Source organism: Labeo rohita, chromosome 10, assembly GCF_022985175.1.
Source record: "Labeo rohita strain BAU-BD-2019 chromosome 10, IGBB_LRoh.1.0, whole genome shotgun sequence".
NCBI classification, from domain to species: Eukaryota; Metazoa; Chordata; class Actinopteri; order Cypriniformes; family Cyprinidae; genus Labeo; species Labeo rohita.
This window is the reverse complement of record NC_066878.1, coordinates 12825151-12960344: the sequence shown is the minus strand read 5'-3', so window position 1 is coordinate 12960344 and position 135194 is coordinate 12825151. Positions and strand designations below refer to the sequence as shown.

Here is a 135194-nt window from a genome sequence, read left to right as displayed (position 1 = left end):
CGCCGAAATTCCCTCCCAGCGAAATACCCTGCTTAATGAAAGTTTAGAGTCTCTCTCTATCTCTCTGCCCATGAAATATTCACTCAAATGTTATATAAAGCTCAGCGCCTAATGTCCTTTATGGCTTTTCTTTGTTTTTCTGCTTGTTGTTCTTGCTTATTATTCTTGGGCTGTAATAGAACTCCTTTTAATTTAGTTTACATGGTGCGTCATCTGCGCCTTTTGCTTGCGTTTTCTTTTTTCTTTCTTTCTTTCTTTCTTTCTTTCTTTCTTTCTTTCTTTCTTGTGTGACAGTGTACATGTACTGTACATGTGCGCCACTCGTTCGAAGTGACAGTAGACCGTGTAAGTTTCTGCGTAAAAAAATATAAAATTCAAACAATTTTTGTGGTAAGAAAGTAAAATGTATTTTAGTCATTTAATTGATGGATTTCCACACTGACAAAACTTGTGCAGTTAATGTGTCTACAAAACAACACATTGGAAAGTTTCTTAACCCCTCCTCTCTGTACATCATATTTCTATGATATTTAAACATGTAAGCTTGTGTGGAGAAAATATGTGACCCTGGACCACAAAAACAGTCATAAGGGTTATTTTTTTTATGTATGGTTTGTTATGATAGGACAATATTTGGCCCTAAAACAATATTTGAAAATCTGATGGTGCAAAAAAATCTAAATACTGAAAAAGTGAAGATCTTAGCAATGCATATATAGTAATCAAAATTAAGTGATGATGTATTTAGAGTAGGAAATTTACAAAATATCTTAATGGAACACAATCTTTACTTAATATCCTAATGATTTTTGGCATAAAAGAAAAATCAATCATTTTGACCCATACATTGTATTTTTGGCTATTGCTACAAATATACCCGTGCTATTTAAGACTGGTTTTGTGGTCTAGGGTCTTGTATATCAAATTAAACAAGAGAACCTGCCATCATTTAAGATCTTTCTTTGCCAAAATTGTGAGCATTTGAATTATTGTTCTCAATTTGCTGTTCAGAATTAAACAATTTAAAATGTATTTACCATTTTGAATTAAACGGCTGAAAATCGGGGTAATGGGAATGCTATAGTGATTATTTTTATTAACAAGTAAATATGATCACCACACCAAATTATAGAATATCGCAATCCACCAGTCGTTGGCAGCTTTCTAAACTACCTTAATTTGCAGAATATGGAATATTATACTGTAAACTTAAAACATAGTTTACACAGTACTCACATCAGTAAATATTCTCTGATTATATGTTCAGGTATTCTCTTGCATATACATACATATTTACTGTATTTGTCCCTACAGATATCCAACTGACAGATTTACAGTTTCATAACATGATTAATTAAACCTCTTAAATGAGCAGTCTGCCACACTGAGATGTGTTGTTTGATCAATTAACCATTGACCACTATAATGTAACACACATCAGTTTTTCTGAATAAATTTAGCAGCCTGTATGTTGAAATATACAAGACAGATTAATACAGTCAGACATTTGTTTTTAGATGCCAGAGCTTTGACTTTATATATGCATCTAGAACATCTTTTTCTTATAGTTCCCAGACATTTTACAATCAGCTATAATTATTATTCTCTGTCTTCACTGCTGTATTTTTTCTTGTTGTTTTTATTAGCAATCTGCAATGTATGGTAATATGAGTCTATTTATCTGCATTCTCTATATGGAGAATCAGAAAGCAGCTGAATCAGGAAAGACCCCCTACCGTGGGACAGTGTAAACAGAAGCAGATCTCTCAGTGTATGTGTGTGTGTGTCTTTGGGTAAGGAGGAGCACTGCCACAGGCTTTTGCTTTTAGAGATCTCAGAAACTGCCCCTGATTGAGGAACCTGAAAAAAAAGATGAGCAAGAGAGAGGGAGAGAGAGAGAGCGTGCAACGCACAGCTGTTTAAGACAATAGAGCAGGCTTTAGTGTAACCTGCTCACTGGGAGCATTTCAGCAACAAAGAGCCAAAGAGGAGTTGCCCCAGGGAGGAAATGGATAGCCTCTCTCTCTCCCCCTCCTCTCGCAGAGCTCTCTCGCTCACTCGTGTTGGTTCACACAGACACACGAGTGCATCTCTATGCCTCATTATTGCTCAGTGTTCAGATGAGCTACGCTCCATTGAGTGAAGAGATGGAGAGAGTTTAACACACCACGCTGTGGAGAAATGAGCCGCAATCGGAAGTGCTCCTCTCGATGTGTGTGTTTGACTGGACCCTGTTTGATGTGATGCAAAGATTGTGGTCTTGTAAATGCTTCACTATGGCCATTTACTATTTCCACATTCTGTCTGTCTTGATGAGCTTTATCAGTAACACAAAACAGTACTGCCTAGGTTCCCTCATCTAATTCAAACTAATCCACAAACTAAACAAAACTCCTTACTCCTTCATTTTTTTGTTTTTTTGTTTGTTAAATATTGTTTACAATTATGATTATTATTATTATTAATTAAACATATTATTACATTTTAGAGTAATATAATGTTGTATGCTTTAATATAATTATATATTTTATGTATTTGATTTAAACGGTAACACTTTAAAATAAGGTTCATTAGTTAACTACGTTATTTAACATAAGTAAAATCACCAGTTGTGTCTGTTAACATTAGTTAATGCACTGTGAACTAACATGAACAAACAGTGAATGACTGTATTTTTATTAACTAACATTAACAAATATTAATAAATAGTTTAATAAATGTATTGTTCATTGTTCATTCATGTTAGTTAATACATTAACTAATGGTAACTAAATGACACATTGTAAAGTGTTGCCTTTTAATCTCAAAGGGTTTATCCTAAAGAATAAAATGTGTTGCATTTGTTACAGAATTCAGAATAATATAATATAATTTCATATAATTTCATATTTTTTTAGCATTTATTTTAGATTTTAATAACCTGATATTCTCATCTAGATCAATAAAATAAACTGTTGTATATTTTTATTATTATATTAAAAAAATGTCTTGGGGTGTCTTGGGGAAAGTCAGCGTGGTCCAAAACAACATTAGATCCTACTGACTTTCATTGTATGAAAAACAAATCCAGAGACATTTTTTATAATATTTAAAATAAACACATTTTATAATAAAAGACAGTTTAATAAAGGCATACAAGTTGTTTCTAGTAGTAGTAGTAGTAGCAGTAGTGATGGTAGTAGTATACATTGTTTTAATGCTACTTCTTATTACATTTTATAATAATATGATATTATTTTTATGCATTAATATATTATGCATGAAGATATTTTATAATATTTAATGTATTTAATTTACTACTCCTTTAATATTAAATTAATAGTTGATATTTTTTAATTATTAGCATTATTATATAACCTTATTTTACAATGTATCATTAATATATTTTATAATATCTTATATTTTAATATAATTTCAATATGTACATTAATTATTTTTTATTTAAAATCATTTTTATTTTATTTATTTATTTATTTATTAGTTGTTTATTTAACAGGGACAATGCAAAATACCATTACAGATGTTCTACATACAGGCTTCTAGCCAATGGTTAATTTCCAGCCCCAGTCCCTAGTCAGGCTTTTGAAATACATAATAATTAAAATAATTAAAAAGAAGTAAAATAAGAAGTACAATAAACGTAACAAAAATCTAAAACTGTGTACAACTATCAATGTTCACAAACCTGTTTTTGTTTGAACCATTTTTTAATATTTCTCAGAATAATGTTCAACTCTATTTGCATTTAAAAACCATTTTAATAAGAGACAGATTCATAAAATTGTCAATACAGCAAGCTGTATTTTTGTAAAATGTTACCATGATGCCATCTTTATTTTACTCATGATATTCTCATTTGCATTAATAAAGTAAACATTAATGGCAGTCATTATATGATCACAGAACATTATATATCAAACATAACCTAATCAGACCCCAAACAGAATGCACTGCTCTAACAGGTTTGCAGGTAAAGCCATCATCAAAAGGGGCAGATGTGATCGCTGTACATGGAAAGTCGACTGACACTGTGTGTGCCTTAGGGGATAGTAGATCTGTGGCATGTGGAGAGCAGAACCGCTGCTCTGATGGTTGAGTGCGTGGCTCTGTTTTGCTTTAATGGCAGATGAGACGGGGCAGACGAGTTGGGGGTGCGTGTTTGAGGAGGGCAGCTGCAGGAAGAACTTTGGCCTGGAGAACAACTTTTGCTGGGACACTTGATGGTACATTGTAATTATTACTTCTTAATAACCTTCAGGTTGTTTATTTTACTTAATTGTAACCGTACTACATGTACGTTGTTTTTATTTTCCTAAGTTCCTGTGTGTGTACATGTGATACACTGAGTCCGTGTGTGTGTGTTTTGCGCGTGTGTGGCGTCGGTGTCAGCCTCGCTGTGAATCGTGTCAGAGGCACTCAATAAAAGGCGATTATGCAGTGTGTCGCTGTGCCTCTCTTTGTCTTCCTAACGACTGCCTTTTGACCTTCTCACCCTGCCTGCTGCCTGCCGGCGGGAGGGGAGGGAGCGCGGACCAGCTGCCACCAGTCTTACTGCCCCTCTCGTTGGCAGAGGCCTCTGCTACAGCCCCTGCTCCTCCCAGCACGCTGGGCCCTCAGGGTGGAGCAAGCTGTTGAGCCACCAGTCTCCCTGCTGTCCCACCTGCCCTACACACATTTATACATACACACACACCGTCTCTCAGCATAGCCCGAGGCATCGCTGTCTCCTCCTATGTCTCATCCATCTCCGCTCACTTCCAGTCCGTTCATTTTATGTTTTGTCACTTTTTGGGGCTTTAGTTTTAGTCCTATTTTCTTTTAGTAGCAATAGTTGTTTTCCCCTCCAAGCTGTTTTCGTCTGTTTACAGAGTTAACTGTCAGGTTTAAGTTACATTAGGTGATGACATAAACTTGTAGCGCGGTTTATGGACTCTTCTACTGGTTTGAGGGTGTTTATAGGATTTTCTATTAATGTTGTTTGCTGTCTTGAGTATGTGTGTGCTGACATCCAACATGAGGCTACTGTGGGATTTAAGAGATAAGAGTTTGAGTTACGGACACTGAAAAACAATAGCAACATTTTACAGTGAAGTTCAGTTAGGAAGCGTTAGCATTAGCATTAGGTAGCCAATCGGGGGGTTAACATTTCCTTATAAAAAATTTACCATGATTTTATTGTAGTAAAAGTGGTTGTATAACCACAGTTTTACTACGGATACCATTGTAAAACTATGGTTATTGTAGCAAAACCATAAAAAACACTTTTTTTTGTTTTGTTTTATTTGTGGTAAAACCATGGTAAGTTTTCATAAAGGATGAACAGCATGTTTTGCAGTATTTATTAATCTAGGTTAACTTTAAAACTAATTTGTTAGTTTTCCTTTTTAATTTTTGTTCATACTACGTGAATTTTAATTGATGCAAAATGAAATGTTAAAATGTATTAACTTTAATATATATGAATGAATGCTCTAAAAGTATTGTTCATTGTCAGTTTGTGTGCTTTAAAAAAGATCGAAATTTCGAAGTTGTAGATATTATTGAAGTAGGTTTTACATGAAAATATGTGACCCTGGACCACAAAACCAGTCTTAAGTCGCTGGGGTACATTTGCAGCCAAAAATGCACTGTATGGGTCAAAGCGATTGATTTTTCTTTTATGCCAAAAATCTTTAGGAAATTAAGTAAATATCATGTTCCATGAAGATATTTAGTAAAATTCCTACTGTAAATACATCAAAACTTAATTTTTGATTAGTAATATGCATTATTAGGAACTTCATTTGGATAACTTTAAAGGCAATTTTCTCAATATTTTGATTTTTTTGCACCCTAAGATTCCATGTATTCAAATAGTTGTATCTCGGTCAAATATTGTCCTATCCTAACAAACCATACATCAGTGGAAAGCTTATTTATTCAGCTTTGATAAATCTCAATTTCGAAAAATTGACCCTTATGACTGGTTTTGTGGTCCAGGGTCACATATATATTTAAGTATTTCTACTTCAAAACTTCACATTTAATTAATATTACTTGCAATTTCTTTGTAATGAATTGTGAAATTTGCTGCATATACTGAGTAAAATAGTTCTTCCGAAAGTGAAAATTAATATACTCACCATCATTTTGTTCCAAAACGGCATGACTTTCTTTTTTTCTGTGGAACACAAAAGAAGACATTTTGAGAAACTGTTTTACCTATAAACAGAAAGTCATTGGGGTCCAAAACAACACTGAACCCAAAGTGACTTTCATTGTATCCACCTTTTTTCGTTTGTAAATTTTATGGGTCTGACCTCCGGTCTCATCTGTGTCCAGTTTTTTTTAGCTGTGCAAATTGGTGCGTCTTACCATGTTGCTTTAATGTATTATCCTAATTCTGAACACATTGGTTTGTAGTGCAAACAGTTTTACTGTTTACTGTACGTTGTTATTCTTTTCGTTATTTCCCTATAGCGGATATTTCCGCGTTAAAAAAAAGGTGGATTTTTTTTTTTAAAATAAAGACATACAAGTTTGATTATTATATCATGTATATGGTCTATTACATGAAATAAAAGAAAAACTCTGATTCTTTCCTCATTAGCCTACTACCAGTTTCAACATGTTTCAACCAAATTAAAAATGTACGTTTCATACTTCGTTACAGCAATGTCCATCAAATGCTCTTGCAAACCAGTAGCACTCATGAGCAAAAGCAATGGACACACACACATACACTCAGAGAGGGTTCTTTCTGCTCTTTTCTTTCTGACATCTACATGATGGATGGCTTTCAAACACACACTTTTTATGAGCTGAGCATTCATCTGGATTCACAGCATCCACAACCAGATTTATCTGGGACGTGTATGAATGTGTGTGTGTGAATGCACACGCATGTGTGAACCAAATGTGAGAAGAAAAAAAACTGGGTAGAGACAGTGAAACAGTGAGGTGCGGAAAAAAATGGCATAGAACGTTTTTTTTCACGATTCTGTGGTCTTTTTTGTCTGGGATCCCAAATATAACTTTCATTCAAAATTATTGAGCATTTTAAATGGAAAAAAGAGAGTCCTGATTAAATTCAGAAGCGTTTTACCGCGATGCATTCAAAATGTCCCACAGGTGAACGACGAGCCTCAGGTGTCAATCAAAGCGCGTGGGCGCGGCTCCGTGTGGCCAGAACAGTTTGTAATGAAGGGGTTCTGCAAGTTGACATAAGTTTGCGAGAGGACTGTCAGGACAGGGGTTTGGAATTTAGTTATTCTCTCTCTCTCCCTCTCCCTCTCCTTCTCCTCCCGTCTCTCTCTCCCTCCTCCCCACTTTTCAGAGCGATTAACGCCCGGAGGATAAGACAATAAATCCTGGCCGCGCTGAATGAACGCCATTCATCATATTCATTTTCCTGTCGATACAATTATGAAAAGCCTCTGGCCTTTCTCTCTTTCTCTGGAACTCAATTCTGCTCAGGGAAAACGCAATTAGTGTGAGAGTAGGAGAAGGCTATCTTCAACTCCCTCTCCTCGATTCATTCCTTTCTCCATCCCTCTGCTCCTTCAACTTTTCCCGTTTCGTGATTCGAGTGGAGGTTGTGCGGTCCGCGCCGTTCGGACTTGAAAAGTTGCCCTCTCCGTCCATCTGCTCCATGCGGTCGGTAGTTGGAAGGCAGACTGACACCTGCTGGTCAGCGTCTCTGTCGACTCTGTAGCACAGACGTTATTGATTTATCATTATATGTGTTTATAAAGCACTTTTCGTACCGACTGCACTTTGCTTGCGTGCGTGTGTGTTCAAACAAGAGTGCAGGAGTCTTGTAGATGATACATGTGCTTTTATAATACACACTGTATCGTACTGTACCTCGCTTGATGTATAGAGTTTGCGCGAGAGGAAAATAAATTTCCATTGCCGCGTGTATGTGTGTTATTCCAGCGCAATAATTTGTTTCAATGTAATGTTTCTATTTGAGTTAGAGACGATGACAGTGCGAACCATAAAGTGGAATACGTGCTGTACTGTGAATATATCACGGTATTTTATGAACATGCTAAAATATCATTTACACTCTCTGAGCAGCACTGAGGAATAGATTAGCTGAAATAGAGAGGGGAGATTCTCGAATCCCATAATGCTTTTCAAAACAAGTTTTTCATCTTTTCTCTATTATTGTTGTACGGAGAGAGCGGGAAATGGACATGGATGTGGGCAGGGGGAAGGAGTGTACAGGTGAATGAGAACAGGAGGGAGAGATAGAGCCACTTTATGAACGCACCGGAGAGAAGAGGAGAGCAATAAGGTGAGTAACCAGCCCTGCGGCCCTATGCTGCCAGACTATTTAAAAGTTATTAACACACATCTTTAAAAGGTAGAGCAGGAGAGAGCGAGTCATGAAGATCGGCAAAAAACAATTCTGTTAGAAGAGGATTCGCATGGATGGATGGATGGATGACTGAATGGACAAGAGCAGTGCGTTAGATGAGAGAGAGAGAGACAGGCCAGGTGTGGGGCCAGTCGTCCTCTGTGGGTCTCCCCCCGTCCGCCCACCCCCCCTCCTGGTGCTAATTGATTCTGGCTGCTCTGAGCTGATTAGTGTGAGGACTCATGGGGTCTGAAGGCTTAAGCCAGCTGTCCCAGAGCAGTGTGTACCCCACCACCCACCTGCGGCACTGACGCCCCCTACTGGATAGGCAGTGTACTGCCGCATTAAAGGGGAGGGGCGGGGGCAGCGAGTGGACAGGAGATACAACACGCTTAATGTAATTTTGATTGCCTTCAGATGCTGGATGCAGAGTAATTAGTTAATAGGTAATTAGTAATTATTGTGTACTTGGCAGATTAAGTGCTTGAAGCTGCGATGTGCTGATGTGACGGGTCTCGGTGGTGAAGCACCATACCTGCACATCCTAAAGTCAAAACAGACCGTACAGTTCGTGTTGTTCACTTGGCAAACTATTCAGTTAATTTTAAAACAAAGTTGCGTGTAATTTTCGGGATTAAATCTGTTGATGCATGACAGAAAATGTCTTTTGGATAAAGACATTTAACATCCCTTACGAAAATGAACCATGGTTTTATTATAGTAAAATTGTAGTAACCAAGTTTTTTGTTTTGTTTTGTTTTTACCATGTACAAATATCGTGGTTAATCTACGGTTAGTGTAGCAAACCATGGCTAATTTGTAGTTACCATGGATTAACTAATAACTATTTTATTTGGTTTTATTTGTAGTAAAAGTCATGGTTAATTAGTAATGGTTAGTAATGGTTAAAATAGTGTTTAAACAAAACTCTTTTGTGATATGTAAAGCGCTAAATATATATATTTTTACATTTTTTAGCGCTAAATGATTAGGCAATGGACCAAATTTGGAGTAGCCATCACAGTTACGTCACTTGCAGCTGTGCGCATAGTGTTTGCAGAAAAACACTGGTAACAAGTGGAGGTATGCGGGTAAAATCGATGGAATAAGAAAAAACGTTTGTGCCTTTTGATGTCAAAACGCATACGTTTAAACATATGAATGAAAACTGCTATGATTACTCTATTTTTATTTGATTTAAACAATAGATCTAAATATATTTACATATGCTGTTCATAGGAGACGTATCGTATTAGTCCTACAGTTACAGCATTAAATATTATTTGAACCTATTGCTATTAACATTTTTACATAACTTTTATATATTTTATCATAGTGCTGACCTTTTTACTCGCAAATGCAAGTTTATATCTCCTAATTCAGACTTTATAACTCGAGTTAACTCAAAAATAGTGGGTTTGTCAGTTCGGAGTAAAAAAAAAAACACATAATTTCCTGTCACCAGATAGGCCCCGCCCACAAAAAACGTCATCCCTGTTTCGGATCCCACTATCTAATGTGAATTTCGTTGAATAATGGTGCTTATCCCTGGGTGACAAGCTCTTGTAATATGCAGAAAACATTTAGGAAATGACATCTAATCAATATGATCTATAATCTTTTTACATTTAACTATTGTGTACCGTATCCGTGCAATTCTCTAGCCGTAAAGGTTATCTCTCCAGGGTTTTCTGCAACCATGATGCACACGCATCCCAAATGTTTACAAACATATAATTGGTCTATACTTATTTTTGTCGCTATATAATCTTAATGGAACGGAATATTCGAAATGCCACAATCCTGCACAGCTGTTGGTCTGCGAACCTATAGTATGGCTAATGATGTCAAGTTGACTGTTCCAAGATGGTGGACGCATCCACGTGCTTGGAGTGGTCAAATGGGGCAGTGGTTCCCAACCACATTCCTGGAGCCCCCCAACACTGCACATTTTGCATCTCTCCTTTGTCTGACACACCCATTTCAGGTCTTGGAGATTTTACTAATGAGCTGATGATCTGAATCAGGTGTGTTTGATTAAGGAGACATGGAAAAAATGCAGTGTTGGGGGGCCTCCAGGAACATTGTTGGGAACCACTGAAATGGGGCATCTATAGCTAGAGAAGCCTGCTGTTGCTATAGTTGCCTTTTCACGAATGCGACTTCTGCTCGCGAATGCCTGTTTTGCGTGCTTAAACTAACTTTTGCAAAATCTTTGAAATTGTGGCTGAAATGTGTGTCTATACATAAGTATATATGACCCTGGACCACAAAACCAGTCATAATTGGGATTTATGCATTATCTGAAAGCTGAAAATATAATAAATAAGCTTTCCACTGATGTATAGTTTGTTAGAATAGGACGATATTTGACCGGGACACAACTAGGCCTATTTGAAAATCTGGAATCTAAGGGTGCCTTTCAAGTTGTCCAAATTAAATTCTTAGCAATGCATATTACTAATTAAAAGTTTTGATACATTTACAGTAATTTTACAAAATATCTTAATGGAACATGGAATGTTTACTTAATATCCTAATGATTTTTGGCATAAAAGAAAAATCGCTCATTTTGACTCATACAAGGTATCGTTGGCTATTGCTACAAATATGTCTGTGCTACTTATGACTGGTTTTGTTGTCCAGTGTCACATATAGAATTACAGAGTTTATTTTATGCTAAAACAGCTCATAGTAATAAAGCAATATCAATAAATATAAGCTTAAATATTTTAAGATAACTTGAAAAAAAATGTAATCTTTACCAAAACCGTATGAATATCCTTCTGTGCATGTTACATATGTAAAAATACAACTAAGATTTTTTTTTTTTGGTCTAGGACAAATCTATTAGATAAACAACTTAAGTGTTTTTTTTTCTTTGTCCAGACATATAAGGATGATGTTTTTTTTTTTTGATTTTGCATAAACCCATTATTTGAGAGAAGAACAACACAAAAGGAAAGAAAGGAAGATAAATTGTAAATGAAGAGCTCCATAAGTGTAAATATTCTTGTATGAGATGTAAAGAAAGTTAAAATATGTGTTTCCATTCATATTTTCACCTCTCCCAGGTAACTGGCAACCTACCATAAATTTTAATCTTTAACCGTTTGAAGTGTGGGTGTATACAGATTGAATATTTGTTAATGTTTGCCCGCTATGATTAAGAGACAAAGTTGTGTGTCGGTGTACCTGTCTTTGTGTGCGCATAAGTATGTGTGTGAGCGCCTATGTTTGTGTGTGTGTGTTTGGTAATTGGCTGTATATTAAAGATAGTTGTGATCCTGCCCTCTCTAACACAGCAATAAAGCTCACTTAGAGTGTTTTATTAAAAACAGCCAGTGAGATGGGGGAGACGGAGGGATGGGGCGGCAGAGACGTAACATCACAAAAATATTGGACTTTTTCCTGTATCATTTTTTGTCTTTAAAAAGTCCAAATGACCACTCAAATTGGGTAGTGCATCATTTTCTGTCATGCAGCTGAAAGCGTGGCAGACAGTTCTAATTCATCATTTTGGTGATTTAATAGCTGAGAAATATATTAAAATAATAAAATGTGGGCTGAAATGCCCTGGATTTGCAGTGATAAATAGCCCTCTCTGGCCTGATCGGATTAGTTGCACTAACAGATATATTGCGGTCAGGATTCACGCAGGCACGCACGATTGTTTTCCAATAAAAAGTTGCATATTAAATTCCAACACAGAAAAGGAGGGGAGAGGCCCTTCTATCTACAAACCCTCCAGAAAAAGAGATAGAGGGGAAAACGAGAGAGATGAATGTAGAGAGGGAATAAGGGATTTTAAGTGTTACACCGATACCATCCGGAGATATATTGCCAGAGCCGAACCACCACAGCCGATAAGTAAGCTACTTAAACTTATTTATCTGGACATTTATAGCAAATTCTCACACATACATAATTCCTCATGCTCACAGAGTCATATTAGCATGCTCACAAGCTCATAAACTTTCATTTAAACTCTCTCTCTCTCTCTCTCTCTTGCGTTCCCTCCCTCCCTCCTTCCGTATCCCTGAGGAAAACATTTGGAGTCTCATTGTCCTTCGACTCATCAGGAAGTGCTTGGTTGTAATTAATTAGCTCATTTGTTTATGCAAATATCTGCAATTAAGTCATATTGTTTGTTAAAGAGATAATTTTCTAAATCAAAAAGATGTCCTGTATCTGAGAGCAAATGATGTTCGTCTAATTAAGCACATTAGTCCAAATTTGTAATTAACAGCGCATAATTAGGTGGGAAGACATCCTGTTTATGCGTGACGTCATCTGGGGTTTAAATGCACAGAACGAGAGTCTGACAGACAGATGGGCAGGTAGACGGAATCGCAGACGGATGGGGATAAAAACTAGACTGTATCCAAGAAACAATGTGTGGGAGAAAAACACACAAACATGTGAATTCGTGAAGCCAACCATTTTCCAACAAAAAAAAAAATCTGTTTTTACATTGAATCTAATGTTTTCCATTGCAATCAGTGCTGTGATCCACACTCGGAAATGTGTGTATTTATTTATGTGTGTGGGTGTGAAACACGATGGAGGGAAGGTGTTTGGGGTCAAAGCGGTTGAACATTAAAGGGTTAAATCTCTTTCATTATTACTCCCCAAATCGACCTGGGGGGGATGCAAGGAGAACTGATTAGAAAGGAGAGAGGAGGAATGAGAAAGCTAAAGAGAGATGAAGACAGAGGGCAGAGAAAGAGAGAGATCTCAAAACAGTCCGATATAAATCATAACAATCATAACCTCAGGGCACGTCATGATAAAGAAGAGAAGGAAAGAGACAGAGAGAAAGAAAGAAAGAAAGAAAAGTGAGGGACACTATACAAATACAAGCGCAATGTACAGCCATAGGAATTGCTGTGATGTTTATTTTTTAAAATATGAGGGTTTGTACATTATGATTATTATACAGTATATATGAATTGTGAAGGCCCCAAATGTATGGACGTAATGAAATAGTTTTTATTCTTGCAAATACAATGCATGACTAGAGCATTCAAGAAAGATTCAAAAGGACCATAAAATATAAAAGTAGCCTGTATGACTCGTTTTATATATACGTCTTTTGAAATCACACTTTGTGTGAGAAACATACAATTTGTTATTTACTAAATATGAAATCTTAATATTCACTCTAAGAGTTCATTAGGTATTTTCAAATTCATAAGTCAATCACTCAAAAACAAAAAAAAAAAAAAATGCGTCGTTAGAGGTTGTTTACATATCCTGAAGAACCCTTTCATGATTAAATGATTCTTTGTGTTATAGTTTAGGGTTTTTTATTCCCACCCTTTTGTTTTTTATACAGAAACTGTCAAAAATGTATTCAATGCCACCACTTTATTGATTTTTTTGGGAGCTCATATATCAACATCCAACTACTCAGACTGTCAATGCATTCTCAACAGGTACTTGATATCCTTCTTAAAATGTTTATAAATTTTAACTTGCAAATTGTAGGCGAACCATAATAAAGGTTCCAACTGGGGTTTTTAGCAGCAATTCAGAACCATTTTGGGTTCCCCACAGAACCTTTCAATGAACAGTTTCTAAAACAGTAATCTGAAGAACATTTTAATAATCTTTCCACTACAAAGAACTTTTTGTGCAATCAAAATGTTCCACAAGTGTTAAAAGTTCTCTGTGAATCCAAAGAAACCAATAAAGAACCTTTATTTTTCAGAGTGGACAACTATGTTTAGAATACACTTCTCTCCTCTTCTCCTCTAAGCAGGCAACTGAGAGAAATATTGAATTTATGAACCATATTATTAGCTTTCAGTTACTTGAGTTTATGTATAAACACAACCGGTCAGAAACACAGTAGAGCAATTCCATGAATTTGTAATGCAGCATCTAGAAGACTTTTTCTAAAGAGCGTTCCTTTGAGTCTGATCCTTTCATTGAATCGTTTCAGATTCCTTTCACAAACACAGGCTGAATGATCTGTTAATGAATCAAATTCATTCGGTTCAAGTTCAACTCACTCACTCGCTGATTCATTGCAGCGGTTAACAGCCCACTGGAGGGGAAGATTATCAGTGACTTAAATTTCAGTTGGTATCTCGCACAAACATCTGGTATGACATAAGAAGACATATTTTTAATCATGATTTTATCATGTATACCATCATGTATACATCGCTATGCGATGTTCATGTATTTGTTCCGTATGCACGCTATGCGCACATAAAAGTAGGCCTTGTGTGTGCGTGTTTTTGCCGTTTAATGCGTCAGGGGGATAAGTCTAAGAGAGGGTTGAAATGAGTAGTCTATCTCTTTTGGGATGGAAAGTGCCTCTGAAGAGATTTTCACCAGACCAGCCCGTGTCCCAAACAAGCCACAAATGAACAAATAACACACAAGAATGTTGCAGTGTGCTTTTGAAGGAAATTACGTACCACAATGAGCGAGGAGCGGCGGAGTAACACCGCAGTTTACTGAGGTTGACGGGACACAGAGTGGAAAAGCAGAAGATATTGAAAGCTGAGGGGGGCGGGGGTGTAGAATGAGTGACCATGGAGTAAAACTGGAAAAGAATGAAACGACAGAGAGCGACCGAACCGCTATCATTTGTTCTCGTACGTGCGACGGGTCTTTGGCTACTGTCCAGAGAGTTTTACACCGCTTCTCCGTTATGGGTGACCAGGGGTAGAGCGAAAGACAATGTCATCTCTCTGTAATTGGTTTTTAGTTTTAATTTCTTTGTGTTTAACACAAATAGGATGGTTCTATTAATGTTAAGTAGGCTTGTGTAATAAGTTTCTGTGACCTGCAGGAATTCCTAATCATTAATTCAAGCAAAAGCCTAATGACCTTCTAATCTGTAGCACTTATGAAGAACATTAGTCTCTTTCTCTCCCTCTCTTTCACTCGCTCTCTCGTACCACCTCTCTCTCTCTCTCTCTTGCTAAGAAAGGCTAATTAAAATAGCCATTTGGCAGCCTAGCGTCCTAATTGCTATTCCCATCATTGCTGGTCGATTGGGAGGAGATAGAGAGATAGAGGAAGGGGAGAGAGTGAGGAAAAGAAAAGATGAGCGAGAATAAGATTGATAATGAGATAACGAGTCATTAGAAGCATACATTAGCGAGTACAGCCCAGGCTAATGTCCCCTCAATCAGTTAGAGCTCTCTCATCCTTGCCTGTCTTCTTTTTATCATTCTGTCCCTGCATGTGCTTCCAGCCATCTCCTGTCTCATATCTGGAGAAAAGGATGTCCTCCTCCGGCTGGTAAAGAGAAAGTGCTGTGACACGCAGCATTTTGGTCTGGTTTGTGATCATCTTAGTTTTAGATCATTTTTGCTTTAATGAAACCATGGTATTTTGATGTATGGTTTATAAAAAGCGCCAAGCTGATGTAAAAGAATATAGGATATAATCTGATTTTGGATTGCAGAAATGATTCCAAGCTATACTTTGAATATATCCATTGCGCCATCTGCTGGTGATCAGCTGCAAAATATAAACGTGTGTTAAAATGAAACCCGCTGTTTTGGACTCTGATAAGAGCGTTTATTTTGAGCATTTGTTATCCATCACATTGTTAATTAACCATGTTTTACAAAACGAAAATGTGAATGGCTCCAATTAAGTTTCATTGCTGGAGCTACAAATGATTAGATGTTCTGTAAGTTTTCAACACAGCACTGCATGTCACATGCTGAACAGGCTGACTAGCTTATACAACAATTCACATCTTGCAAAGAGTTACATCATACCAGAATATTGACCAGCAGCTGTTTGTCACTGTTGACTCTATTTCCTTTGCAAATGCCCTTAAATGCATTGTTTGCAAAAAAGGGGGATTACTTCAAATATTCCAGGAAGGGATCTGCACCTAATCACCAACATACAGTTTAGTTGGCAAGAGCTCAAGAAGTGGGGAAAGATAATTAAAGACAAAGAAAGAAACAAAGAAACAAAGAAAGAAACAGAAAGAAAGGAATTATTACACTCTAAAAATGCAGCCCGTTGGGTCATTTTATTGGGTTATTTTTAATATTTTTCCCCAGGTGCTGTGTAGTTCAGCGGTTGGGTCATTTAACGCTGGGTTATTTTTTTCTACCCAACAGATGGGTTGAGCCTGTCTCTGACGAAACACCCCAGCTGCTGAGTTACAATCAAAGCGCTGGCTTTTTGTGTCCTCTACAGGAGAGACAGCTGCCGATTTGGTGCACTTCTTAAGCGAAATATAGGTTTGTATACATTTTATTTAATTTATAAAGTCTTTAGTGTGTTGTAAATTGTATTATTTCACGCAATACAACATAAGGAGGAGATGTCAGTCAGCTGCGTTTGCAGCGGTTGTTAGGATGAAAACGCATTTTGCCTTGCATAAAATAAATGGATTCGTTATTGTACTGAGTTTAATTTATTTTGATATTAAAATGTGTTATCAGATCTCAGTACTTTTTTATGGGCATATTTTGGAGTCAGTCACGGCATCTTTCAGCTACGAGTGAAACGCGAGGCCGCGGTCTGAAGTTCTCAATTACACCGCCGAACAGCAGCTCTTCACCGGCTCTGATTTCGGCAACACACCGGCACGAGAATTAGCGCTATTTCGGTAAAAACGGTTGAAAACACTAAAATTAAAATGCAACATTTAAATGTTACATTTATGTCTTAAATGCTTGTTAAACGAGTTTAAATGTATGTAATATTGTAAACTATGCTGTATTCACCCAAATAACTTCTATTTTGTCCACGTGTTCTTGCTTAGTAATACATGTTCATCTTTTGATTATTGCTCTTACCTCTAGTAATTCTGTGTGTTTTTTATAAGTTCTACTCCATTTTAAGCCAGCAATATAATAATTTTTAAACAACAGTTGACTTAAATAAAATAACATGTTTGGTCAAAACATTTAACCCAACCAGCTGGGTCAAAATAACCCAAGTTGGGTTGTTTTTAACCCAGCATTTTTAAGAGTGTAGCATGTAGAGCTAGGACACAGGGGTAGTGAAATTATTTGACACGAAGAGCCGTTGTGCTCATGGGGACCTGGGTTCGAGTCTAACTTGGGCCATGTCTTATTCCTGTTCCTCTATCTTTGTACTTTCCTGTCACTTCTCAACTGTCCTATTAAAAAATAATAATAATAATAATAATAATTGGAAGGCAGTGTAATTTTAGTACTATTTATATACCATAATATTTATTAATAATTTTAATTAGCTTTTATTTTATATTTCCAAGCTTTATCATTTTGTTGTGCTTTTATCTATATATAAATATTTATATAGCCTTTTTTTAATGTTTAATAATTTTAGTACTTTATTTATTTCAGTTAATAAAGTTTCAGTTGCCAAGGCGAAATTTCTAAGCTTTTCATCTAATATTTATATTTTATTTCAGCTTTATTTCAATTACCAGAAACAACTGTAATGCTTTTCGCTTTAATTAACAATAACACTTGAAGAATATTGAAGAAGAAAACAATGTAAGAAAAATTTAGAAAAATATAATAAAGAAGAATGAAGTGTATAGCTCTCTGGATTCCTTGCCTATTCACTAAATTCTTTTGCTTGCTCTTAGTTTTGAGATGGGAATATTATTGCTGTCTTTCAGTGCATGAATGGTCTCTTTCAGCCTCTTACTGCCTTCCTTTACAGCTTTTTTGTTGCTGTCTCTCACAGCCTTGTTTGTCTTTCTTTTTAATTTTAGTATACACATTATGTAGACACCTCCCAGAGTCAGCAGAAGTGTGAGGAGAACCAATGCAGCCACATCTAGACAGTAGTAGGAGTATGTGGACATGTTGTAGGCCTCAGTGCGCAGATGGGGTGCACCTTTATTGCGCAGGACAAACTCGATCCAGTACACTGCTTTGTCGAGAGGATGCAGAGACCGGTCTCGATGTAAACTGGAAAGCTTCTGCATGTTCTGATGATACGTTGAGTTCTCTAAGATATCTCTCAAAGCTTCAAGAAATTCTTCTGTGGTGCAAGTAGCTGCATCCAGCATCCGTGCTGCTCCTCTTGCCTGAAGACGTACAATGTTATCTAGTTGGTCAAATAGCAAAGGGAGTCCCAGAACTGGCACCCCATGATAGATGGCTTCGTATAGACCATTCGTGCCTCCATGAGCCACAAAAGCACGTGTCTTTGGATGGCCTAGCAGGTCGTTCTGAGGTATCCACTGAAGCAGTAGAGTGTTATTGCCCAGTGATGAAGGTCTTTCGCCAACAAACCTCCAGATCACCTTCTGCGGTATGCGGGCGAAAGCTGTGGCAATGGCCTCCATGACCTCTCGGGGCAATCCTGCAATTAGCGTTCCCAGAGACATCACAACCACCCCGTGGTCTCCTGAGCTCTGCATGAACTCCTCCAGCTCGGCAGGAAGAGGCTTGGCTGGACGACACTGGAAGCCGCCAATGTAGATAAGGTTTGGCATGGAAGGTCGTGGGAACTCGAACACAAAGTCTACACGGACAAGCCACAGCTCCGCCGAACGTTGCATGGTGAGGAGGTCAGCGCCAGGAGGGAAGTAGTTGAGCAACAAGTTGGAATACATGGGAATCATCAACCAGCGCTCTTGAATGAGGTTCAACCCATAATGTAGAAAGTTACGAGTTCTTTCTAACAAACCCATTCGGTCCGTCAGACCTGAGCCGGGCACAGGCACATAGGATATGGGAGAAGGTGCAATGGAGAAGTGGCCTTCTCCGAAACTCATCCAACGGACGTTATAGACCATTGGAAGTTGCAGGTAATGTGCCAGGATGACACCGCCAGGTATGGCAGGGTCAGTGAGCATCAAGTCATAGTTCGCCATCTTTATTTGTGTCATCAGATCTTTGTTCTCCAGCATGGTGGTGAGCATGGCACAGTTTGCAGTGTGAGCTATGTTCATGATGCCAATAAATTCTGACAATTGGACCACCACTCCCATCATTGGGCCTTTCCTGCGGGCCTCAAGAATTTTTTGTACTGCATTCTCGAACAAGTCCAGGCCTATGTATTTCTTTTTAAGCTTCAACGTAATGGAGGTGTAGTAAGGTGAATTCTCCTGGATGAACCAGCTGTCCGTCAGACGAATCACACTCAGCTCGTGTCCATGAGAGTGCAGCTTCTTCACCAGCACCTAGGGGGCAGTAATACAGTGCATGTTTATGGTTTTAATCATACTAAGCAAGCTGGCGTTCCTTTTTTCTTCATACAGTGGAGATCAAAATTAGAGAACAATCTATAAATACTGAAACATTGTTAATCTTTATCTCCCAGCGGACAGACCCGTGCTTGAACGCCGGACCAGTGAGCAAGCGTGACGTTTTTTTCGCCTATTCCTTTTTTTCACTCGAAGTTGTTTGTGAGAAGTATAAACTGGTTTTAGTCATACCGCAGCCGCGATTTCAGCGGAAGAGAGACAATGGTGGAGCTAATATGGTGAGTGCAATAATTTACCACGTTTATTTGAGACATGGCTATTGTTTGAAAGAGTACGTTTAAGTTAATTAACGGTATAAATACAAAAACGGATAAATATACTTCTGTTCTATCTAGGCTGAGAGCCCTCTTAATGACTGTCTTGTTTTGGAGGGAACAAGAAATAGAAGAGATGCTTTGAAAGTGTAAGTATGATCCACATAACTGTTATAAGAGAGCACAGCTGTGTTAAACATTATACCCCCGCTTTCACAGACAAGACTTAAGGCTAGTCACAGACTAAAATGCATGTTCAAGCAGTCTTAACTGAAAATATCTTTACTGACGCATCTTAAAATATGTCAGTGCCATTGTCTTGTCTCAAGATGCACACCAGTAAAGTTTTTAAGGCCTTTTTATAAAAGTTATTTAAATATCCTGATTTAACTAAGGCATAGTCCTGACTTAAGCTAAGCCCTGTCTGTGAAACCCTGTCTCTATGTTCAAACATAGAACTTATACAAGAACAGAACAATTTCCTTGTTTACATCAGACATATACATACATTTAAATCACTTTATGCACAAAAACTGTACACTTATGCCACCTTCATACCAAAACTCCAGATCAGCTGTATGTTGTGGATTAACTGAGACCTGGGGGCTGTTTCATGAAACAGGTTTACCAAATAAGCCAGGCTTATTTCAGTTAGTCTGACTTATTGTCACTTTGGTTTCAGAAAGCAAATTTACCATAGCTCAAGCTCAGTAACTCTGGCAACTTATGCTGGGAAACTAACCTGCTCCAGAGCAGGCTAACTGTCAGGCTAAGGTAAGCCCTTTGTCTCTCACATACAGGTATGTGACTTTATTACCAGTCCAAAAATAAAAGTACACAAAAAATGCAACTTAAATAAATCCAATAAATAAAAATAACTCTGAGGATGATCACTTTATTGACTAGCACACTGCACAATTAAATGCAAACCATTAAGTCAGATGCCCTTATAAAGACTAACTTGCTCTTTTATGAACTTTTGCTCTTCACAGAAAAGTTGTCAATGACAAGCCTGACATCACCCACATGATAATTCAAAGGCCAGCTCTTTTTACAGTAAAACAGGTATGTAAGTGCATTCATCCCATGTTATAATCATCATAATTACAAGATTCTAACTTGGGAAAAGCGTTCATGTCCTTGTAGAACTCATAATTATTCATAATGTCTTTGTCAATCTGTTTCTTCCTCTGTTAGGATGCAGCTGACATGACAGACTCCAGTACGAATCCTCAGCATTGATCAAGAAAGTCCACAGTGGAAATCATCAAATTTTGTAATGGGTGAACTGACCGATCTCAGGCCTTCTGTGTCCATTGTTTTCAGACTGATTTATGCCCTGCACCTGGACTAAGTGTATGAAAAGCACTTTATATATTATTCAGCAGGTAATGCTCAACCTCAGAAAAGGTGAGTTAGCACCTAAAATTCAGTACTGCCAATATTGTGAACTGAGAGTGGAATAAAAAGTTTGTTAAACTAGTGTTTTCATGTTTTATGTGGAAACGTTTTCAGAAAAAAATCACGTTTTGTTGTGTTTTTAAATTTATTTGGAATTGAATTAAAATAAAACAGCATATCACTTTTTGTTTTTCTTAATTTTATAGTTTAACAAATTGGAATAGTAAAACAACTGATGTAGATGTAGTAAAAATGTTTTCATTCAACTAATTAAAATTTTTTTAGGGTAATGGTTCACATCTATATTTTATAATTTTAGCCAATGAAAAATAAATAACTTGTTCTAAACAATATTTTCTATGTCTATGAAAACTATTATATAAAGCTTGGCACAAACAATATTATTTGGATCTAAACAAAATAATTAAAATAATTGACTTTGTTCAACAAGAAAAATGTACTTTGTGTCAAGTTTTATAAAATAGTTTTCATAGACATAGAAAATATTGTTTAGGGCAAGTTATTTATTTTTCATTGGCTAAAATGATAAAATATAGATGTGAACCATTACCCTACATTTTTTTATTTATGTGAATGAAAACATTTTTACCTGTTTGACACAATTCCCAAGGCATTTTAAAGGAGAATTTCCAGAACAACAATTTACAAATAATTTACTCACCCCCTTGTCATCCAAGATGTTCATGTCTTTCTGTCTTCAGTCGTAAAGAAATTATGGTTTTTGAGGAAAGTATTTCATTTCAGTATTTATTTCAGTTTTTTTAACAAATTAACACTAGGTGCCAGATTAACACCAATAACTTGGAATTATCTGTAAGTGTTGTCTAATTTTTCAAAGATCTTTTTTTTAAGTTTTTTATACTGTGCTTCAGAATACATTTAATTTATGAAATAGGCTTTAAAAACTGCCCTGTTAGAATAAATTTTAATAGGACTAACTGAAAGAAGTGACACTGAAATTTCTAAAATGGTAGGTTATTCTCTAAATTTGATCTCCAGAGGAGGTTCAGCATGTGGAAGCCAGTTTTCACCTCACATTTTCATTTGTAACTTTACATCTCACAATTGAGACTTAAAATTGTGTAGTTGATTGTGACTTTATTTTTTATTATTGCAACTTTCTCACAAATGCAACTGTATTTATCTTAAAGGAATAGTTCAACATTGAAAATGCACCTACATCTTAGATGAGTTTCAACAAACTTTTTTTTTTTCAACAAACAATTTTTAGGTGAATTATTACTTTAAATGACCTTTTTGTTTTTACTTTAAAGTGAAAACAGGCTTCCACACCAGGAAATATGAAATTTGCTGAAACACTGCAAACTTTTTAAAAATCTTCTGTGCAAATCAGTACCTCCATGTTCACCCAGTGACTGCCATCAACAGGGAAAACCAGGATCTTGTCGCCATTATAACCACAGGGTAAAGTGAGAAGCAGGGTTGTCCAAAGGAAAATGAGAGAAATGTATCCACACATTCTTTTTTTCCTCTCTCTCTCTACCCCTATCAGAATAACAAAAATAATCAGCACGAAAATCACTTTCAATTCCTTTCTAATACAACAAACCTTTAAAAACGTTTAAAAAATGTAAAAAGGTGAAATGCATATTTATTTTACGTGTATATGTGTATATGTATGGTGTATAAATTAAAACTATGCAAGTTAAACGTCACTGTAATTGTTCAGGTCACATACCTTAGCTGAGCCTTCTAGTTTCAGTCCCACAAAAATGTTGCTACGTAAATGAAAGAGCCTTCACACAGTCTCTGAAGGATGAGAGATTAGCTTTCCTATTTAGCATAATTCCTCTTTTGTTGTGAAACATTTCTCAGCCCCATTTTTTTCTGTCTAGCATGATATTCAAAATAAACCGTGCTGTTTAAATGTCGAATTGCAAACACAAATGCATTTAAATTTTTTTTTATATACAATGTAAAAAAAAAAAGGTTGTTTGAACTTTAAAAAGTTAGTGTTAGTGCTGCCTTTTAAGTTTAGTCAACATGAAATGTTAAGTTGTACTACAGGAAAAAGTGGATATTTGAGTTGAGTAAACTTAAAATGTTAAGGCAGCACACCTTTTTAAGTTGAAACAACCTTTTTAAAGTTGTTTTTTATAGTGTACTACAACTTCACTTACAATTAAATGCTTTAGTTTTTGACAAATCTTATTCTATTTCCATTTTGAAGCACTTTGTATACTGTAAGTAAATGTGGAAATAGCATATCTATGTATTCCTGTAAAAAGTTTATCAGTTTTTTTCAGATATGAGTTGTGCTCACTTAGTTATTCACAGACAAGATCACTTTATAACCTTTAATCAAGAATCATCAGAGAACAAACAATATAAGACCAAGTCATTCACTCAAAATCATTTAAGCAGGTTAGATATTACACTATGAATCAATTACAGTCTATATATATTGTGTCTATATATTTATGTATGCCATCATTATATAAGCGAGATGCAAGTAGCAGTCCATCTATTTAACAACTGTTGTGACAGACGAAACTGGTGCCATCTGAACTGCAGGAGCAAATGCTGCAGGCGAAGCACCGATCACTCCAACCGACTGCTGAGAAGCGAAAACTTGTGAGGTTGCCATTGGAATGGTTTGAATCACGGGTTGTGTGGTCACTACAGTGACAGATTGTTTGCGTGCTTTGATTTCTCTGCTCATCTGACACCACGAACACCAGATACAACAGCACGTCACCATGATGTCCTCACAGATACTGCCCTGTTGCAACACATAGAAACAAATGTTTTGAAGCCTTCTATGATTTACTGTTTCACTGATGAAGGACAAGAAAAAACTCACCCCAATATCGTATTTGTGGCGAACTGCCACCCTCATTCCCAAAGACACAGGTGGCACACATACTGGAATCCCAAAAGTTGCTAAGATAGCTGGGCCGAATATGTCCAGCAGAGGCAGACAAGTGCTTTCTCCAAACTCCCCAGTGGTGGTGCACATAAAGCAAGGAAAGCACCAGAACCCATAGCAGCCTGAAGACCAAAAACGCACATAATGTCATATTATTTGCATATTTTTTAATGAACAGTAAAAATTGACCTGTAATATTTATTGTAAGGCCTTTAAGCATACTTACAAGAATTCATGTCATGGCAACAGTCACATATTCCTGAATCCCAGCCACTCTTCTGAGACGTCTGCACAACTACAGTTGTCATTGTGATCTGACTTGAAATGGAAGGATGGCAAAGTTTTTCACTGATCCTAGTGATTTATTTTATTTTAAACTACCCGCCTTGTTTTTTTTATATACAGCAGTGTATGCTGGGAACTACTGGATATTGTTTTGTATGCACTGGTATGCATTTACGTCACCTCTTACAATATTCCTCAGGATGAATCTGTTTGACCCTGTTTGACAAGTTTGTATGCACACTTGTGTGATAGTTTCAAAACCCCTGGTATACTTAAATCAAATGTGTGTGTGTGTGTACTTGTTTTTGCTACATTGTGGGGACCAAATGCCCCCACAAGGATAGTAAAACCTGGCCTGTGGACCCCACAATGTTAAAAAATTATTAAAAATAGTAAATGGTGTTTATCTGAAAATGTAACGATGCAAACATGTTTTCTGTGAGGGCTAGGTTTAGGATTAGGGTTGGGTTAGGGGATAGACAATATTGTTTAGTCAGTATAAAATCTATAGAAGTCTATGGAGAGTCCCCACAATTCACAAAAACAAACGTGTGTGTGTGTGTGTTTGTGTTAATTTATCCTCTGAAGCAAGCACAATATCTACTATAAGAAATGTCAAATTAGATCCAACAATCTATGTTATCAACATTTTTCCATTGATGACCGAATTATTTGTGCACACCTTCAGTCCAAAATTAATTATATACTTTTACTCTGATGTAACTGCAGTAATGCCTAAACTGGTTCCTCTGGATTTTATTTGTTTTCTTTACATCTTATGACGATAGTGCATGTAAATGAATGTAAAACAAAGATCATAAATGCAACAAAACTGGCAGTTACAAAAAAAAAAAAAAAAAAAAAAACTGGCAAGGGTACAGTTTCATTTATTCTCAAATGTGCTTAGTAGTAACTTTCCAGTTGTTCAGAGTAGTGATCGGAGTTTAATAATTAAAACTTGCATTCAAAGTTTGTTGATTTAATTAAGGAATTGAAGGAAGGAATTGAAACACATTTATAAACAGAGCTGTGTACATTCTAAAACAAAATAAGACAATTTCTTTTATATTCATCGTCTGTTGTGACTAATATTTGATTACCAATGTACACAAATGGAATAAATATATCATTTAGCATCTGAGTAATAGACAAACATTTCAAAAGATGAAACATTACAAATTTAAAAAACAGTTCTTCTAAAACCATTTTGACAAGTTACTTCATCACATTTTAAAAAGAAAGACATTGAGTGTAACTATGCATTTTAATTGCTGAAAAATGAGAAAGATAAGACGTCTTACCCTTTCTAGTGCTCCTTTTTTTCTGTCATAAGAAAGTAAAAGTGGGTGTATTTATATGTGTGAGACTTTAAAAAAACAAAGCAAGGAATGATAATTTAGCCACAGACACACACACACACACAAAGTAGCTAAACCTGAAATCATTTTTATAAAGTGTCTGAGTGGCGAAAAAGGTAAGATTTGATTTAACATGAATGGATGTGATGGAACCTCTCCACAAAGTTCTAAATGACCATAAAGATTTGGCAGAAAATCATATATGTGTCAAATCCATGTGTGTCAGGTTTTAAAGAGACAGCGCTGCTTTTAAAGTGAAACCTGCACAATGTGTCATTGATGTAAATCAAAGAACAAAAGAAAAAGCAACTGCTCTAGTTGCTTATCAACTTTTGTAGCTTGTATAAAGATTAATCTATATGGTTTATGCATATACAATTTATAGTTTATGTGCAGATTGTTTTAAAATCACTTAAATTAAAAGTTGTCATTTTTTAGAGCCTATTAAATGTTAACAATAATGGCTTTCAGTTATACTGCAATGTTGAGTGACTATAATTAATAGGTAAAATTGAGGGGGAAATGCATTTAATAGACTAGTAGCAGTATTGGTATCAGCACGTAATTAATAATAGGCTACTTAGTAAAAAGATGCCATTAAAACACATATTTAAAATATACCATCTTTATGTTGGTTCAATGTGAAATTGTAACAATATAAATATATTAGTAGATGATTAATCATGATTAATTACAGGAAAATGTGTGATTAATTAGTTAATTTTTTATTGACTGACAGACAGCATGTTAGCCTTTTCTAGATGTTGGTGATATGTGGTAATATTAGTTCATTTTACTGCTAAATATGCATTTTACAGGCCCCCTAGAAAGAGATCGGACGGGCCCGAACCCCTTGGCCCCCTTCATCCAGCCCTCAAATGAAACTAATTGAATAGCACTGGTTTATCAGTTTACTTAAGATACGAGTTGTTCTCACTTCTGCTAGTTATTCACAGACAAGATCAATTATTAAATCAAGATCAAATATTTAATCAAGAATCATCAGAGAATAAAACATATAAAGACACAGGTACTTTTCAAATTCACCAAAGCCATTCGTGCAAAATCATTTAAGCAGATTAGATATTACACTATGCATCAGTTGGTATGTTGTGTCTATGAAACGTTGGGTTGCAAAAAACGATAAACGCCATTTTCAAAAAAATGTTATCAAGGCATCGCGATTTCACCTTTTTAAGTGCAGAAACGTGATTTCTGAAAATAAATAAAAAGCACGATTTCTGAAAATAAATAAAAATGTGTGATCTGAGTTATGAGTTATCTGTTTTTGCAAAAAAAAAAAATAATAATAATAATAATAATTTAAAAAAAAAAAACTCTTCAATTTATTTAAGTGAGATGCAAGTAGCAGTACATCTATTTAACAACTGTTGTGACAGACAGAATTGGGCTGCAAAAACAAATGGTGCCAGTGTCACTCCAACCGACTACTGTGTAGAGATAATGTGTGTAGTGGTTGCCATTGGAATGGTTTGAATCACGGGTTGTGTGGTCACTACAGTGGGGGATTGTTTGCGTGCTTTGATTTCTCTACTCATCTGACACCATGAACACCAGACACAACAGCAAGTCACCATGATGTCATTACAGATACTGCCCTGTTGAAACAAGTTAAACCATTTTATTGTTTTGTAGCCCTCTTAAGCTCTTCTTTTATCAGTAGTGGGAAAGGAGAACTCACCCTAATATTATATTTGTAGCGAACTGCCACCCTCATTCCCAGAGACACGGGCGGCGCACATAGTGGAACTCCAAAAGCTGCCATTATACCTGGCCCAAACATGTCCACCAGAGGCAGACAAGTGCTCTCTCCAAACTCCCCAGTGGTGGTGCAGGTAAAGCAAGGAAAGCACCAGAACCCATAACAGCCTGAGGACCAAAAACATGCACATAACTTGATATTATTTGTGTAATAATATGTAATATTTATTGTAAGGCCTTTAAGCATACTTACAAGAATTCATGTCTTGGCAACAGTCACATAATTCTGTATTCCAGCCACTCTTCTGAGACGTCTGCACAACTACAGTCGTCATTGTGATTTGACTTTACTGAAATGGAAGGATGACAAAGGAAGGAAAGTTTTTCACTGATCCTAATGATTTTATTTTAAAGTACCCTCCTAATCTGAACTTGAATAAATGTTTACTTAAACATTTAAAAATTCAAATATTGAGAAAATCACCTTTAAATTTGTCCAAATTAAGTTCTTAGCAGTGCATATTACTAATCAAAAATTATGCTTTGATATATTTATGGTAGGAAATTGACAAAATATCTTCATGGAACATGATGTTTACTTAATATCCTAATGATTTTTGGCATAAAAGAAAAATCGATAATTTTGAGTCATTGTTGGTTTTTGCTACAAATATCCCTGACTGGTTTTGTCATCCAGGGTCACATTTCTTTTATATTCATTATATAGACAGATGATTTAGACTGCTGTCTGCTGTGACATATGATTACCAAAGTACAGAAGTGGAATAAATATAGTATTTAGCATCTGAGTGGTATAAAAACTTTTAAAAAGAAAAAAAAAAAAAAACTTAAAATTTTTAAAAACAATACTAAACCCATTTTGTCAATCATCTTGTCACATTTTAAAAAGGAAGACAATGTGTGTAACTTATACATTTATTTTAACTGCTGAAAAAAAAGAAGAAAAAAGAAGACAAGAAATGGTTTACTTACTCTTTCTTGCACTCCGTTTTCTGTCATAAGAAACTAAAAGCGGGTGTATTTATATATGTGAAAAAACAAAAAAAAACAAAAAAACAAGGTATTAGCCACAAACACACACAAAATGCAGCTAAACCTGAAACTGTTTCTACTGAAGTGAGTAGATCTGTGTGGGGAAAAAAAAATAAAAAAAAAAATATTTGATTCAGCATGAATGGTTGTGATGGAACCTCTCCAACTCTCTCTTTCTCTTGAATTCCACAAGAGACAGAAAATCACACTGTTCCACACTTCCCTTCATATACTTCAATGGAAAATGATATTAAACGATAGTGCCCAATGCATAACAGTATATAAATACTCCAAGAACAATAAATAATTTTGAATCAACATTTAATAGGCATTAAACAAGGATTTGTAAAGAAAAAATTTTGATAAAAGCCAAGAGGAGCTTTTTTGGTTTTCACGAGACTAACATATTCTCACCGGAGTTTATGCTACGCCTTAAGTCTTACAGCATCTCTACGGCAAGTCCCATGCCACTCTCTCATGAACGTGCGTACGACAGTTTGCAAAAGCTAGATATTACGGTTTGTAAATTTGTACATTTAGAATTTTTTCTTACACAAATGCATCAATTTGATTCAGAAGGCCTTTATTAACTCCCCTGGAGCCATATGAAGTACTTTTTATGATGGATGGTTGCACTTTATTTTGCTTCAAAATTAGGACCACTATTCACTGCAGGTGTATTTATATTTGTGAGGTTTCAAAGAAAACAAACACAAGGAATGATTACATACACACAAATGCAGCTAAACCTGAAACCATTTCTAATCGAGTGAGTATGTTTGAGTGGAGAAAAAGGTAAAAAAAAAAAAAAAATTAGATTTTGCATGAATGGATGTGATCCATTGAATCTGTCCAGCTCTCTCTTTCTCATTGAATTCCAACTCTCTTTCTCTTGAAATTCTAGAAGAGAGACAAAAAAAAAAAAAAAAAAATCACACTGTTCCACATTTGCCTTCATATACTTCAGTGTACAATATACAAATACTACAAAAACAATAAATAATTTTTAGTTAACATTTAATGAGCATTAAAGAAGGATTTGTAAAGAAAAATGTCATAGGATTTTGATAAAAGCCACAAGGAGACTGGTTTTTCTTTGTTGTAAACAAAACTTGGTTTTCGCGAGAAAAATCTTGGTCTTCTTACACAAATGCATCAATTTGCTTTAGAAGGCCTTTTTTAACCCCCCTGAAGCCATCATGAAATACTTTTTATGATGATGGATGCACTTTATTTTCCTTCAAAATTAGGACAATGTTCACTGCAGGTGTTTTTATATTTGTGAGATTTAAAAAAAAAAAAAAAACACACACACATACACACAAATACAGCTTAATCTGAAACCATTTCTAATGAAGTGAGTAGGTTTGAGTTGAGAATAGGGTCAGAATTTTCTGATTCAGCATAAATGATTGTGATGGAATCTCTTCAACTCCTCCTTTTTCTCTTTAAATTCTAACTCTCTTTGATGCAGCCGAGCTACGAGTCGAACTTTCTTATCAGAGCTGTTTTGTCGAACCGTAGTTTCACGGGGTTCATACCGGAGCTCTTCATCATACAAGTGCAACACCATGGAGGCATGTATATAGAGGCATGTATTTCCAGTGACCCTATGTTGACGATATACGGTGCATAACTGTAATTCCCCTTCTAGGGAACTTGCGCTTCATCCTCTAGCGGACACTATGGGAAATACTGCCACCATGACTAAGCGGAATGCTGCCTGCATGGCAAAGACTCAGATCACAGGGTTCGCAGGATTTAGATGCTCTTTTTAGGGCTATCGAGTCCAGTAATAGCGCTATACTGAGTTAAGCAGTGCCTCAGGGAATGTGTGCCTCCATGTTTGGATTCTAACACTCGAGGGCATATTCTGTTTTTGTGTTTTTGTCTCGGCAAAGAGCACTTGTGTTCAGTGCTACAAGCTCATTAACCCTTAAAGATCTAGGACATTTTCAGGGCACATCACACGCCTTCACTTTTCTTTGTTTTTTCAGACCTATTCTCGCAGTCAGCATCAAGTGCTATACATCATTGTAAACAGGAGAACATGAAGTTTCAGTCTAGCTAATTTAAAGTCCCAGTTTTCCTTTTGTCTTCTCTAAGAATGAATTAATTTCCAAAATTTAAAAAAAAAAAATCGCAAAAAAACAGTTGGAGGTTTTTTACTGTCCACTCAAACAGAAACTCATGAAGTTTGGATTTTTTCTTTAGAAAGTTGTATTTGGGTGTTTTACACTTCAAAATAAAAAATCACCCAAGTTATAGCCATTTATTACAATGTTGTTATAGGCGCTCTTCAGTGAAAAGGAGGTCTATTTAGTTTACTGACAATATAGAGGTGTTCAAAAATGTTTGAAAGGTGAGGGTTTTTTTTACAGAGAAAAATATTTCCAATCAGAGTATGAACAACAAATGCAGTGCAAGCAAGTAGTGAAAACAATTGCACAAATGGTCTTGTGCAACAAATATACAAACAGTGCAAATGATTCACAAACTACACACAAAATAAGAGGAAAATATACAGAGTGCAACAGAAAACAGATCTTTATAAACTATATAAGAAGAATTACCATAATATAACAGCCAAATAGATCGATCCACTGGCTGTATTCCACATTTTACTGGGACAGTGCATAGCCACATGAAAACATAAATTCCAGTGCGTTATCCATTGTGTACCGCTGTTTCATCCTTGTTTTTGTTTTGTGTCAAAGTGCCTGCTGTGTGTTTTTCTATGCTTTTTCAGAGAGTGCTGTCATGCAAATGTGTTATTTTGTGTTTGTTTTCATGCACGCAAGACATACTTTACTTTCACTTTGAGTGAAACTCACTTTCAAATTTCCAAAGAAACATGCTAATTGGTGGTTTAAAAGTCCAAAAACTATGTTTACTGGTTAAATAGATGACAGTTTGAACCAATCTGGGCACGGAGGTGGGACTAAGCATGAACAATCATTGCTGCTTGGCTGACAATTCAATACAATCAAAATGTGATGACGTAATCACGTTCACTACAGAGCCTCTGAATATCCAAAGGGGACAAACTTGATACAGGAAAAAAGTGGGGAATCTCAGCTTTGCTGTACTTTTTAAAGCATTCAGATTGGATGAGAGGCAAAAGTTATTAAATATTTAAGAACAATAGTCAGGCAGCTGTCTCAGTCTTTGATGCACTTGGTTAGGTTGTTCCCCTTTATTTCCCTTTAATCGGGTTCCCCATTTCTGCCAGGTTGTGTGAGTAGTTTGGGCCATCAATGGCTAGGCCCCTTTCTGAGGAAAGGTTTGGTGGTGGTTCTCTCTCACCAGATGCACAGGCATGTGCCTCACCCATAGTGTCTGCTAGAGGACGCAGCGTGAGTTCCCTAGAAGGAGAACATCTTGGGTTAAGCATGTAGCCATGGTTCCCCAAAAGGGAACAAGATGCTGGGTCCCCTCGTCATGCCTTCAGCCGTCAGTTTCCATCTCGTTTAGACGACAAAGTTGGTGACGAATTGAGCAGCATTGCCCTTTTATACTTCCGGGCACCTGCCTACGACCTCACAGGCCACATGGACCAATAGGATTGGCGTTGTTTCACACATGCTTCAGACACTGGTCACGCTTCCCCATAGTGTCCACTAGAGGACGCAGCACCTCATGATTACATACATAACCTGAGACATTAAATTTAATGTAATTTTACAGTAAAGTACTGTTAGAATCACAGTTTTTGGAAGTGAAAAAGTCATTGTGTGATTTACAACGAAAAAAATGTAAATTGACATTCCCAGAATTCTCTGCATGACACAACATTTGATGCCTTTTTGTTGAAATAACGTTTTTTAGGTTTTTTTTCTTGTGAAGTGTATATATACACCTAGGATGGCTTGAGGGTGAGTAAATCATGGGGTCATTTTCATTTTTGGGTGAACTATCCCTTTAAAGTTATTAACAGACAGAAAATTGTTTTATCAAGAATCATCAGATTTGAAGAAAACAAGACTTCTATAACAATTTACTCTGTTTTTATTAAATCATTTGAAAAATAAATCATTTGAATACATTTGATTACCAAAGAATAAACAATATAACATAACAATACAAGAACAATTCACACCGCACAGACAAACCCCAGCAAATAAGTTGGCCACTGAATTTAGATTTTTATGAAAAATAACTTTCATACTCACAGCCCCAAAAGACACCAACAATGCTGATTGATCAACAGACAAGGGTAACACACTGATCCAACAAAACCCAACAAACGTGTTTGTTGGCATTTGTCTGTGCGGGTGAATTGGCTTTTAAACACAATTTCCAAATGCACCCAACCCATTCACGCAAAATCATTTATACTGATTAAACAGATTAGCTATTACACTATGGGTCATTTATGACATTACTCAAGCAAGATACATGTGGCAGACCTCCAGACTTGAACATCTACATAACAACTGTTGTGACACCAGTATTAATTGGTGCCATCTGAACTGCAGGACCAACTCCTACCGGTGCTGCACCAACCATTCTCGGCTGCTGCACAGCAACAACTTGTGGGTTGACTGCCACTGGAACTGTTTGAACCACGGAATGTATGTTAATGACGTTTTTGCGTGCTTTGATTTCTCTACTCATCTGACACCAAGAACACCACATACAACAGCAAGTCACCATGATGTCCTCACAGATACTGCCCTGTTGCAAAACATACAAACAAATGATTGTTTTGTGGCCCTCTTTCTTTTATCAGTAGAGGGACAGGAGAAACTCACCCCAATTTGATATTTGTAGCGAACTGCCACCCTCATTGCCAGACCAACAGGCGGAACGCATACTCCAATTCCAAACGCAGCCATGAGAGCTGGGCCGAGTATGTCCAACAGAGGCAGACAGGTGCTCTCCCCAAACTCCCCAGTGGTGGAGCAGGCAAAGCAAGGAAAGCACCAGTAGGCATAGCAGCCTGTGGGCCAAAAATGCACATGATGTGATCTCATTTGCATGTTATTCTAATGAACAGTAAAAATGGCTTTAAGCATACTTACAAGAACTCAAGTCCTGGAAACAATCACATATTCCTGAATTCCAAGCTTCCATCCCAACCTTGCCGAGAGGCTGTTGCACAACTACAGTAGCCATAATGATTTGATCTTGCTTATGTGGAAAGATGTAAAAACATTAAGATTTCACTGATCGTAGTGATGTGTTATTTGATATATGAAACTCTAATTTCATGCACCCTTTGCAGCATTTAGAATGAAACTGATGTTCTAACAACCCTGTTTGGCAAGTTCAGTGTTGGACAACATTTGAGGAAATGCTTTTCATGTAGCATGTTTTATGTAGGCTGAAAGTAACATGATTTTGTGTTCAGGTTTGCAAAGTAATTAAAAAAAAAAAAAAAGAAAAATCTATCTGTACACAGATAGAATAAATAGGGCATTTAGCATCTGAGTAGTAGACAGCCATTTCAAAAGAGAAAACTTTACAATTCTAAAAACAAAAATTTTCACCTTGTTTTTTCAGCCCTTGCCAATATTTAAAAGACAGATTGTAACGTGCACATTTGGTTTAACTGCTGAAGAAAAAGAGAAACAATAAGAAATGGGTTACTTACTCTTTCTAGTGCAACTGCTCCTTTTTCTGTCAAAAGAAAGTAAAAGCGGACGTATTTATGTGCTAGTTTTTTTTACTGAACCATGGAAAATATGCAGCTAAACTAGAAAACATGTCTAGTAAAGTGAGTAAAGGGAAAAAGGGGGTTGTGTTGTCTGATTCAACACGAACGGATGTGATGGAATCTCTCCTCCCCTCGCTCTTTGCATTCTTGCAGAAGTTTCCACATTCACCCTCATTTACCACAATGACAAATATTAAATGATAGTGTGTAACAGTATAAAAACAATCCAAGATCAATACTTACTGTAGGATTTTAAAATGATTTTATTAATGGTACTAAATTAATAAGGAAATAAAGTGCATGGAAAACCGATAGAGTTGGAAATTGCTATTGCATAGCTTCATGAACAACAGATAAACAGTTATTTCTCTGGTAAATTATGCTAACAAAGACAGGAATTTTAAAGGAATAATGACAATTTGACACCCTCAGGCCATCCAATATGTAGGTGACTTCCACCTACTATTGACTCTTGACAACATTGTTGATGTTTCAGAATTCTTCCGTCAAGATCAAATCCGATTCAGCTACAAAGCAGCTCTAGAGTGTGTCATTATTCAGCCTAATTCACTTCAAGTTTTGATTTGATCCGATAGTGTCAGTGCCATCAAATTGATAATATCAATAATAGTAATATAGCTGCAAGCAGCAATTACCGGGGTTCAAGCGCATTAAGGCATTTATGCAAATATGGAAAAAGACATTACATATTGTTGAGTAAGCCTTTAACCACTTAAATCAATGATTGAAAAATATGGGTAATTTGCCATAGAAATATGATGTTTTTTAACGTTCATGACTGTAGCACCAACTGTGGTCTGATCTCCTTAAAAGTTTGCATGCTTGTTTAGAATCACCCGTCGCATATGCTCAGCAGGTTTTGTGAAGTTTTGATTTTTCCTTTAGGCTTTACAGGATTTGGGGTAAACTTGGACAGACCCCTTTTCTAAATGACCTCGTTATAGCTTCCCAGTGGGTAAATTGTAACATTTTTTTATGATAGTTATTGACCTAGAGAGTCCAGAGAATTGTACTGCAGTGTTTTTTTTTTTTTTCCAGACTGAGTGAAAAACTTAGGACTAGTTCGTGAAAGTAGCTTTTTTTACATCTTCTCAATCATTTAACAAACGATTCAGTTGACAGCGGTTCTAGAGGCAGAGTTGTCCAAAATTAGGAGTTCTATCATAAGATACGAATACTGCGTGTATGTGCGAAAAACTACAAAATGTACAGTCGTTTACACCCTTGAAAAATGCAATATTTATTTCAAATTTCTCATTGACCTTTGGGGCTGTGAGTCAAACAGGCCCACCAACTTTTGTTCCAATCGGCCTCCGCTAACCCTGTCTCATAGGTGAAATTCATCGGCCAGTGGCGGCCATGTTTTTTAAGATACGCAAATGTTCTTACAGACACTTGTGGAACTTTGGACCAAGATTGTGCAAGCAAGTTTCATGCTGATAGGAAAAATATTTGTGTAGTTGTAGGCATTTTTATGTTTTTTTTTTTTTCTCTCTCTTTGGCCACCAAGTGGCCAAGCTCTGCGATTTTTTCATGTGACCTCTGATTGAGCTCTTACATACTTGTTCTAAGTTTGGCGAAGATATCTCATTCCGTTCAGGAGTTATAAGCATTTTATAAGCAGTTATAAGCTCTTTTTTTTTTTAGCTTTTTTTTACATCTTCTCAATCATTTAACAAATGATTTGATTGACAGTAGCGGTTCTAGAGGCAAAGTTGTTCAAAATGAGGAGTTCTATTGTACGATATGAATACTGCATGTATGTGTGAAAAAACGTGCAATGTACAGTTATTTACACCCTTGAAAAATGCAATATTTCTTTTAAATTTCTCATAGACCTTTGGGGCCTTGAATCAAACAGGCCCACTGAGTTTCGTTCCGATTGGCCTCTGCTAACCTTGTCTAATAGCTGAACTTCATGGGCCAATGGCAGCCATGTTTTTTTTTAAGATACAAAAATGTTCTTATAGACACTTGTGGCACTTTGGACCAAGATTGTGCAACGCAATTGTCATGTTGATAGGACAAATGGTTGTGTAGTTGTAGCCATTTTTATGTTTTTTCCCTCTTTGGCCACTCCATGTTTTTTTTCCTGTGACCTCAGATTGAGCTCTTACATACCTGTTCTGAGTTTGGTGAAGATATCTCATTCTGTTCAGGAGTTATATGCATTTTACTAAAAGTGGCCCTGCCCTTTTTGAATGTTTTGGCATCCCTTTGCGACAGCGAGTCGAAAGTTCAACTTTTTTTTTAATAATTATTCATATTCACTCTGCAGAGAATCTTTCTGCACTGGTTTGGTTCCGATCTGGTGAAAAACCTAGGGCTAGTTCGCAAAAGTAGGTTTTTCAAAAAATCCAAAATACCCAAAAATTTCATCATGCAGGCTCACAATCAAATATGAGGCATGTGTTTTGTCTGGCGTGAGCCAAGGATTTCAGCGACATAAGACACGAGCCTGCGACTGATGGTTTAGGAGTTAGCGATTTAGTCCTTTTGATTGCTGTAGTGCGATCAAAATCTCAAATCTTCAAATCTCAAACTTACAGTTTGGTCTGCGCGATCAGTTTTACATGGAAATTGCTGATCCTTGGCCATTCTAACAATTACAATAGGGTTTCAGCACTACTTGTTTGAACCCCTAAATATTAATATTGTCTAGGTGACAGTGGCACCTGGGGAACCCAAACTCCATCAGGCGACAGAAATGGAGGAAAGGAACCCATGGGAGAAACCAGGCTCAGCCGGGAGATCAGTTTTTTTCCAGCCTAAATGAACAAACATGGTATGCATCACAACAGACTGCAGCACAAGTTAGATTTTTGGATTTATGTTATTTAATAAAAGCAGCAGTTTCTTTCTGCTTGAAGACTGAAATAAGTCATACCAGCAGATTAAAACATGAAGGTAGACCTGCCGTTTAGCCAGCAGTAGATGAAGTAGCTTAGTTTAGTTTAGCCACTTGCCTAGTAGATGTTGTTCAAAACCTGCCTTCATTGGAGATATTGGGCAGCTATTTTCTATACAATAAATGTGACAACAATACAAAAATCTTTAACAAAGATCTAGCTGGCTTTCATTTTGGCAATTACAAAAAAGCACCAGTTGTTTACCTGTTTCTTATGGTGAATTTCAAAGTAAGATTTACGTTTGAACTACTCTTTATTCTTTTTTTTATTTTTATACTATTGTTTTTTAAGATAACGACTTCTTAGGAAACGATAGTAGATTCCAGCGGCAAGAAATGTGACTTTTTATTGGCACAGTAACAAAAACACAGTCAGTACAGCTCACTCCTGATTAATATACATGAGCATCGGTTCTTCTGTCCAATGATATGTCAGCGTGGGCGGAGGTACCCTGGCCTGTCGTTTAAACTTAAAAGCATATTTACAGTCGTGGGATCAAGGTTTGGTTCGACATTTAACATTAACAGTCATTATGGCCTATAATACAGTGGTTTCACCGGTACTGTTTAGGCTAGGGTTAGGGCGACTTTATATCTCACAACTGCGATGATGTTTCTCGTAATTACTTTTTAAATGTGTTTTATGTGTAACGTTTTATTCTGGCCTGCAATTACAACTTTATAAGGAATTATCTCACAATATAACTTTATTTCTTATTTGAACCTATGTTCTTTTTTGAACTAGGCTTTCATACTGATTACAGAGAGAAACCAACACAGCTATAGGGAAGAGGTTAAGAATCTGCTGTGCTGGATGGTGGCATACCTTTATGCTATTTTTTCAAAAATGTTGTTTTGCAGGTATGCTGTCACCTGACGTGGGTTGTTGTTGTTTGTTTTTTTTGCATTTATAGGAAATGTCCAGCAGGGGGACACAAAACACAAAACATTCGTACATGCGTTAGATGCTCAATGTTACAATGCCAACATCCACATCAACCTTGAAAGAGATTAAAAATAAAACTATAATAATGAAAAAGCCAAAAACTTCTAATATGCTAATCTATAATAAAATCTACAATCTATCATAAAGTCATATCCACTACTATTACTATTACTAATAATAATGCAATCAGAGTGATAAGAAGAGCCCCTAACACACTCAAACACACCTTTCCAGAGTCATGTACAGGCAAGTGTCAAAGGAAATTATTAATAATTTATTGTGTAACAACACAAGTGAAAGATATGAAAGATTTTCAGTCTTAAAATAAAGGCAATCATGGTAAAAGCAAACATGTTTGGAAACAATATACATTTCTATACTTTTCTTTAAGATTTGCTTAAAGTAAAACTCAGTCCTGGTGACAAAAATGTGATTTTCCCAAGAATTTTTGAAAAGTGAGGAATCATTTCTGTATTGTTTTAAAAAGCTTTACATATCAAAAAACAGAAACATTTTCAAATTTGTAGGTTTTTAACCCAGGAAGTTGAGTACATTCACTGTTGTCACAAATACAGCACTATCACATCTATCCAGATATGTCAAACACTAATTTAGCTGATCACACTTGTCATGATATTTGTGATGCCGATTAGAAATTGAGTAACTCACATTATAGATACACAACAATACAGACATTACATTTAGTAGAAAAAGAGATGGTATCCTTGGCGTTCCATCACAGATTGCATCAGGGACATACAGAAAATCATCATTTTTATAATAAGCATCTTACAATTTAAATGCAATATAAAATGATTCAGGTTGTAGAGATGTATGAAGTTAATAAGATATATTAATAAATATATTTGCCTTTCAGTGTGTCAAGATTTTCCTTATGATTCTTATCATTTACACATCACCACAGCTGCTTCACAACACATTACAAATGTCTGGCACCAACAAGAGTGATTTGTAGATCACGTGCCTTCATCTCTCTTGACATCTGACACCAAACACAAGCTCTGCAGAATGTGACCAGCAAACAGTCATGGCACATGTTACCCTGCAAATCAACACAAAAATACTATTACATCAGTCTACATCACTATCCACCTTTTTCTTCATGTAGGAGTGGGCGCGGCCATTTATGGGTGTGGCTTCCGGTCTCATCCAGTCAAGCTATTTTTAGCTGTGCAAAACAGCTCGTTTTGCTGCTTGATATTGCAAATTGGTGTGTCTTACCATATTATTTTAATGTATTATCTTAATTATGAACACACTGGTTTGTAGCGCAAACTGTTTTGTATATGTGACGTATTTTGAATATGTGACAACTAGCCCCGGTCTCTTCTAAAAGTGCAGTACATTCTGTTGTTTATTGATGATTCTTACCTTAATGCCATAACGCTGGCGCATTGAGACCCTTATGGACATGGTTATGGGTGGGACCATACCAAAGAAATCCAGCAGAGGGAGACACAAGCACTCACCGAATTTCTTGGCTTTTACACACGTGAAACACGGCAAACACCAGTAAGCAAAGCAGCCTGTTCACAGACGTAGTAATAATATTTATTAGGCTATAATGCTTTACATGGCTTTAATGACACGATCTACACAACTAAATGCTTTAGAGGTGTTAGTAGCCTGAATGGTAACGATGTAAGCAGGTAAGTCAAGACATAGGTTATAAGTTTAAATCTAGCCAGAGGTGAAACTGCAGGATGCTTCAGGGCATCTGTCCCTGTAACTTTAAGATGGTTCTGATCTACGAAAGCAGTGGTAGGAGTAGGAAATACTATTCAAAGGATCTTTTGTATTCCACAGAAGAATGTAAGTCATACAGGTTTGGAATGACATGAAGGTGAGTATATGGTGGCAGAATTTGTATTTTTATTTTATTTTAAACATTACTTACATTCAGGCACATCATTGCAACAGTCACAGATACCTGACTCCCACTGATCAGAATGTCTAGAGACCATATTAGGCTGCGGCTGCATGACTACCATTTGATTCGACATGCTTACACCTACAAATGTACAACAGAGTAGCATATGATTTCAGCATCACAGATACTCCAATGATTTCTTATATACACTATACCATATATACTACTGCTTAATATTTTTGTTTTTCCCCAAAAGGTTTGACACAGACATATTTTTGTAACATTATAAATGTCTTCACTATCACTGTTGATCAATTTAAAAACATCCATGCTGAATGAAAATATGAATTTCTTTGAATTAAAAAAAATAAATAAATAATAACATACTTACTCCAAACTTTCGAATGGTAGTGTAACACAGTTTCCACAAAAATAGTAAGCAGCAATTTTTTTCAACATAATAAATAAATAAATGTTTCTTTAGTAGTAAAATCAGCATGTTAAATGATTTCTGAAGACTGGTTCAATGGCTGTTTGCCATCACAGGAAAAAAGTACATTTTAAAATATACTTAAATAGAAAACAGTTATTCCAAAATGGAATAATATTTTACTATGTTACTGTTTTTACTGTATTTTTATCAAGTAAATTCAGCCTTGTTGAGCATAAGAGACTTTTTTTAAAACATTTAAAACATCTTTATTATTCCAAAGTTTTGACTGGCAGCATATAATTGAAATTTAAATAGAAATTATGATATATAATCTTATATTATTCATTTAATACTTATATTTTGATAATTCAAGTTTTTTAAAGATGTTTTCTTCATATAAGAGATCACAGCTTAAAATTTAGTGTTTACAGCTTGCATTTAGAAAGAACTCACTAGTGTCACAGTGAAAGCTATATGATTCCTAATACAAAATGTTAAAAAATACAGATAAGAATAATGAAAAGATCTGATTCTGCATATCTTCATAGAATATCTCCACTTACCTCTGTGCTGACAGGTCCAGCGTAATGCAAAGTATCTGCTGTTTCTAAATCCGTGATCACAATCTTGGTTTTATACTGAGTGCAAGACCATGTCAAAACGAAAAAAAAAGATCATCACACTGGCTCTAAAGGAAACATCCTTAACCTGTTAGACCTGTTTGCAGCAGCATCTTCAAGCAATACACTAAAAAAAGCAAACACACAAAACAGGGTGGAGAACAAGATTGCATTGCTCTTTTGCATATGAAGAACCCAGACATGCTTAATGTATGCAAAATATGTATACAACAGGTTTTCATGAAACTGTTGACATGAATGCCTGCACTCTCAGAAAAAAGGTGAGAAGGCTGTCAGTGAGGTGGTAACTTTTCAAAAGTATATTAGTACCTCATTGTTACACACCTGCATATTAGTGCCTTAAAGGTGCATATTAGTACCCAAAGTGTACATATGTGACCCTGGACTGAAAAACCCGTCATAAGGGTAATTTTTAATTGAGACCTGAAAGCTGAATAAATAAGCTTTCCATTGATGTATGGTTGTTATCTTGTTAGGATAGGACAATATTAGGCTGAGATGTAACTGTTAAGAAAGCTGAGGGTAATTTTATATATATACTGTGCTACTAATGGCTGGTTTTGTGGTCCAGGGTCACATATTAGCCCCCATGGCAGCTTTTGCACCTTTTGTAAGATTGTACAAAGGAATCATTGGAAACCACAAAATAAAAACAGCCTCAGAGAGCAAGTCAGAAATATATCCAGACATCTTTAAAAGTATTTTCAAAAGGTTATGATGTGAAATTCAAAACGTGTCATTGGTAGAAAATAGCCAGGCTATATCTCTAACAGAACAAAATCAGAAAATCAGAAAAAGTGAGATTCATATTCAGAGTTTTTGTCAGATGAAAGCTGTGTAGGTTGGTTTTTTTTTTTTTCCCCACTGCCGAATGTTCTCTGCTGAGGTAAGAAATCCTGTTAGCAGTAGCATCCATTAAACATTTTCCATAAGTGCCTCTCACTCATGAAAAATGCAATATATTAAGGTTGGACTCAGTAACACGCTGAAACTCATATCTTGACATCATGCAGAAATATTAAAATGATGATTACAGTCCTTGCACAACTTTTTACAGAGGCTTTTGTTTTCAGTGGTTTAACAGTTGCTATAGAATCATAAGGAAATATGTGAAGCATTTTACAGGTTACGTAAGTTCACAATGACATTAGCCAAGCTTTTAATGGTCATCATCATCATAAATCTTTTTCATATTTAGTTTTTTTTTTTTTATGTTTGTAAATGTATGTACATTTATAACACTATACTTTGTATTATATCACCTTTTCATCAAGTTACAAAAAAAAAGTTAACGCTAATGCGAGAGCGTTTCTAATGCCACGTCTGTGGGAGGGACAGTAAATTTGACGTTGTTCTCTCTTCTGACTGCTGATATCAGTCTCTCTCTATTTTTTTCCTTTGAATGAAAGTTGTGAAAATACTATTGTGAAGTTTTTCTTTTGTTATTTGAGCAAATGGGAATGCAAAAAATCAGTTTGTGACAAACTGATAGATGGACTGATATTCGTACATTCAAAAGATAAAACAGAAAGACAAACTGATAGCTAGATAGTTTTGTTATTTGAGCAAATGGGAATGCAAAAAATATGTTTGTGGTACACTCCCATTCACTGCTCTCACATTTAACCCAACTAAGACGACTTCCGTTAAGAGAAATCCGGAAATGTGAGAAAGGTCCATTCTCTTCCTATTGTTTTTTACATTCCGATGACTTAAAGGAATAGTTCGCCCAAAAATGCAGATTTTTTTTTATGAAATCCGAGAGCTTTATGACCCTCTTGCAATGCAACCATGTTCAAGGCCCAGAAAAGTAATAGGGACATTGTTAAAATAATCCATGTGTGGTTTTATGAAACTACAAGAATAATGGACTATTTTAATGATGTCCTTACTACCTTTCTGAGACTTAAATGTGTCAGTTCTATGGCTGTCTATGTAGAAAGCTTTAAGATTTCATCAAAAATATCTTAATTTGTGTTTTGAAGATCATCGAAGGTATGGGTTTGGAACAACATGAGGTTGAGTAATTAATGACAGAAATTTCATTTTTGGGTGAACTATCCCTTTAAGTGATGCAGCATCTTTAGTTGTTTCACATTATGTATTTACTGAAAGCATGACTTAAAGATGCACAGGATGAGCTGTGTACCCTTCAGTAATCTCAGAGACAGATTGTGATTAAAGATGAGCAGAGTTACAACTTTCTCTACAGATTTATTAGTTTGGTTCCAAGATTAGAGTCAGTAAATTGTAAGCTGGAGTACAGCTGGGCACTATACCCAGTCATGACATCAGGGGGTGTAGGATTGGGAATCCCTGAGTCATGAAATCTTCCTCCTGTCTCTGTTGAAATGTTTGACAGAAACAACATCCCTAGTCTGAAAGTCCTATTGGAATTCCTTCTAAAATTTGCAGCCAGTCCTGAAGGATCCTAATGTGTTTTTCCTCACACAATTCCAACATTAACACAAAACAAGAAGTAGGTCTTTCAAAATAGGACCAAATGTCCCCATACACTGTAAAAAACAATTTGTTGAATCAACTTAAAATAATTTGTAACCTGGCTGCCTTAAAATTTTAAGTTCAGTCAACTCAAAAAAAGTTTATTCAACTTGAAATGTTAAATTATACTAAGTGACAACTTAGATATTTGAGTTGAATCAACTTAAAATTTTAAGGCAGCTGGGTTACTTACCCATCTGTTAAGTTTACCAAACACAAATATCTAAGTTGTTACTTAGTACAACTTAATATTTCAAGTTGACTGAACTTATTTTAGTTGACTGAACTTAAAATTTTAAGGCAGCAGGGTAACAAATTATTTTAAGTTGATTCAACAAATTGTGATTTTTATTTTTTACAGTGTAGTACTTGGGAACATGTTGTATTGTGGTTAGTAACTAACCAAACCCTAACCATAAAATAAGTGCTTGTTAATAAATATTACTCAGTGTTTGCGTATTTATGTAATTACACTGACATCTTAAAATATAACCATGTATATACACACACACACACACACACACGTCTGGTTTATTATCCTTGTGGGGACTCTCCATAGGCGCAATGGTTTTTATACTCTCCACACTGTATTTTCTATCCCCTTACCCTAACCCTACCCCTAAACCTAACCCTTACAGAAAACTTTCTGCATTTTTATTTTCTCAAAAAAACTCATTCTGTATGATTTATAAGCTTTTGTACCCATGGGGACTTCAAGCCAGTCCCCACAATGTCAAAAATGTCAGGTTTTACTATCCTTGTGGGGACATTTGGTCCCCACAATGTAGCAAAAACAAATACACACATACACACACACACACACACACTATATTCGTACATTCAAAAGATAAACAGAAAGACAAACTGATAGATAGATAGATAGATAGATAGATAGATAGATAGCCTTAGAATCTTTTTTATAACATCTTATTCATTCCAAACTTGTTATGTAATTCAATAGAAATCCTCTAGACATATCTTTAAGAATTTTGATTAGGGATTAAATGGAATTAAGAGGGCAGTAAACATTCTCTCGTGGTCGTGTTTAGTCGCAAAAACATCATAAAGTCATTGAAGGAGCGTGGGTGAATGACCAATGTGATTCTCAGAAAGAGGAGCTTACGCCATCCGGTCCTCTGCATCCTTTGACTGGAAGACACGGAACACGAAGTCTGTCATTACCGAGGGATGCTGGTCAAGAGCAGTTGAATTCTGCAGTTTTCCGCCTGAATAACGAAGTGGAATGAAACACGAGCTCACTGCAGAGACTACGACAAACTGCTAACACTGAGCAAACTGATACACCGGCCAACATATAGACTGAAAATAACTGTTACATCCTCCCTACGTCCGTTTCGTCGTCCGCTACACTTCTGAATGCTGTACTGTTGCGGTGGAAGGGAGAAGGAGGAGAAGGAGCACACGGGCGCGGAGGAAGCGTTGATGAGCAGCGGAGAAGCAGACACCGTCACCGCTGGAAACCGGGAAGAAACTCCAGCTGCAGGGATGTTTGACACGACGGATATGCCCGAGCTCCTGCCGCCCTCGGGGCAACTTCAACCGAGTCCTCGTGACTCGGTGTGTCAGATGCAGCATTTGCGGGTTGAGTTCAACAGAGACTGCTTGAGTCCCGAATCTCCTCAACGGAGGTTAGGCCAGAGGGCCCCCAAACTTGGACAAATTGGACGGTCAAAGAGAGGTCAGTAATGTTTTTCTAATTTTGTACTGTAAACTGAAACCCGTATGTTTGCAGAAATATTAGTCGTGGTTAAGCCACAACATTGAACAGTCTCCACGGACTCATTTTCTTCTGGCATTTCTGAGCTTCTTGTTTCAAATGCTATATATATATATCAACATAAACTACAAGTGTCTGTAAAATAATAAAGACTTGGACACACTGGATGGTCAAAGAGAGAGCAGTAGTGTTTTTCTGTTTCATTTATTTGGATGATTTATGATTTTTCACCACATCTTGCAGGAAATGTATTTAAAATGTGTTTTTATGTCAATTTCATATACATATTTAGAAGATTTAAAACATTGTATAAGGTACAGAAGCTCTTTAAGCTTTAATAAAGTGTATTGTGCCATTTAAAACTGAATTAAAAGCCTTTTCATAACAGGGTTGACAGTTTTATTGCTAATTTAGTTAGCATTGTGCTCAAGGTTATGACATTACAAATGGTTTAAATAATTTAATGCTGATATTTCTACAAACATATATTTTTTTAATAATCAGCTGTTTACAATACAAAATCATACATGGTAACAGGGTTGACAGTTTCATGTGTCACTTTTGCTAAAAATATAATGTAACCAAGATTTTATTATTATTACTTGATATTTCTACAAATATTCAGTTTTTTAAAAATAATTGTGTACAAATTCAACAATGAAGATTCAGAAATACTAACAAACTTGGCAGGGTTGGGGCCATTCATGAATTGAATTGAGAATGAATGGTAAATTCCAATTCACTACCTGGAATGGAATTGGAATTGGAATTGCATGCAGCTGACAGGAAATGGAATTGGAATTGAATTGGAATGTCAGGAAACAGAATTGAAATCAAATAAATTCCACTAAATTCCACTTGAGATATTTAGGCCTGAGGGATGCAATCTTAGCGATGCTAAATTTCAGGAAATGATGATAATTCGATGCAATAAAAAGTGAATGAAATACATGAATGAACATGACTCATTTTTTTGTGAGTTGAGACATATATTATGTAGTAATCATATATTGAATGTATAGTACATCCAGAAACTTATCACCACTGTCATTCAATTATTAATTCATAATGTACAGTTCTCATTTTTATTTACTTGCATTTGATCAACTCTATTTCATACATTACTTGGTATTTGTAAAGCATCATAAATAAAGTTCAAATGTATGTCTCTAAATGCAATCACAAATAAATGCTCAGAAACAGCAATAAACGGAATTCAGTGGAATTTCCCTGAATTGAATTCCACTTCCTGTAATTCCAATTCAATTCCAACTCTGTTTCCTGTAATTGTTGTTGAATTCCAATTCCATTTCCTTCTTTGAATTGGAATTGTTGAGTTCATTCCTGAATTGACCCCAACCCTGAAACTTGGAAAAAAATAAGATAAAAAGAATACATAATAACTTATGGAATTACACATTTAATTGAATATTTACATATTAAGGGATAGTTCATCCAAAAATGAAAATTCTGTCATTAATTACTCATGTCTCACCCTCATGTCTTTTCAAACTTGTAAGACCTTCGTTTATCTTCGGAAAACAAATTAAGGTATTTTTGATGAAATTTTAGAGATTTTTGACTCTCCGTAGACAGCAACACAACCACGTTCAAGCCACAGGACATCTTTAAAATAGTCCACGTGACATCAGTGGTTCAACCTTAATTTTATGAAGCTACCAGAACTTTTTGTGCACAAAGAAATAAAAAAAAAAATCTTAATTTGTGTTCCAAAGATAAACAAAGGTTTTACGGGTTTGAAATGACATGAGACAGAATTTGACGAAGTTTAAAAAAAAAAAAAAAAGCATTTTTATCAGGCTCCTATATATAGGTTTCTACCTAAGTACCAGTAGTTCTGATTGGGCTAAGGCTGGGATTTAGCGAGTTAGAAGTAAAAGTATTTGATGGACGTATACTATGTATCTAAAGCATTCACTCAGTGTCATCTCAGTTTTGACTGATGTAGCTTTTAGAGGGTTTTGCATCTGAACTCTTCGTTTTCATTTTTGGTTGAACTATCCCTTCAAGTAAGGTTAAACCTTGTTCATTAATGTAATTCTATAGTGATTTAATTACACTGTGCACACTGTAACTAAACACTAAACCATGACCCAAATTTTCATTGCTTTGTAAATTAAGATGAACTTTATTTTATAGTGGTTATAGAAGACGAAGATCTGGACGACGTTATGAACAACAACAACGGGCCTCTACCTGTCCCTCTCAGCAATGAGCCATCTTGAGCCTGTCTAGATTGTTAATATTCTGGACCAGCTATTCCTGAAATGCACCCTTCTGCCACGGGACAGTCGGGATACTTTCAGCAGGAGGAAAGTCAGACACCTCTCCCAGTATCAGATTCACACGAGATCCGCATGCGTTTCAGCTGTAGTTTACTAGTCGCATGGCAGCAGCTGTCAGTCTACAACAGGCCACACAGGTGATTTATTGTGTAGTAGCTTCATAGACCAGAGCTCTGTGTGTGACACTTGTGCCTCCCAAAGGGAGAAATGTGCATATGTAGGCTGATTAACATAATTCTGACCAAAGGCAAAGACCAGCCACTGTAGATCACTCTGTCCAGGCTTGTGCTGTTATAAAGATGTTGTCTTTCAATTCATTTATTTAAGCATTTGGCAAGAAGAATAGCACAGTATTCTTGTGTTTTACTTGTCTCTCAAAACTCTGAAAATGTATGCTGCTTCCTAGAGCCATGGTTGTAACCTATTGTCCAAGACAATATTCAAATGTCAACTAAAAAGATATTTCCTCTGGCATTTCTGACTTTTTTAATTAACAGAAACTTGAAGTATAGGTTTATAGGTTAAAACAATGATTAATTACATTAATTTCAGAGGTTTCAGAAAAAAAAATGTGTTCACTTTTTAGTAGTTTTTTTATGTATAATCTAAAGTCATTTTATGTGCCGTGGCTGAGAATTACTTTCCTAAAGGCTTTGCATCTCTAGCTGGTTTACATGCTTTTCTGCCTTATGAAACATTGCACGTTGCATTATTTATCACTGTGAAAAGCTATGCACTTGCTTGATTATTGCCATGATAAGTTATTTTTGAAGTATCTAATAAGGTTATTTGACTAGTTGGCTGAATGATTCTATGGCATGTATGAAGAATTTATATTGTTTTATGTGTTGCTTGCATTTTGTATTTGAGCACTGGAAAAAGGGACATGCAAAACGAATAAATGTATAAAATTTGACATAATAAATTAAGTTGAGCTTAATTTTATTGCTCTGTCCCAGGTCAAAGTGTCAAACTGTTCGATCCTTGTCCACTAGATGGCAACGAAACCTAAAAAATTAGTATTATGCTTTTAAGCACTGATTGTTAATTTTACATTTCTGCATTGTCACCATGTATTGACATCCATTTATTGACATCAGTCTACGTATTTGCAAAGTGCCTTAAAATGTACACGTTCAATGATTTGGAAAACCTGAATTCAGTAGGTGTGTTACGTTTTCAATGAATTTCCATAACATATGTTATGGGTTAACCTCGCCCAATACAAATTGTTCTTGGCGCCACAATTAGCAAAATGTCTGCTAGATGACTTCCTAATGTGATATATAGCCTAGATTTTAAAAACATGCTTTGTAAATGTTTCATTTGCTAATTATTTCAATTAAATGCCCACCCAGCATTCTGTTACTATAGTAATTTCCTGAGGTAAACGCGATTTGTGGTAAATTTGCAGGTGTCTATAATTTGTAATCTCACTTTTGTTGTTAGGCTACTGAAACCATTGTGAGGTGTAAATACAGTATAGGCCTATGTCTATTTACAGGTATAAAGAACAAGACAAGCCTTTTATTTCGACTTTATTTAGTCTGAATTAGCAGGACCCACCATGTTTAACCACTGCGTTTGACCGACGAGATACAAATTAACAGGAAGTGATCTCTGAGTGGCGGTAGAGAGCAACAATTACCACAGGTATACATTGTGGAAAAGTACCTTATATTTTGTCTGAAATATAGGTCCTGGAGTGACGCTGTCCTGCAGACTTTTGCTCCAACCCAAATCAAACGTTCCAAACGTCACTCCAAGAACGACAGGGACGCCTATTTAGGTGAAACGTAAATCCCCTTTGTATACAGTAGCTTTATTTATTATGTTTAGTAACCAATGGTAGCATATTTGTGAAATACAAATGGCTGTACCTAGTAATTGTTACCCAGAGCAAGTTGCTGACGCAATTCACTGATTCTGTGTGGTGACCTATTTTCCTTTCACTCATATTCTCCGTTTACAGGGATTATTTACATTAAGACACGTTTGCAGCGTTAGCCAAAATATGCAAATTATGCTGAAACGGAAGTCAGAGGACCATGTGACTCAAGGCCAAGGTATTTGCACATCACCAATATAGGTTAACTGCCACAGATTTCATTGGGGACACATAAAGAATGTGACAATGAACAGGTCTTGTTTTAAAAAATGTATTTACATAAAATTTATTATATTGCAAACTGAACAGTCAAAAACAACTTAAAAAGTTAAATATTTGCATAAGCTGGTTACAAATATAACATGACTATCCTAAATAGACTTGAGGGCAACCCACCTCAAGTGGTCCAAGCACAAAGACCAAAGTAAAAAAAAAAAAAAAAAACACTTAGAGGACCAGTTTGAGTGTCACATGTTGTGGACAGACAAAAGGACAATTCATGTGACCCTTGGATTGTAACCAGCTGTGATAAAACCGAGCAAATATCTACAGCCTGTTCTCTTGGTGCGTATAAAAAGAAGAAAGGAGTGTCAAAAGATTTTGTAACAATAGTTTTATACCAAGGAGCTGGAGGACAAAAACAAATAAAAAGTTTCACTTTGTATAAATAAGAGCCGTTTCTTTCATTTAAAAAGACTGACCTAAATTAGAAGTGTAGTGCTTTATCTTTAGCCTCACCCAAACCAAGTCAAATGTTTGTTTTTTTCACCTACAGTTTCAGTCTAGCTCTATTACCATGCCAACAAATTCAGTCTAGTTCAACATTCCACTCCTTTTCATAAATACGTTCACTTAGAGTAGATAAGCAAGTTACTACTTCCTTTCGGAAATAGTCTTTGAATAGCAATGAGCGAAACTTCCCTCAGATGATTTGTATAAAGTGAAGTATTGCATGAAAAGAGAAAATTTGATACGTCACCAGACTGAAATTATGCAGCAAAGTGAACCAGAAATTTGCATGTTGGCTCTTAAAACAAACAAATACAGAAAAGGTTACATTTAAGTTGTTCTTCTCTCATGCACCTCAGTGTCTGGCATAGTTCTTAAAGTGATGCATAAAGCAAGCAAAGCAGATGAGGTCAGAACATGGCTTTATAGTAGAGATGCATTATTAATGAGCAGTATGAGTGATGATTTTTTCCCTGAGCATGCCTCTCTCTTTCATGTTCACTAATCATGGCAGTCTTATGAAATGAGGAACACACTGGGGAAGAACCCCCTTTTTCCAAACCCATATCAGTAACAGGATTTACAATAGGAAAAACAGACTTGGCGCTTGAAAGAAAGAAAACAGAAGTGACCTCTATTTCTGAGGTGGGCTGCTGTATCGGAGCACGAGTAAAATTTTCCCCAAGGACACTGATCATAGCTGTTTGTTCTATTCTAAATCAAACACAATACAAGGAATTAAAATCTAAACAGATCTGAGATCAGCTGACTAGGGAAACTTCGACAGATGCTCTGTGATTTAAAACATGCTCTTCTCCAGCATGTGAGCGACTGCCGTGGCTCAAACGTACTCCTTGCTGCTGCTAGGGGGTCTGGAGGACTTGGGGTACCTGGAGGATGATTTACCACCCTTTGGGCAGGAGGCAGCCAACATGCCTCCACCCATTATGTCTAGGAATGCACCTGCCCATGCGATGAAAATGGCAGCTCCGAATTCATACCTATAGAAATAAAATATATTATAATACAAGCTTTAAGCTTCAATTTTTGGTAACAAGAGGAGGAGAAACTATAAAATGAGGTGAAGCACATGGATAAATGCAACCACGTTTGAACTTACTTTGTGTTGACCGGTGTGAAGGGGTTGTAGAAGTCCCGGACGATTTGATTTGTAAACCAGCCGCAGGCAACAATGCTACAAATGGCTAAGGAATGGAAGAGAACCCGATAAATTAGTTACTTATAAAAGAGAAATTCCAACCGTGTTTTTGACAGTTTCTGTCCACAAAGAGGGAGTGAACATTTTAGTCATCTAACAATGTTAGATTCTGTAGCAATAACAGAACAAAGACTCCTAAACTGGCAAAATTTTAGGTTTCATTTAAAAACCTAATCTAGATTTTAGTTAGTTTTTTCCAGAACGGGAACTTCCTAGTACTGACAAAGTATAAAACTACCATTATTTTTTACATTACAAAACTAGCATTGATAGTAGAGTAAACATACCTGCAACAATGAGGATTATACCGCCTGTCATGGCAATTTTTGACTTTTTGGCCTTGTCATCACCACCACAGTTAGTGCACTTCATGCCCATGCTGGCCACACCCAGTCCTGCGACTGTGAGAAGGATCGAGACAATCATCAGGGCACGAGTTGCCTGGAGAGCACCTGAAAAGGGAGCAAGGTAGAAAATGAGTGAGATACAAATAGTAAAAAGGCAAATAATTCAGTCTTAATGCAGTACATTTGTGACAGGGACATTGAGACTGCCACACAAATAAAAATAAACAGAGGCTACATGAAAGCTTATTCTATTGTTTTCAACGTTTAAACTCAGATGAGCACACAAAACGGGCAAGTGCTGTAATAGTGAATCAGAAAGATTACAGACAGACTAAAGGGTTTTGAAATGGCCTAATTCTCTACAGGCTTTTGTTTCTTCCTCTGACTCACAAAAAAAGCCCTTCCCCCAGCTACACCTGCAGTCAGGTGCAATAGAGACCGGTTCCAACCGGAAGCCTCCTTTGAGAGCGCAGTGAGATTGTACACATATGTGGGCAAAGATTTGCCCTTCAGCTTTAGAAAAGGAACCGGTTTAACCAGTCATGGGAACTTCAACAATCTATCTAGTTTCTTTTTGCTTTGTAGGCATGGTTTGAGTTTCAAAAGTATTTTCAAGACTTTTAGTATTGAGATAAACTCTTATTAGAAAGTACTCAGTTCATTAGTAATGCGTCCCTTGAAACAGAATGCATATTACACTCTTACAGCATATACAAAATGGCTGATGTCCGTTATGTCACCTTGCCTGTTTTTCCCCACTTTGCTTTTTCCTTGTTAAATCTCATGGTTTATTTCTAACAGCAATACTACAGCAAGCTATTAAACAGGCTATATCAACCTTTTGTGTGCATAACATAAAAACTCACTGATAAGATTGTGTTTTAAACAGGCTAAATCAAAAGACTGAAGTGGTAATTGGCTAAATGACTTTAGTGTGTATAAACACACAGCCATAAAATGACCTTTCCATCAATCTCAGGTGAGTAAAGAGGGGATGAAATAGCCTAGGGTAAATAAACATTACGTAAGGAGCATACGACTGTACTAAAAAGGCACTATTTGAGTTTAAAAAGCTTCATTGTCTGTGTTTAGGTGCTTTTACAAAGGAGTTCTCTTTTGGTTGTGTTTTAATAAGCCGTTGGCAAAATACACAAGTCATTCAAAGACAATGCCTGACTCCCCCTCCCGATACAGGAGCACCAAGTTTCCGCGAGTGGAGGAAGGGTGGGAGTCACGCCCGTATAATCATTACTTTGAGTAAAAGCGTAACCCAACTGTATCACCCAACACTAAACTAGCATTGTCCCAGTCGGAAAGTTCACCCTAATGTTAAAACGGCTTACATTGTGTGCTTTTTTATCACGAATAATCTTTTATTTTGACAACTTTGGCTTAAAAAAGGCCACAGAATTGCTTTTACACATTCCTGAAAGTCGGCTGCCCTTTTTACCACCTTTGAGCTTCCTTTGACCCAAAACGAATGAATATATGAAACAAAAATGCATTATGTAACAAGTCAAAACAAAATTCATTATCGAACACGCAGCTCTGTAAGAATGTGAGAGAGGCTAATCACACATTTTGCCATTAAACGCCACTTTATCACTTTATGCACTAAACATACAAAGATAAGAATTTTTGAGGGAACTCGGAACAACAGGTGTGCGTCCTTATTATTGTAACACTAGAGGAGTTGCCGAGAAATGGCTGTAGGGCGTGGTAACCAAAAACAATTTGCGTCCTAGCTTTCATGTACGGACAAGACAAACATCACAACAAGGGTCTGAAATTTGCACGTTATATTTTATAAGTAATAATTAAAATAAATAGCTTGAATCCAGTTTTTCGTGTTCTGAACAAAACGTTTACACGTTTTAATTTCATATTTAATTACTAACGTAGTTATGGCACGTAACAAATAAATTATATCAGTAGCCTGGCACCATTCGAAGCCAAAATACTCGTATAATTATTATCACAGTGTGAAGAAGTGATCGTATGCCAGTACTCTAAATGGTGCGCGCATGCGCGCTCACAGGTGCAGCGTTTCACTAAGCAACCGTTTTCGAATTTAAAACCACAACTAATGTAAACAAGTAGTCCAGTGCAATTTTTTATTTAAGTACAACAGTGTTGTCAATAGTACACCCTTTGTAAAATCGTATAGGCGATTTTTGTACTTACCATCGAGTTGTAGGATGGAGTCATACACCTTGCACTGCATTTGTCCGGTGCTCTGGAAAGCGCACGACATCCAAAGGCCTTGATACATCGCTATAGCTGTGATTATATTATCTCCAACGTAGGCAGACATCTTCCACTGAGGTAAGATTGTGCCAGCAATGAGCCCAATCAAACCTAGAAGCGATAGAGTAAATCCCAGGAGCTGCAGTCCTTTATTTGCCATCTTCTCACAATTAACTTAAAAGATAAACTATATCTGAAAGCAGTTCAGCAAAGAGCTATAAATCTTCTCCAAGTGAGTTTGGTTTTCGTAGTCCTCAGACGTTCAATACAGTGTGTTTTAACAGTCTTTTTAAAAAATTTTAAGAAAAAGATCCGTTAAGAGACGATGTGGATGCCCCGAGTCAGACACCTGTTGAGTGTTGCCGCACCTTGAATATGAAATGAGCTGCTGATTTGAGCTTTAAGAGTGTCGTCGTCTTTATGGGCGGAGACTTTCTGAGTTTCGTCTTCGGTTCCGTTTAGTTTGTTGTGTAGAGGTTTGGGGGTTTCGTGACGACACCTTATCGTAGTATGAGAAACGTCACCTGTTATCACAAACCAGAGTTTGGTCATTTTTTTTTTTTTTTTTAATCTGTATCGCATCTCACATGTTTTTTAACTGGATGTAAGTTAGTCATATGTTGGCCATTTCGTGAAAAGCGTGCCTTTTGTATTCGTCATGAACTTGTAAATGATGACTTAACAATTAAAAACTGACAGCACTGTGTGTGTTATTAGTGTTATATACCACTAATACACAACTAACCATTAACAATTAAAAACTGACAGCACTGTTACTGTGTTATTAGTGGTAATTTATTCATAACCCACTCTGTTAGTTTACCTGTGTGTGGTAGAGAAAAGAGCTCGTTTTATATATTGTTATCCATATCCATTCCTATACACACACACAATTATCAACACTTTTTATTGCATTTAAATATAACATTTAGTATGATCACTTTTTAATATTTTTTAATAAGTATAGGTCATAACATAAGTGTTTACATAAATATGTTTTTGTTACAGTGAATGATGATGCTACATTGAAAAGCATACAAACACTTCTTTTTAATATGCTTTCTATGTATATAAAAGCACTTTTGTATATTTACTTTGATGAGGACACCAAAATGGCATGAGGATGCCTCGTCATTGACCCATACACACACATATATGCTCACACACACACACATATATGTATGTATATATATATATATATATATATATATATATAACTGTAAGATTTGTAATATTTTTTAAATAAGTCTCTTCTGCTCACCAAGTCTACATTTATTTGAGTCCAACAAAACAGTACGTTTTTGAAATATTTTTACTATTTAAAATAACTGTTTTCTATTTTAGTATATTTCAAAATGTAATTCATTGCTGTGATTTCAAAGCAGAATTTTTAGCATCAGTCTTTAGTGTCATGTGATCCTTCAGAAATCATTCTAATATTCTGATTTGCTGCTCAAACATTTATTACTATTATTATTATGTTGAAAACAGCTAGTAGAACTTGTTCAGTTTTTTGCTGAAACAGAAATGTTTTGTAACATTATAAATGTCTTTATCATAACTTTAAAGCAACCCTACATTTATTTCTCTCATTTCTAATAATTAAAAAAAAAAAAGATACTGACCAACCTTTGAATGGTATAGTGTATGTTACAAAAGCTTTTTATTTCAAATAAATGCTGATCTTTGGATTTTTCTTTTCATCAAAGCATGCTGAAAAATGTACTCAACTGCTTTAAACATTGATAATAATAATAAAATAATGTTTCTTGAACAGCAAATCATATTAGAATGATTTCTGAAGGATTAGCTTTAATCACAGGAATAAATCACCTTTTAAAATATATACAAATAGAAATGAGTTATTTTAAATAGTAAAAATATTTCAAAATATTACTGCTTTTGATGTACTTCTGATTAAATAAATGCAGGCTTGGTGATCAGAAGAGAATTCTTTAAAAAAAACATTACTGTTCAAAAACTTTTGACTGGTAGTGTGTGCATGTATGCAAAAAAAAAAAAAAAAAAAAAAAAAAAACACTTTGTTGACATATTTATTTATATTCTTTGGTTTCAGTGTTTGAGCAAATGCTTATGGTATTGAGTCACAAAAGCAAATGAATACTTATGAAGGATGACAGTGTTACATGCCCCATCTTAAGAGAAGTGCCTGACACAGTAAGAAAGTTATGACAATCTAAGACCACCTATTAAATTGAGGAATTATTTTTTAGACTTGAGTTGAAATGAGTGACTGATTACTATTTACCACATAGAAAGTAAGGCAGGAAACTCACAGGCCACATGTCAGAATGTTTACAGGAAATGCACTTAGGGTTCACAATGTGTTAGTATATATGAACATATGATTTACACAGGCACAATATTTTGCAAATTAGTTTAAATATATTGCAAATATACCTATGCTAAATTAAAGAATTGACTTTTATACTATCATTTTACTAAGCCAAATCAAATTTAAATAATGTCTAGGAATTAACAAGGTATATTCAAATAAAATAATCCATCCAAACAAAAGCAGAATATGTGTGTGTGTGTTTGTGTGTGTGTATATTTGTTTATTTATTTTTGCATCCTGTATGTCAGTGTTCCAGTTTAAAAAACCCCCCGGCCAACCCAACATACTTTTCTGCTGTTTAAACTATTTCATAATCAAAGTTGTTCTGTGTTGTTCTGACATGTCTTTACTGTTTTAGAAATTGTTAGTAAATACAGATTACATGCTTTTGTACTATAAAAAGCCAAAGTTTCGTAGCAACCGCTTTGTAGTTCCATAGAAGTATAGGCTACTCCTTTTCAAAAGAGTTTCCAGGGAAGTTATTCCACTTAAGATTTTACCTCCATTGCTGTTTGTCTAGTCACATTATCACAAACACAGAGAGAAAGAGAAAAGGGAGTGTCTTTAGGAATCATACGAACTATGTCACAGGTTTCAGTCAGACAAAAAATTCCTGATGTGATTCATACTGACCTGAACATGTACAAGTGTGTACAAATGGATCTACACTTCCTAGTTTATGAGTATGTGAAACTGTTTACTAGAACATCCTTTACCAGCGCGTTCTCACAGGAGGGGGAGGGTTGTAACGTACCAGTACTGGTCAAACAGGTTCTGCCGTAAACCACACAACACAACCCTGAGCATTTCCTGGAGTCCAAAGACATATACAAAGAACTCTCTACTTTATATTTCCCTCCACACGCAATATCCAAGATTCACGTACACAGCTCCTCTCATACTATCTTATGCTCCAGTGAGACATTTCACACACTCGACTGGTCGCTGTCTCAGAGAACATGAGAAACTCGGAAGTTTATTTCTGACGTTGTGTGCGAATGCAAACTTCCTATAAATATCTTCGTCATGGCAGTACAAGAATCATATTTTGTTTCTCGGTGTGCTTTTTCCTGAGCGTAGATTTGAATGTCACCTCTATGTTTGGGTGGTTGGGGAGAGGGGTAAGGGGGGAGGTCTTATTAGACCCACCCTTATAATTATTTAGAGTTCCAAGTCAAGTAATTCAAACTGTCAACTGATAGTGACTCATGGCTGAGAAGAAAATGGGACGAGTATCAATTGAGACGCTCGTAATTCTAACAACTGCTTTGTTTTCATGGTAATATTATCACATATTGCTATGTATAGTTTAATTCGCTCTGAGGTGTTTGCATACATATTTATCTTGTAGCATGAAGCACTGCTACCACTTTTTGATCTTATCCACAGTTCCTATGGAGATGAGTTTCGTGGAAACTTGCTCTCTCGCTCTCTGTCTGCTCATACAGTTTCTACTACCGCCCCCTACTATAAACATCCCGCTAGAGTTCAGTTCGGCCAGTAGGGGGAGTCGTGGCCTTACTGTGTAGCTCAGTCCAGAGAGCTCTGACATTTGTTTTGTTCCTTTCTTTATCGGTGTAATGGATGCTGAACATCACCAAAATGTCTCAGCAGACTCTCTCTGTTTCTCTCTTTGTTCTTCCTTCTTGGGGTCTGATAACAGTAATGTCCATTTACATCCTAATGAGAACAAGAAGGTGAGACTGAGAGAATAAAGGACAGAAAAGAATGTGTGTGGGAATGAGATAAAAGTGAAATCAATGGTGATGTTGCCAGGGCCTCACAGGGAAGGATAATAGAGGACATTAGGATAAACACTGAGTGTGTGTTTTTGTAAGAGGCTTCATACAAATCTGAGACCAGTATAGGGAAAATGCTATTTGCATAATTTAATAGATTTTCTTTTTTTTTTTTATTATAAATTATTTTTTGGCCATAACATTTTAGATTTAATTTGGTTTGTCTATTATTTGCTTATTATTTGACAGCAGTGTTAAATTCAGCATCATCCCACACTTTAAAAAATGTTTCTAACAGTTTTTAGAAGATTATTGGAGTATGTTTTGCATGAAAATACAGTTGAAGTCTTTTTACTTTAACCCCCATTTTTGAATATAGACATGAAAGTGCACTATCCAAACTTAAATTGTTATAAATCATAAACAAATACATTTTCTAATATGATTTTGAAGTACTATTTTACATGGTAATACAATGTCAGATTTTACAATGGGTTTTAAAGGATGAATTTTGAGGTTGTAAACTTTCAATTGACATATAAGTTCTGATATTTTCTAAACATGATAGGGAAAAAGGCAATGAAAAAAGACTTTTGGTCACAAAGGTCATAAGTCCTGTTATGATGTAGATTTTTGAGGTGCAATCTTGTCATAAACTATTACTGTTTCTACATAATTTGTAACAAAAGAACAGTGCTAAAATATATATTTAGAAGTCTTAAATCTTTCCAACGATATATAGTTTGTCATGATTGGATTAGGATTGTAATATAGTGAAGTAAACTTAAGCATCCCTCTGAGGGGATGGGTGTGTCAGGCATTGTGTGCGGGAAGGAGGAGTAGGGACGAGGAAGTCAGGAACACACACTTTATTAATATAATCGAAACCACACACTAACGCAACGAAAAGTAACATTAAGAACTTACAACACGTGAGGAACTGAAACAGACTTATATAGGACAGCTGCTTAGACGAGGACAGGTGTGAGTGATTAACCAATGATGTAATAACAAGCAACGGAACAGGAAAGACCAAATAAGGACATATGAGGGAAAAACCAACAAAACAGTCCACAGGGGTGTGACAGGGTGACAGTTCAAATGTTAAAATGTCATGTTTAATTCAATGTTTTATTTGATTGTAATTATTTGTGAAATTTACTAGCAGTGTCTGAGTTAGGGTTAGGTATAGTTTTTGTTTTTTTTTTTTACAGTGCAAAATTCAAAATACAAGCAGAACCTGTAAAAAAAACAAAAAAAAAAAAACAAAAAAAAAAACACACAGAAAATAACATCTATAAATAAAATCAAATTTCTTTCCTGTTATGCAAAGCTGAATTTTCAGCATCGTTACTCCAGTCTAGTGTCACATGATCCTTCAGAAATCATTCTAATATGCTGATTTATTATTGTTTTTGAAAACAGGATTCTAAGATGAATTGGAAAAAAAAAAAAGATCAGCATTTATTTAAAATAGAAATGTTTTGTAATCATACAAATTTCATGACTGTTAAAAAGTTTGGGGTCATTGAATTCTGTCTTTATTTCTTTCTTTCTTTTTTTGAAAGAAATGAATACTTGTATTCAAAAAGCATCTGTTAAATTGATAAAAAATGATAGTAAAGACTTACAATATTAGAAAAGATTTTAGAGGTTTTTATTTTTATGTTTTTAATATATTTTATTAATCAAAGAATCCTGAAAAAGGTATCACAAGTTCCAAAATATTAAGCAGCACAGCTGTTCCCAACATTATTAATAAATCAGCATATCAGAATGATTTCTGAAGGATCACATGACACTAAAGACTGGAGTAATGATGCTGAAAATTTAGCTTTGCATCACAGAAATTAATTTTATTTTGAAGTATATTAAAATAGAAAACTGTTACTATATATTGCAATAATATTTCACAATTTCACTGTTTTTTTTCTGTATTTTTGAACAAATAAATGAACTTTTGAAGAACTAGTTCCACTTGTAGAGAACCATTTGCGTTATACAAAATACAAGGTTCTATGGGTGTTATAGGTTCTTTAAGAAACCAAAAATGCAAGTAAAGAATGTTTACTTCTATGGGTATTTTAGGTAATTAGTGCACACAGTATCATAACCAAGGCTGCTGACTCAGGTTTCATTTGCGTTGTGGATGCAGCGTCTCTTACATCCACTAGAGAGCAGTATAAAACAGGCCTTAAACAGTTATTGCGTTCTCATATGCCAAAGACCTTGGCGATCAGTTTAAGTGGTACAATTTGGGGAGAGTCTGGAGATGTGTTCAGGAGGCCTCGGGGCAGAGCTGAAGGCCTCAGGGAAGAGTTCAAATACTGTGTACGATGTCAGGTTTGAATGCACACAGCATACAGAGTGAGAAGCTTTAAGAAGATGCCATGTTGGATCAAAATCATCCTCCGAGAGATCATAGAGGCTTGTAAGAGAACACAGTTGTGTTTGTGAGCGTATATTTGCTTGCCAGTGTGTGTGTAGAGACTTGTTTCTGTATGCATTATACTTGCAGCCTATGTGTGTGTGTGCGGGGTGAGATCAGGAAGGGAAGCCCCGGTCTAAATGCTGAGCCCAGATGGCAAATGTAATGAGGAGCAGCATGCAGAGGTGCGTTCTTTGACCCTGCCACCCTCGCCTTCCTCTTCCCTTCCTCCCCAGGGACACGTCTATGAATAATGCATGGATCAATTATTACTTCTAACATTTTGCTGTATTTCCTCCAGAGCACCGTGAATGTAGGAGAGATTGCAGCGGGGTGCCCAGCAATCTGCTTTTATGTGGTCACTTGGAAGACTTACCATTAGAATTTAACCATGGAAAAAAAAAAATCTACTGAGCATTTATCACCCTTGACAGATTTGTGCATTACTGTTGTGGTTTACCTTTATCAAGAGTTGCAGAGGTTTGCCGTAGGTGAGGGTCTGATACAACCATGACTCATAGCTTCTCTGATGCTTTCAAATTCAGCCTGGAGACTCAAACACCAAGTTCTGGTGTGCTTTTGTTAGTGGGTGTGTAAAATGCAGTCATATCAAGCGTACTTGTGACGTAATTTAGTGTACTGCTGCCAGTATCTTACAGGAGCCCAAAGAGGCAACACTTATGAAAAAATAACCATGGTTTTACTACAAATAAAAGCCAAAAAAACATGGTATGGTAACCACAAATTAACCATGGTTTTGTTATACTAACTATAGTTTAACAATGATATTTGTAGTAAAACTGTTGTTATACAACAGTAATCACTGCGTCAAAAACATGATTACTACACATTTACTGCAATAAAACCATGGTTAATTTTCATAAGGGAATTATTATTTTTCTTGGTCTTCTTTTGCATTGATTATGACTTTTCTTGTCAAAAGGTTTAACGAATTTCTCATGTTGTTTTCTTATCGTTCTGAGGTAGCAAACGCTATTTTAAGCACATTATTAATACAGCTGCATTATGAATGAGCGAATTCGTTCGTTTTTGTTGCTCAGGAACTCATTCCAACTGTAATAGCTCTTGTCACAACTTACTAAATATTTTGAACTATTTGTATAGGTATGTATGAGCTCAAAAACACAAACAGTTTCTGAAGGATTCACAAGTGCTTACGCAAATAGTTTGCTCGTACCCGCGTTCCTGCAGTGTTGTTGAAACAAGATCATACTGAACGAGGGAGCGCGTGCTCTTACGTAGTTATTTGCATAATACGCGCCCAAACCATGCCCATTTAAGGACTTGCTGTATTACCTCACCTGTCTCTTCCGCTCCCTCACGCTCTCTTTTCCGCTCGCGCTCTCATCTGAGAGCATGCGCAGAAAGAACCTCGAAGAGTTAACGTTCTCACAGCCGGTTTCGTATCCACCTTAAAAGTGGGCGCGGCAATTTGTACATTTTATGGGTTTGTTTTTTTGCTTCTGTTTTTTTCTTCTTCTGTTTTTGCTGCTTGATGTTGCAAATTGGTGTGTCTTACCATATTATTTTAATGTATTATATTAATTATGAACGGACTGGTTTGTAGTGCAAGCAGTTTTACCATTTACAGTGTTTTTTATTCTTCTCATTATTTCCCTGAGTCTCGTCCCCATAGGCTTATTTACACGCTGAAGGAATAAAGTGGTTTGGCCTGGCCTATGTTGTTTTGTCAGTTCATTTTTGTTGTTATTAAGAGAATCTATGGCTGCGGTCACACTATTAGTTTTTGGGATTAACAACCGTATTTACCTACAGGCGTAAGTCTCGAAATGTTCCATTTACACAGCAGCTTACAGAAGAAAACTGTCTGTATGAATGTGCATCGGGAGTCAAGACCATATTTCTTGCCAGTAACCATATCAACAGTGACCAAAGTAATATCAAAGATGGCGACGTCCATAAAACTGAAAGTTGAATCACTCTCTGACACGACAAGAGTCCAATCAAGCCGCGAGTTCATCCATCAAACCTTCATTAACCGACAGCAGTTTTTATATTTGGGTGAAGAGCGGAGCATTTGAGCCACGCAGAGAAGACAAAACTGACAGGATTGGCTCCGGTGGAGACTGGATATAAAACTTTCAGATGACACCCACTTTATTTCTTTGTCACTGCAAGTTACCGAAACTACACATGAAAGCACGCAACACACGGTAGATGACGTGACGGATAAGTAGTTGTCCAGTCCTGTTCCGTTCACACAGCACATGTATTCTGAGAATGCAGTTGTGAGTCCTGAAAATTTAGGGGTGTGAGTTTGGTTATAGAATGTGGTTGTCACACCCTTAAATAACCATATGGTGTGTGAACGTAACTGTATTAAGGATTCAGCATTGGCAACGGTATTCTGCTGCTGTGTGAACGTGGCCTATAAATCTACTCAATTATGATTTGATGCACTGATGTTTTAGAACGAAAGACAATGCATTGAGAGCGGGGGGTGAAAACTTTTGAACAGAATGATGATGATGTGTAATTTTATCTTAGTTAAAATTAATATTTACATGTTTCCCAGAAGACAAACTAAGAAAAATGTGCACATCACCATCCTGTTCATACGTTACTTGTTTGAAAGGTCATCTGTGATTTGATTTGTATTTTAAATTTTATTGTAAATGTTAAAAATTTTCCAACTTACTGATAAATTTCTATAGAATTATGTTTAAAAGATGTCAGTTAAATAGTTTGCAAAACTTTAATGTTGAGATTGCAAAAACTTCTAAAGTGTTTTCTCAAACTTCCGACAGTATTTTAGTCTCTCCCTTCCTCCTGCAGAGAAATGATCACAGCACAACCATCTTTTTTAATTTATCCCATACTTTTGAAGTCTTCACTCTCTCCTTGTTTAACCCACATGCTGTCATTATCTCCGATAATCAATCTGCCTTCGAAATATTTCTGAATATTCTCGCAGCAGGAGCCCTGATCTAGAATTAGTTTCTAGGATTACTTTTAGTTAAACAGCAGAGGGATCTGAATTATGTTTCGCCCTCCCACGCTGAAATTCAGACCCTGTTCTGCATGTAATTTTCTCATATTAATCCATCAACTGCCAGCTAATCCTCAAATATATAGAAGAAGCTTGTTTTAAGAGTTTGTTGGGTCTGTAAAGGCGTTCAAGACAATTATCTCGGCTTGCTTGAAGGGTCTGGAAGATGATCTACGATTTTATAACGAGTCTGCATGCTAGAGTGAGAGTGGGCTGTGGTTTATATTCCACCCTGCGGTATTAATTCTGTTCCTCATCTGATTAGCGAGACTTCCTGTAATGCAGTGACATAATGCAGATGTTCGTAGGTGGCCAGTGAGAGGATTAGTCAAGGTCTGGTGACATAAAAGGGAGAAGTTTAATAAACACTGCGCACAGCGAGCGTTTCGTGTGTGTGTGAAAGTGCTGTCCGTGTGCAGCGTGCCAATGCTAAGTGAAGGGAGCAGAGGTTGTCTGTCACCTGTCACCTGACTGCTCACCTGTGAGTACCTGCAGCTGTCTCTACCATCTGTTTCCTACATGTCTCTGATATTATGCATGGTAATTTTTTAAAACCAGGATCAGCGGACACCTAAAAACACACATTATACACAACACAGTCCATCACACATCTTACAATAATACAAATATAACTGTTTATTCAATAATATGTAATAATAAGACACACCCCCTTCCTCCTCCTAACCCAGAGATGTATAATTGCTCTAGAAACGTACACAGGATGGCCAGGTTGGAGGCCAGGAGAGGGTGCTAAGGAGATCCTGTGCTCTGTAACAAGGGAGTCTTTCCTAGTATTTCCAAAGTGGGATGCATGCAGTAGAGTCCCAGTACTCTCCCAGGTGTGTCGGATTTCAGAGCAGCACATCCGCCATGCTGGTTAGGGGCGCAGGGAATGGGCAGATGACCCAGGCTGTTAGTCCTATGGTCAGCCTTCGTCGAGTCTCCGCGCAGGCCTCCATGCTGTTTCGTAGGGCAGGTGTGTGTAGCTCCGCCTCCAGTGGCTGTCAGCCAATCAGCCTGTTCCTGCATTCGCTGTAAGATCAGGGGCGGGGCCTAGGCAGGAAGCCACATTCTGTTGGCAGTTACTGCCACACTCAGGCAAGCCCTGGCTAGTGGAAGACTTTGCTTTTTTGGAAGACGAGAGGACAGGGAAGTTTTGTTTTCATTTTGTTTGGAAGACCTGATCAGACAAAGGTACATTGGCTTTTAAGTTTCAGTTTAAGTATTTTTTTTGTTTTCTTGTTTGCTTAAAACTCGCAAATCGTGTGTTTAAGTATGGGTGAGGAGGTCTCAAAAGTCCAATTAGTCCATCAACGGCACAGCTTCACGAAATAAATATTTTAGAAAGAGAAAGTAAACATATAAAAACAAGTTCGCACAAGGGAAAATATAGCAGTAAATGAAAACAATCAAACAAATACAAGGTTTCAGGTTCATACATATTTTCCACTAAATATAAAAGCAAATTTCAAGTACCCATCAGTTCTTCAAAATGACATTTTTACTGTGGGTCAAATGGCCTTCGGTTGCAATTAATATCACAATTGAATAAAAACAAATACAAAAAGAAACTCAAATCTGTACATGTCCACAGTCCTTATGGCTCACAGCAGTTTTGGCAAGACCAGGCAGTCCATCTCCCGAAAAGCACCCATTTACAGTACTGTCATCATTTTTTGATTGCATTTAATATGACTTTTTAACCATTCTTTGATTTATATACACATATTATTGTTCTCTTTTACTCCTCTGAGATAGATAGTATGAAATCTATTTTTCGTCACAAAAATACAGCATGAAAATTTCATAAGTGTTCCCTTGATCGTCTCACTCTTTTTGCATGCTTGAATTGAGGGCAAATGAAACAGAGGGTGGACTCAATGTGTCCTTGAGAACTTGCCCTGATTTAAAAGAGAGAGCGAGAGTCAGGAGAGATCTGATACCATAATACTAGCGACTTCACAGCAAAACCAGGTCTGGACAGAAGCAAGAGCGCGAGAGCGAGCGAGCGAGGCCCATTTGACAATACCAAAATTGGGTTTACGATCTGAACATCACTTTATCTCTATGTTGTCTCCTCTGCCGACTGGATAAAGTCCCCCCCAAAAAAAACTGCTCTCAGTTCATCGTCTGCTAATGTCCTCGGGTTCCTCGGTTGCACAGGGAAATTATTGCTCACAGCGCTGGGCTATTGCTCTCCAGTTTGGCTTTTATTGAGTCAATCGATCGTTACTTCGCTCTATCTCTCTCCCTCTCTCTCTCGCTCACACACATACACACACAGAGCTGGAGGGAAGGTTAATAGCCACTGGACACACAGGAGAGGGTTTGGGGAGATTGCTCAGGAAATGGAGCGTGACTTTGGAGCACACATGCGCGCCACATTCGTCCTTGTGTTCTTAACGTCTCCGTCGGGCCAGGTAGATACACCGCACGTACGCACATACAGTACGCGTTCCCATCCCCCCATCCTCAAAGGACCCTGTTCCTCGCCTTCCGCTCAATCAGCAAGAATTCGTGTCTAATTCACAGAACAAGATCGCTCTCATCATTAGCGCCGAAGCACACGCTGTCCTCCAAGAATCCAACTTAATGATCTTCTGGTTTTGCTCCTCATAATCTAATGCCTCTAAAGCCGTATCCCTTTCCACCAGCTAACTTCAATCACCGAGCTGCCCTCAGGACTTTCTCGTCTTCGTCCCGAATCTCATCTCGCATAACCAAACTTTCTCCAGACTTTCTCATGCTACACATTACAATTCCTTTTAAAGGAATGTTCCAGGCTCAATACAAATTCAGCTCAATCGACAGCACCTTGTGGCATTTATGTTGATTAGCACAAAAATTAATTTTCTCTTGTCCCTCCTTTTCTAAAAAGAAATATGTACAGGGAGGCACTGAAGAGGGCATATCCGAAAACCTTAAAATACTCACTCCTTTAATAAAATAGCCACAAGATATAAAAAAAAAATTGCATAAATGCTCAGTTTTACTTTGGCAACTTGTCATGACAACGAAACAGCTAAAAATGATTAAAAATGGTTATTTAAACAACTTTACAGCTATAATAACACACAAATTTAAACAGAACAATAAATGTGTTTTATAAAATTAAAAGAGTAAAATTTCTGCTTGAAAATCTGATCATTTGTTAATTTCCATTTTAAGTGTCGTTGTAACAACGATTGCTTAATTTTTTATCGTTAAATACATTTTTGATATAATCAACATTATGCCACATCTGCTGCTAATTCAATTGCACCTGAAATATTCCGTTAACATTTAACTTGCTATCAACTTTCATTGAGACATACACGAACCATGCGTCAACATGCTAAAAGCGTTCTGCAACATGCGCAAACCCTCACCAACATCCACTGTCCTTTCAGCTGACTTCCTGTTGCGTTTTCCTAAATATTTTTGTTTTCCTAAGTCCTTTGATTTAATATTGTCAGTCAAAGTTTAATTTGTTTCATGTATTCATTTATTTTTTTTGCTGTTCAGGCACAGCTCAAGGACATTAAGACCATGCAAGTCACACCATTTCTCAGACAGAAACCAAAGTTGTGAACCTATCAAGCCTACAGTCAATCAGGTTGTACCTTCTACAGCCCAGACGGTTGCTATTGGCCCACAAATGCATGATGTCATAATCAAAGAGGAGGTCGCTTCCCTTCTGTAGGACAAAAGGGCACTGTTTGGAAGTGATTGACCAATGCTTTACTCAAGCAAACAACTTACGGAATGTGGTGTGTGTAGACTGATAAAGATGCCTGTGGAATTACAAAGAGAGCCTGGATGTCACAGCACGTCCTCTTGGTTATGTGTCAATTATGAAATCTGAAGAGGGTCATCAGTCAACATCTCCAGGCAGATTAAAATGTTCAGACTCAACCGAACCATTAAAATGATCAACTGTGGTGTGTGCGAGCCAATGCGTTTACACATGTGTGCCCAGACTGCCACACACACACAAATAAATAATGGAAGCAGATGTTCATTTCACATCGTTCTGTCTCTTTCACACTCTAATACTCACGTCTAAACGCACACAAACACTGCGTCATTGATCGGCTCGCCACAATTTAAATTTGCATATTAAAATCTCTCGTCCGAGCTGCTTGAGTGAGCCGAACGTTCCCAGGGAAAGGAGTAAATAATTCAAGCAATCATGGCTGGACTCCATGTAATCCCCTGTAAGAATTCCATCAAAGAGCTATCAAACAACTGCCCCGAATAATCTCCGCTCGTTTGCCAATGATACGGATGCCGCTTCGAGCCCACTGGCTATTAAACATGAATGGAGTCGTCACAAGAGAATTTAAGTTTTTTTTTCTCTTTTTTTGGATCTTGTAGCCTGCAGGTGTAGCCACAATTAAACTAAAACAGATGTGTTTGGGTTGCGGATTCAATCTAAACTCATTATCATCATCACTGGGTTGTTTTTGAGAACAGCGGAAAGAAAGTAGAACTACAGAGATATGTTTAATCTTAAAAGCTGCCAATCATAAATTTTGCATGACGCCTTTGGCTTCTCTGGCAGTGGACCAGCAGAAATCAATCTACACCTGCTGACCAATAGAACTGGATCCTCCTTGAATGGTCCAATAAAAACTAATTTTACAGCACTCCTTCCTATAGTTCTGACTGGCACAGAGCAGCCGTTGGCAAAGTGGCAGCAGGAAAAAAATGAACCAGCGAGGGTCTCATCTGCTGGAATCATTATGATGATATTGGATAATAACCTCTCTCTCTCTCTCGCTCTCGGTCTCATTCTCACACCAAAACTCTTCGTTCAAACAAAACGAAACCGTAGGGAAAGAAAAGTCAATTGAATTCTTCAGTTAGGATGGATATTGTTTGCATTTTTCGTCTGACACTGTGAGAGAACTCAAGAAGGTCACATGGGGGCACAGAAACATGTTTTTGCATTGGATTATGGGATCATACGGGAAGGTCAGGTGTCATGCCGGGTCAGTGGAGATATATGTGAGCTGGTACGACGGAGAGAGGCAGGGATTCTCCGCTCGTTGCAGAGAGCCAGGGGCTGCTGTCTGATCTCGCCCCATTCAAAACCCCACAGCTAACAGCCACTCACACAGCTCTTCCTGCCCCCATTGCATGAAGGAAAATGGAGTTCTCAGTGTCGGTGTAGTCCCTCACCCTCCCTCTGTGCGCCCCCTGTGCTATGAAGCATCAGCTCTGGGGGCCTCTTTCCTGCCGTTCTGGTGAGAAGGGGAGTCTGAAGTCTTTACAGTTTTGCGTGGAGGACTCTGCTCCGCTACAAGCTCATGCAGTGAAGGTTCCTTGTACATAGCCACTGAGGGAATGAGAAGAACAAAGACACATTGATGTTATTTAAAGCAGCAACAGAAGAACTAAAGTTATAGTTTCATGAATAGTGTAATGTAAAACGGAAAAAAATCTGCCATGAAAATGTTGGTTGACCACTTAAATGAATATTGGGGAGGGCCATTAGCTCATACAAACTAGTTATTATCTGGTTTAAGATAGTCAAAGCTGGATAGTAGCTCAACTATGCTAGTACAAGCTGGATATCGACTGGTGCAAACTAGCTGTTTGCTGGTCTAAGATGGTCATTAGCTAGCTCAAGATGGTCATTAGCTAGTCCAAGCAGGTTAATATCTGGTTTGAGATAGTCAAAGCTGGATACTGGCTGGTCTATGTTAGTGCAAGCTGGTTATATGCTGGTTTAGGCTGATGAAAACTGGTAGTTAGCTGATCTAGGACGGTCATTAGCTGGCTTAAGCTGGTCATTAGCTAGTCCAAGAAGGTTATTGCCTGGTTTGAGAATAAAGCTGGGAAATGGCTGGTCTGTGCTAGTGCTAACTGGTTATTTACTGGTTTAAGTTGGCATAAGCTGATTGTTAGCTAATTTAAGAGGGTTATTAGCTGGTGCAAGCTGGTTATTAGGTGGTCTAAGCTGGTTAAGAACTTGTCTAATATAGAGCAATCTTGTTATTGTCTGGTCTATGCTAGTACAGTCTAGTTATTTTCTGGTTTAAGTTGACGTAAACTGGTTGTTGGCTACCTTAAGATGTTATTAGCTGACATAGGCTGGTTATTTGGTGTTCTTAACTGGTTAATAACTTGTTAAAAACTTAGCTGGTGCAGAATGGTTATTAAGTGTTCGAGGCTGGTTATTATCTGGTCTAAAATAGTGCAAGCTGGTTATTATCTGGTCTAAGATAGTGCAAGATGGCTACTAGCTGGTCTATCCTAATGTAAAATAGTCATTATTTGGTCTAAACTAGTGCAAGCTGGCTATTAGCTGGTGCAGGCTGGTTATTATCTGGTCTAACCAGACCACTAATCTTAACTGGTTAATAACTTGTTTATTCTGGAGCATCTGGTTGTTATCTAATCTAAGATAGTCATTAGCTAGTGCAGGCAGGTTATTATCTGGTTTAAGATAGTCAAGGCTGATATTGGATGGTCTATGCTAGTGCAGTCTGGTTATTTGCTGGTTTAAGTTGGCATAAGTTGGTTGTTAGCTGTTTTAAGATGGCTATCAGCTGGCGCAAACTGGTTATTAGTTGGTCTAAACTGTTATTAATTTGTCTAATCTACAGCAATCTGGTTATTATCTGGTCTAAGATAGTGAAAGCGGGTTATTAACTAACTTTAAATGGCTTATTGGCTTGTTATTAGTTGATGTAAGATGGTCATCAGAAGTTGGTAATTAGGTGGGCAAAGCTGGTTATTATGTGGTTTGAGTTAGTGCAAGCTGGTTATTATCTGGTCTAAGCGTGCAAGCAAGATTTTGGTTGGTGCAAAATGGTTATTAGGTGGTCTAAGCTGGTTATTATCTGTTCTAAGATAGCGCAAGCTGGTTATTAGTTGGTCCAAACAGGTTATTAATTCTCTATTAATTCTAATCTGGTTAGTGGCTGATTCTCTATTCATTCTCTAACCTGATTAATGGCTGATTTAAGCTAGTGCAAGCTGGTCAAGTCTATTAAGTCTAAGATGGCAACTGCCAGACTAAGTTGGTTATTGTTGGGTCTAAGCTAGTGCAAGCTAGATATTAGCTGGTCTATACTAGTGCAAGCTGAATATTAGTCATTAGTTGGTGCAAGTCGGTTATTAGCTAGTCTTTGTTGGCCAGCCACCATGGTTCCAAAAACCATCTGGACCACCTGGTTTGTTGATGGCTCAAACTGGTCTACTAGTTTATCACCTGCTTGAACAAGCTATTGACAAGCCTAAACCAGCTAGAAACTAAAAAAACAGTTACCCCTTTAAGTTACATTTGCCATCAGGGAATGTCAGCATCTTAATATGTCTCAAGTTCATTTAAAACTTGATCTGACCTTCGATGACTTTAGGTAGGAAGTGTGCAGCCGCTTTGGTCTTCTTCACGCGGTTGCCCTTCATCACTTGGCCATCCCGGTTGATGCCGATGTACCAAGACCGTCCAGACTGGCTTTGGCGGTACAGCATGGAGGAGTACGTCACGTAGTAGTTCTCAAACACGCTCTCTTTGAATTTGCACTCTGGGTTGAAATTCTCCTGCCAAAGAATGAAAAACACAAATATGCAAATAAGCACAGACATCTGTAACATGTATGTGAGCACGAAAGATGACAAAGTTAGCATGTTGCAAACAGAAATAACACTACGCCGTACTTTCAACCAATTGGGCTGCATCTGTATAGAGTAAGCAGAAATCCCATCATGGTGTTTCTTTGAAAGCAATGTTCTCCAGAGAGCAGGAGGTAGATTATTCTACTCATAAACTGCATTCATTTGCATGACTGATGAACTTAACACTGTCCCCAAAGGTACTCTGAGAGCGGAGAAACAGCAAGCTCCACTCAACATACGTACCGGTATGCAAATGTAAACGTGCGCACTTGAAAGCAGAACCCACAAATCTATAGATATTCAAAATGTCACAGCTTGAGATGAGGAAAAACATATTCAGCTTTCAACCTAAAACTTTAATTTAGCCCATTCTGAACATAACCTGGCCATTCCCATTCATCTCCCTTTCGCATAGAGCCCTTCCCACCAATCCAAGCCACTGTAGCCGGATGACTGTAACCAGGAGCGACATGTATACATCTCTCTTAGTCTTCGTCAGGGTCCTTGTCCTGTCAGAGAGCAGACCCAATCAGCAGGATTGATTTACTAAGGGTAGCCAAGCAGAAACGGCTGACTGAAGCCTTTCGGCAAGCCACCGGAGATTGAGAAATTCGGACTGAGTGAGGGAAGGAGAAACAGAGAAGATGCCAGGGTCTGGAAGGGGACGAAAGGGTTACATTAGTTTTTCTTCCCCAATAATAAGCAGCTCAGCTTGACTTGAGTGAAAACCAGCAAATACGACCAAATTTCTGCCCGTCTGCTTTTAGTCTATGCAACGCTCAGGATTTTTTCTTAGATTTGTCTTCATCAGCTCTCTCGTTCTTTTTCTTTCACTCATTTTACCCAACCCACCCTCCCTTCCTCTTGGCCTACGCATCAAACTAAGCAGCTTTTGCCTCACGTATTTGATGTCCTCAAAATCTCACAGACAGAGGAGATCAATAGATGATCAGCCTCATGGAATGCTAATAACAATCTAATCGTGTGAATCAAGTTACCATGGCCATCGTGAAGGACATGGTCGCCTCCAACCTCACATTTTCAAGTTCAGTCTTCCAATACATGACCCCAGAGTTGACCTTCGACCTGTTACAAAACCTATTACATCACATTATAGCTTGTGGCGGAACCGTCTTAAAGGAGAAGTCCACTTCCAGAACAACAATTTACAGATAATGTACTCACCCCCTTGTCATCCAAGATGTTCATGGGTTTGTTTCTTTAGTTGTACAGAAATTATGTTTTTTGAGGAAAACATTTCAGGATTTTTCTCCATATAATGGACGGATATGGTGCCACGAGTTTAAATTTCAAAAATGCAGTTTAAATGCACCTTCAAACAATCCCAAATGCGGTTGTAAACGATCCCAGCCAAGGAAGAAGGGTCTTATCTAGTGAAGCGATTAGTTATTTTTATTAAAATATTACAATTTATAAACTTTCTAATGTCAAACACTTGTCTTGTCTCGCTCTTCCCGACCTCTATTTTTTTCCTGTTTATGACAGTTAGGGTATATCGAAAAACTCCCATCTCATGTTCTCCCTCAACTTCAAAATCATCCTATATCGCTGCTTTGCCTTTTTTGTTAAGGGTGTTTGATCTTCTTTGCATGTTCACTTTGCAAAGACTGGGTCGGAACTTCTGCAGCGATGTAGGATGATTTTAAAATGATTTTTGAAGTTGAGGGAGAAAATACGATCAGAGTTTTTCCACATACCCTAACGCCCCATTCACACCGGGCTTCAGTGTTAACGCTTCTCATTTACTTTGAATGGAGCGACGTCAAGCATTGCCGAACTGAATTATGGGTCCGTTGCGTCGCGTCACTGATGTTGCTCGCGACAGAAGTTAAAAAAAGTTCAACTTTTCAAGCGCCAACGCAAGCGTCACCCAATTAGATCGCCATATGCAAATTACTAGTGCAGACGCTAGCCAATCCTGTTCGGTGCAGACGCTGGCCAATCAGCGCGAAGCTTCAGACACGCCCTCCGTGAGGCGTTAGCGCAAACGCCCCGTGTGAATGGGGCGTAACTGTCTTGAGCCAGAATGCACAGAGTTCAAGGAGAGCAAGACAAGACAAGCATTTGAGATTAAAAATGTTTAAATTGTATTTTTTTCATGAAAATAACCGATCATTTCGCTAGATAAGACCCTTCTTCCTCGCCTGGGATCATTTACAACCACATTTGGGATCATTTGAAGCCGCATTTGAACTGCATTTTGGAAGTTCAAATTCGGAGCACCATATCAGTCCATTATATGAAGAAAAATCCTGAAATATTTTCCTCAAAAAACACAATTTCTTTATGACTGATGAAAGAAAGACATCCTGAACATCCTGGATGACAAGGGGGTGAGTACATTATCTGTAAATTGTTGTTCTGGAAGTGGACTTCTCCTTTAAGACATTAAGATCTTGAACTCTATCCAAGAATTGACCTGAGGGCAACCTAAGTAAGGATTTTTAAACATTTTAATGCCAAGGAAAAATGTGAGAAAAATCGATCTATCTATACACCCCAGTTTGAAAACCCTTGACCTAGATGACCAGCTCCTATCTGTGCTTAGCACTGAGTAGCCGTGATTACAGGCTTAAATAAAAAGCTAATCCTTTTGCTCTGTCTCATGAAAGAGTTAGACAGCTTCCTTCAGCTTGTGCGTCTTGGTGGAATGGGTTGGAATGACATGTGGAGAAAGAGGTAATATCCTGCCTGCGTGCGGAGAATCCCGACGACCACGCCAACATCTTTATCATGCAGTGCAGCACTCTGACCTTCCCCTCGCTCCTCCCCCTCTCCTCCCCTTCTCCTCCTCCTCACTGCCTCCCTCCATTTCTCTCCTTTCACATGCAAGTCTGATTGCATCTATTTCACCTGGTCAAAAAATAATGGCCATTTTTGAGCCTCTGTTTAAAACAGAATAACTAGCCCTGCTAACTCTTTCAACTTCCTCCATTTCAAAATCACTTCATCACAGTGCATAAACACAGACAACTGACCTTTAAAGATTGCATGAAATTAAACCTGACCCTATTTATTTATTTATTTTTAATAATTAATCTTAGAAGGTAAAGAGGTGCACTGAAATCAGTCCCTACCCTATTTTTTTTTAATTTAGTATTTGACTTTACAATACAAGGCCATGATTTCCAGTTTATGCAGACTTTAGCAAAGAGAAGTTTGTAATTGTTTTAAGGATTTTTGACTTTTTCTAAATATACAAACATAAGTCATATGGTGCGACAGTTTATTCTACTATGAAAAGGTCTACCTCATATCATGACGAAAACAGTCCTATGGGAACTTTTTCACAATATGTGAAATACATACCAATAAGACATATCACTGCAGTTTCCAACAGAAATCAACACTAGAGGCGGTAAAACAGTGAGCGCTTAACAAACTTGCACGTTAGCTCAGCTGGCACGGGAATTGGACTTAGGATGCGGAATCCTTGGGTACGAATCCTGTGAAAAACATGACTCATGATGAAAGAGATGAAAGACGAGAGATTGAAAAGCAAGATAAAACGGCACGTTTGCGATTTGCTTTTTTAACATCACATTCACTTTTTGTTCATACTATCGGGTAGGTTTAGGTGTAGTGCAGATGGTACATTATTTTAAATCGTCACAGAGCAGTAGAGTTATAGCACCACTCAACGGACATTTCAGGTCAGAACTGCGGTGACACGTACAAAACCAATGTCATATAAAATGTACCATATTAATTGTTACCTGTTCAGGGGGAAAAAACTAATACTCTTTTAGCAGCACTAAGTGGACATTTCACACTGAATATGTCATGAAATGTATTTCGCATCTTGTGAAAAAGTTCCCACAGGTTCATTTTTGTCATGAGATCAGGTTCAAAAGGGTCATCATCATCCTGAAGACTTTCTGAACTACTCCTAGAAGTATACATTAATTGTTTTAATTTGTAAATGTAGGTACGGTATTTAATAGTAGCAGATTTGTCATACATATTTAATTTACATTTTCTGTCCAAAATATATTTAAATATTTTTAAAAACATATTAATATGAAATATATTTTGTATTATAATTTATTTGGAATGTCACACCAAATGCTTTAGCATTACACCATATAATAATAAAAACAAAAGCATCCTTGATATATAAAAACCATATCATTTTACCTTGGAAGATGTTTTTGTAAATGTTATCATATAAATAAACACATCATATATATGCATATATTACAGAAAACAACAACAACAAAAAGTTAAAGGAGAAAAATGCATTTTTTGTGTAAATTAATAATTATAACTAATTAAAATAATAATTCAAAATGTATGAATATCTAAATAAAAAGTTACTACTGTATATGTACACTGCAGTTCAAAAGTTTAAGATCAGTAAGATTTGTGATGTTTTTTAAAGATGTTTTTATGCTCATCAGGGTTGCATTTATTGAAACAAAAATACAGAAAAAAAAATGTAATATTGTGAAATATATTGCAGTTTAAAATAATGGTTTTGTATTTTAATATATTTTAAAATATAATTTATTCCTGAGATACAAAGCTGATGTATATATATATATATATATATATATATATATATATATATATATATATATATATATATATATATATATATATATACTGTGACAATAAAAAGTTTAAAAGAACAGCATTTATTTAAAATAGAAATGTTATTTTATTTACTCATCAAGGATGTGTTAAAATTGATTTTAAAAAAGTGATAGTAAAGACTTACATTGTGACATTCAGCTATTCTTCTCTGAATAAATGCTGTTTTTTTTTTTGTTTGTTTTTTTTCATCAAAGAATCCTGAAAAGGGTATCACAGGTTCCAAAAAACATATTAAGCAGCAAAACAGTATCCAACATTGATTATAAATCAGCATATTATATTAATTTTGGAAGGATCATGTGACACTGATGACTGAAGTAATGATGCTGGAAATTCAGCTTTTTATCACAGGAATTAATAAAATCTTAAACTACAGTAAAACAGAAAACAGTTATTTAAAATTACAATAATATTTCACAGTTTTACTGTTCTTTTCCTGTATTTTTGATCAAATAAATGTGCCTTGGAAAGCATAAGATTCTTATTTAAAAAACAATAAAAATCTTACTGATCCTAAACTTTTGAACAGCAGTGTAACTATAAAAACTGTAACTATATGAAAATACATTTTCTTGAATTTTAAAATCAATCTACATTAAATGTAATCTACTATGATGTGAATAATGTATATAGTGACATGCAAAATATTCTTGATGTTATTGCTTTTTCTTATTTAGAAAAAAGAAAAAAAAAACTCATCTTATAGACAGTCGAACAATTTTGCATTCAAAAGTAGTGTACCATATGTTATTTTAAAACTTAAACAATATATATTTAGCTACAACTGGCTGCAGTGCTAGACCGAGACTTGGAAATGTACTGTATAATGTTGCTTGAATATTTTAAGATAAAAAATTATGATTTTTCTCTCAATTTTATCCAAGTGTGAACTACACATACTAGCAAATGTGCAGACTCAACAAAACATATACCCACACACTCAGCAGCCACCACGGGATCTGAGCTATGACGTGCCCATCCAAGATGTTCTGCAAGCATCTTCTCACAGCCTTTGGTTCAGAGAGCATGAAATTGACAGACGGAGGGTGTGGGATCTGACTGCTGTGCTGTTTCTAGCTCTCGTCGAAGTGGAGTTAATGACCTTATTACTGCCACATGGCAAACGCAAAAACACTTCACTTGTGGACAGTTCACAGCACCCGATCAAGTGCTACAAAGAGCAGTCTGCAATGTTCCACAAGGCCTGTCGCACCTTTAATGCCCATCACAATAACTTAAATAGATGAGAAATTTAACAGTCACGTTAAACTGCCAACGACAAGAAAAGCATCCGATACGCTTTCTAGACTCTCTTAAATGTCCGTAAGAGCATAACACAAGGCTTCAGTCTTGCAACACAGCTGTTTTGAAATTTTCTTGAAATTTTGAGACCAACGTGACCTCTGTGTCCATTACGTTCTCAGCAGGAAGTACTAGAAACGTAACACAATGCTGGAGACACGGTTGAATAATTGATATCAATTATGCTATTTCAAAGACACATGTATTATTCAGTGAAACTGTATTAGTCCCAAATCCATGACTACAGCTATAGGCGTTATATTCAGACAGGATGTAGACCGAGAAATATGCCCTTCATTTCAAGATCATGGGAAACACACAAAACGAGCATCTCGGCCAAAAAGGAACACTGGGATACCAAAGTTACGACTCAAGCTATAAATGAGCACCGCACTTCCTACAAATGAAGGAGGCCTGTGGCACTGGTGGAGAACGGAAAATGACAGAGAGGAACTGGATAGCAAGCAGCTAAGAAATTAAATGCATGCTGAGAAAAATGTTCTATTTGCAAAATATTTGGTTATAGCATCTTATTTAGTTTAGAATACACGGCTACTTTAAAATGGCCGTCAGTAGAGTGAGTGACAACACAGGCTCATTGGAAATACGTGCCTCTATATACATTCATGCAGAACTGAAAAAACTTACCTATAACGTCCTGCGTGATTTGAAAACTGATACTTCTGAACGTTTTAGTCACATATATAGTTTCACATGCATGAGTTTTCTGATTCAGTAGGTTTGTTTGGTAGCTCACGCGATACAGTGTTGCACTTGAGTGATGAAGAGCTCCGTTAAACTACGGTTTGACAAATCAGCTCAAATCCGCATAAGAAAGTTAAAATAGCACAGCATCAACAAATGCGTTTTTATATCACTTTTGCATTTGGTAACACTATCGGTTAGGTTTAATGATGGGTTTGGTGTAGCGGATATTTCCAACAGGACAGAGCATTAACCTTTAGCAAAACTCTTAAAGGGGTCATCGGATGCCCATTTTCCACAAGTTGATATGATTCTTTAGGGTCTTAATGAAAAGTCTCTAATATACTTTGATTAAAAATTCTCAATGGTTTTGTAAAACAACAGCCTTTTTACCTTGCCAAAATCAGCTCTGCAAAAATCATCTAATTCTAAAGGGGTGGTTCCTTTAAATGCAAATGAGCTCTGCTCACCCCGCCCCTCTCTTCTCTCTGTGGAAAGACGGTCTTGTTTACATTAGCCGCATTTAGCCGCTAAACTTCCTAACTACCACGTTATAAGGAAAGGCGATCGCAAAGATTCACGTATTCAATGTATGTTTTAGCGCCACTCTCTGGACACTTTGAAACTGCTGGCGAAACGTGCTGTAAGGTATGTAATTATGGTGTTGCAGAAATGTATAGAGAGGCATGTATTTCCAATGATCCTGGGTTGGTGAGTAATGATGTACAGCATTTTTGTAGGGCAACCCAGAGGTGACTCTGGTTCTTTCTACAAAAACCCAATAGGATTTTTCCATTGTATTTCATTTCCCTGCCCAGTGGAAAAAATCCTATTGGGTTTTTTGCTGATGGAATTATTGGAGACATTCTGAACTGTTGTCCTATTGGTTTTTGTTAAGAAAACAACGGTGATGCTAACTATAACCCACAAAAGTTATGATTCTTACACATTTTGTTCATCATGATAATGTTTTCAAATTAACACGACTTTTATGGATTTTGAAGTTTAAATACAGTCACTAGAAGTAAAAACCTAGGCTATCAACAAACTTGTTCACCCAAAAATGAAAATTCTGTCATTAATTACTAACCCTTGTGTTGCTCCAAACCTGTAAGACCTTCATTCATCTTCAGATGAATGTACAAATTAAGATATTTTTGATGAAATCTGAGAGCTCCCATAGACAGCAAGGGTACTACCACTACCAAGGCCCAGAAAAGTGCCAAAATAAATGACAAAGTAGTCCATATGACATCAGTGGTTCAACTGTAAATTTTAAAAAGCTACATGAATACTTTTTTCGCAAAAGAATTCAAAGGTTTTATTCCACATTTTCGTCTGCACTGCATCACTGACCCAGATCAGCCGTTATGACGTTAATATGACCTTGACATTAAATCAACGTTGATATTAGACATTGAGCTTATGAGCTTATTGACATTTAGAGCATATTAGCATATTAGACATTGAGCTTATTCAGCTTATGTTGATATTTTGTTGTTTTTAGATTGTCATTAAGTCAACGTCAAATTGATGTCAAATACTGACATCAACCCGATTTTCATTCTAGGGCTGTAGCTATTGATTATTTTAGTAATCAAGTATTCTACCGATTATTCTATCGATTAATCGAGTAATCGGAAAAGATGTCTTTCTTTATTAAAGAGCAATACTAAATATACAAGAGAAAATAAGATAGGCTTCTTAAACTAAACTTAAAAAAGTAACATTTTTATTGCTGAAATTGCATACAAAAATAACCATGAAAACTAAACCCATTTAATGCTTTTTTTTTTTTTTTTTTTTTTGCCAAATTACCTTCTAAATGCAAATACAAATATATATGAAGAGTTCAGATACAAAAGCCTCTAAATCCATCTGACTTATTTCTTTAAAATGGTACTTCTGATTGGGCTGAGGCTGGAATTTAGAGAGTTTGAAGTAAAAGTATTTGTACTATGTGTCAGGAGCATTCACTCAGTATCATTATCTAATTTTTGACCGAGATGGATCATTATTTATATATATATATATATATATATATATATATATATATATATATAAAAAAAAAAAAAAAACAATTTCACATTACTTTAGTAAAAGGTAAACATTACAACCTAAAACTAATGCATAAATCGAGAAATTTAGGAATTTAGATGCAGGCCTATTTACCCACTCAGAGTGACATTTAACTCGCAGTTACAAATGCTTAAATTATATTTTGTTATTTTAAACAAAACACTGAATACTGATATTTACATGTATTTTTAACCTTTTTAAATGTGAAATCAATACTGCCAGTAGGTGACAGCAAGTCACGGTTAAGTAAGTGAGTCATTGCGATTGAACTGAATCATTTAACTGATGATTCATTCACTAACAAAACACCGTCATGTTGCTCAAAGACGCAAAACAGTGTTGTGGCTGTGTTTGGAATGGTTATTTGTTGGCGAAATAGAGCAAAAACAGGAAATATGCTGTCTAAAATGTAAGTCTCTTAGTATTAACTTCTTTAGTGATGAAATGTTGCATAACATCACATTCACATTTGTAATCATGCTGAGGCACTCTTCGTTTGATATTCACTAACTTTCTAACTTTCTGTGTGTCACAGAGAGAGAATGAGACAAACAACATAAATGGCACTTTGTCATTCACAAATCATAGCTAACTTAGGTACATCATAACTAACCACCATTAATTTACGGTCTTAAATATGTCCAGCGTTTATCGGTTTGTGCGTCAGTAATAATGGTCCGTGGCGAAACACAGTGTTCTGTGTGTAGTTACAGCAAATGGATTAAACTAAGCCTCGAGGCAACTAATTTTCCTCGATGATTTTTGGTATTCGAGTTACTCGAGGAATCCTTTCAACCCTATTTCATTCTCAAACAAAATGCAACATCTGTCCGACGTTTATGTCCAGCGTCAACCTGATGTTATGTTGATATTTGCTTCCATATTTCGGCCTACAAAAATATGTCATCCCTGCAACACTCCATGGAGAAATAGTGTAGTAACAGTATCCACCAGCAGGGACTAACTGGACCATACTAACCAGGCTAAACCCTCACTCTTTGGTTTCCACATCAGATCTAATGCTGTCTGACCGAAAGTAGCCCCAACAGTGCAATAATCTCTGTCTGTATATGTCATTTGGGGCCAGTCTCGCCAATGATCATATCTAAACATAAAGCTTCTTAATGGGGCTTACGGTTCATGAACGAAAGCTTGTGTGTGTGTGTGTCTGTGTGTTTGTGGCCCAATATGTTTATGCCTCAGTTAATCCTGATGTATGTGTACATACGTGTAATGTTTCTTGCTACTTATGCATACATGTGTAGGAAGACGCATTCGCTGATGTAAGTTTGTGTGTTCAGCAGATGTTCAGTGGCATACAACATTACATAAGTCTATAAAGCATGCAGGGCTGCATTAGGAAACATCAATGGACGGATGAAACGAATGCAGGCGAGGTCATAATCCATTTACGCTCTGCCTATGGTGACTTTTATTGATGGTCGTGCAGCTGGCGAGGGTGGGCGGGGCTATTCCAGATCGCTGATGGCATTTATCTTTGTTTTGAGTGACGAATGAACGGTCCTTGTCAATAAGATTCATGCTATGGAATGTTAGATGGCATCTCCGGGTTTAATAAATGATCTAGAACAGGGTTGACAGAGAGGAGGTATTACTAATAAGCAACAGTAAGGCAAAGTAATAGGATCTCATTTTTATTCGTATGCAAAGTATGAATCTAGCACATGTACATTTACAATATCAAGATACTGATGGGATTTAAAATGTAAACTGTCAACTTTAGAGATGTGTACAAATGTTTGCAAATCTTTTGAGGTTCAAAGATCAATCGAGTTGGTTGTTTAAATTCTATTCATAATAAATGAGAATGATTTAGCACCATATTGATTTGTTAACCCATTTACCTAATTTGACTTGATGTTTTCATTCTGTGAAACATGAATCTGCAACAAGTGGAATACTGTTTAATTTTTTACAGTATAGAGAAGCTCTGACTCTTTTCAGCACTGTTGCTTATGTATTTTTTCCATAGCGTGAAGGTATGGTCATACAAATTTATGAATTGTCTGTTTGTTTTAAAATCTTCCCAGTCTGCTGAAATGTGTTGACATCCACTTTGAACGTTACAATACACAATAACTTTCGTTAACTCTACATCAATGACTTACTTCACTAGCTTATTACTCTTCAACAATGATGCTATAGAGCTACTGTAAAAACTGAAGTTCAAAGACAAAATTCTAAAGATGGCTCTGTGCTTGTTTCTCTGATGCATAAGGTCTGTATAGTTTGTTTGCACAGTATGTGCATTTTCTGTATGCATAGACTTTCTGGATGAACTAGATTTTCCAAAATGTGCGGTATAAAATCAGAGAACACAGCATGAGATACTGTATCCCACTGTGCAGTGCACTTAACTTGACCTTTCCATTTCCAGTGTGATGAATATATTGCTGGTGCAATCAGCTGTTAGTGACTCATTATTTGATCAGACTGGCAAAGAGTACACTATAAAGGTTTTCATACCAAAAAAAAAAAGTATTAAAAATACAAAAGTGTCCATTTTAATACAAGACATGCAATGTAGTGTACTAGAGTGTGAAATAATTGTCAGAATAATGCCTAATATTTCACTGTTAAAAGGGTAATCGGATGCTAACTTCACTTTTACATGCTGTTTAAACATTAATGTGTGTGTTGGCAGTGTATGTACAAATCTACCCCATAATGATAAAAATCCATCCAATTAATCTGTAAAAATAATATCCCCTTTTTCAAATCGAGCCATTCTCAGATGCCAGTCATTGTTGCGTCACACCCACAGAGGCTGCTCCCACGATAGTTGATTGACATTAGCATCTTACATAAGATCAGCTGTAACAATCCAACCTCCATGTTTTGATGCCGGAGCAGGGATGTAAGTTAGACAAGAATTGAGCGATTGAGGTGTCGTGTTGCTGGATGTAATAATGAACGTAGTGGTCGTCATTTACTCCCGACATCTGAGCCACTGAAGATGCAGTAGATTACGTTTGTTTGTGAAGGGAATGTGCCTCCCAATCTACATATATCCTTCTATGTTCGTGCGAATCATTCGTTATCCAGCTTCACTTACAGCAGAAGTGAGTATAAAGGGTTTTTTTTTATGAATCTTTGCGATTGCCTTTCCTAATAACATGCTAGTTAGCAAGTTTAGCGCCTAAACGTAGCTAAATGCGGCTAAAGTAAACTTGCTCGACACTCCACAGAGAGAAGAGAGGGGCGGGCGAGCAGAGCTCATTTGCATTTAAAGCAGCCTCGACCAGAATGGGATGATTTTTGCAGAGCTGATTTTGGCAAGGTAAAAAGGGTGTTGTTTTATACTACCATTGAGAGTTTTTAACCAAAGTATATTATAGACTTTTCATTAAGACCCTAAAGAATCATATCAACTTGTGGAAAATGGGCATCCGATGACCCATTTAATGGACAAATCTGGCCTGTGGCCTTTGGTTTGCTCACCACCAGATGTCGCCCTCTTATTCCATTGACATTCACATTACACAGACTGTTGCACCACACCCCGGAATACCCGTTTGCCTCGCCCCTTGGATTACCTTCGCCGCTGATTGACCCTCACCTGTTTCACGGACTAGTCTTGTGTCTTGTCCTCGCATACCTGTTTGCCACTGTTCGACCCTGCCTGTATTTGACCATGTCTTTTTTTTGTTTGTTTTATTTTAAATTTCATAGTGACCTTTTGTGGGAAGCTAGCTTGTTTTGGTGGCCAATCCTGTGCTTGTAAATTTTGACTGAATTTGAAAATATCATGTGGTGCGACCACTGCAGAGTGTTTTGCATTATATATGTCCCAGATTGGCAGTTTGTGTGCTTTTATATTCAACTGATGGTTTATATAAATAAAATACTTAATTTAAGTATCATCTGGAATAGATTTTATGCAATTTGGGTCATTTTAGACTGGTTATGTTTGTACAATATGAGAAAAAATGCAAATAATAATAATAATTTAGAGCATAATTTTTAGCTGGTAATTGTGCATTTATTAGTCATTTATTATTTATTTATTAATAATTATTTCAAACTATTTAACCAGATTCCACTGCCAAGCAAAATAAAATAAATGCTTGCCATAGGCAACATGTTAATTCTGACCCTGCAGTCAAACACAAATGCCAGATGTCATTATCTACTGTAAGAAAGATGTTCATGCTGTGATCCCAGAATCTGAGCCAGCAACCTCCTGCTACTCTAATCTCACCCTTCGCAAAGAGTGAGTTACCCCTGCTACGTCTGACAAACCATGACACTTTTATATGGAAGCAGATTAGACTCATTAATAATTCACGCAAAAGACACAATGCACACATGCGTGTCCCAATTCACATGCATGAAACCCAATTGTCGTGGTTGTGTGGGAATGAGACGAACTAAGACATAATATAATGAAAAGTCTTTAATAAATTCCACAAGTGGTACATCCAGACAGGTAAGGCAAAGGAAACACACACACCAACATAATGTTAAGGTCCAACAACAAACAATGAACAGAACCCAACTTATAAAGGAGTGCTAACGATACAAAGACAGGTGTGGGTGATTAACCAATAATGACTTAACAAGAAAAGGAACAGGAAAAACCATATATGGACACAAGAGGGAGAAACCAACAAAACAGTCCAATGGGGTGTGACAAGGGCAAAACCAACACAAACAATCCAAGGGCTCTGACACCAATTCACGTGCATGAAAAAAATATATATATATATTCACAAAAACCAATTCACGTGCACAAAATAAGAATATAAATTCATAAAATACGTTTCACAAATTGCAAAACACAATTCACAGATTTATAACTGTGTACAGCAATTTTGAATTTTTAAAAATCACGAGTGTATCACAGACTGTGAGTGTGTGAATAGCCTTTCTTTGTGTGTATTTTTTAGACTTGCGTGTGTCTTTTTGAGACTCGTACTCTTTAGCCAATCAGATTTGAGCCTGTCGATCGACCAATCATAACCCGCTGTGGGCGTTCCTACCTCACGTTACGTCATCAGCACGAGTCCATAGTTCCAGTTACGATTCAGCTGTTGATCGTCTCATTTAAGGTGCCTTTAACTAGACGCTCTGGAGCTCACATGTCCGAAAATGCAAAAATGCATCAAAGCGAAAGTCTAAACAAGTACACTTTCACCTAAAAAAAAAAAAAACTGTATTATTTATAAAATCACTGTGGATTTGGGCGTCTGCCATGATACTCGCTGTGAGAAAAACTGCAAGCAGAGTGATACAAACTATGAAACGTTTGGAGTTACGATATCACTAGAATATTGCACTCCTCTTAGCCAATTAGATTTGAGGACCAGAAAGAACAGTTGTATAAACATAAATATTAATTGGTACAATATGAGTCACTTGACTAAACATGTGTAACAGTTTTCAAAAGCCTACGTCCACATTATGGCGAAAATGCCATTTTCAAATGTATCCACTTTTGGAGAGCGTTTTCAAAAAGCTCAGTTTACCCTGACAAAAACGCCATCTCAGTGTGGACTGAAGGCCAAAACAGAGAGAAAAAGATGCAATTTCAAATAAAAACTTATTTGTGTGGAAAAAGGCCTAAAAGTATTTTTTGTAAGAAATCTTCTACCATGTGTGCAAGCTTCTATCATTGAACTTCACTAAATTTAATGCACATGATACTTTACATATTAGTGTCTATCAACATGTTTAAAAATCCCTAGGAATACTAATAAGATCACCTTGGGCAAAGACAGAGAGGCCACGGAATAACAAGATTCTCAACTGAAGGGTACTAGGGTTCATAAGGGGGCTTATGGGAAATGGAGGCAGCTTAAAATGCCGCAGAGGGTTTATGGGGATGAACAGCTACAATCTGCAGTTCATTACCTGCAAGGGGAAAAGAGAAGATTACGGAATCACTTACACTTCTGTTTCTCTCTCACTCTCTCTCTCTCTCCGTTCCTCGTCGGCTTGTGAAGGAATGCTGGGAATGAGGTGTTTGGAAGCAATCGCATGTTCTAGTTTGGATTCATATCAAAAGGTCTCTGGCTTTTCATTTACCTTTTGAAATTACATGTGTCTCTTTGAGTCTGCGGTGTGATGGGTGTGATTGCATCTCGGTGATGGGAGCATTTTGAATCTCAATACCATCTGTGGAGGAGAGAGACTATAGAAACCATTTATCAAACCTGAGATGAAGGCACCGCAACACACATTATACACATCTTGTCTAAGGTCACACACAATCACACACCCACCCACACACGCACCTATTGTGTTCAGACAATGCCATTATACCGCAAGTTATCTGGTGGAAACTTTGTTTGGAGTGAGTAGTTTTAAATCAAAGCCTGTGTCACCTGAATAATGGCTGATCATGGCAACAGGCCCACTACTATTTCTGTCAAGAACCTTACAACTGTGTCAACGCCTCCCACTCCCCATATCTTTCTCGTGCTCTCTTTCTCACCCTCTCTCGTTCAGCCCAGGAGGGTTTTTCCAGAGCATACTGTCTATAAAATGGGTCAGGACGGGACCGGGCTCTATTTTTATCTAGAAACGATTTTCTTAACTCCACAACAGGTATCTCACAGATCTCAGTGCCCACACAACCCCCTCTACTGTAGTCCAATAGCGTGGAGGTTCCCTCAGCAGTCCATTCCCCATTGCTCTCCAGGGCTATCGCGCCAATGCGCGCACACACACACATACAGCTAGCGCCTAGATAATTAAACATACAGAACAATGTAAGCTCCAGGAAAGCTTTCAGCTCAGTGCTGATCATTGTATGGTTCAACTCAATGGAATAGATCAACTAGAAATGTAAATTCTGTCATATTGTTCTGTTTGGAGCATGACAAGTCCAGAAAAGAGAAGCTGAAACATTAAAGGATTTGTTCACTTCCAGAATAAAAATTTCCTGATAATGTACTCACCCTATGGTCATCCAAGATATTCATGTCTTTCTTTCTTCAGTCGAAAAGAAATTAAGGTTTTTGAGGATCAACGGGGGATCAACGGGTTGAAGGTCCAAATTGCAGTTTCAATGAAGCTTAAAAGGGCTCTACATGAGCCCACCCGAGGAATAAGGGTCTTATGTAATGGAATGATCAGTCATTTTCAAAAAAAAAAAAACACACAAATTTATATTCTTTTTAACCACAAATGCTTGTCTTGCACTAGCTTGACTTCACGCATTACATAGTCACACATGACGTAGGCGGATGTACCGACTGAAAACAAGACAATTTTTGCTTGTCTAGAAAATCCATTTTGATTTTAGAATTTTTAGATATTTTGGCTGGAAACAAGACAAAAATTCTAAGTAAGAAAAGCATGTTTTGCAGTGCAGAGATTCCAACTATAAACAAAAAGCAAAGAAACTGCAATTTTGGGGGTTGTAAGGTTGTAAAGATGTATTTGCAGAGCAGAAGAATTAATGTAAAAAAATGTAGATCAAGAATTGTTTTAGAATTGGATCGTGACTTCCAGAATCGGAATCGGATCGGATTGTGAAGTGCTTGAAGATTCCCACCCCTTTTTTGCCCACTCCCCAGCCAAAGTTCCCTGACTAACCCTAACCCTAACCCATATATGAAAGACAAGATCTACCTACTGAAGAATTGATAAAAAAAGAAAGCCCAAATTGTACAATTTGAGGCTTTTTATTTAGTATTTTAATTAGTAATGCACCGATCAAAATGCAAATTTGCAGATACCAATACTGGTTACTGATTTTTTTTTTTTTTTAAGCAAATTTATTTATTGGTTATTTGCTCTATAACAAGCAAACTTTTTAAACAAAAATATACAGTATGTAGACATTAGAAATTAGAGGCAACCACTGCAATTTAATCATAATCCAAACAAAGATTTTACACACATGTTGTTTGAATTAGTTTGTATAATTTCAGAATTCAAAGCAAAACCAGAAAGGTCTGACTTTAGCTTTGCCAAATTATTAGGGCTGTCAGTTTAATGCGTTAACTTAATTAATTAGTTATGAAAAATAATGCAATTAAAATATTTTAACGCAGTTAACGGACTGGCCCCACCCCCAGACCAGTACATCATCTTATATTTAATATAGTTGACTGTTGACAAATATGATGCAGGGAAACAATTCCACAAATGCAGTTATGCCCTAAAATACTAAATATGGGTGCAAAAAATGCCCCTATATGCGTTTTGTCATATTAATATATATCACAGGATATGATTTTGTTCCGATCTATCACAAGCTTAAATGTGATTTGTGAATGTGAATATGACAGTTCAGTAAATAAGAAGTTGATACTGTGTTATATTTTAAACACAATATTATTTGTTTTTGCTCAATTTAGCAGAGAACACTTTACCTATAAAGCCATAGCAGCGGTGTTTAGTGGCATCTATACATATCTATGACAGCCACGCTTATAAATACTACTTTATCCACCTTATTTTTCAATGCAAGAGTAAGCTGTTTTCTGGTAATGTGTTAGACTTCCAGTTCATAAGCTGCCGTAGGGAAATAATGAGAAGAATAGTGAAGTGCAGTAAACAGTAAAACGGTTTGCACTACAAACAAGTGTGTTCGTAATTAAGATGATGCAATAAAATAATATGGTAAGACACACCAGTTTGCAATATCAAGCAGCAGAAAGAAAATGGCATTGCCATCAAAACTTTTCTCAAGACAGTCAGATCTCTTCAGTAATACATTAATATAACCCACACCCCCATTTCAATATTTATATTTTCTTCCTATATTTCAACCATCATGAACAGTGAGCTTGTTCTCTGCCTGCTACACTATTTTCTCCTCTTTGCGTCCGTCTTCAACGTCTCTGACCTCTGTTAACGTCCTGCTTACAGACACAGGTGTGATGTATTTTTCTTTATCACTGTCCCAGTACCTCCCGAAAATAACAAAGAATGGAGAAATGTAATGTATTATTTGTACTTATTGTACTGTTATTTTCAGGATCTACAGTGATAAAGACCTACAATTTGATTGTGAACGATAGGTTGGCGACCACTGGTGTAGAGGCTGGTATTGAAACTGCAATTTGGATCTTCAACCCGTTGATCCCAACTGAAGTCACCTATGAGGAAGTGCTTTTCCAAAAACCTTAACTTCTTTTTGACTGAAGGAAGAAAGACATGAATATCTTGGATGACATGGGGGTGAGTAAATTATCAAGACATTTTTATTCTGGAAGTGAACCAATCCTTTAAATGTCTTTTCAGTGGAAGAAAGAAAATCTAATATGTGAAATGATGATGACAGAATCTCTCTCTTGGTTTTTTGTTTGTTTGTTTTTTGCCTCCGTCTATAGTTACATAAAATACTTTTAACATCTATGGAAAGTTTCAATTGCACTGGTTCTTCATAGTAGAAAAAAGATCATTAAAATGTTCTTTAAATCATTAAAATGTTCTTCACACTAGGAAAGTGTGACGTGCGAGACATGTCTCAAAAGGATTCTTGTAGCTTCGTAAAATTATGGTGGAACCACTGATGTCACATGGACAATTTTATTGATATCCTTAATACATTTTTGGGCCTGGGAACATTTCAGTTACATTTCTGTCTATCGAGGGTCAGAAAACTCTCAGATTTCACCAAAAATATCTTAATTTGTGTTCTGAAGATGAACGAATGTCTTATGGGTTTGGAATGACATGAGGGTGAGTAATTAATGACAGAATTTTCATTTTTGTGTGAACTATCCCTTTAAAGGTTATTTGGGGAACCCAAAATGCTAATTTTATAGCATTGCTGCAAAGCCCTGCCTTTGAGACTTTTATTTTTAAGATTGTGGAATTTCCAAAAATCACTTTGATTCAGACTGTTAATAAATCATTCAGGCTATTTTGTGAACCATTTGGTTGTAAACATGGCTGTAACCAGGGTTTGAAAATTTCTGAGGTCTGAGGTTAAGAATTATGCTATTATAACCCTGACAAATAGGCTACAACTCATGATACACACTGTTTTTGATGCCATTTATAACGTTTCTGACAGATAATATCATGATGTTTTTTTGTGTCTGCCTTAACGAATGTGGTATCCTGTCAGCATTAACCTGTCCATTGGCTTTTTGATTAATGTTAGTTTAAGTGCTGGCAATACAGTGTTGCCAGATATTCTATGAAAACAAATAAAAACCAAAAATAAAAAACCAATAAAAAAAACAAAAAAAAGCAAAATTAGTTTAAATCTTATGCAAATAATATAAAATAAAGACATTGCTATCCCAAGAATGCAACTTCCCACTTAATCAACTTTCTAAACTGCCAAATTAAGTGCAAAAGACAAATCCAAAGACACTTATAATAACTGGGTCTGGCAACACGACTGTGCCCGTGCCCTCAATCACAATTCTCTCAAGCTTTGTTCACTCCACTAGCGTTGCAGCGATCATTCTTGGAAACTGGCTAAACTTTGTTATATGTATACCCTCATATGAGGAGTTTTAAAATGCAGATTAATCATTCAGACAACAATTTACATTTTTGAACATGAAAAATATAGGTCCAGGACCTCATAGCTGGCTACGGCCATGCTTGCAAACAAGTTTTGCTCAACACAAGAGAAATATGTGACCTTGGACCACAAAACCAGTCTTAAGTAGCATGGGTATATTTGTAGAAATAGCCAACAATACATTGTATGGGTCAAAATTATCGTCATTAGGATATTAAGTAAAGATCATGTTCCATGAAGATATTTAGTACATTTCCTACCGTAAATATATTAAAACTTAATTTTTGATTTGTAATATCCAATGCTAAAAGCTTCATTTGGACAATTTTTCACCCTCAGATTCCAGATTTTTAAATAGTTGTATCACGGCCAAATATTGTCCTATCCTAACAATCAGTGGAAAGCTTATTTATTGTATTAATGTATGAATTCAATTTAAAACTAAATTTTTAAATTAAAAAATAATTGACCCTTATGGCTGGTTTTGTGGTCCAGCTTTTGAAGTGATTCAATAGTACGTAGCGTCGTGGACGCGCATCCCAGAGCTAGTGCTACACAAGCTTTTGTGCTTAAAAAGTATACAAATTTTTATTTTCCAAAAAAAATGACCAATTGTTTCGCTAGATAAGACCCTTCTTCCTCAGCTGGGATCATTTAGAGCCTTTTGAAGCTGCATTTAAACTACATTTTGGAAGTTCAAAATCAGAGCACCAATTAAGTCCATTATATGGAGAAAAATCCTGAAATGCTTTCCTTAAAAACATAATTTCTTCACAACTGAAGACAGAAAGACATGAACATCTTGGATGACAAATGGGTGAGTAAATTATTTGTAAATTGTTGTTCTGGAAGTGGACTTCTCCTTTAAATCTTCCAAAATGATGTGATTTCTAATTACATTAGCTGATGCAAATAACCATCATATATTATTTTCATCAGATCTTGATGATAAGGGTTTCCAAATGCTGTTAAGAGTATTAATATAAAACAAATGTAGTTAACAATACCATAAAACATCTGTTCCTTACAAGCGACGTCCAACATTAAATACTAAAAGGAGAGTGCTTTAAGACAGCAGTGAAAAGTCTAACTCCAACATTTTTATTTTATAGATGTGCCATATTCAAAAAGCATATTGTCATAATTGCAAATCTTGTGGATTTTAACCTTTTAAATCATGCAGCTGAATTGCCCCTTCCAGATCTGATGGTGCATTTTAAACCTTAATGGTCATTACAGGATTTGCACCAAATGCGGCACGAAGACATGAGAAATGTCTGCCCAAGGGGATGTACGAAATCCATTATGTGGCAGAAGAGCACAATCCCTGAGGCAGCTCGCCTAATTTACGTGGGCTTATTACAATGAGATACTTACAGAGCTTGACAATATAGTGGCATATTATGAATGACCTTCTCTTTAACTGCAGTGAAGAGAGGAGGGGAGGGGACCGGGAGCATGCGGAGGAGAAAAATGCCCTGGGGAGAGAGGTGTTTCCCCATTGGCTGTGTCCTCCGAGTCTCTGAGCCGCTCTTACATATTTGTCTGTTCAGTTACACACGCTTTCTCTAAGCCGACGGTTATCAAACACGCACTTGCCCTCACACTTGCTTAAACAATCTTATGCGTAGACTGGTGATATAACACAATAATTTCCATGATTTCCTGCATCCAGATGCCAGTTAAGCAGCATTGTAAACATAGATATCATTCCCAAATTAATCTGCTTACGTAACCCCTCTGACATTGATTAAAATAAACCATCCCGTCGCACACAATTTACCCAGAATTCAATGTAATGTTCTTTGATACGACTGGAAGCAAAAATAATGTTTGTTTGAGTGCCAAAGACTGAAATAGGGCACAGAGAGGACAAATTCAGATGCATAGGGAAGGACAAAGCTGTTAAGGACGAGTCTGAATGAAAGGAAATGGTGAAAATGACAGGGACAGGACAGGACGGATAGACCGGACCTAAGACGAGGGGAGGAGGGACAGTTTTAGGATCACAGACACAGGACAGGATGTCCCAAAGCTCGCAGCGCATCGGTAAGCGACGCGGGCTCTGAATTAAAGGCAGTTGCCTTTGAACCAAATGCCGCTCTCCACTTCTGAGAAGAAAATCCCCTCATTTCTCAGTTCACAGAGAGGCAGGAGACAAAAGCTCTCTCATCCCCCATTCTAATCGGCAGCTCTGGGATGCGCGCTCACACACACATATACACAGCTTAACAAACACACACTCAATATCTCTCTCTGCGAGCTGTCTCATCACGCTCTCTGTTCTCTTTATCCTGCTCTAGCCGTGACACAGTCTAAATATCTGCTCCACCTTGCCTGCTAATGCTGCTGCTTTCCACTCTGCTCCACATCAAGCACAATTTGTGTAATTGGTCACACTGCATGGCCTGATCCGTTGTTATTGTTTTTATTTTTATGGAAAAGCTTGACCTTTGGGAGCAGTAACGGCACATATCCAATGTAGGGTCTCTAGTACTTTAAACACGAGATTCGAAATGTTTCCAGAACCACAAGCAATATTTAAAATTCCTTAAGAATGTATAACTGTAGAAGTTTTTTTTTTTTCTTTTTTGTGGCTAAACACACTACCATTCTAAAGTTTGGTGTCAACAATATATATTTTTAAGCAATTATTCATTGAAGATGCATTAAATTGATCAAAAGTGACTTCAAACTAATTTTCTTCTTTTGGATTTTATATTCAAAGAATCCTGAAAAATGTATAATAGTTTCTAAGAAATATCAACATTGATCACATATTAGATTGATTTCTGAAGGATCATGTGAGACTAAATACTGAAATAATGGATGCTGAAAATGCAGCTTAGCATCACAGTAATAAATTACATTTTATGATCTATTGAAATAGAAAACAGTTATTTTAAATTGTAATAATATTGCACAATACACTGTAAAAATGACTCTGAATTTAACAGTAAGAAACTGTAAAAATGCTACAGTAAAAACCTGTTAAATGGTTAACGTAAAAGATGGTAAAATTTACAGTGAATAACCGTAAATTTATATTCCCAGAATTCCCTGTGTTACATTTTTTTTTTTAATGTGATGTTGTTTTTTGTTGTTGTTGAAATATCTCTTTCTTCTATTTTTTTTTTCTTAGCAGTTTTGTAGGGTAGCAGCGTTGTATGATTTTTAATTTTCAAAAATCATGTTTTTTTTTATTATGTTGTCGTGTTATTGTTGTGTTTTATTGTACTAGTTAGCTGTATTTTTTTTTAGTTATTTTTACTTAATCAAAATAACCCATATGACATGACCATAGGGTAAAATGCTCATAAACTGACTCTCAGAGAAGTTCTAGAGATTAAGTACTCGGCTGAGGCTAAAAACACTGCAAAACAAAAAGACTGAATTTCTCTGCAATAATATGTTGATTGTACCAAATTTTTATATACACAAATGTAGATTTGTTAAAGTTTCTCCTTGTTTTATGGCGTTTAAAAATTATTTTAGAATTTTATTTCAATCCATAAAACATTTCAAAGCATTTAACAAAATATATATATTTTTTAATATTATTTAGTATATTTTATTCTGCTTTGAATTATTGTCAATGTTTAACAATGGAAAGATGACAATGCCTGTTTGTTATTTGAAGGTTTAATAAATCGGTTACAAAAAAGTCTGAGAACACTGTGTGTCATGCACTCTTCAGTACATGTGTAGTAAACGAAACCACGCGTCTGCGCCATTCATTCACACAGAGACACACAGAACATGCAGGATTTATATTTAAATAGTATTTTTGTGGCTTAATATTCACAGACATGAGTTTTGATTTAAGTGTACTGACCTATTTTTTGTTATTCATCCAAAAATTTGGCAAATTCCATGACTTTATACAGTAAATTCCATTTTTATGATGGGATTCTGTGATTCAGTCCATGTTTTCCGCATCGCGGAAATCATAGGGCCCTAATTAGAGCTGTTAAATCTGGAAAAAAAAACAACAAAATCACAAAAATTTAATGCCAAGGGAAAGAACCTAAGGAATTGAATGGCTGGGGTGTGAAATTCTGTTACCTTCCTGCAGAGTTGAGCTCAAACCTGCTCCAACACACCTACCTGGGCATTTTTAGTCTTGATTACCTGGTTTAGGTGTGTTAATTAAACTAAAATTAGTTAATTAAACTAATTAAAGGAGAACTCCACTTCCAGAACAACAATTCACTAGATGAGACCCTAGATGAGACCCTTCTTCCTCAGCTGGGATCTTTAGAGCCATTTGAAGCTGCATTTAAACTGCATTTTGGAAGTTCAAATTCGGGGCACCAATGAAGTCCTTTATATGCAGAAAAATCCTGAAATGCTTTCCTCAAAAACCATAATTTCTTTACGACTGAAGACAGAAAGACATGAACATCTTGGATGACAAGGGGGTGAGTAAATTATTTGTAAACTGTTGTTCTGGAAGTGGAGTTCTCCTTTAAGGTAAAATCTGAAGGAAGGTAGCCCTCCAGAAACACAACTGGATAATTATGATATAGCCAGAGAAATTCAGTACCATGGAGAGCAAACTGCCAATTCAGCACCATGGAGAGCGTTTAAGAACTTCACCGCTGGGACCAAAGTGGGTATTTTTGTGCCATAAACTAAACCTAGAGTTTTCAGAACCAATGACAGAGTCTGCATCCTCCTAATTACACCATCCTCTTTCACACCAGTCTGTTTGACCAAACTCTTTATTATAAGGAGAGTAATTAAACACTCTGCATAATTATTTACCCCTCAAAAAGCAGCACATCGTCAATTATCTGTGAATCATTATTGTGGAGACACTTGGAGGACACCGGCATAATGATACTAATTATGATAATCATCAATCCTTAAAAGAGCATTCAGTCACTTACGGAGGTGTACAGGTATCCCTCGCTGTTCATGCCCAGGTAGAAGCCAGTCTTCGCGCCCTGAATTGCCACTATCCGCAGACCCACAGGAATCAAGTTGAACTGTGCTGTGGAATGAAATCAGAGAAATCCATGCTCAGAGAATTAGATTAAACACCTAACAGTATTTGGTTGCTTTAGATGTCAATCAAACTTTCTTTGCATTTCTAAGTGGGCGGTTCTCGGGTAGAATAAGCTGCAATGACAACCTTTTTGCCTTAAGTCACAAGCCTGGCTTTGTGAGACTAGGGACAACGTGACATAGGATGAAACAGGATAACAGAGATGAAGACGAGAGCGACACAGAAGAGCAGATGTAAAACTGACAGGGATGGAAAAGATAATGGCGTGAGGTGGGGGAAGGTATACAGGAGGGACTATCTGTCCTACGTCTGTTGTCCTTGATAGAAAGATGGATTGTGTTTGATATGGATCATTCAAGGAACATCACACAGTTAATGCTTCTGAGAGATAACAGAAGATAAAACCATGCAAAATAAAAGGCAATGAGAGGGAGAGAGATATTCCCGCACAGGCTGAGAGAACACTGGGTAAATATTTCTGCAATTAGTCTACAGTGAGATTTCCTGCTGGAGTTTGACACATATATGACAGTATCTAATTGGTGTCGGACATATCTTAACAATTTAGCGCCATCAAATTCAGCTCATTGGGTGGGAAGTGTTTAGGATTCACGTCAGAACGCCCTGTCACAACGTTCATGGGATGCTGCAGCCTTATGGTTATTTAATATGTGTGACAGTCATTTCAATAGACAAGCGTGACATGTAAGCTAGTCCTTGACAACCCAGGCAGGAATGTGCTACACTTGTGCACCCTGACAACTGCCATCCCAATAAAATACTTCTCAATCCGTTACTCGTACACTCAAAAAAACTCACACAGAGCTACAAAAGGCACAAGAACTCATGACGCATCACATGTCTGCTCTCGTTGGCATGTTTTTCTCTCTCCTTCACTGTCTCTTCCCCTTCATGAACAGCATGTTATGGTGACTCAACATAAAATACAACACTGTACCCCTGTGGCCTCAGGCTGAACCTGTACAGAAAAATTGACTTGACCAGAATGGCACAAATGCGTCACAATACCAAAATCTTTGGTTGACTCCAGAACACATGCATACTCTACACTGTTAAAAATGAAGATTCTGTCATTACCTACTCACTCTTATGTTGTTCCAAACCTGTATGAAATTGGATGAAATCTGAGAACTTTCTGACCCTGCATAACAGCAATGCAACTGACACGTTCAAGGCTCAAAAAGGCTGTAAGGACATTGTTACAGTAGTCACATATGCAGTGCCCTCCACTAATATTGGCACCCTTGGTAAATATGAGCAAAGGCGGCTGTGAAAATAAATCTGCATCGTTTATCTTTTTGATCTTTAATTTAAAATATATATATATAATATACTAACCTTTCATTGAAGTGAAACGATTGAAAGTGGGGGGAAACTCACATTATGCTTAAATAACATTATGATAAATGAATGTTTTTCTCCAATGCATGTTGGCCACAATTATTCTTATGAGTAAAATATCTCTGAAGTATATTCCCATTCATAATCAACATTTTTAGCAGACCAGGGTGACTAGGAGCATGAAATTGTCAAGCTATGACTTACTGTTCCACAGGATTATAAATATGAGGAACACAAAGGCCAAATTCCTTTAATCATCCATCACAAGGAGTAAAACCAAAGTATATAGTTTAATAATCAGTAGCAATAATTAAGAAATTCCAATAAACCAAGAGGACGTGTGTCTATATTGCTCGGTGAGGAGGCGAGTTTGAGTGGCCAAAGACTCTCCAAGGAGCACAGCAGAAAGCCTAAAAAAATCAAACCTCTTACACCACCACATGTTGTTTGGGAGGGTTTCAAGAAAAAACCTCCTCGCTCATCCAAACTCCAGCATATTCAGTTGTCAGACCAACTGAAACTTCAAACGGGATTGGCTTCTATGGTCAGATAAAACTAAAAAAGAGCTTTTTGGCAGCAAACCCACCAGATAGGTTTGGCACAAACAAGGATAAAAAGTACCCCATGTCCATGGTTAAATATACTGCTGGATCATTAATGTTGTGGGCCTATTTTTCTGCTGGAGGTCCTGGACATCTTGTTCAGATACATGGTATGATGGATTCTATCAAATACCAACAGATAAAAACTGTAAAACTGACTGCCTCGGTTAGAAATCTTTTAATGGGCCGTGGCTGAATCTTCCATCAGGACAATGATCCAAAACAAACATCAAAAGCAACACAAAAATGTGTCACTGAGCACAAAATGAAGCTTCTGCTATTGCTGTCCCAGTTCCCTGACCTGAACTTTATAGAAAATGAGTGGGGTGAACTGAAGAGAAAAAGCACCAACATGGAGCTGTGAATCTGAAGGATCTGGGGAGATTCTGTATGAAGGAATGGTCTCTGATCTCTTGTCAGGTGTTCTCCAAACTCATCAGGAATTACAGAAGAAAACTCTGAGCTGTTGCAATAATTGGTTGCCAATAATTGTGGCCAACATGAACTAAAGAAAAACGTTTATTTGATAGTCAGATTTTCTCCCACTTTCCATTGTTTTACCTCAATGATAGGTTAGAATTTTGTGAATTTTTTGAATGAAAGATCAAAAGGATAAATAATGCAGATATAAAATAAATGAAAAAAGATTAAAATAAAACCGCCAATAAGTCGTAGCAAGTCGCTGTGCCATTGATTCAAACATTTTGTTTAAAACAGCTGATTCATTCAGAAAAGGAACAAGTCACTGTGGCTACAACTGAAATTGCATACTTATCTACTATATAGTAGGTGAAAAACAGTATGCAAAAGGACTAGCATGTCCAAATTCACAGTATTCATAAAACAGTAGATGAAAGCTACCCAGATGACTTACTACTATGATGGCAAGAATTTGAAGTGTGCATCCAGTAGACAATTTACTATCCCATGAGGCCACAGGCAGTGTTGTCAAGTCCCGGGTTTTCCCGTGGAATTGGGCTACTTTAACACTATTGCTACAGGTTGTTTTTCATGTCTGCGGGTTTAAGTGACCCTAATAGTGTGATATTTATCCCCTGGAATACGAATTTCAAGTGAACCTTACCGAAAAAAACGTATTTTATCCCCCGGAGTGTGATTTTTAACTGGGGGACCCCCTACTGAAACGCAATTAGATTACATTCATACTACATACATTCAAACTATTTAGAACAGGGGTGCCCAAACTCAGTCCTGGTGGGCCGGTGTCCTGCAGAGTTTAGCTCCAACCCCAATTAAACACACCTGAACCAGCTAATCAAGCTCTTATTAGGCATACTAGAATCCTCCCAGCAGGTGTGTTGAGGCAAGTTGGAGCTAAACTCTGCAGGACACCAGCCCTCCAGGACCGAGTTTGGGCACCCCAATTTAGAACATACTTTTTAGCATCAACAAAGTACCTACTGAGAGAGCCTTTTTTATAAATGGGTTACTGAATCATTCACTCAAGTGATTTGTTCAAAAACACAGATTCATTTAGCAACGAAACATAGTGTTTTGGCCACAGACATTTTGTTTTTGCTATGAGGGTGTAAGCGATCCCAATAACATCATATTTATCCCCTGGAATACAGATTTTACCAAGGGAACCCCACCAAAAAAGCGTATTTTACCCCCGGAGCATGATTTTTAACTGGTGGACCGTCCAACCGAAATGCAATTGGGCTAGTTTTGAGTAGCTTTTTGGCGCATTTTGTTGTGAAAACTTGGCAACCCTGGTCACAGGATAGGATTTGTGAATGGCAGTAAACTAACGCAACTGACACTGGTGGCCCACATGACAATGACAAAATTAATGTAGTATGTCCAGATTACATTCATACTACATACATTCAAACTGTTTAGAACAGGGGTGCCACACTCAGTCCTGGTGGGCTGGTGTCCTACAGAGTTTAGCTCCAACCCCAATTAAACACCTGAACCAGCTAATCAAGCTCTTACTAGGCATGCTACAATCTTCCCAGCAGGTGTGTTGAGGCAACTTGGCGCTAAACTCTGCAGGACACCAACCCTCCAGGACCGAGTTAGGGCACCCCGACTTAGAACATACTTTTTAGCATCAACAAAGTACCTACTGAGAGAGCCTTTTTTATGAATGGGTTATTGAATCATTCACTCAAGCGATTTGTTTAAAAACACAGATTCATTCAGCAACGAAACACTGTGTTTTGCTCACAGACATTTTATTTTTGCAATGTGGGTTTAAACGACCCCAATAACATCATATTTATCCACTGGAATGCAACTTTTAACAGGGCAACCCCTTTAAAAATGCCTATTTTACCCCCCTGAATGTGATTTTTACAGAGGGACCCCCACATTGAAGTGTGACTGGATTAGTTTTGGGCTGGTTTTGAGTAGCAATGGGGCGGGTTTTGTTGTGAAAACCTGGCAACCCTGGTCACAGGAGAAGATTTGTGAATGGCAGTAAAGTAACACAACTGACACTGGTGGCCCACATGACAATGACAAAATGAATTTAGTATGTGCAGATTAAATTTGTACTACATACATTCAAACTATTTAAAACAGGGGTGCCCAAACTTGGTCCTGGAGGGCCGGTGTCCTGCAGAGTTTAGCTCCAACCCCAATTTAACACACCTGAACCAGCTAATCAAGCTCTTACTAGGCATGCTACAATCTTCCCAGCAGGTGTGTTGAGGCAAGTTGGAGCTCTGCGCAACACTTTGGCCCTTCATGACCAAGTTTGGGCGCCCCTGATTTAAAACATACTTTTTAGCGTCAACAAAGTACCTACTAAGAGAGTAGGGTGATTTCAGATGCAGCCTTTTTTATGAATGTGTTATTGAATCATTCAAAGCGATTTGTTTAAAAACTCTAGACAGTACTAAAAACATTCTCTTCTAATTATCTGCTATGGCTAGGCTCCTCAATTCTTGTCCAGACAAATATTAATGCTGCGGCATGAGATCTTCAATCATATTGCTGAGTGTGAATCCCTTAGAGTGGCACCAGTGACCATGGGCTAAGTGTTATACACCTGGCCTTAGGCCTGACATACCGGACATATGCCAACACTGGGCTCTCAAATTAATTACAGCAGACAGACAGACAGAACATGTACGTGAGGAGACTGTAAGACTGACGGAATGAACGACATGAACATCAGAAGAAGTCCAGCGGTCACAGGCACGGACACAAGCAGACACACCTCAATAGTTTCTACAAGTGACCAACCAGAGGTCACACCGCGCCTGTCAGGCGTGAATAACGAGTGAGAAAGAACACGCGCTTACAGAAGCAGCTGTTCTCGTCCCTTGTGCCGTCCATGGTGCCATCCGGCAGCATCTGCAGGTAGTAGCCGTGCTGGCTGTACAGACGGGTGACGATGCCTTTTAGCTGTGGCTCTGCAGAGATAAAACACAAACACAGGGACACAATGTTAGTCCAGGGAGAAAACATCACAGCTTGACCTATACGAGCACGACTTCATTAAAAATGACACAGAGTCTATCCATTGTCAGCAGTTACTGATGCTACACAGGTCATGCTGCAATGTTGTGGACATTTTAATATGACATGGAATTCAGTTCTTCCTTTGGTACACATGGAAGAAAACGATTTATTTCCATTAAATACACAAATGTTTGTTTGTTTGTTTGTTTAAAAAAAAATGAATGCTTTTATTCTGCAAAAGACACATTAAATTGATCAAAAGTGACAGAACATTTATAAATGCAGTTGTTTTGAACTTTCTATTCATCAAAGAATCCTGACAAACAATGTATCATGGTTTCTACAAAAGTATTACACAGCAAAAACTGTTTTCGACATTTCAACAGAAATGTTTCTTGAGCATATTAGCATATTACACTGATTTCTGGATCATGTGACACTGAAGACTGGAGCAATCATGCTTAAACTTCAGCTTTACATCACATGGCGTTTAGATAAAATATTAAATTCTTGGTTTAAAAAAAAACTATTTTTATAGAAACTTAGAAACTTAACACTTTACAACAAGAAAACATTTAACAAGAGGTGTTACAGGTTTAAAATTATACAACATATTTTAAAATACAAAACGTACTGCGACACGTTCTGGTAGCCAAACCTTTTTGGACATGTATTTCATCACATTAACTATTAATACCTGTGGTTACTTTGCTAGGACATCTTGAGGGGAACTGATTTCATACTTCCATTAAAAATCTCCCTGGGACCATTTGGTAAAAAGTAATTGCAAAATGACTAGGAAAAGTTAGCTATGAGAAAATTTGCTTGCAGTTGCAGCTGCCATTTGGATTGATATTTTGCCAGCTAATGCAATGAAATTCATACATTTCCCCCCGAACAAAGGAACACGCAACCTATTGATAGCTAAAAGGTAAATTTAATTAGAGTGAACTACAATTATTTGAAACCAAAAGAATCGGTCTGAATTGCATAAATTAATTAGATCTTTCCTCTATGATGATTAATTTAGTGTCTGTTAACTGGTTTTGTTTCAAGACATCAAGTGTATCATAATATATATATATATATATATATATACATATATATATATATTAAATAAATCATAATTTACTAATCTTATTATAAGCTGCATAAACCCAGTGATGTGGAATGATTAGCAAGTCATAAAATAACAGGATAAATGATAGAAATATTTTGTCTATAGGCAAATTTAGTCTCTCAGCTAAGTTATACAGTGGCATGCGAAAGTTTGGAGCCCCTTGCAGAATCTGTGAAAATGTGAATAATTCTAACAAAATAAGAGAGATCATACAAAATGCATGTTATTTTTAATTTAGTACTGTCCTAAGTAATATATTTTACATAAAAGATGTTGACATATAGTCCACAAGACAAAAAAAATAAAAAAAATAGCTGAAATTATTAAAATAACCCCTTTCAAAAGTTTGTAAACCCTTAATTCTTAATACTGTGTGTGATTACCTGGATGATCTACGACTGTTTTTTTTGTTTGTTTGTTTTGTGATGGTTGTTCATGAGTCCCTTGTTTGTTCTGAACAGTTAAACTGAGCACTGTTCTTTAGAAAAATCCTCCAGGTCCTGCAGATTCTTCAGTTTGCCAGCATCTTTTGCATATTTGAAGGAAACATGATGCATTAAGAGCCCGGGGGGGTGAAAAATTTTGAACAGGATAAAGATGTCCAAATTTTTCTTATTTTGTTGATATATATATATATATATTACCATTTAGTACTACCCTTCGGAAGCAACAGAAGATACCTGCATGTTTCCCGGAAGCCAAATTAAGTACAATGTACCTTGATCTTCAAATTCAAAAAGTTTTCACCCCCCCCACCCCCAAAACTTTTGAAGGGGGTGATTTTAATAATTCCAGCTATTTTTTTTGTCTTGTGGACTATATGTACATCTTTTATGTAAAATATCTTAGGACAGTACTAAATAAAAAATAACATGCATTTTGTATGATCTCTCTTATTTTGTTAAAATTATTCACATTTTCACAGATTCTGCAAGGGCTTCCCAAACTTTCGCATGCCACTGTATATAATATATTTCGGTTCTTATATATAGGCAAGGGAGGCAGTTCCTCCTTAAAACGTAACACAAATATTACAAAATATGACAATAAAAGTGTATAAATCACTCGTTTTTCTAAAGAAACACTTTCCAACAGCTACACAAGTGGGTAAAGTTACAGCGGGAATCCGCATCTCATTTGCCTCCCCTGAGCCCACTAAGTTTTAACAGACCCCCTAAAGCATGCGCTGGGTTTGGTGGGGGGTAATTGAGAATGAATGGGGCAAAGTCACGTGAGAGGACGCAATGCCTCCATCGCAATATGATTGGATATGACTGGTTACGCTTGACTGTGATTGATTCATGCGATAAATCCCGCCTCGTGTTCGTGCGTGTTCCACGTTCGCAAATCAGTCTAAATAAACAATATAATGGCGTTAATGAGAAGACTAATTTAAAAAAAGTCATTAAATAACTCACACACTTAGATATAACCACTTTGCTATGTTAAAATAAGACTTAAAGTGGCCTGAAAACAAAATATTTGGAAGTTTTTAGTGAATAATCGGCTTGGCGAAATCTTTAAAGTAAATCTTTAAATAGTCAAAAGTTAACTATTAAGAAAAGTATAGATGAACATAAGTTCACAGTTAAAATATGTTGTTTTAATTGTCGGCGCCAATAGCCTCGCAGTTAGTGCACCAACATACAGTGTGATTGCGCTCACGGTGACCCGAGTTCGAATCCTGGCTCGTGGTCCTTTGCCGATCCCACTCCTCTCTCTCTTTACCCAATGTTTTCCTGTCTTATCTACACTGTCCTGTCCAAATAAAGGCATAAAAAAGCCCAAAAATAAATCTATAAAAAAATATATATATATTGTTTAAATTGTTAATGCCTTGAGTTATTCATTTGGAATAAAGGTAAAATGCTTAAAAACATTAACTTGATGAGATTCATACTTGGCTTTAATAAACAGAATATAGATTACATTGTTAATGTAAAAATATAAAACAGAATCGAATTGTTCTCTCTTTTTCTGATAGTGTAATGTTTATTTAACAAAGAAAATGTGACTGGTACATGAATTTACATTTGATAGAAAGATAGATAGATAGATAGATAGATAGATAGATAGATAGATAGAACTTGTGTGAAGCAAACTGTCTATGTTGGCCTGATCTGACTAGCTTCTAAGAGGTGGCAGATGAATTTCTGCCAAAATACAACAGCATTTGGTTGGATGCTCAATTTTGATGTTAACAACAAAAGACATCTCTTTTAAAAGTTCAAAAGTCTATTTATTTTCCCATGCTAATGAAACATTTATAAAGTAAGGGGTTTTTGCATGTGTCATTGTTTTTCCCAACTGTCTACGACGCCATAAGAACAGACCTGCGACCCATTTTTGGGCCACGACCCACAAGTTGAGAACAACTGACTAATTTAGCATCACTATCCAGAGCACAGCTGTTCCTTCTGCACATGAAGATGCCTTAAAGACCTAAAGGGTCAGATCAGAATAGACCACCTTTCAAAAGCCTCAGATAATGCATTAGTCATGAACATTTAACATTCATAACTCACTTGACATTTAAACATACTCATGTACAACTGCTTGAAGACGACATTTGCTCTCGTATTCCCTGTGACCACTTTACTTTGAATGCTTCACCGTTACTGTATTGACAATCACCTCATCTTTATTTTTAGAGGAGCTTTGGTCACTACAGGACTTTGGCGAATAAAATGTGTTTGCTACTCTATAAAAGATTTACTCACATTCCACGTTTATTTATGAGACTAGAGGAGAACAAAAGCTGAATGTTTTATTAGCAGAGTCCCTCCGGCCTACTTTGTGTTCATTTTAAAAACAAGTGAAAGAAAAGCTAAACAGAAAGTTGCTTGTAAACAGGCTAGTTCCCAAAAACAGCTGTGGTAAATGTGGTGACCATGCTAAGAACAGTTTCTTAGGACTAACTGATTCGTCCCCCACAGTCAAATTCAAATGAAAGAAATCTCTCAAGGAAAAGAGTAATTTAAAAGCGATTATCTAGAGGGATAGGCTGGCTTGTTATGAGTTTTCACTGCAAAGGATATTAGTTAAAGGTTTGTATTGTATAAATAACAAGCTGGTGGGTTAAAAAGACAGTGAGTCTTCAATCATGTCAAATATAAATGAACTGAGAACTTCTTTGTAGTAATTATATGCTTAAAACCAATCGCAATTGGATATGAAGATCTTTTCTCACCTGTACAGTGAGTGTGTGTTGTTGAGTGTGTGTGTGGCCTTTCATTTGTCTTTGCTGTCACGACACCTTTAGCGGTGCAGAGGACTGTGGTGGAATTTGCTGAACTTTTCCCAAGACCCGGTAAAAGCTTGTATTGATTTCACCCACGCAAATCCTGATAAAAATTCCACTGACACAAAGAGGTTGCAAAGCTCAGGTTTGTGTGTGTCTGATTGTGTATGTGTTAGTTTTGCTGCTGTGGTTTTATCTCTGGTCTAAGATCAGCAAGAAGCATTGGTAGGAATAGGAAATTATTCTGCTTTCAAGTACACATGGGAAGCTCCTACTTCCGAATTGAGCAGTCGGGTGAGTTGGGTGTTTTTTCAACTATGCTTCAATGAAACACACTTTTAACACTTTCACAATTTTAACTGTCACCTAAAATGTCCAAGAGACTGTGTACATGCTAAAATTATGACAGAAATTCTTCTGTCATGCATGTCATAAACATTTGCACCACAGTGTCTTTTTTTTTTTAGCATATTTCAAATTATGTACTGTATTTGATAGCACTGTGGTAGAAATGACCTTTTAAACATTTAATTTATTCACACTTTTCAGGTAATCTGCAAAATTACAACTTAACTGTAAATGATGCACAACAAAAATGTGATATTTACCTTGATTTTACTTCACACAAATAATTTATCTCAAGTTGTTGTCTCATTGATAACAAAGTACACTAAATGTAGACAAAATAATTTGTTATGATGGACATAATGCCAAAATCTGTTGTCAAAATTAAAAATATGTATGTTTTTCACAATTTAAATATTTAAATCATTATTATTCTCATTGCTTTCTTTGTTTAGATAACTATTGTTTTAAAATGTAATAAAAATGCCAAAAGTTTTTGAACAGTAAGATTTGTAATGTTTCAAATATGTCTCTTCTGCTCACCAAGCCTGCATTTATTTAATCCAAAGTGCAACAAAATGGTACAATTTTAAAATATTTTTACTTTTTAAAATATCTGCTTTCTATTTGAATATATTTAAAAATGTAATTTATTCCTGTGATTTCAAAGTTGAATTTTTAGCATCATAGCTTCAGTCACATGGTCCTTCAGAAATCATTCTAATATTCTGATTTACTGCTCAAAAACATTTATTATTATGTTGAAAACAGCTGAGTAGATTTTTTTAGGTTTCATACAAAAGCTCTTTATTTTAGATAAATGCTGATCTTTGGATCTTTCTATTCATCAAAAATGTACTGTTTTAAACATTGATAATAATAATTCTGTTTCTAAAAATCTTCCTCCTAAAAACCTTTTGACTGTGTGTGTGTATATATATATATATATATATAATCTGACTTTCATAAAACAAAAAGAAAAAAAAAATCTGTTAAAGGTCTGTCAGTTTTAATAAATGTCAAACGCTGGAACAAAAAGTGCCTGAAACTGATTAAACACTCAAATATGATATGCCACACATTTACATTAAAAACTAAAAAGTTGCCAAAAAGGCCCTTTTTTCTGCTGTACAGGTGGGTAAGCATTAGGGAATACACCTGCATCACATTACACAACCTGTATTATTTATTTATGCATGTTACCTAGCAGATAATGAATTTTCGTAAAGCAAACCACAAAGGTTGAGTCATTAGCTTTTCATTAGCTGACTATAAAACTAATGTTATATATAACAAATATGACTAAAATACTGCAATAGAACTACTTTCCAACAATACCATTAAAGGAGAAGTCCAGTTCCAAAACAATAATTTACAAATAATTTACTCACTCCCTTGTCATCCAAGATGTTCATGTCTTTCTTTCTTGAATCGTAAAGAAATTATGATTTTTAAGGAAAACATTTCAGCATTTTTCTTCATATAATGGACTGATATGGTGCCCCGATTTTGAACTTCCAAAATGCAGTTTAAATGCGGCTTCAAACGATCCCAAATGCGGTTGTAAACAGAGAAAGAAGGGTCTTTTCTAGTGAAACGATCTGTTATTTTCATAAAAAAAAAAAAAAAATTCTGTGCTTCTGGTTCATGACAGTTAGGGTATGTCGAAAAATTCCCATCTCATGTTCTCCCTCAACTTCTAAATTGTCCTATATCGTTGTTTTACCTTTTTTGTTAAGAGTGTTTGATCTTCTTTGCATATTCACATTGCAAAGACTGGATCGGAACTTCTGCAGCGATGTAGGATGATTTTGAAATGATTTTTGAAGTTGAGGGAGAAAATACGACTGGAGTTTTTCAACATACCCTAACTGTCTTGAGTTCTATAACCGATCGTTTCGCTAGATAAGACCCTTCTTCCTCAGCCGTGATCGTTTGAAGCCGCATTTAAACTGCTTTTTGGAAGTTTAAAATCGGGGCACCATATCACTCCATTATATGGAGAAAAATGCAAAAATGTTTTCCTCAAAAAACATAATTTCTTAATGACTGAAGAAAGAATGATATGAACATCTTGGATGACAAGGGGGTGAGTACATTATATGCAAATCTTTCTTTTGGAAGTGGACTTATCCTTTAACTACAAAAATACCGCAAAATGCTTGCTTTCCATCCTCTTTCATCTGGACATCACAACCTTACAATGTTGAGTTTCCTATTAATTTACTTGGTCATTTATATGACACAAAATTCCTGATTACAGTATGTCTGATTAATATCCTTTGATTCTTAGTCTTTCTCCACCAAGAATGTAATGCATTATCCAACCAAAGGGGGAAACAAGTGATTATTTGCCAAGTGTGGTGGGGGAAGGGATGCATATGACATAATTTCATTAGAGAAGATGGCTCTATGTGTATTGGACAGGCATAAAGTATACACTAACAGCCTCATTTGATAGACAGCTGAAGCATGACAGGGCTAATCAGAATCTCAGCTGCCCTCCACTGGAACGGCGACACTGATGATTCACTTTAGAGTATCAACATAAAGCACCGGGTTGTGAACACCATCCCACGCTACTGTTAAACTGCGGGAACCGAGGCTATCACGGCTCTTCAACACCACATCCAAAAACCAGCATGACACAGCAAAGCGACAGAACACACAGATACACACGCCAACATGGTGTTTAGCAGCATTTAATGCTGCATGACATTTTGTACTAAATTAGCCCTGAGTAGGAACACAAGTAACTGGTGGGTTGCTCTCGATATATAGTGATACTAGAGTGTGTGGATTTGCGTAGTTAGTCACCATGCCATTTGCCTGGGGCTTGAGAGTAGTCACATGGCATTTACGGCTTATATGATTGGCTAACCAAGTATTATGGAGCTTTATATTTATGCACATGCTTTTTGCCATGTTGAGATTTTCATAAAATGAGAATGGAAAGGAATGAAACTAATGAAAAAGGGAGAAAAAGTATTGAAATGTGCTATTCTGGGAGCTGGATTACAAAGAACTGTATTAGAAAGAAATCCCCCTCTGTGTAAAAATCTTAGAAAAAGAAAAAAGAAAGCGGGTGACCGCTCTGATTTCCCCCCTGGGTGCTGTTTATCCGGTGGAGGTGAGGTGTGTGTGGGGAGTGGCAGTGTGCAGTGTCCAGTTCCAGACTGTTACAGATGGTAATTTTGTCAGAAATCACTGAGCTGCTGCCAACTCCACGCTGGAGATACAGCAAATGACGGCTGGTGTGCTGTGCCGAATCCTGCCTGTGAGGACCAGCCACCAGCTTTTATTCTCTCGCTTTCATTCAGACTAACATGCACTGGATGAAATACTGTTTGCCAGGATTTAGCAAAGCGACTGGAAGCTGCTACTGGAGAAATAAATGCTCGAATTCTGTTTATCTTGGATTTATTTTATCTTTCATTATTTGTCTTTCAGCTTCTCATCTCTACACAGTTATCTCGCAGTACCAAAACATATGATTTTCTTTCTTCCAAGAGAATTCTGAAGAACTGTGACATCGTGTTGATGCTTTCAAGGATGCAAATGTAGCATAAAAAATCATAACAGGGAGCCATAAGATCTGCAAAGTCTTCTGAAGCTATATGATTTGTTTATGAATCAATGAATAAATTATCAGTGTATAAAAGACTTCAGTTTTGGTCTGTTCCTCACAAAACTGTTTATCAAATGTATTGTAGTTCAGAAGACTTCAGAAGCTTGAAATGTAATGAAATGAACAACAATACAATTTTAATGGTAGAAAACTCCAAATGGCTTTAGATTTGGAACAATATGAAGGTAAGTAAATTATGACGTTTTTTATTTTTAAGTGAACTATTCCTATCGGCAGTAAGTTTTTGGTCCATATGCCAGCCATTATTTTGCACTGGGTATAACAGTGCACTTTATACCATGTTACATAATGTTGTGTTAATCTACTGCATGCATGTTCCCTATCAGGCTTTTATCTTTATCTTTTTATCCCTCCCTGGAATATATACAGTATGTTACACATAATACAACTTTTACACTTCAGTTCAGCTATCTCTTCGCTAAGCGTTATGGATCAATCCCATTTTAATAGCAACTGTTCCCATCTGCCATTTTATTACTGTCATACACACCATTGCTCTTTTCAGTCCAATGAGCTATACAGCTAAACAGTATTTTAACAGGAATTATCCAAAATATGGTAAAACGTTGTTGCTTGGGCACTACTGGTTACATACTGAACTGAAATTTCTTCCTTTTATACATTTCTAAATAACTATTGAGAAATACATGTTCTGAATCTGAATTAACTATGTAGTCTTATTTCTAAATCAAGCAATGAAGCATCAGCAAGGACACTTACATTTGCTCCAATGCAAATCAGTATTATTAACATTTAATTTCATTATCATCATTTCATTTAAGTATTGATTAAGCATTGGTCATTAAATGGGGAACAAAGCACCTTTACTTTGTTAAACAGTTAACAAAATAAAGGGTCAAAGAGTAAACAAAACGTTTTAGTTTTCGCTTACTGTAAGTGTTTCCTGCAACGCTTTCCGGTGCCTCGAGTGAATACCTTCGAAATCTGAATTGAATGTACAAAAGGGTGTAAAACAAAACTGTTAGAAATCTGTGATAAGCCTGTATCATTCCTGTGCCCAGAAACATACACACAAATGTACAGTACAGTACCAGTGTTGAACGATTCATTAGCAAATGATTATTTTAGCGAATCATTCAAAGAGACCTTACGATTTCTGACGAATCATCCTGATCATGACGCACTGAACTGCTTCAGGAATCATCCAGTAATGTTCATGTGAAAATAAGGTTTTGTATATTTTTTTAACCTTAAGTTCAGTAGTAGTAGGTTTTAAAATTAACAATTAATTAAGCAACATTAAAATAAAAGTTTTATTGACAGTTTGAGCATCACTCCTCCTAGTTAATGCGTAAGATTTCTGTGGAGAGTGCATGGATATTGTCCATTTAAGGAAATATACCTGTATTATGACATATAATAGCATTTTGTGTAAAATACATCTGCCTATTTATGCACTCTAATATAATATTTATATCTAAATATCAGTCTTTTTTTTTTTCTTGAAAGACATTAGCCTGAAAAATGGGCGGGATTTTACCTCAGTAAAAACGGTAAGATGCTCTATTGACACTGTGTAATATCGTCTTTCTAATTAACGTTTCGGTTTTGTAAAATGCCTCAATATACTTGTCAAAGAACGAACTTGATTACGTTTTCTTAGCGTTCAAATAAACACTTCTAGAACATGTACAGGTAGGTGAGTAATCAGGGTGCTAGTTGCTGTACCTCAGGTAGAAATATTACCTGTAACTAACAACAAACCTTATAAAAGCGTTATTTTCCAGAGAGCTTTTTAAGCTACATTTTATTTGAATAATTGTTTCTATAGTCATTAATGTTATGGCTTGAGCTATGTAATATAACTTGCTTAACAAGCAGTCACAGATGTCCATAAAATTAAAGTTTACTCTTGATTTTTAGAAACTGAATCTGCAGCTCACAAGCTACACCTCAGTATTGTTTTGAGTATACAAACTAAGTATTTGTCTTTTTTTGTTTATTTTATTTTTTTTAATTTTTTTTTTTTTATATATATATATATATATAACTGATGTGGCATTTTGCAGTAAGTTTTAAAACCTGCAATCTTTGTTTCTCTTAAGATATTTGTATTTAGTATTGTAAAACTGGAATCAAAACTATGCACATTTTAAAACTCATTTGCAAGAGGGGCTGACAAACTGATCGGGGGCTATGATAAATACAAGCAGGTAGGTTCTGTGATACACTTTAGATGAACTGCAAAATATTCATGGGAGCATTTTTGCCTAATGCAGTAGTCTTTAAAGTTGATCAAAATCAAAATTTTGATCTGGCTAATCTTACTTTTTGCAGCGTCAGAAATGTTTGGCTTTCCACCTGACAGAGGTGAATTGACTGCCACTAAGTGATAAAAGGGAGCATGGAAATCTGCAGGCATTGCAAACTTTTGTCTTTTTTAAGGCCGCATTTCCTAGTCCTCGAGTAACCCATCACTGCATGTTTTAGCAAGGCTTATTCAACTCATCAGCTCATGATTAGAGTTTATTTGAATAAAAGTATTATAACTTTATGCATAACCTATTGTACACTTGAATAATGCATTGATTCAGTACTTTATCATATATGCAAGATTAACCAGAACATCGTGATGCTCTTTGGAGGTTGTCAGGGAGCTCTTTAAAAAGTGGAACTTTATTGAGACTGCAAGATACCAAGGATACGACTAGCATATATATTGATTAGCTCAATACATCTGCCCAAGGAGAAAGTGATTGTGGCAAGGTAAACTTTTTCTTGCTTTTATTTATATGTTTAACATTTTTCGACAGATATTTTAATGTATATTCTAGGTTGAGGTTGTTATCTTGCTGCTATTCCTCCAATTACAAAAGGTCACAATAGGACAGCAGAAATTGTTTCTCCTGAGGCATTTGTTAAGGTCTCTGAAGGTATTTTTAATTGTACAATGTGCCTTTATGTATTTTTTTTTTTTTTTTTTTTTTTTTTTTTTGGAAATAGAAGTCTAGTTTGATGGAGTCTTGCTTTATTTGTTGCAAGAATTTGAATTTAGACAATGTTATTTACTTTCTTTACAGGTTTATACAGACATTCAGACCATTGTGTCCTTCCAGCCTTTCCTGCTCTGCATTAGAAAACACAAACAGAGTATCCAGAAACTCTACATCATTGTGGACAAGAAGGCAATTAAAAGCAAAATACAAGCTTTTTCGACAGTGACAAACTCTTCAAAGCTCGCTTCATATTCAGCACATCATACAGTGAGGAACTTTATAGTTGCACAGCGGCAGACATCAGGAATAAAAGAACTGAGAGGTGAGTTAGTGATTTAACAGGTCAGGAAGTGGTTTAAAACTTGAACATTTTCATAATTACCTATGTGCCAATAAATTTGTGTTTGTACTGTTTATCATTGGTAATTAAATAGTTTTTTTGGCATTTGTTTTTTTTTTTTTTTTTTGAAGTTGTGTTTACGGAAATATACATATATATAACATAATCCATTACATTACACATTTTAGGTAATGTAATCATTTTGAAGTTACCATATGTGTGAAATATGAATAGTTTTGCTTCTAACTCAGTATACTACATGGGATTCAATTCTGGCTAGTGTTAGACTGCACGGGTATTCCTCAGTTATTGAAGGTCAACTTTAGCTCTATGTGGAGTTGTTTTTAACTCTATTTGGGAGTTATTTCAGTAGCACTTTTAGAAGTGTTAAAATGCCTGTTTGGAGATTGGGACAATATCAAATCTATTAGAGTTGAGTTTACACTCCCAATTTTCTAAAGTAATATCAAATGAGACTTGACTTTTCTAAGCATTTGCCAGATTTACAGTCTATACCATTTTTTATAATTACTGTCACTGTGTCACTTTATTTAAAATTCATTACTTACCTTCTTGTCACTCTAAACCTGTAAGAGCATCATTCATCTTCAGAACACAAATTAAAATATTTTTGATGAAATCTTAAGAGCTTTCTGACCCTGCTTAGACAGCAATGCGACTGACACGTTTAAGATCTAGAAAGGTAGTAAGGACATTATTAAAATAGTCCATGTGACATCACTGGTTTATCTGTAATGTTATGAAGCGACAAGAATACTTTTGGTGCGCAAAGAAAACAAAAATAACGACTTTATTCAACAATTTCTTCTCTGTGTCAGTCTTAGATGCATGTTCACGAGAGCCACGATGTATGCTTGTGGTGCTGCTGACGCAGGAGCCGGCACTCTGACATAGAGCCTTGTTTACAAGCAGAAGAAGACATACACAGTCTTCGTAAACATGTCTGAAGATTTTGACAGAGAGGATGACTTACAATTTTTTTGCCCAAACTCTACTTATTTGAAGCAGATTATACAGAAATGGACGTTGTATGTCAGAACACTGGCTCCTGCGTCAGCAGCACCACACATCAAGTACTCTTATGAAAATGTGGGCGAAGGCTGACATTGAAGAGAAGAAATTGTTGAATAAAGTTGTTTTTAACAATGTCCTTGCACACCTTTCTAGGCCTTGAGCTTGGTAGTTCCGCTGCTGTCTATTCATGGTAAGCTCTCGGATTTCATCAAAAATATCTTAATTTGTCTTCTGAAGATGAGCGAAGGTCTTACAGATTTGGAATCACATGAAGGTGAGTAATTAATGACAATTTTCGTTTTTGGGTGAACTGTCCCTTTAAGAAATACATCAGAGAAAAATGCTGTGCATTTCAGAAATCATTACACCCCAAGTATAGATAATATCCATAGACGTTACACCACTTTACCAGCAAATTTATTAAAATTGCTCTCTTCATAAAAATCTCTGATTTATTCCAGTTGGATATTCTGTAAAGCTTCTGAGCCAGAAACAGTAACCGTGAGGAGCAGAGCATGGTGAAAGATCAGTCTGCTTCATGAGTCTGCTCTGCTTTTATACTCCGTGAACGTGGGAGGATAAAAGAAACGATAAATAAAGATAGAAACAGGGAAGTCACTTGAGAGGTGGGACAAGCTACTGCACTTTGATAAAAGATCATGAAAACATTTTTTTGGTTCAACATGCACAAGACTAGGAATGTGTATTAAGTAAACAGAATCAATTTTGATTGTTTTATGTCTTCAGTAGCAAATTTATCCACTTTATTGATACTCCAGTAGAGCAGCGTTGCAGATGGCACATTATCAATGTTGTTTGTGCCATCTTATGACCTGCTAAAGAAAATATTTGCAATTCTTCTCATTCCTCTCATTTTTCTTTATATCTCTGCACCCAGCTTACAGTGATCCCCTTTTCACCCCTAGCTCTGTCTAATTTAATCTCACGCATCGATGACTTTTAATTAATATGATTGGCTGAGGGATTCTCGTACTGTTACATGCTATTTTTCTGCTTTTCTGAGAGTGACAAACACTTGGGAAATTAACAGCCAACATACAACATACAAACCAACAATCCTGCTTAACCAACAATCCTCTCTGTACAACCAACCCCTCTGAGAGCAGAATTAAGCAATGTTGGCATTATTAGCCAAGCATTGATATTCCCAACACTAGCTACAGTGATACAAATGCAGTAATGCTAATCATGTTCCTGCTGGTGCTTTCCGGTTTTGTCTCTTGCTTATCTTTTGCCCACTTGCGATATCACCACATACACTGTAATGTAGGACTCTAGTACGGAGCGGGATGTCCTCCTCAGCCGTTTGTATTGAGAGCTCTGGCTGTTTATTTAAAATGCAGCAGTGCTCAGTGCAGCTTCTTAAAGTCAGGCAGAAAATACAATAACCAAGACAAAACCTCCATGTGTTCGTTCAATTATGTGTGCGTGGTTTGATCAGTCACACTGTAGCAGAGCCAAAAGTCGCACCCTGTTTTCCTGCTGGTGTTCACAGGATCGATAGAGGTTAACTGTCAAGTAACCTTTCGTGTATGTGCAAGGAGCGTGTATTTGTTGGTGTATGTGTATGGGAGGTTCTGGACAGAGTGTCTGGTACAGTGTGGTGTGCTGCTTTATAGCTGTGAGATGCCGGCTTACCCCGTAATGATAAGAGAGTGCAGAGTAATTACAGGCGCTGCTTCAGCGAGCAGCCAAGGGCATCTGTGACTCCCCTCCCTGACTAAGGCCAAACTACCAGGGCTTCCCTCAACCTTTATTAGGACTCCCCACCAGTCCCCTCTCTCTCTGCTGTCTCTATTTCTCTGCAACTCTCAGCAGTTTTTCGCCTCTTATCTCTCTCGCATTTCTCATTCTTCTTTTCCCTCTCTCTATGTCTACCTCCTTCATCAGATCTTCCCTCCTGGTCTGTTCTTTTTCTTTTCTTAACCCTATTTCTTATTCTTTCGATCTTTCTATTGCAGAGGTTTCCCTGTAAACACCCCCTCCAGTTTTGGCAAGAGATTCTAGTGCATTATGTATTTACAAGGATGGAAAGCAATTGCAAGAGCACACATTTACCTTTTAATTTATCTGTAAAAAAAATGGATATGGATGTTCATATTTAAATGTGAGCCCATAGGCATCTCTGTTTTTTTTTATATTCTTTTACACATTGCAGTTGCATTACAGTTGGCTGAATTAAATTAATTTTTGGTTTGCTTTATTTTAAGTACACAAACCCAACGTTTTAGTATGTTTTGCCTTTCCAAGAATATCCAAGAATATTGGATATTTCATTTCATTTTCTACCCAGAAATCAAAGTAATTAAATTATAGTCTACTGAGCTCAGGCATGTTTACCTGTTATTAGTCTTTTTCAGTAGTGATGCATTAAAACAGTTTTAGAATACTTTTTTTTTTAATTATCAAAACAATTTTAAAAAAAATGGGTAATTATAGAATGCCGTTCAATTGTGTTTTCGGAAATGTAATAGGTTACAGATAACAAGTTACCATATTTAAAATGTAATAAGTAGTGCACGGAGGTGGATAGATTTCCTATAAATTGTGATCCGTTACTGATTCCAAATTCCATTGTAGTAACGTTTTAGGTAATGTAATCAGATTACTTTTTTGATTACTTCTAATTACTTACTCTAATCTAACTTTTTTATCACACTGATTTAAACAGGATAATCTTGTACCATAATGATGTAAAAATACAAAGAGTGAGAAATTATATTCCTTTTATTTTAATTAATAACATCAAGTGCATTAAACATTATATTAAATCAAGGTTTCCCAAACTGGGGTTTGTGAGTTTAATGAAAGGCTAACAAGTAACTAAATCATAAAAATGTAAAATTAAAATAAATTATTTTTAAAATAACGATCAAAATAAATTTTCTAATTTAATTTTAAAGCACACCCCACAAAATTAGACTTCAGCACCTCTTTTTACCCCTGAGACTTCAAAATAAATGTTTTAATAATTAGGCATCACATTTGCATGTTACGGTTCTCTGACACTGGTTAATGGTCATATGGTGTGCAGGTAAACATAAATATTTAATAAATTAATATATATTATGGGCACAAAATATACACTAACATGGTCCAAATGCATCTTTGGAGGAATTAAATGTCACTATTTAGGTGAACTATTTCAGACAAAGCTAACATCATTTGTTTATTTATTTTTACCTCACTAATTTTAAGTTTTCTGTTTAATATTACAATTTCAAATCCCTATACCTAAACCTAAACATTAACTACCCCTTAAATCAGAGAGAAAAAAGAATTCCTGAACATTACAAATCTGATCGTCTGATCATAATGTTGTTCCAGGACCAGCAAAATTGTTGATCTAGGAGGTTGAGAATCTGTCCTTGTGTTTTTTTTCAAATTCAAAGTCAAATTTTCTTTTTAATTTTGCTAGATTCACTCTGTGAAGTATGGCAAACAATTACATTTCTAATGCCACGTTTCTATCATAAGATCCACCGGGGTGAACATTACTGAGTGTTTATGGGTATTAATCTTTTAGAGGTCAATAATCCAATCAGACACGTCAGTCGTTCTGTCTTTCTGTGTTGTGTGTTTGACATGACCTTGTCAGCATTATTATGCGACCTCAAGGGACCGTCCCCTGAGATGACAGCCATGTCCGATTTGATTGTCGTCTATTCTGAATTGACAAAATGAGAGATTGAAAGTATGTATAAATGCCGACTAGCAAGTTTTGAAATACTGTCGCGCAGGCAGCTGAATGTACAAAACTTGAATGAAAGGTGGTTTTACATGCTGGTTTGCTTCCGGTACTTGCAGTGGTGGACGTGTTATATGTAACTATAAAGCAATCTGACTCTCTGGGATGACAGCCCAACAGTAATGGAGCCTTGCCCGCTCATGACGTCAACACCAGCACTTAAGTGCTCAGAAATTACTGAGGTAAATGTCTACCTTTTTCTGTCTGCTCCTTCTTATCATCTGCCCCCTCTAACACACACACACACACACCAACACACTTCTTTTGTGTGTCTCCCTCTTGTTAGAGGTCAAACTCAATCTGTCCTTGTCAGGTTTAATCAAAGTATCCACAAATTCAATTTCAGCTGCTGTGTGAGAGAGGCTATTAAGGCATTCTTTGTCATTCGCAATGTCATTAGGCAGTGAGACGAGAGGGCATGGGGGCGTTTCCGATTCTGATGCATTTACTCATCGTTTTAGGGTAAATAAAGCCCAATTGCCTTCTGTCAGTACCTAAAGGTGCCAGAATTCCTTTACTCTCTGAGAAAAGATCTGTGAAACATGAACAATAATATTAAAGGGATAGTTTACTCCAAAATGAAAATCATTAATTACTCACCCTGATGTCGTTCCAAACCCGTAAGACCTTCATTCATCTTTGAAACACAAATTGAGATATTTTTTGATAAAATCTGATAGCCTTCTGACCCTGCATAGACAGCTGACACGTTCGAGGGCCAGAAAGGTAGTAAGGACATTGTTAAAATAGTCCATCAGTGGTTCAACCATAATTTTATGAAGGTATGCATTAGTGTTAATTTTGCTGATGAAAACTATGATGAAAGAAGTTTGTTGACAAGTTTTTTTACCATGACAAAGGTGAATAAACAATAACTATGATTATATCAACATGCAATTTCATTGACGAATAAAGACGAGACCAAGATGTATTCAAAAAATAAAAAACGTTACCAAAAATCTCTTTTAATTTTGCCAAAAAAAGAGGACAAAATGTTATTGCAGATTGCTCTACACACCTCTACTATGCGAGCTTTCATATGCGGTTGCCAGATATCAAGAGTTGAAATCCTGCCTGGTGTTTTGTTTTTTTTAAGCAATCTGGCAACTGTGCGCACACGCTTGCTTCTCACTGCGGAAGCGCTGCTGACGATAATTTGAAAACACTGACAAACGAGCTGGAGTTTAGCGATCTAAGTAAATGTGTCAGTCAGCCGGTCTGTGTTCTATCATGAGATTTTGACTATGTTGTTTGCGATTGTGGTGGCTGAATAAATGCACTTACTCAAACGCTGTTGTTTTAATAGAAAATAGGGTATTACAATTTGGAATTACTATTCGGAATTTCACTGTTACAATATTTTTCATTTGTTTTACCAGTTTTCATTATGTAGCGTGTACGTCTTTGGTATTATTTTATATAGTAAAAAGCCTACAGTATAATAAATCAGTACACTAGATGAGGTAAAATAAGCTATGTGTATGAGTCCACATTCCATTGCTTTGTGCTTACTGGTGAAAGTGCAATACCTGAAATGAAAAAAGTACATTTCTCAAAAAACAACAATCATTACGATTATAATTTTGAGCAAAAATCATTTTTTATCAGTTTAACCATTAGACAGCATGACGAAAATGTGACCAAGATTTCAACAACCTGACTAAAATACTCAATACATTACATTTTGTTGACTTAAACTTGATTAAACAAAAACAGGACAAGGTTGACTAAATATGATAACTGAAATGTGCATTTTAGACTAAGACTAAATTAAAAATGGCTGCCAAAATTAATACCACTGTACAGTTAATTAATAATAATCTTATTGCTAAAATGTTAAGTTTTCATTAACTAAAACTAGACTAAAATACTTCAGATTTTCTTCAACTTAAACTAGACCAAATTACTTTAGATTTTCTTTGACTAAAACTAGACTAAAATGTTGAAACTTTTAGTCGGCTAAAACTAAATAGGATAAGGTTAACTAAATATGCTAAAAACTAACGAGGACATTTAACATGGGCCTAGATTAAATCTGAAAATACCGGACAAAATGAACACTACTAGACTGACGCTGAAAAGAAGAAATTGCTGAATAAAGTCATTATTTTTCTTTTCTTTGCACACAAAAAGTATTCTTGTAGCTTCATAACATTACAGTTGAACCACTGATGTCACTGGGACTATTTTATTGATGTCCTTACTACCTTTCTGAGCCTTGAATGTGGTAGCACCGTTGCTGTCCAAGTAGGGTCAGAAAGCTCTCAGATTTCATCAAAAATATCTTAATTTGCGTTCCAAAGATGAACGAAGGTCTTACGGGTTTGGAACGACAGGGTGAGTAATCAACGACAGAATTGTCATTTTTGGGTGAACTATCCCTTTAAAACTCAAATTCTCATTCTACATTTATCTGTGCATTAAAACGGCACACTGCAAAAATCATTTTCTTAAACCATGTGTCTTTTCTTCCAGAGGAAACACACTTAAGCAAGATGAATTTAATAATTGTTTTCAGAGAATATGTCTTGAATTGTTTACTTTCTGTATTACAGGTTTTAAGCGCATATAAAGCAAATAGCAAAATATAAAGTTATAGCACTGTAATTAATATGATAAGATATCACAAATGCACCACTTTCTGTTTCTGTCATTCACATAAATGACACCTGAAGATTTCAAAGACTTAACAGGATCTTTTGAAATGGGGAAGAAACGTAGTTTACATTTTGTTTGTATGCAGATAATGCTGCTGGAGCGTTGTTTCCTTCACAAAAATGCTACGCTTTTGCATTGCCTGACTTTAAAATGTATTTTTCCCAGAAAGCTCCTTGGCTGTGCTGTAACCAAAAAGCTCCATGAAGGTAAAGCATTCTTTATTCTTTTCTTACTAAGCTCTGCTTCTACTAATTTTAGATTTTTGCCCCAAATACCAAATTCAGCTTTGCGAAGATACATTTCCCCCCCCTCTATTTCATGCCAATTTTTGAGCCTCATTTCCATTTTTTTTTTTTGTGGTGTGTTTTTTTTTTTGTTTTGTTTTGTTTTATCAATAGTGTTTGATGAATATGATACGTGACTCTTTGCTCCTTGAATTCACTCATACTAATCAGAGGCTAGTAGCATTTATCTCAGTGCTGCTTTTTCTCTGATCTCTTTCAGGCAAATTAAGTCCTAATCTGATCTCTTCCAAACTGATGGAACTTTTCCACAATCCGCTTCTACAAGTCCAGCACTCCAATCCAGAGGCAGCACTGAAATAAACCTTCAAAACAAAAGCATCAATCCCCTCAGCTTTAAATATCTTTTCATCTGGAATTAAATTCTTGATAGATTATGAAACCCTTCTCAATCTTTGGTTGTGTAACGGCGTAAGCTGATGTTTGTATGTTTGGCGTCCTCATTATCAACAAAAGAGTCTGGGAAACTCGTTTGGCTGCTGTTGCAGCCGCAAAACTAATCGGATATTCATTTCATACAGATGGTAGTGAGCAGTGATTGCTGCAGCTGAGATTTGTCGGAATTGGAGCTGACAGGACAGCCGACTTGGACTTGTTTTGGAGTGTGGATGTTACACTCCAAGAAAAGTCCATTAAAAATAGGGCACAAAGTAATACATTTTCTGTATTGATTTTTCACTGATGTTTTACCTGTATTTAGAATAATGCATTGCATTATTTTTTAGGGTTAAAGGAAATGTCTGTAAACGTACAAGTACTAGTTTTTTTTTTTAAATGCAAATTACTAGATGTGACCTATCTGCAACCTGTCAAATGTGCTATTTTGGAAGGACGCTAGAAGAGAATAGAACAGATTAATGCTGTTAGCTCTGAGAATGCCTTGGCTAATGTTAACACCAATAAAAGGTACTCAGTAGGGGCCATTAGTCACATGCGGGTTTTCTTTCCTGCCACATTATTAGACTCTTTCAGATGGTCAATCACTAATCGTCCCACCGGCCCTGACATGGGGATCAATAGTGTTAACTGTCCAGTAACATGATGCCTTGATGTCTTTCATTTCTGTCATATTTACTTCTCTCATCCAATATCTTATTCACTTCTGCCTATAGGATCGTCCAGAGGGACCTGAGAGTGGCAACTGTGCAGTACATCTTTAGTTCATTTGTGGACTAAAACAAAATCATTAATGAACTACATCTTAATTCAATAATTACTTGAACAAGTGCTGTGTTGTGTGCTCAGAGAGAGAACAAACAAAATTCTGTTTCAGTGTCTGTACCAGCAGCTTCATAATCAATTGTGTACATACTGGTTAGATCCCTTATTAGGTTACTTGTACATCTGCAAAATGTTAATTATTTTACCAAAATAAGAGGGATCATATAAAATGCATGTTATTTTTTTTATTTAGTACTGGCCTATATAAGATATTTCACATAAAAGACGTTTACATATAGTCCACAAGAAAAAAATAATTTAATTTATAAAAAAGTCCATGTTCAAAAGTTTACATACATACACAAAAGTCCACTTCCAGAACAAAGATTTACAGATAATGTAATCAACCCCTTGTCTAAGATGTTGATGTCTTTCTTTCTTCAGTCATGAAGCAATTACGTTTTTTGAGGAAAACATTTCAGGATTTTCCCCATATAATGGACTGCTGTGGTGCCCTGAATTTGAACTTGCAAAATGCTAGATAAGACCCTTAATCTTCAGCTGGGATCATTTACAACTGCATTTGGGATCGTTTGAAGCCGCATTTAAACTGCATTTTGCAAGTTCAAACTCGGGGCACCATATAAGTCCTCTGTATGGAGAAAAATGCTGAAACGTTTTCCTCAAAAAACATTATTTCTTTACGACTGAAGAAAGAAAGACATAAACATCTTAGATAACAAGGGGGTGAGTACATAATATATAAATCTTTGTTCTGGAAGTAGACTTCTCAACTGAGGGACTCATATGCAACTATTACAGAAGGTTCAAATGCTCACTGATGCACCAGAAGTAAAAACGATGCATTAAGAACCAGGGGTGTAAACTTTTGAGCAGAATGAGAATGTGCACATTTTTCTTATTTTGCCTAAATATCTTCTTTTTGTTTGTGTGTTTGTTTGTTTTTTTCATTTAGTACCACGCTTCAGAAGCTACAGAAGATACTTTAATGTTTCCCAGAAGACAAAATAAATTTACCCTAATCTTCGAATTCCAAAAGTTTTTACCCCTCAGCTCTTAATGCATTGTTTTTCTTTCTGGAGCATCAGTGAGCGTTTAAACCTTCTGTAATTGGATAGGAGTCCCTCAGTTGTCCTCAGTGTAAAAAGATGGATCTAAAAATCATACACTCATTTTTGGAAAGGGTTCAAATACCAAAAAAAATGCAGAAAAACCAAAGAATTTGCGGGACCTGAAGGATTTTTCTTAAGAACAGTCAGCACTTTAACTGTTCAGGACAAACGAGACTCATGAACATCATTAATAAAAAAAATATAAAAAATGTGTAAAATAAAAAATATGTGAAATATCTTATTCAGGTCAGTACTATATAAAAAATAACATACATTTTGTGTGATCCCTCTTATTTAGGTAAAATAATTAACATTTTGCAGATTCTTCAAGGTGTATGTAAACTTTCGACTTCAACTGTATATATACAGACTATTTCTGTTGGTCTACTGCGCTTTGCTGACGAACTTGTAGCTATGCATTGCAGATGAAATTCCACCAGGTGGATTTTTAAATGAATGTTGCAGGTATTGTGCCAAACATTACTAGGTTTACTCTTTATATGGTCATGCCAGGAGTTGAATTTGATATAGCTTAGACAGAAAATGTTAGTATGCAGTTTTATTATGCAATGTTAGGTCTTGTGGCTGTACTTTCATTTTGTAGTGTTTATCCCTGTGCGGTGTCTTGCCCCCAAACTGTAGACACAATATTTGTTGTTACCAACTGAAGAATGAAAAATTGCTTTCTGCATGTTCATACAACTTAAGCATAGCAGAAGAACTTGAACCCTTTCTTTTAAAATAAAGTGTTTTCTCATATTTTAACATAAGAAAAGGAACAAAAACTTCATGCAGTGAAAGTACAGGCTGCCAGTTTTAATTTAACATACTCTCTGCCAGAACTTTTGCTTAATCATCAGTGATTTTCTCCCTTCCTCTGAATTCCCTCTGCATGTCCTTCTGTCTTTTGCAGTGACTCACTTTTTGTCTTTCTACCTGTCTCTCCTCCTTTCCTTCCTCTCCTCCACCTCTTCCATCTCTCCTTTACTTCCTTCCTCGCCGCATTACTGTCTCTTCCTCTCTCTCTTTCTCTTTCACTCACTCTTTCTTTCTGACCCCTGGCACTCTCAGTACTCAGATGAGAGGCTACCTAACACTGTGCAGTGTGATCAGGTGTTGTCGAGTAAGCGAGATAGACAGCCCATCTTCAGCGGTCAGCTTAATGCTGTCCTCCTCCAGTGCCACGTCCTCGTGCCCTGAGCGACTCCTTTAGACCGAACCCAGAGCAGAACTACTGCATTCTCCTTGTTACACATCTGTAGACCTCATCTCTCTTCTTCTTTTTGATTTCCTACCTAGTAATTTTGAAGGTTGAATGCAGGATGGGAAATTAAAGGGATAGTTCACCCAAAAATGAAAATTCTGTCATTAATTACTCAACCTCATGTCGTTCCAAACCCGTAAGACCTTCGTTCATCTTTGGAACACAAATTAAGATATTTTTGATGAAATCCGAGAACTTACTAACCCTGCATACACAGCAATGTAGCCACCATGTTCAAGGCCCAGAAAGGTTGTAAGAACATCATTAAAATAGTCCATGTGACATCAGTGGTTCAGCCTCAATTTTATGAAGCTACGAGAATACTTTTTGTGCGCAAAAAAACACCAAAAAATAATGGCTTCATACAGCAATTTCTTCTCTTTTTGAATGTTGAATAAAGTTTTTTTTTTTTTGTTTACTTTTCACACAATAAGAGTTCTCGTATGTACATATCATTGCAGTTGAACCAGTGATGTCACATTGACTGTTTTTAACAATGTTCATACCTTTCTGGTCCTTGAAGGATTTGGATTTCATCATAAAAATTACAGGTTTGGAATGACATGAGGGTTAGTAATTAATGACAGAATTTTCATTATTGGTTAAATAACCCTTTAACTTCTCTTTCAGCTACAGTAGTGTTCATCATGCATTTGTGGAGTTTTTTTTCCCTCATAGGCACTAAATGTTTAGCACAAATCACAAAATCCTGACAGCTTAAAAGAAATCGTACATTATAAGCCGATTTTTACCCTGAACATTTCCTGTTCTAAGATCTAATCAGAATGTACACATAAACGTATACTACGTAGTGACAGCTTTTTTTTATCCAAGGCCAATCTGAGCCATCTTAAATGTTTTCCACCACTGAACTGGTTCACCCACAACTGTGAAAGAGAAAAAAAAAGTCTCACTTGGCTGGTGACAGTTGTTAATTTCCCACCCTAATGGAGTGCACTGGAACTCTAAGGCTGCATTTACCCAGCAGCAGAAAATAGTTATCTGCCAGTTGTCAGTTTTAGAGTGATTAAATATGGTTACGTTCATACACAGTTTGTTTATTAATAACAGCAACATCCATATTCTGTAACCAAATTGACTCCCCTACACTTTCAAAATTCGCAACTAAATCTTCAGAGTGACTTTGATTGGTCTGTGCTGTGATCAGAACTGCACTGGGCATCAAGTTGGCCGTCACGCATGCACACATGCTGCAATAGTATGTCATCTGAAAGCTCAAGATGCTGTTTTCCACTGTTGTCTTCTAAAAAATAAAACATTCAAAGCCAGTCAGAGCTTTGTTGGACTCTGGTAAGAGTTTCTAATGTTAGGAGAGATGCCATCTTTAAAGGAGAAGTCCACTTCCAGAACAACAATTTGCAAATAATATACTCACCCCCTTGTCATCCAAGATGTTCATGTCTTTCTTTCTTCAGTCGTAAAGAAATTGCGTTTTTTGAGGAAAACATTTCAGGATTTTTCTCCATATAATAGACTGATATGATGCCCCGAGTTTGAACTTCCAAAATGCAGTTTAAATGCAGTTTCGAACGATCCAAAATGCAGTTGTAAATGATCCCAGCCAAGGAAGAAGGGTCTTATCTAGCAAAATGATCGGTTATTTTCATTAAAACAAATACAATTTAAATATTTCTTAATCTCAAACGCTCATCTTGTTTTGCTCTCCCAGATCTCTGTGTATTTTGGCTCAAGACAGTTCGGGTATGTGGAAAAACTTTGATCGTATTTTCTCCCTCAGCTTCAAAAATCATTTCAGAATCATCCTGCATCGCTGCAGAAGTTCCGACCCAAGTCTTTGCAAAGTGAACATGCAAAGAAGATCAAACACCCTTAACCAAAAAGGTAAAACACCGATATAGGGGGATTTTGAAGTTGAGGGAGAAAATAAGATCTGAGTTTTTCGACATACCCTAACTGTCTTGAGCCAGAATACACAGAGTTCAGGGAGAGCAAGACAAGATGAGCGTTTGACATTAAAAAGTATATAAATTGTATTATTTTTATGAAAATAACCAATCGTTTCGCTAGATAAGACCCTTCTTCCTCTGCTGGGATTGTTTACTACCGCATTTTGGATCGTTTGAAGCTGCATTTAAACTGCATTTTGGAAGTTCAAACTTGGGGCACCATATGAGTCCATTATATATGGAGAAAAATCCTCAAATGTTTTCCTCAAAAAACCTAATTTCTTTACGACTGAAGAAAGACATGAACATCTTGGATGACAAGATTACTTTAGACACTGATTTGAGGTGTTACTCACAGCTGTTTGCTTGACTTTTATTCATTCGTATAGATGGAATTCAATCCACTCCTGTAAGCTGTTGTGTATTGTAAAGGAAAATTCGAGAGTAGTCTGTATGAGGGGTTTTCTCACTCCTTTGCTGATAATAATCGGTTCTCTCTCGCTCTGTCTCTCTCCTCTATAAGGAGATTTGTTGTTGAATAAAGCCAAACTCTCCGCAGAAGCCAAGTGCTCCATAAAACTGTAAAGGTGTAAAACAGCCTCTGCTATTAAGAGAACGGTGTGTGTGTGTGTGTGTGTGTGTGTGTGTGTGTGGTTTACGTTTCTATACCATCTCCACCTTGCGTGAAATTGGGCACTGGGCAAACGGAGAGGGTGATCATTGATTAATCAGTATACGTTAATGAGCTGCATTGATCGAGAGACCAGTAGACTCAGCGCCGACCTCAGAGGGTGTGAGACCATGACGCCATCTTAGAGCAGCAAGGGAACCCATCCTAAACCAGAGACAGGTGTGCGTGAGACAGATGTGAAGGGTGTTGCGGGTACAGCAGGGGCTTGACATTGTTATGATGGATGTATATGGATCACTGACCTGACAATGCAGCAGTGATCTCATGATCCCACACTGCTGTGGCTAGGCGACGCCCACTAATTTGTCAATTTTTGACCGCTTGAGTTCACCCAGAGTGCTATGGATTGAATTCTGAAGCACGACTCATACGTCACAGATTGAGGTATTCAGGACTATCCTGCTGAAAAGACCAGTGTATAGTTTGACATCTACCAGGAAGGGGTAACAAGGCCATATGAACCCTCCAAACCTTGACTCCTGGTAGATAAGCACTAAATCAGCGCTAACTTGTCTAGACAAGCATAGGGTTCGATGTAAGGGTTAGAATAAGTAAAGACCTGCAGTAGAAATATCACCTGTAGTAGCAGTGGAGTACTATATGCAGCTTTGTGCGAAAATATATTTGCATTTCAGTATGTCTCTAAATCACATTATGCTAACGGTACTGGAGCGTAATGCGATAATGTGTTCAGTTGATATCAAAGGAATGTAAATATTACAGAATAGAGTCCCAGGAGCAGGACAGGCTATCAGCGTTACTTCAGTATTATAAAAATACATGCACGCGTTCTCCCTTTCACATTCGTTTCTGTTCATACCCATATTTTTTCTGGTGATTGCAGTGTGGCGCGTTTCATGTTCATTGGTGAGAGAGGCAGATAAAGAGGCAGATTAATATCCCTGACTATAATCATTTTCGTTTATGTACAAAACACCCACTCTCTCTCACACTCACTCACTCACTCACTGCCTTATGTCTTTATCACTTTTGTTTTTACATTGACAGTTCTTTTATTCAGTCTTAGGCAATGGCGTCAGTTGCACAATGTCATAAGCGTTTGGTCCCCAAGATGTTACAAAGCTTACAACCAATGGCGGCAACATTAAACAGAGATGTTTTTGTTTCAATAAAACTGCTAGTCAGAGTTGTGGTGTTTTGTATTTTTGCCCTGTAGGTTGGCATAACAATCGCAGAGCTTCTGTCTCAGTATCAGTGCTGTAATCAGAGAGCATGCTGTTTTTTTTCTGTTTGGCCAATGGCAAGGTTACCGGAACTAAAACATGGCCGGAGTCCAACTTCCAATTTCATGGCACCACAGAGTAACAATCTTTTATGAAACACAGTTGGAATAAGTAGTAATATGCAGGCATGCTTGCCCATGTGCGAGCATAGAAGATATGATGTGTCTCGAGGTAGTAATTAGCATCCTAAGGGCAGGTCTTAATGCAACCCAGAATAGCCTATGCATGTGGGACGCTTTGAAAGACTGTAAATCACACCTTATAAAGGGCTTGCCTCTTCCGGCTCTATTCATGTCATAAAATAGCATTCAAAGCCTTTTCTCCCTTATAAAAGTCTGAATAAATCCCATAATACTGCAACATAATGAGCATAGTGGTTGTCTCCTTTATGTGACCTATGGAGCATTGCTTCACTGAGACAACTGTATTTCAGACCAGCTTTGTGTCAACATAGAAACCAAGAAGAACTTTAGATGAACTTTTTTCATTTTCAGTTGGTGGTTCCACCGATTGAAAGTGGTTGAAATAGAAAAGTTCTAAATGAACCTACCTGGTCTTTTGTCCGTTCTTCCTCTGCGACCGCCACATAACCGTACTTTTGATATTAGAACAAGAATTTGTTTCTGGCAAAGGGACTTGTTGCTTTTGGGGCACGGCTTCCGTTTGTTGGCTATCGGCCGGTTGGCTTGGTCGTCCTTGACTGCCCGTTTTTGTCTGATGAGAGAACTGGCAAGAGCTGCCATCTTCCCCCCCCTCTCACCTTTGGGAGGGGGGTCTCTGTTTGCCTAAGAGACCCTCTCTGGATGCACTTGTCTTTTTGTACCAGCAACACGAAGAGATAAAAGTCAAGGGTAGAACCTCGTGTGGCGAGCCAAGAATTCAGGTAGGTTCCTCACGTGTCCGTGTGTTTCCCTCCAGTATGGGAAGAGGTTAAGTTCTGGTCCACTCACAACCTGTCCACGGTTTGTCCTTCATTATGTTTGTTTAGCTAAACACATATCGACAAATCCGTAAAACGTAAATCGACGCGGTTACATTTCCACAAAAAGATACAGAAAGAGCCCGACAAAGTCATCGTTGCGACATTGCCGACATATTTGCCCCCCCCCTCGTCTCTTCTCCCTTCCCCTCCCCTTGTGTCTTGTTCCTGAAGACAAAAACACTGACAAAGCTAAAGTTTAGCACACGGAAACGATGAGCTTTCTCACCCACACATGGCTGTTCCTCGTGGAAAGTTCTTCACTCACCAGCAGCGGAATTATTCGACTCAAATCGGGAACAGATCCTGTCAGAAATGGGCAGATGGTCAGCCTGCAGTCCCTATGGCAAACTTTAGTAAAAAAAAAAAAAAAAAAAAAAAAGAATAATAATAATCTGGAGCGGTAATCCAGCGCTCCCGTGTCCAGAGGCACTTCTGCTTGAGCTGCTGGGACGGACGAAGCCCTGAGTCACAGGACGGGAGCCGGCAAAAGAAGAATGGACTCGGAGAAATTTCCCTTCTGCCTCTTCTGGCACGCGCTATCTCTCCCCACAGCCCTACATTACCCCCCCCACCCCAAAGCCAGCGAGCGTGTGTGTATTTGAGTGTGTGCGCAAATCCAGCGGCTACCACCAGTAAAGGTGACATTCATGAGAGAACAAGTGAGGGAGGGAGAGCGAGCGCAATCGAGTGAGGGAAAGCGAGCGAGTGAGTGTAAAAGAGAGTGGGAGAAGAACAAGAATGATGAATGAGAACAATGGAGAAGAGAAAACAGAAAGATGAAGGGAGAGAAAAAGAGGAGGGTGAGAGAGAGTTAACGCTACTGTTCTTCCTTCACTCTGCCGAGTCTGTCCTTGATGGGTAGAGTGGAGGAGAGAGAGAGTGCGCGAGAGAGAGCGCTTGAGGTGCCAATGGTGACAGTTTTCAGTCACCTCAGGAAGAGCATCGCAGTCGTGCGTTCCGAGTCAGTTATCGCTGCCAAATTCACACACTCGCACACACCGTTATCCTCCTCACCCGTCTTTCTCTCTCTCTCTGATACACACATCCTCATGTACACAATCACTTTTAGGGGATTAGGATTGTACCACTTTTATTGGTTTAGCGTTCAGTTTCGTGCAGTCCGTGTGCTGGGAGTGCCTGACGTTTGTTGAAGGTGTAAAACTAACGCAAACAGAAAGACTTTCTCGCGCTTATGTCAGTTTCTCTTATCCTCTTTTTTCCTCATTTACTTTATTGCTCTTCGTCTCAAAGCTCTTTTCCCCTCCTTCAGTGTCCCCCTCCTTCTCATTCTTCTTTCTGACATCACTGCAGTTTCGCTTTATCTCAGTGTATTTTCCAGTCTCTTGGCACTCTGCAAATACAGCATGTGAAATGAGCGGGACCTGAGGGGTGGTTTGCTTAAAGAGACAGACAGGCACTGAGAGTTGTCTCTCATTAATAGTGACACAGACAGGTAGAGACAGAAATCGTCTCTGCTCGGTCATGCCATCATCCACAAACAAATATGCTATGATGCCTATATGCACATTTAGTGTAGTACAAATTGATTAAACCGTTTCACAACTTCACTGTGGTATTTTAGGAACCTGACCTATTCATAAACCATTTGTAATCAGTCTAACCAGGTGTAAAATGTTGAAGTCTGCCTTTTTTACTATGCTCTGGCAGACTTTTATTTAGAAGATGTTTGTTTAAATGTTCTGCTGACAGTGGCAGCGGTATTTCATCAGATGATAGAGAACAATTATATAGCAGCTTATATACTGTATACCAATCAAGCACAGTGTAGAGTAATTTGATGTTATAATGAGATGTTCCAGGTGTATGGTTCGTACTGTTGGAGTGACATGGTACAGCCCCTGCAAGTATGTCAGATTGTAGTAGTTCGCTGCATCCTCTAATGGGGAAAATGGGTAATTGCACTGTGATTATTAATGTGTGCACACACGTGGAACACATGGTATTGTGGTGTGATTTTGGAGTAGGATCATCTTTGTTGGGGCTGGATCGACCATTTTGGGGTTAGAATGTTACCAAATATTTGAGATTGCACAGACCAAATGCGGAAGTTTAAAATTTTGCATTTGAAAACCCCATCTTAAAGGGATTGTTCACCCAAAAATGAAAATTCTGTCATTAATTACCCTCATGTCGTTCCAAATCCGTAAGACCTTCACTCATCTTCAGAATGCAAATTAAGATATTTTTGATGAAATCTAAAAGCGTCTGACCCTGCATAGACAGCAACGTGACACGTTCAAGGCCCAGAAAGGTAGTAAGGACATTGATAAGATAGTCCAAATGACATCAGCGGTTCAACCATAATGTTATAAAGCTACGAGGATACTTTTTGTGCGCAAAGAAAACAAAAATAACTTTAACAGTTTCTTCTTTTCTATGTCTTCAACGTGCGTTTATGACAGTACCACGATTCATGTTGCATACAAAAAAAGTGTCCTCGTAGCTTCATAAAATTAAGGTTGAAGCACTGATGTCACATGGACTATTTTATCGATGTCCTTACTACTTTTCTGGTTCTTGAACGTGGTAGTTGCATTGCTCTCTATGCAGGGCCAAAAAGCTCTCTGATTTCATCAAAAATATCTTAATTTCTGTTCAGAAGATGAATGACGGGTTTGGAAAAACATGAGGGTGAGTAATTAATGACCAATAATTTTGGTTTAACTATCTCTTTAATAACCATCCAGGACCAAATGTGTTGATTTAAGAACATACCTGTTTCACTCATACCTGGTAGGCACAAAGATGCACTTGTGCTCTCCCAAAAATAAGTTTGCACACAAAAACATGCGTACGCATCAATATGAACTCTCTAGAGATGTTTCCTGAGGGACAACCCCTGACCATGATCTCTGAGTCAAATTGCTTTGTGATTAACATTGATTGTATGGATATGCAGTGCTAAGAAGTTTAAAATGTGCTTGGTGTAATTGAATCTGTCTTGGCTGTTTACCTTGTAGCGATAGCAAGATGCTTCCACAACATAAAAATGTGCAGCTCTTCAGCGCAACCTCAATAAATCAAGTATTCAAGAGGCCAGTCAATCAATCAAATTTTATTTGGCATCCTCACAGAAATGTGCTGTGAAAGCACCTAGAAAGTACCAGCTTGATTTGCCTTCGGTTCAGAAACGATGTTGCCTCAACAGACAAGGTCACAATCAGTCAACTGCCGATTGTCAGATGACAACCAAAGTTCCTGGCCCTTAAGCAGGGGACATAAAATTGGTGATAATTTAATTATTATTTTCCAAAAAAGCCATGTAAATACATCTCCTCCTCATAAGCTCTCTAGCGGAGGCAGTGCAATCTTAGAAAGAGAGCAAAGAGGAAACATCAACTATTTTAAATTCCTGCTTTTACCAAGTGTTGGCCTTAAGCCAGTTGCCAATTTGATTTCTCAGTAGATACACGAGGATAGCAGCCAAGTCAGATCATTTTACTTAAAAGTTCATGTTTTATGGAACTTTCTAGAGTTGTGTTCCTCTGTGGTACTTAGATCATTCACATGACGTTTATGTTCTCATGACTTACCACTGATAAGAGGATATTGAATAAATGCTTGAGAAAGCAGTATCTTGTTAAAGTATGTGATTATTTGATTGCACATTTTAGTTTATGGGACCATATTATTTTCTAAGCAAATCAGCATGCAATAATTTATGTGTTGCTTAATGGAGAAGTTCACTTCCAGAATTAAAATTTCCTGATAATTTACTCATCCAAGATGTTTATGTCTTTCTTTCTTTAGCTGCAAAGAAAAGTCATTTGCAGTTAGTTCTTCGTCTGTGTAAAGGTACACTGTAAAAAATTACCGTGAATTTACAGTAAAAGACTGTTAAATGGTTAACGGTAACTTCCCCTACTATATACAGTGAAAAACTGTATTGGACATTGGATGTAATTGTATGGTAGTATACGTTTTTTCAAAGTGAAAAAGAATGTCAAATTTATAGTGAATTACTGTAAATTGACATTTACGCATTACTGCGTTACATTTCAAATTTGGTGTTTTTTGGTGAAATAACTATGTTTCTTTGTAGGTTTTTTCTTATCAGTTTTGTACATTAGAGTTGCATGTTACATCTAATGTTGTTAAATTAATGTTTATTGCATTATTTCAGTTTCATGTGTGTTACCATGATGGTGTTTAGTAGGGTTAGGTATCGAAAACCGATTCCGATTCCAGAATGTGATATATGTGATTTTTTTTGGTTGTGTAAAGTTTTTTTTTTCTTCAGAATCGTAAGAGAACCGCAACTTCCATTTAAAAAAACAACAACAACCCAATTTATCCAGAATCACTCATGATAGTAATATGTAATACTCATAATATGCTAACGATTCCCAGAGTGTTTTGGATGAATAACACTGTGCGCCTTTTATATGTAAGTATTTAAAAGCTGCTTGTGATTGGCTTTGGTTCATCATGTGACTTCCTCGTCACCACCTGCTTTTAGTGGTTATCAGTGTATCACAAAGGTACAAAACAGATTTCAGTACTTAAATATGTTGGTTAACGTTACATCAGTTAATAAACTTATGGTATTTAAATGTATTTAAATTAAACCGTAAAACGTAAAACATTGCTACCATATTTTATTCTTCTAAATTGTCCAACATCGTGGTTTTACCTTTTTTTTGTAAAGAGCGTTTGACTTTCACTTTGAAAACACTGGGTTGGTACTTCCACCTATGTGATGTGTGCACAATTACATAATGCGTGAATTCAAGCCAGTCCAAGAAGAGCATTCGTGTTTAAAAAGACCCTTATTCCTCAGCTGGGATCGTGTTTTGTCCTTTGAAGCTGCATGTCCCAAGCAAGAACTTACCCTTTTTTGTGTGCTATCTTCTTTTGAGAAGAACATTTTACAGATTTTAGTCTATGCCCATCCTAGCTGTCCTAGTCCAGTTGGATTTTTTTAGGTTTATTTTGCAGATTTAGGAGTCGTTTCTGTCGTGGCAGAGCATGTGTTTAACCTTCCCCTGCTTTCCCAAGCAATTACTTTCCACAAAGGTCTCCCTGACCTCCCTGCCAAACACGGACAACCCTCCTCTCCTGTTTCCCCATGTGTCTGCACGGCTCAGCCCGACCTAGCTGGCCCAGTTCTGTCTTTATGTCTCTCCCAGTACCTTATCTCTCCTTCTGTCTGTCTCATCTTTTCTCTCTTTCTGTCTCTCTACTCTATTCATCATTACCCAAACAGATGACAGGAGGTATTCTTCCGTAATCCCCTATTCCATTATGTAAGCATTCAAAATATCTCTTGTACTTTATTTCCAGTTTTAAGAAATATTTCTGATTTGCTTGACCTCTGGGTCAGGATCTCATTAGAGAAGAGGGGGGCGATATGCTTTTCATTTTCATTGGCTATTACTGTTTACCCAGACAAGCTTGTAATTAGGCTCGAGTCCTAAATGTGCTTCACTGACTTTAATATCATTGATGTTTGTGTGGAATTGTGCAGTGTGTGAGCGATTCAATCGAAAAGTTTCATGCGTGTTCATGTGTGACTTCTAAATCATTTTCTCTTTCCATGACTCCTTGGTTGATGGTGGTTTAAGTCTGAGTTGAGCATATTTGAATGCCAATTTGAAATTCATCCATCACGCTCTTTCAGAAGGACTTGACTATAGGGTGCAAATGTTTTTTTTGAATGGGTGGAGGTCTGTCATGACGACATCTCTCTCACTCTATCCGTCTATTGGCCCCCAGACCTCTAGTTAGAGACTGATGATGAATTTGTGGTCGTTCAGTCACTGAAGGTGATAAATGACTGAAACGCTGTTGCATGCTGATTAACTTCACAATCATTCTGCACTAGCATTCTTTCAAAAATGTTCCTCGCACAAGTGCAGTACTTTTACTATAGCTTTCACCATTATACCATAGTTGCTAGAGTATGAGAAGGCTCAAAACCACTTTTTGTTGTCCAATACAGATACCGCAACCTTGAGTATCTGCTTATACTTATTCTAGTCTAATACAAGATTATTTTCAGTTTTTTTCTTGATAGTTTAGTGTTTCTAAACTGTTTAGAGTATCTAAACTGCAGTCCACCCTGCAGTCTTCAATAACAATTTCAACTGATGAACCTGTTTTTGTGCCCAAAAACTGCTAACAGCAGCCCTAATGGAACTTAGAAGGATAGTGCACACAAAAATGAAAATTCTGTCATTAATTACTCACCCTTGTCATTCCAAACCTGTAAGACCTTTGCTCATCTTCAGAATACAAATTAAAATATTTTTGATGATATCAAAGAGCTTTCTGAACCTGACTAAAACAGAAGAGAGTAAATTGTTGAATAAAGTCATAATTTTTTGTTTTCTTTGCACACAAAAAGTATTCTCGTAGCTTCAAAAAATTACGGTTGAACTATGAGAATGATGTCCTAACTAACTTTTTGGGCCTTGAATGTGGTAGTTATGCAGGGTGAAAAAGCTCTCACATTTCTTTGAAATTATCTTAATTTGTGTTCTGAAGATGAACAGAATTCAGAGTCTCCAGCTGACAGGGAACGCTCCTACAACTTTCATTAACGATGTTATTTGTTCGCAATTGAGGTTCTCATAATGGTAAGAGAGAACGTCAGAACAACATTCTCAGAA

General features: G+C 36.8%; 6 protein-coding genes across 8 annotated transcripts; all 6 read right to left on the bottom strand.

Annotated features, from left to right (window-relative positions):
* Positions 1-15330: 15330 nt before the first annotated feature.
* ugt5g2 (UDP glucuronosyltransferase 5 family, polypeptide G2) lies at positions 15331-22977 on the bottom strand. Its single transcript, XM_051121841.1, has 3 exons — positions 22923-22977; positions 22581-22729; positions 15331-19463 (listed from the first exon to the last, which is right to left on the bottom strand). The coding sequence occupies exons 2-3, from the start codon at positions 22701-22703 to the stop codon at positions 17892-17894; spliced, it is 1695 nt and encodes a 564-aa protein (XP_050977798.1). The 5' UTR covers positions 22704-22729; positions 22923-22977; the 3' UTR covers positions 15331-17891.
* Positions 22978-23567: 590 nt separating this feature from the next.
* ponzr10 (plac8 onzin related protein 10) lies at positions 23568-34266 on the bottom strand. 3 transcript variants are annotated; one of them, XM_051121847.1, is made up of 4 exons: positions 34128-34266; positions 33556-33664; positions 33286-33473; positions 23582-23966 (listed from the first exon to the last, which is right to left on the bottom strand). In XM_051121847.1, exons 2-4 carry the CDS (start codon positions 33647-33649, stop codon positions 23709-23711), a joined length of 540 nt encoding a protein of 179 aa, XP_050977804.1. In that variant the 5' UTR covers positions 33650-33664; positions 34128-34266; the 3' UTR covers positions 23582-23708. The 3 variants fall into 3 exon arrangements, with proteins under 3 accessions (XP_050977806.1, XP_050977804.1, XP_050977805.1); XM_051121848.1 differs by lacking the exon at positions 23582-23966 and adding an exon at positions 32514-33208; XM_051121849.1 differs by lacking the exons at positions 33286-33473; positions 33556-33664; positions 34128-34266 and adding exons at positions 24048-24235; positions 24340-24426 and having other exon boundaries at positions 23568-23966.
* LOC127172541 (cornifelin homolog) lies at positions 27175-27822 on the bottom strand. Its single transcript, XM_051121850.1, has 3 exons — positions 27732-27822; positions 27459-27646; positions 27175-27375 (listed from the first exon to the last, which is right to left on the bottom strand). Exons 1-3 carry the CDS (start codon positions 27811-27813, stop codon positions 27205-27207), a joined length of 441 nt encoding a protein of 146 aa, XP_050977807.1. The 5' UTR covers positions 27814-27822; the 3' UTR covers positions 27175-27204.
* A 4052-nt stretch (positions 34267-38318) lies between the features above and the next one.
* ponzr2 (plac8 onzin related protein 2) lies at positions 38319-41108 on the bottom strand. Its single transcript, XM_051121851.1, has 4 exons — positions 40953-41108; positions 39984-40097; positions 39458-39612; positions 38319-39128 (listed from the first exon to the last, which is right to left on the bottom strand). The coding sequence occupies exons 2-4, from the start codon at positions 40087-40089 to the stop codon at positions 39006-39008; spliced, it is 384 nt and encodes a 127-aa protein (XP_050977808.1). The 5' UTR covers positions 40090-40097; positions 40953-41108; the 3' UTR covers positions 38319-39005.
* Positions 41109-49719: 8611 nt separating this feature from the next.
* On the bottom strand, positions 49720-54394 carry cldn7b (claudin 7b). The gene is made up of 4 exons (XM_051121843.1): positions 53944-54394; positions 51700-51864; positions 51314-51398; positions 49720-51194 (listed from the first exon to the last, which is right to left on the bottom strand). The coding sequence occupies exons 1-4, from the start codon at positions 54164-54166 to the stop codon at positions 51035-51037; spliced, it is 633 nt and encodes a 210-aa protein (XP_050977800.1). The 5' UTR covers positions 54167-54394; the 3' UTR covers positions 49720-51034.
* Positions 54395-64203: 9809 nt separating this feature from the next.
* Positions 64204-129542, bottom strand: fgf11b (fibroblast growth factor 11b). Its single transcript, XM_051121842.1, has 5 exons — positions 128131-129542; positions 100584-100694; positions 95226-95329; positions 70898-71096; positions 64204-68883 (listed from the first exon to the last, which is right to left on the bottom strand). Exons 1-5 carry the CDS (start codon positions 128321-128323, stop codon positions 68750-68752), a joined length of 741 nt encoding a protein of 246 aa, XP_050977799.1. The 5' UTR covers positions 128324-129542; the 3' UTR covers positions 64204-68749.
* Between the last annotated feature and the right edge of the window lie 5652 nt (positions 129543-135194).

Bases quoted from the DNA above. Each gene is read 5' to 3' on its own strand.
- cldn7b (XM_051121843.1), bottom strand. From the start codon at position 54,166: ATGGCAAATAAAGGACTGCAGCTCCTGGGATTTACTCTATCGCTTCTA. The intron at 51,399-51,699 runs GTATGTTTACTC...TCCATTCCTTAG, and splicing joins TATAATCCTCATTGTTGCAG to CCATTTGTAGCATTGTTGCC. The intron at 51,195-51,313 runs GTAAGTTCAAAC...TTATTTCTATAG, and splicing joins TTCACACCGGTCAACACAAA to GTATGAATTCGGAGCTGCCA.
- ponzr10 (XM_051121847.1), bottom strand. From the start codon at position 33,649: ATGGCTACTGTAGTTGTGCAACAGCCTCTCGGCAAGGTTGGGATGGAA. The intron at 33,474-33,555 runs GTAAGTATGCTT...TTTGGCCCACAG, and splicing joins TTTCCAGGACTTGAGTTCTT to GCTGCTATGCCTACTGGTGC. The intron at 23,967-33,285 runs GTGAGTTTCTCC...GTGTTGCAACAG, and splicing joins GCTACAAATATCAAATTGGG to GGCAGTATCTGTGAGGACAT.
- fgf11b (XM_051121842.1), bottom strand. From the start codon at position 128,323: ATGGCAGCTCTTGCCAGTTCTCTCATCAGACAAAAACGGGCAGTCAAG. The intron at 71,097-95,225 runs GTAAGTGACTGA...ATTCTTTGGCAG, and splicing joins AGGGATACCTGTACACCTCC to GAGAATTTCAACCCAGAGTG. The intron at 68,884-70,897 runs GTCAGATCAAGT...TCATTCCCTCAG, and splicing joins CCTACCTAAAGTCATCGAAG to TGGCTATGTACAAGGAACCT.
- LOC127172541 (XM_051121850.1), bottom strand. From the start codon at position 27,813: ATGACGACTGTAGTTGTGCAGACGTCTCAGAAGAGTGGCTGGAATACA. The intron at 27,647-27,731 runs GTAAGTATGCTT...TTTGGTCCTCAG, and splicing joins TTGCCAAGACATGAATTCTT to GCTGTTATGGGTTCTGGTGC. The intron at 27,376-27,458 runs GTGAGTTCTCCT...TTGTTTCAACAG, and splicing joins GCTACAAATATAATATTAGG to GGCAGTATCTGTAATGACAT.
- ugt5g2 (XM_051121841.1), bottom strand. From the start codon at position 22,703: ATGTGTGGATACATTTCTCTCATTTTCCTTTGGACAACCCTGCTTCTC. The intron at 19,464-22,580 runs GTACTGATTTGC...ACTGCCCCCTAG, and splicing joins GTCACTGGGTGAACATGGAG to GTGCTGGTGAAGAAGCTGCA.
- ponzr2 (XM_051121851.1), bottom strand. From the start codon at position 40,089: ATGTCGAATCAAATGGTAGTCATGCAGCCGCAGCCTAATATGGTCTCT. The intron at 39,613-39,983 runs GTAAGTAATGTT...GTCTGTGAACAG, and splicing joins TTGCAATGATGTGCCTGAAT to GCTGCTTTGCTTACTGGTGT. The intron at 39,129-39,457 runs GTAAGAATCATC...GTTGATTTGCAG, and splicing joins GCCAGCGTTATGGCATTAAG to GGTAACATGTGCCATGACTG.